This window comes from Solanum verrucosum, unplaced genomic scaffold (assembly GCF_900185275.1).
Source record: "Solanum verrucosum unplaced genomic scaffold, falcon-dt-bn FXZP01000060.1, whole genome shotgun sequence".
Classification (NCBI taxonomy): Eukaryota; Viridiplantae; Streptophyta; class Magnoliopsida; order Solanales; family Solanaceae; genus Solanum; species Solanum verrucosum.
In genome coordinates this window covers 8,496,253-8,615,304 of record NW_026020129.1, presented here as the reverse complement: position 1 = coordinate 8,615,304, position 119,052 = coordinate 8,496,253, and the positions used below count along the sequence as shown (strand labels likewise).

The following is a 119,052-nucleotide window of genomic DNA, read 5'->3' as shown; positions in this document are numbered from 1 at the left end:
CCGACTCAGTTTGCTAATAGCACATGCTATATCTGGTCGCGTACAATTCATAATATACATCAAACTTCCCAACACTCTGGCATATTCCAATTGAGAGTCACTTTCACCTACATTCTTTTGAAATGTAAAGCTTAAGTCAATTGGAGTTTTGACAACATTGAAATTCAAGTACTTGAACTTATCCAATACTTTTTTAATATAATGAGATTGAGATAATGCTAGTCCCTGAGGAGTTTTGAGAATCCTGATCCCTAAGATCAAATCAGCAACTCCTAAGTCCTTCATATCAAACTTGCTGGACAACATGCGCTTAGTAGCATTTATATTGTCAATATCTTTACTCATTATTAACATGTCATCAACATACAAACAAACAATGACTTCATGATTCGGAACATTTTTAATGTAAACACACTTATCACATTCGTTAATCTTGAATCCATTTGTCAACATTGTTTGATCAAATTTAGCATGCCATTGTTTGGGTGCTTGCTTGAGTCCATAAAGCGACTTCACAAGTCTGCACACTTTCTCTTCTTTACCAGGAACCACAAACCCTTCAGGTTGTTCCATGTAAATTTCTTCCTCCAACTCTCCATTTAAGAAGGCTGTTTTTACATCCATTTGATGGATTTTAAGATCATGCACTACCGCTAGTGTTATTAACATTCTAATTGATGTTATCCTTGTTACTGGAGAGTATGTATCAAAGTAGTCCAGACCTTCCTTTTGTCTATATCCTTTGACTACAAGTCTAGCCTTATATTTGTCAATAGTCTTATCGGCTTTCATTTTTCTTTTAAAGATCCACTTTGATCCTAAAGGTTTATTTCCTGGAGGAAGATCAGCCAATTCCCAAGTATGATTACTTAAAATTGATTCGATCTCACTATTGACAGCTTCTTTCCAATAGATTGACTCAGATGACGACATAGCTGCTTTAAATGTTGGAGGCTCATTTTCAAGCAAAAATGCCACAAATCTGGTTCGAAAGAAGTGGATTTCCGTTGGCGAGTACTATGCCTAGGATCTTCATTAGGTTATGCATTTTCCTTTGATTCTTCCCGTGGTCGTTTAGATCTTTCACTTGTCGACTCACATTCAGTTTTATACGGATAAATGTGTTCAAAGAACTCAGCGTTATCTGACTCAATTACCGTATTCACATGAATTTCAAGATTATCAGATTTGTGAACCAAAAAACGGCAGGCCTTACTGTTCACAACATATCCAATAAATACACAATCCACTGTTTTGGGTCCAATTTTCACCCTCTTGGGTAAAGGAACTTCTACCTTGGCAAGACACCCCCACACTTTGAAATATTTCAAGTTGGGTTTCCTTCCTTTCCATAACTCATATGGAAATGATTGCGTTTTGCTACGGGGTACCCTATTGAGTATCTTGTTAGCCGTAAGGATGGCTTCTCCCCATAGATTTCTTGGTGAACCAGAACTGATTATTAAGGCATTCATCATTTCCTTTAATGTTCTGTTCTTCCGTTCAGCCAAACCATTTGACTGTGGTGTATAGGGTGCAGTAGTTTGATGGATAATACCATATTCCAAACATATCTCAACAAAAGGAGATTCGTATTCTCCACCCCTATCACTTCGAATCATTTTTATCTTTAGATTCAATTGATTTTCCACTTCATTTTTGTATTGCTTAAATGCATCAATTGCTTCATCCTTACTATTAAGCAAATATACATAACAAAATCGAGTGCAATCGTCAATAAAAGTTATAAAATACTTTTTCCCACCACGAGATGGTGTCGACTTCATATCGCATATATCTGTGTGAATTAAGTCTAAAGGTTTTGAATTTCTTTCAACAGACTTATAAGGATGTTTAACAAACTTACTTTCTACACAAATTTCGCATTTTGATTTATCGCATTTAAAATCAGGCAATACTTCTAAAGTAACCAATTTCCGCAAGGCTTTGTAATTTACATGTCCCAAACGGGCATGCCATAAATCATTTGACTCCAATAAGTAAACAGAAGCAGAATTCTTATTAATACTGTCAACAACCATTACATTCAGTTTGAAAAGGCCCTCAGTGAGGTAGCCTTTTCCTAAGAACATCTCATTCTTACTTATTACAGCTTTGTCACTAACTAGGACACACTTGAACCCGTTTTTAACGAGCAGTGCAGCAGAAACTAAATTCTTCCTAATAGTAGGAACGTGCAGAACGTTGTTCAGAGTCAACACCTTGCCGAATGTCATCTTCAACATTACTTTCCCAATTCCTGCAATTCTTGCTGTTGCTGTGTTTCCCATGAACAAATCTTCATCAACCTCAGCAGGAGTGTATGTTGCAAAGGCTTCTTTCGCAGAGCAAATATGTCGAGTGGCACCTGAGTCGAGAAACCACTCATTGGGATTTCCAACTAAGTTGCACTCTGAGATCATTGCACACAGGTCATCTGCATCTTCCATCTCTTCCACGATGTTTGCTTCACTTTTTCCTTTGCCTTTGTCTTTGTCTTTGTCCTTTCTTGGAGCACGACAGTCAGAAGACTTGTGACCAGCCTTACCACAATTGTAACAGTTGCCCTTGAACTTTTTCTTGGCCTGTTCTGACTTTTGTCCGTTGGACTTCTTTCTCTTCTTGTCTTTGGTAGGAGCTTCTTCAACAATATTAACTCCAATTACTGTTGAACTCTTACGAGACTTCTTTTCGGCGGTTTTGTTATCTTCCTCAATCTTGAGCCGAATCACAAGATCTTCAAGCTTCATTTCTTTACGTTTGTGCTTTAAATAATTCTTGAAGTCATTCCACGAAGGAGGTAACTTCTCAATCATTGCAGCCACTTGAAACGCTTCATTTACTACCATATCTTCAGCAATCAGATCATGGAAAATAAGTTGAAGTTCCTGCACTTGTGATCCAACAGTTTTACTATCTGACATTTTATAGTCTAAAAACTTTGCGACCACAAACTTTTTCAAGCATCCATCTTCTGTCTTATATTTCTTCTCAAGTGCATCCCACAATTCTTTTGAAGTTGTCATTGCACTATAGACATTATATAAGTCATCTTCTAACGCACTCAAAATGTAGCCCTTACATAGGAAGTCTGCCTGTTTTCATGCTTCAATAATCATGAATTTTTCTCTGTCTGGCATTTCAGCAGAAGGCACTGGAGTTACTTCATTGGTAAATTTCTGCAGACCAAGAGTGGTAAGCCAGAAAAATACCCGTTGCTGCCATCCTTTGAAATTCACACCAGAGAATTTTCTCGGTTTCTCTGCTGGTGGTACAGCAGTTCGGGTTGGTGCAGCAACAGCCACTGTAACATTGTCATTAGCCATTTCAGAATCTGTAACAAACAGAAATTGATACAAATGACTGAGTAAGCAATAACTTAAGTTGCAAACTTAACAGGAGTATAAAACCACGAAGGTTTTTCTCTCCACCAGAAACACATATTAAAAAGTATAAATAATTTCCTTAAGATTGTTATTAATCTGTGTATAAAAAATCAGAATTACTGATTTTAATAAACTTTGCAGAAACACGAAGTAACCAAAGTTTAATAAACCAGTAAGAATAGATGAACAGAAATTAATTGACAAAACTAAAATCTGTAATAAACTTACCACAATCTGGAAAAAACAGAATCAGAAAAAGATCAAGCCCACTGAATGCACAGTGTCCCCTTAAGGAAATTATTCCCCTCTAGTATCCGAGGTTTGATTTGGAATATGTCCTCCCAGGATAGAATGATTTCAATCACCAGTGTATTGATACCCAAAACACTGGTGTCAGCGAACCACTCAACAGCAGTAAAGTACACGAAGAAATTTTGTGCAGAAGAAGAAGAAGAAATCAGAAAAATTCGTGAGGAATAAATCTGAAGAATCAATGTATTTATAGGCAAGAGGAACTGGTTCCGAAAGGTTGCAATCCTTTCAGAATCCACACGACCATTCATGAAAGTTGCAACTTTTCAAACGGTCATGGCTGTTTCTGAAAGTTGCAATCTTTCAGAACAGTCACTGCGGGAAATTTAAATAAAACGGGAAGGATTTAAATTAAACGGGTCGCGCATGGATCCGAGTCGGGTCGGGTCAATTAACTAATTAATTGAATCGGTTAATTAACTAATTAAAACGTTGGCCATTTAATTTAATTTAATTAATTAAATAATTAATTAACTAAAATAATTAAAACAAACTTTGTCCAAAAAATAATCTCTCGATCGATCATTTTTCCAAATCCAAATCCGAATTCGAAGCCGAAGCCGAATCCGAAGCCGAATCCGAATCCGAAGCCGAGCCGAGCGAGCGACGACGACGACGACGGCGCGAGGGGGGTCCCTCTTTCCAACCCTTTTAACAATTAATAGGAGTGTTTCTATATTTAAACTCTCCTATTTTTCGTTCCACCACCGATGAAGGACAAATGTCTTTTCAATAAAGCATAAGAGGACTTTTCAAGTTCTCAACTTTTCAAGTTCCCAACTTTTTCCAAGTTCCTCTTTCATCTTCCCTCAATTTCCCATTAACTCTTGCTACATACCCAACAAGATCCACCCAGGTATATTGAAAGAATATCTACTCCATCATCTATAGCTGAATCTATGGCAGCTAAAATATCACTGTCAGAACACTTGCCATTAGAATTGCAAACCTTATGTATGGCTAGGTGGGCAAGAGGGGCAACACCAACAGCAGTTCCATTAGCATTCCCAAATACATTAGCACCTTTCGCAAAGGCTCCCGCAGCTGTGCCCGATGTGTGTGTACCATGTCCATTATCATCTATGAAGGAACCATTGGCAAGTTGGTAAGACCTCGCTCCAATGAGCTTGTTGTTACACTTGGTTTTGAAATTGGACTCACAAACTCCTTTCCACTTAGCAGGCGGAGGAGGCATCCCAACGTCGCTAAACAAAGGATGGTCAGGATGAATTCCAGTGTCTATAACTCCGATGATCATGCCTTTCCCATAGTTTGAATCCTCCCACAAGCCCATGTTCTGTTGCAAACCAAGAAAGCTTGGAGTATGAGTAGTATGCTAGGTGAAAATCCTCTGTTTCTGAGCAGAGACAAAGCCATGTTTCTTCTCCATTTCCTTCACTTGTGCTGCAGTTAATCTTGCTGAAAATCCTTTCATCACATTGTGATATGAATAGATCATTCTAGCAGGCTCTTCATTTCCACTTGAGCTGATTGTTGTAGTTTTAGGCAAAAAAGAAAGATAATAGTTGTCTAAATCTGTTACCGATGATTGAGTAGAAATTACACTTTCAGGAGATTCAACATTGACTATATAAGTCTCGAGATCATTCTGAATAGTAGGCCATGGGAAAGAACAAAAGACGAAAACAAGAAAGATTTTCAAGAATCCCATGGCTGCTAATACAAGAACTGATAATGTTTTTAGAAAGTGTATTTGATGAATTTCTCTGCTTTGAAGCTACTCTCTATTTATAGTGTTTTGTTATTGACCTATTCAATTTCTAGAAAAATTATTGTGGAAAAAAGACCATGTGGATAAGAAAATAAAGGTTAGTAGTGTGAATGAGACTAGCTAAATTGAACTATATTCTATAGTTTTATTTTCTTAAAGACATCCACTATATTATATTTAACTGCTAAATAATCAATTTGTAATAAAAAAAAAGTTGCAGTTCGATCTGCTTGTTGAGTGTAGTTGTTTTCAAAAACATGCAGCTATTTTGGATCCTTCTTCGAAGAATTAATCTAAATAAACATCCATCCAACGACTTAAACTAAAATTAGTAGACGGATATATAATATATTAGAGTACTAGTCTTCTTTAATTTCTTTTCTTCCCTAAAAGGGAAAAGATTCAAATCTGTCATCGAGCTTTAAGAAAAGGCTCATATATGACATCTGTTAAAAATAATTTATTTTCTTTCCTAAAAGGGAAAAGTCTCAAATATGTTGTCGAGCTTTAAGAAAAGGCTTATATATGATATCTGTTAAAAGTTTGGCTTATCTATGTCATTTACGATTGAGAAAAGGCTCATCCATGCACTTCAATATGATAAAAACATTAGAAAAATGACTAATTCAATCAAAGTGGACCAAGGTAAAAGTTGGTACTTTTTAAAGCGAGAACCATCCGAGAAATAAAACGGAAGACTATCTAATTAGATAAATATTTCTATCATATTTGCTAATTCTCTTTATAGTTTGAAGTAATTATATATTGTTTCACTAATTAATACTTTCTTACCAGATTTTAGGTCAGATACACTTATCTATATACATGTATTTTTGCTACCAAATACACAAAAATAGTGAGAAACGCGAGCGAAAGAAGGAGAGAGGTGACTAAGATCCCCAGATATATGTGAATCATTGTTAAGAATTCATCACCAACTTAATTATTCACTTAAGATAAGTCAAGAAAAATCTAGAATATTCCGGAGTCATAGAAAATTGAAGGAAGATCTCTAGAATGAGTATTCTAGAGAGAATAGTCTAGAAATGTTCTAGATAGGCTAGTTCTAGAATTAAGTATTTGAAGGAATATTCTAGAATAGAGTAGAAAAATATGCTTAGCTAGATATTTCCATCACCTCCTATAAATAGAGGTGGTTCATTTGATTTGTATGCAACCAAGCAAGAAACAAAGTAACAAACCAAGTAAGAAAGTAAGAGAGCAAACAAGAGTGAGTGCTCAAGTAAAGAGTGTTGCTGAAGCAAGCAACAAGTGTGATCAAGATTGTAAGACCAAAGTGGGTTCTTACTTTGATATAACAAAATTCAAATTGTGAGAAATCGATTGTGCTCCGTCTCCCCCAAACAACAATTTTCAACAAGTGGTATCAGAGCCTGGTGGATAAGATCGAGATAGTAACTCAAAGAAGATCTTACAAGCTATTGTTGGAGGCTACAAGTCGCGAGGCACTTATTAATGGCATATTTAAAAAGCACTCTCAATAGCGTTGAGAAGCTCAACGCAAGCAACTACGGATCATGGATCATAAAAATGCAATATTACTTTCTTGGCCAAGAATTATGGGATATCATTGGTGGATCATACACTACACCACCAACAGATGTTGAAGCAACAAAAAGGTGGAAGGTCAAAGCTGGAAGGGCCATGTTTGTTCTCTCTGTAACAATTGAGGATGAGTTCTTGCAACGAATTAAAAATGCCAAGACACTAAAAGAAGCTTGGGACACCTTGGCAACGATTTTTACAAAAAAGAATGATGCGAGATTACAAAGGCTTGAAAATGAGCTTTTGTCGATCTCTCAACGGAATATGACAATCAACCAATTATACTTCTCAAAGGTAAAATATTTATCTGATGAAATATCAAAATTAGATCCTGAGAATGCTATCATAGAGACAAGAATGAGAAGAATCATTGTTCATGGTCTAAGGTCGGAGTACAAAGGCATAATTACAGCCACACAGGGGTGGGTCACAAAACCAACTTATCTGAGTTGGAAAATCTGTTGGCAAATGAAAAAGAATTGGAGAAGTCATTATCAAGTCTCACTATAAAGACGAAGATAAGACGCTCTTCACCAAAAGACAAGACTATAAAAAAAAAAAAGCAGAGAAAAGCTCATGGCCAGGGGAAGACCAAAAGAATCAACATCAAAGAAGTCAATGACCAAATAAGCAGGCGAAAGGCTTTAACAACCGACAAATGGAGAAGTGTTACAATTGTGGAATGAAAGGACACTACGCCAAAGACTACTGATACAAGAAAGCTAAAGGTAATGTAGCTATTTCTACTCAAAACAAGAAAGATGAAGAAGAAGTTTGGGATTTTGAGACCGCTTATGCAGTTGAAGAAACTAATCAACAAGAGGAGCTTGTCACCTGTCACTCTAACAAAGAATAGGAGATTACACTTGCAACTGTAAGTGAGAAATCGATCGATTATGAACATGATTGGATCGTTGATTCGGGATGTTCCAATCACATGATCGGTGATGAGAAAATTTTTATTAACATGAGCGAATATAAAGGCGGTCGAGTAGTGGTGACTGCAAATAATTCAAAAATACCAATAACTCATATTGGCAAGACAGTGTTCCATGCCTCATCACAGCTCAAGACAAGTGGAACTTCAAAATGTCTACCATGTTTCAGGTATGAAGAAAAACTTATTATCTGTATCGCAACTAACAGATTCTGGTAACTATGTCTTGTTTGGACCAAATAATGTAAAAGTATATCGAAACTTAAAAGTTACAAGCACACCAATAATGGAAGGGAGAAGGTTAGAATCAGTATACATCATGCCAACCAAGACAATTTATATGGTACTTGATGAAGCACCAATATGCTGGTACAACTATGTCTCCTTGCCAGCTTCAAGGAAATTGGAGCAAGAGCTACAATATAAACTTGAAGAAGATGGACAAAGAAGTGAGGCTAAACATGAACAAGAGGTATGTGAAAAAAATAACTCACATACGGAGGAGATATTTTCAAAAGGAGAAAATAAGAATTCATGGAAAACAAGAGTACATGAAACTCTAAAACTGTTGCAAGAAAAAGTCCATGAAGCTCTACAATCTCAACTAAGAAGGAAGACACGATTCAAATGTTCAAATGCCAAGTATATAGATGCAACATTAGCAGAGATGGTTAACAATAAAGATGCTACTACCTTTGAAAAAGCTTTAAAGAGTAGGTATCGGAATAATCCAATAAAGGAGGAGATTCTCAAAAGGCATGGACGTCATGATGCTTACAGAGCAAGAATCGCTCACAACGGACGCAAAGGAAAAATTAAGTTGGTGTTGAGGAGGAGTGTTAAGAATTCATCACCAACTTAATTATTTACTTAGGATAAGTCAAGAAAAATCTAGAATATTCCGGAGTTATAGAGAATTGAAGGAAGATCTCTAGAATGAGTATTCTAGAGAGAATAGTCTAGAAATGTTCTAGATAGATTAGTTCTAGAATTAAGTAGTTGAAGGAATATTCTAGAATAGAGTAGAAAAATATGCTTAGCTAGATTGTTCCATCACCTCCTATAAATAGAGGTGGTTCATTTGAGTTGTATGCAACCAAGCAAGAAACAAAGTAACAAACCAAGTAAGAAAGTAAGAGAGCAAACAAGAGTGAGTGCTCAAGTAAAAGAGTGTTGCTGAAGCAAGCAACAAGTGTGATCAAGATTGTAAAGCCGAAGCGGGTTCTTACTTTGATATAATAAAATTCAAGTTGTGAGAAATCAATTGTTCCCCGTCTCCCCCAAACAACAATTTTCAACAATCATCCCCATATACATTATGAGAATCACACTAAATACATGTATACCAGATACATGGAGAGAGGCGAGCGAGAGAGGAGAGTGGCAGGTAAAATAGGAGAGAGGCGAGTGAGATAGTCAGATACATGTCAATCCATTTAAGTACAATGTATCTAGAACAAATTACACTTACTTCTGACTTCATGTATCATTTGAACTTTTAAACTATTATTATCATAATAATTACTCGCCAAATTGGCATATTATAATGGAAAAATGCATAAGTACCTCCAACCTATACCCGAAATTCCAGAGACACATTTATATTATACTAAGGTCCTATTACCCCCCCCCCCCGAACTTATTTTATAAATAATTTTCTACCCCTTTTCTGCCTATGTGGCACTATCAACCAGATAGCTTGAAAAATTGTCAACATGCACTGGCCCTAGAAGATAGTGCCACGTAGGCCGAAAAGGGGTAGAAAATTATTTATAAAAGAAATTTGGGGGTAATAAGACCTTAGTATAATATAAATGTGTCTCTGAGATTTAGGGCATAGGTTGGGGGTACTTGTGCATTTTCCCTATTCTAATCATCAAACTCATTTACCTAACACATATTGACCCAGGACTTAATATCCCAACACGACTTAACTTTTATTAATTTTTGTGCTGTGTTTTTATATGTGGAAATCCATATTTATCTATTTATATTCCTTTGAACAGCGTAAAAGGATGAATTACTGCAGAAATTCCTAGAAAAATTGGCACCAGATTTTCAGTCCACTTGATTCCACAAAGGACCAACATGGGCTGCTTGAAAAATATATTGTTAAATCAACTTAATAGACATCCATCCAAGGAATTAAACTAAAATTAGTGGACGGATATATAATATATGTATTTAATTCATGAATAATAAGTGTATAATCAATATATAATCTATGTATATCAAAAAGGGAAAGTAAACAATGAATTCAATCGATTATTGTGTAATTATCTTTTTTTGTTTGTTTTTTCTTTCTCTTAGGGCACGATACGTATAGAATTTTTCACTATCGTAAAGTGTTGAGTCCCTATATCATAATCAAATCTTTTTTTTTATTTGCAAAAGATATACAATTCAATAAGAGCTAGGCAACAACAAAACCGTTTGGAATGTTTAGAGAAGATTTGAGTTGGTTGAGATTCAAGAAAACACATTGTTGAGGAAGATGAACGAATGCAATGTATAAATACTATATAAACAGAGTATATGAATATAAATAAATATATATATATATATATATATATATATATATATATATATATATATATATATACACATACACACACACATCTATGATACATAGTTATACATCATAAATACATAATTATACATTATTTATACAATACTGATATATTACATATATATACCACAACCATTTTAGTTGGATTTTTTTTTTTTTGGGTTTTAGCAATGTGTGAATGGGAAATAAGAATGAATGAGAAATTGGAAAATGTGGGGGAACCAATTTGGAGGAAAAATGAAAAGTCATTTCAAATGGAAAGTCTTTGAAGATGAAAAGTCATTTCTCCCATATTGGTAAGTGTTGACACCAAATTTTGTCCCTCATTTCTTCTAATTTATTTTGTTGAACTTCTAAATTGCTAATAAATCGAATACTTTATAATTCACTATTATTTTCCATTTATCACTATTGCTATCATAATATGTTATTTTAACTTTATTATTTTTATGATTATCATCTTTTTATTATCATTTCCACTATTTCAAAATTATATTTTTTATTATCAACATTACTATTCTTACTTTATTGTCGTCTTCTTTAAAATAGATTGTGGTTACTTTATTTTAAATTTCTTATCTGCTAGACTTTTTACTTAATATATATTTTATACTAGTTAGTAAATTAGAAGCTCAAATGAATTAATTCAAAGAAGAAAAAAGGCCCAAAGTGTTCAACTATTTCAGCCAATTTGGCTATATATCCAAAATGCAGCCCATTCATTCTAGCCCACGTTGGCCCATTTCCAGCCCAAACACAGCAGCCCACTTAAAACTAATTAGACACCATTCTTTAACCTAGATTCATCAACGTTGTCCCTCTCTTCTCCCGATCATTTCTACTTCCAGATAAAACTCCATCAATCTTTAATCATAAAAGATTTGTCACTCCATTTTGGTGTAACTTCACCTCTTTCTCCTAAAAGATGTGTACCGTTGCTTTCCCCTCCCTCATTCTCATCTCTCCTCTTAATTTGGTCAACACAAAAGGCCAAAAAACTTTTGGATTTTTGATTCTTTGTGGCAGAGATGACAGATTCACAACAACTCTATTTGATCAATATTCAAAATTCAAATCCAAAAAACCCGCCCAAATACAAAGCTTTGAACTTTAAAATTTTTCTATAAAGTTTCTCATTTTTATGGAGTTCAGGGGGATGACTTTAAAAATTCACTCAACTAACTTGAACAATCACAAGAACAACTACATTTTGATATCATCATCTACAACTCTAGTCTCTATTTGCTCGATTTTGTCGGAGGAACGAGAGGAGATCCTTGCCGACGACCCTTGTTCACTGCCCCATAAACGGTAACCTCAACTTTTCTTCCTTTATTTTCTTAATTTAAGTTTTTAATCTGTTTAAAACTCATGTTAGAATTTATTGATGTATGGAAACTGTGAAGGTTACAGTAGTCCGTTTGCTTTGTTTAAATTTTATAAATAATACATAAGTTCATGTTTCTCTGTAATAGCTCTAGTTTGAAAGTTTAGTATTAATTTTAGATATACTATTATGGATCATGCGTACTTAAGCTATTATTGCAGCGCATACTTATTTTTAATCATAAAAAAAGGGGAGTTCTAAACTCTTGAATATTCGTTGAAATCTGTCTGCTAAAGGGTTGTTCTTGTCAATTTATTTGTTTTGTTTAATATTGTGTATGTGATTAGATACCGTATCTAAGCTAGTTAATTAGTTCAATATCTCTGTTTTGGCTAAGTTTTTTGGTTTAAATGTGATTATATTGAATATTGATTCTTGAAAAGTTTGCAGTCGTTTAGTTAAAGTCATCTCTTCATTTCATCATATAACAACCGATCTTTAGTATAGAAAGAAAGTAAATGGCTGCTTTGTTAACAATTTGATGTCTCTTTTTTTTTTAAAGTCAATTTCGAATTAGTAAATGATTTGGTGCATCTTTAAATACATTTAGCTATGGATGGTACAAAGTTGTTTTGTTTCATGCTATCAAAAGTGTAATGTTGTGTGTTGTTGTAACTTTGTTCGCTTATTTTGTTATAAATATTTGTTGGGAATTAAATCACTTTGTTTAATTTTTTATTTCCTTTTCTTTTTACATGTACACTTTGGGAGCATGAATGGAATGTTCATAAACACTTTCGCTTGTCACAAGAGTCTTGCTTTGAGACTCGATACCCGCTGCTAGATCTAAAACTCGTGTCTATCTTCCTTCCAGCCTTTCGGTCTCTTTCAAATACATACAAACAAAGAATGGGAGGGAAGCTGTGGACATTTTCTTGCTTCTGTGATGCTTAATTGTTTTCACATGCCTTACCTATTTTATTTTATTTTTAACTAGAGTTCAATTACTTGATTTATTTGTGAATATGAGCATTTATGTGCATTTGACTAGGATTGAACCCTCTGTATTGATTTTGAGTAGCACTTTTTGCTTAAAACAAATTTACTAGTTAATAATACTAATAGAAGTAGTTATTTAAAAAAAACAGCCTTTTGGAGTATATAAAACCTCTCTTACCTCATAATTTTAAAATCAGATTTTTCTTATATAAGTTTATATATGGTGATTCTTTCCACCAACTTTGAAGTTTTGTCAGTTCGGCTTTAAAAGAAAAAGGGTTTATTCTTGCAAAACAACTCCTTTTCTTAAAACAAGAATCACGTTAGCTTTCAAAACCTTCACTTCAAATTTATTTTCACAAGTTAGATTTCATGTGGAACAATAATTCCAAAATTGATTATTGTACACTTAGCATTTCAACTTGATTTTACTTTTTTACACTTAGCCTAATTAATTATTTAAGTTCGGCCGGTTAACCATTTTTAATGGATCTTAAAGGATGCCTAACCCCTTCCTTTTAGATTAGTTGAACCCTTACCTAGAATCTTAAGTTTAGTTGACATTAAAATGAAGTTAACTTTAGAAAATAATTTTAATCAATTTAGGTGTCCTAATTCATCGTAATAATTAGGTGTCGACTTCTTGACTTAGTTAATAACTTTGGAATCACCAAAATGTTGTACACTATTTTGACCCGATTAAAATGGGGTATAACAGGTAGAAGAAAGGAAAAATATTGTCCTTATATCAGGAAACACTTCCTTTAGATCTTAAAGGGTTAAGAAGAAGGTGTATCCTCGTGTTGTCGTCACTCGCTCAGCTTTGGCTTTGGCAAATGATTTGATTGATAATATTTTTACGCAAAAATTATTTAATCAATCTCATTAACTAATTTCCTATATTCTCTTAAAAATTAATTCAGAATGCTAATTAATTTCGCGCAATAGAATTATTTGAATAATTCGTGCGTAACGGTAAAGTCGTTCTGAAGGGATTTATTCCTTTCGAATAGACATTATTTTTCCCAAAAGACACAACATTCTGGAAAGACATGTCTGAACAAATGCATTCACAACAGTGTCCGAACAGACGCATTCCTTGCTGCAATTGGCTATAATTAGAGAGGTTTTTCTCATTTTTCAAACACTAAAATTTTTTCTCTCTGCATACATTTTCTTACAAATCAAAATTGTCGATCGACTGAGTCTGTGTGTTCTCTCATTGCTGTTCTTGAATTCGCTGAAATTATTGAAGTTTGAGGAACTACTATATCTCTAATAGTTAATCCGTTTTATCTTGGGAGGAATTAATCTACAATCTCGAGTACTTGAGGGGATTAAATTTCTTAAGGAAACACAGTGGGTTCTATGAATTCAGATTATTATTTTCTATCTCTTTCATCTTTTCCTGTTTAAGTTTTTGCTAACCTGAATACATGAGATAACATTTTTGTCAGATGTAAATTTACATAAGAAGCCCCTCCTCCTCATGAGCTATTTTGAGGCCGAGTATTAAGAATGAGCATCTCTTTATATGAATTTGAACAATCCTTACTCTATTAACTATTTGTAAGGGTTTAGGTAGGGCAAATTCATTTCTTATTATATTAGAGTCATATTCGTCCTAATTCTTGATTCATTCCATTTCACTGGACATGCCGAAAGGGGCTAATTAAGAATGAGAATATCTCTTTATACGGATTTGAACAATCCTTACTCTATTAACTAGTTGTAAGGGTTTAGGTAGGGCAAAATTCATTTCTTATTATAATAATGCCACCAATACATAATTGGCCACGCACAAATAGCAACAATGCTTTCCATAATTCTTGTTTTTTTGTGAAAATTATAACAAAACTAAAGTTGGTTAGTTTAATTTCTTTGCAAGATAAGCATGTACCATGGATGATATACATTGGTCCCCTTCAATTGTAGAATTTGGACTTGGTCTTTTGACATGTATAGTTGGCTATAGATTTCTCGATTGGCCACTATATGTTAAAAAATAGAAGTTCATTCGAATTAATTACAACGTAACGTTTTTTCCAGAAAATTCATAGGAAATGTCTAGTATTTTTCTTGTCTTATTAATAAGTTTAGCATTAATGTCACAATTACTTTTTGAAGTCACCAAAGACTAAGACTATTTTTGAAGTCACTGTCAAGATTCTGGATCAAAGGATGCTTTATTATATAGGTGACAACAAATTTCCCAAATTTAAGTATGTGGTGCTGTGTTTCTATATGTGGAAATCCATATTTATATATTTATATTCCTTTGAACCGCGTATAAGGATGAATTACTGCAGAAATTCCTAGAAAAATTGGCACTTGATTTTCAGTCCACTTGATTCCTTGTGGGGGCACAAAGGACCAACATGGGCTGCTTGAAAAATATATTGCTAAATCAACTTAACAGACATCCATCCAAGGACTTAGATTAAAATTAGTGGACGGATATATAATATATGAATTTAATTCATGAATAATAAGTGTATAATCAATATATAATCTATGTATATCAAAAAAGGAAAGTAAACAATGAATTCAATTGATTATTGTGTAATTATCTTTTTTTTGTTTGTTTTTCCTTTCTTTTGCGGCACGATACGTATAAAATTATTTGCGTTCGTAAAGTGTTGAGTCAATGTTTAGAGAAGATTTGAGTTGGTTGAGATTCAAGAAAACACATTGTTGAGGAAGATGAACAAATACAAAGCATAAATATTACACAAACAGAGTATATGGATGTATATACATATATGATACATAGCTATACATCATAAATACATAATTATACATTATTTATACAAGGTCTAACCCATCGGTGGCCCCTTAAAGTTGGCACCAATTTCACTTAGACACCTTAACTAAGCTTTGTTCATTTTAGACACCTCATGTCATACTGCATTGTGTCATTTTAGCATTTTTTTAGCAATCAGTCAAATATATAAGGTGTGTGTAACACACTCGTTGATGACGTGTCAAAGTGACAAATTAAATAAAAACACGTCGCATATATATTAAAAATAATTTTAAATAATGATATTTTAGTAGAATGAAGAAGTAGCCAAAAACTAAATAACATGTGGAATTTTTTACACAAAAAAATAAAAAAAAAAATAACCCAACCCCACCAAGTCATCTTCTCCGCCCCACCCACCCCAACTCCTCCCCACCCACTCAGATCGTCTTAGGTAGGGCAAATTCATTTCTTATTATATTAGAGTCAAATCCATTCTAATTCTTGATTCATTCCATTTCATTGGGCATGCAGAAAGGAGCTAATTAAGAATGAGAATATCTCTCTTTATATTGATTTGAACAATCCTTGCTCTATTAACTAGTTGTAAGGGTTTAGGTAGGGCAAATTCATTTCTTATTATAATAATGCCACCAATACATAATTGACCACACACAAATAGCAACAATGCTTTCCATAATTGTTGTTTTTTTGTGAAAATTATAACAAAACTAAAGTTGGTTAATTTAATTTCTTTGAAAGACAAACATGTACCATGGATGATATACATTGGTCCCCTTCAATTGTAGAATTTGGACTTGGTCTTTTGATATGTATAGGTTGGCTGTAGATTTCTCAATTGGCCACCCACTATATGTTAAAAAATAAAAGTTCATTCGAATTAATTACGTCTTTTCTAGGAAATTCATAGGATTGTCTCTATTATTTTTCTTGTCATATTAATAAGTTTAACATCAACGTCACAATGACTTTTTGAAGTCACCAAAGGCTAAGGGTGTATTTGGTATAAAGGAAAATATTTTCTAATTTTCTCATGTTTGAATGGGTAAAATGTTTTGGAGAATGTTTTCCAAATCAATTCATTTTCCTCAAATTTAAGGAAAATGACTTCCCTTCAAAAATTAAGGAAAACATTTCCAAAACGTTCCTCCAACTTCAAATTACAATTTTTTTGTTGAAAAAATAATTTTTTTAATAAAAAAATAAATTAAAAGCTTATTTTTTTAAAAAAAGCTTCAACTCCCCCCCCCCCCCCCCCACCACCACCACCCTCAAAAAAAATTGTATTTAAAAATATTTCCAATTTCCATTTTTTTTTACCCCACCCCACCCCTACGCGTGAAACCCCACTCCCCCCCCCCCCCAAAAAAAATAATTTAAGTTTATTTTTAATTTTCTTTCAATTCAAAAATTATTTTCTTCTCTCTAGTAAAAGTAAAAGATATTTTCTCAAAAATATTTATTATTCATAAATCAAACACAAAAATATTTTCTACTCACCAACCAAACATGAGAAAATAAGTAAAAAATGTACTTGTTTTCCAGGAAAACTGTGACATCTTGCAATTTGAAATAACTATGAAGAAGCTTAGAATTGGAAATAGTCATTTTTGGAAAGAATTCAAAATCTGGAAATTAAGTATGGAAAAAAAGTGAGTTTTTGGTCAACTTCAAATGGTCATAAATCCTAGCTCAGGATGAGTTAGGTATATTTCCAGTTATTTTTGGAAATATCTTGGAATGATCTTTCCAACGCCGCCAAGTTTACGCGATTTCGAGTTCGTATGAGTGAGTTATACCCTTTGGAAGTTGGGTTGTTGGCATAGGGAAGTTCATCCGAATTTGTAAGGGTATTTTGGTCTTTTCCCTAACCATTTCTTTTGGTTATATTAAGGGTCTAGACTGATTTTAAATAAGTTTTCCCTTTAGAAAAGTGAGAGTTAGGGCTTTTGAGAGAAGAGGAGAAGAAGAGGAGAAAGAGAACAAAAAGCAAGGTTCGTCAAGATCGTCGTGGTTTTCGTCGGGGGTGATCCCTATTAAGGTATGTGAGATCATAGTGTTGGGTTGGTTCATTCCCCCACACGCCAAACTCGTTTTAATTTCGAGAAAAAGATTGGTTGTGGTTGTTGAATTCTTGTGGTTGTGTTGAAGTTTCTTGTTGGTTTGGTACATGTTTCCGGGTGAAATTTCGAGTTCAATCTATTATATATTAAGGGTTTTAGTGATCCCAAGTGTTTGGGGAGAGAACCTTTGAAGTTAAGAGGGTTTAGAGTTGGAAAGAAATGAAGGAGAAAAGTCGGGCAGCTGCATGAAACAAGTCCGCGTCGCGGATTTGTTCCCCCTGTGAACAAAAATCTGCTCCGCGTCGCGGACAGGATGCGGACTTCACGTTTCAAAATCAATTTCGCGAGCATTTATTTAGGAGCATCTCCGCGTCGCGGACTTGTTCCAAGACGGTGTTTTCGTAAATTTTCTCAAGTTTAGCTAATTGAAACTATTCATAAACATCAAGAGACCTTTCCTAACACAAATCATGAACCTTGAGTCCATAATCCAATTCGAGGAAAGTTAGGATCAAAGTCAAGTGAAGTTAGAGTCAAACTTAGAAGTTAAGAAGTAAGTCAAAGCAAGTTTTTAAAGTTTTTCAAGAGTTTTTATTGAACGTTTTACTTCATTTTAAGGCTCAAGTTTCAAGTTAAGTAAAGAGTATAGAGTTTCAAGTTAAGTAAAGAGTATAGAGTTTCAAGTTAAGTAAAGAGTATAGAGTTTCAAGTTAAGCCAAAAGTATAGAGTCAAGTTCATTTCTCAAAAGTTATTAAGGAACTAAGTATTCCCAAAGAAGTTTATAAATGTTTTCACATTTGAGCAAGAAAGGGAATATCGATTCCAAGAGAGATTTTAAGTTAAATTTTGAGTAATTATCTCAAACTAAAGAAGTTTGTTTTTAAACATATGAGCTAAAGTATATTTTTTGGGAGTAGTATTGAGCACCTGTAACATCCGGCAATTTGAAATAACTATGAAGAGGCTTAGAATTGGAAATAGTCATTTTTTTTGGAAAGAATTAAAAAAAAAATCTGGAAAATTTGGTTAAGTATGGGAAAAAGTGAGATTTTGGCCAACTTTGAACAGTTATAACTCCTATATCAGGATGAGTTAGGTGTAGTTCCAGTTATGTTTGCAAAGTTCGTGGAATGATCTTTCTAACGCCACCGAGTTTTCTTGATTCCGAGTTCGTATGAGGGAGTTATGCCCTTTGGAAGTTGGGAAGTTGGCAGGGAAGTCCATCCGGAAATTTGTAAGGGTATTTTGGTCTTTTCCCTAGCCTTTTCTTTTGGATATATATTAGTGTGTTAGACTGATTTTGATTCAGTTTTTCTCATTTTAAAGAGTGAGAGTGAGGGTTTGTGATTGAAGAGGAGAAGAAGAGGAGAAAGAGAAGATCAAGCAAGGTTTCGTCAAAAATCGTTGTGGATATCGTCGGGGGTGATCCCTATTAGGTATGTGAGTTCATAGTTTGGGTTGGCTCTTTCCCCCACATGCCAAACTCGTTTTAAATTCCGAGAAAAGATTTAGTTGTGGTTGTTGAAATCTTGTGGTGATGTTTGTTGAAGTTGTAGTTGTGTTGTGTTGAAGTTCTTGTTGGTTTGGTGTATGTTTCCGGTGGTGTTTTTGAGTTGAATCTGTTGCATGTTGAGGGTTTTAATGATTCTAAGTGTTTGGGGCTGGAACCTTTGAGCTTTAGAAGGTTTAGAGTTGGAAAAAGAAAGGAAAAAAGTCGAGTTTTTTGGGAAAAGGGCTGGGGCGTCGCGCCAGCCAGCGCACCCCAAAAGGGGGTCTGAAGCCCAGCCCTTGGGGCGGCGTGCCTAGCAGAGCTCCAGCAGGCCCCTTCTGAGCTTCGAGGGCTGGCGCTCTGTGCCTTGCAGAGTGCCAAGGATGCCAAGTTTCCCCATTTTTTTCACACTTTCTCATGCATGTTCCTTGGTAATGTACCTATGTTTTATAGTTGTTTTCAACACTCTAAGGTACATCTAAACATCCCGAACTCATCCATAAACATGAGATTATTACCCTTGAATTCATAATTCAATTCGAGGAAAGTTTGGCTCAAAGTCAAGTGAAGTTAGAGTCAATCTTAGAAGTCAAGAAGTAAGTCCAAGCAAGTCTTTAAAGTTGTTCAAGAGTCTTTATTGAATGTTTTAACTTCATTTTAAGGCTCAAGTTTCAAGTCAAGAGTTTAAAGTTGAGTTCATTTCTCAAAAGTTATTAGGGAACTAAGTATTCCCAAAGAAGTTTTAAAGAAATGTTTTCACATTTGAAGCAAGATTGGAAACTGCGATTTCCAAAAGAGCCTTTGGGCTAAGTTTTGAGTAATTATCTCAACTAAAGAAAGATGTGTTTAAATCACTTAAGATCTAAAGTATTTTTGGGAGTAGTCTTGAGCACCGAATTGGGGACACGAGTTCATATTAACTCAACTCTCCATAAGAACCATGTAGCCAACATGGGATTTAACGGGTCATACTTTTTAGATGATCACGTAAAGTTAAGCTAGTGGATCCACTTGGTAAAGTTAGCTTCCTATATCACGGCAAGGTATAGGATGGTACTTGGCCAAAGTGAGGTAAAATGTTGTATCACCACTTAGTTTCATAGTGGTGGTTGTCGGTTAGAGAAACTCCCACAACAGTAGAAAGTGCATGGTTCCTCGAGGAGTTCTGCTTAGTATGGATGGGGTATGGGACTTCGTTCATGCATTGCATAAGTAGACTTTGAGAGGAAGCATGATATTTTTATGATACTATATACATATGATTTTTGACGTCATGTTTTAATAGTTTTACAAGCTTTATATTGCATGTGTCTTATTGCTTTACATTGAGCTCAGTTATTCATGAGTTGAACAGAGCCAAGGTAAGAGTTCATTTTTACTCTTTTCAAGCTTAAGTGGTGGTTTAGCTTTCCATCTCACATACTCGTACATTCAATGTACTGATGTCAGTTGACTTGCATCTTATTATGATGCAGACACAGGTACCCAGGATCAGCATCCAGCACGCCGTTGATCCAGCCGACCACTTCCGAGTCAGTGGTGAGCCCTTTTGTATTCCGGAGGACTCGATTATTTTGTTCTCTTAGTTTTTTTTATTAGGATGTTGCGGGATCTGTCCCAACATCCATCTCAGTGTTATAGAGGCTTCATAGACAGTCAGTCAGTTAGTTTGAGTCTCTCATCTATGTATATATGTAAATCTATTTTGAGACTTGAGTTGCCTTTTTGGCTAGATTTTTATCAGTTAGATTGTCTTATGACTTTGCATTGCATGAAGTTATTCTGTTGAGTTAAGAAAATCAAGCCAAGGGTTCGCTTGGGGGCAGCAATGGTCTTCGAGTGCCGGCCACGTCCAGGGTGTAGGCTCAGGGCGTGACAGCACCGATGTGGGGATGCGAGTTCATTTTAACTCAAGTCTCCATGAAAACCATGTAGCCATCATGGGTATTAACAGGTCATACTTTTTAGATGATCACATAAGTTAAGCTAGTGGATTCACTAAGTTAAAGCGTTCTATATGACGGCAAAGTATATGACAGTTCTGGCAACGTGGGTAAGACGTTGTAGCACCACTTAGGCTTATAGTGGTGGCTGTCGGTTAGAGAAACTCCTACAGTAGATATTGCATGGTTCCTCGAGGGGTTCTGCTTAGTATGGATGGGGGTATGAGACTTCATTCATGCATTGCACAAGTAGGCTTTGAGAGGAAACATGGTATTTTTTTTATGATATTATAAATATGATTTTGACGTCATGTTTTAAATAGTTTTACAAGCTTTATATATTGCATGTGCCTTATTGCTTTATTTTGAGTTCAGTTATTCATGAGTTGAATAGAGCCAAGGTAAGTTTTCTTTTGTATCCCTTTCAAGCCTAAGTTGTTGTTTAGCTTTCTAGCTCGCATACTCGTACATTCCATGTACTGATGCCAGTTGGCCTGCATCTTATTATGATGCAGACGCAGGTACCCAGGATCATCATCCAGCACGCCGTTGATCCAATTGAGCACTCCAGAGTCAGTGGTGAGACTCCTTGCTTCCGGAGGACTCTGTTATTTTGTGTTCCTAGTTTTGTTTTATTAGGATATTGCGGGGTCTGTCCCAACATCCATCTCAGTATTATAGAGGCTTCATAGACAGTCAGTCAGTTAGTATTGAGTCTCTCATCTATGTATATATATAAACATTCTATTTTGAGACGCGAGTTGCCTTTTTGGCCAGATTTTATCAGTTAGGTTGTTTTATGACCTTTCATTGCATGGAGTTATTCTGTTGAGTTAAGTTTTCCGCTGAGTTAAGTAAGCCAGGCCAAGGGTTCGCTTGGGGACCAGCGATGGTCTTCGAGTGCCGGTCCCGCCCAAGGTGTAGGCTCGGGGCGTGACAAAAACATTTTCGTCCATACCAAACACACCTTAGGACTTTATTTTTGAAGTCACTGTCAAGGTTCTGGATCAAAGGATGCGTTATTATATAGGTGACAACAAATTTCCCAAATTTAAGTATGAACTGAGATTCTTACAGGGTCACTCAACTAATATTTATTATCTCAAGAAGTCACTTTATTTGTTGAAGCGTTATGATGGAAACTGATTTGCTATGTTTAGCAAACATGATTAACAAGATCTGGAAAGTACCATGGCAATACACAGAAAACATAGAGGAGATACTTGAGCTTAAGGAAACAACAAATGCAAAGATTGCACATGGATTCAGAGAAGCAAATCAATTAGCAGATAAAATGGCAAATGAAGCATTCATGTATCAAGACAGAATTCACTGGAATAATTTTAACCAATTTACAGTGGATTGCAAGAAAATTCTGAACATGGATAAAGCAGGCATGCCAACATTAAGAACCAAGACGAGAAATATCAGAGTACAAAAACAAGAAAATGAACAATAATTACAGAGGCAAGACAAGAATGCACGTGCATCGCAGCTATGATGCTTACAGACAAAGATTATGCCGCATCAGGATTCAGGGCGAGCATAACTGCGATCACAAAGTTACCTAGTATTGACTACTCTAGCTTACAAAAAGTGGTCCCAGCAAAGGCAGAGGGCATTCCATAGATGAGGAGGAGATCCACTAGGAAGGACACGAGCATGTTGGTGTCTCCAACGTTTTTTCATCTGAAAGGAAAAAACAGAGAAAAGAAACAAGAAACAAAGGTAGAAGGAGAAAGAAACAAGACTCACAGTGATCTCCAAGCTCAAACACAAGATGAGGCACCATCTTGGTAACCATTTCCACCGGAGTACTTTACAGAAGAATGTGATGTTCGTTATGGCTCCAAACAATTTGATGAGAAAGCCGTGGAGCTCAAATTATGAAACACAAGATATTAGGCCACATTTCAGACACGATGGCCGGTCTATTTTGGAGCAGGGACAGATTTTTTTTGTGCTTTTCTTTTGAGCCAGATTGTACAGTCTTTAATCTGAAATAAAAGAGCTCTAAGCTCAACTAATTAAAAAAAAAAAAAAAAACTTTAGTTTTTGAAAAGAAATGAAATCAAGAAGAAAAGTTGAGCAGGGCATGGTCACTAATATCAAAGAGGATATGCTTTTGCATTCTTCAATCAAATAAAGTTTATTGAAACAGTACATTTAATAATATGAAAAAATAACATAAAGTTTATTGTGTAATCAAATGTCTGAGTACTTTATGCACTTACATAGCCAAATTTTCACTTGTCTAACACAATTGCAATTGGACTTCTCACTGAGTGCCTATTAGAAGTCCACTTCAAGAAACCCCCAACAATCACAAAGTTTGAGTTGTTGGTTGTCTTGGAAAATGTCACTTGGTATGTTAACTTCTGGTTCAACTGGGAGAAATTTAGCTCTGTGGGTTTAACTTCCACGACAACGCCTTTTGGTGAAGCTACCTCCACTTTGTAAGATGATGTTGCATCACCAACGTTGGTCACAGTTCTGGTATATGTTTGAGGAGTTGATCCAAGTCTGAATATGGAAAATGAAGGATAGTTTAATTGTGCTTCAGGGATACTTTTCACCTTCAAACAATTCACCTGACGTTGTAACATTTTACCTACCTCTCGATTGGTATAGTTTAAACCACAAAAATAAGGTACATAGTCCTCAAATGGGGTATCATAAACTAGTCCGGGATCATTTGCCCTCGATGGATTAACATGTCCTGCACCAACTGCAAAGATGTAAGCAGGAATGAGCCTTTCGTCTAGTATTGGACTATTGGCAAGGTTTAACGTGTCAGCGGTTGTCATGATTGCAGACTTAATAACAGCAGGAGACCAATCAGGATGTGAGCTCTTCAGCAGAGCTGCTACGCCACTAAGGTGAGGGCAAGACATCGAGGTGCCTGATATAATATTGAATGTAGATTTGGTATTTTTGTTGTCATCCACGGAGGTAGGCCAAGCAGCAAGAATATTAACACCAGGACCGATTATGTCAGGTTTCAAGATGCCAGGACTAGCTCTACTTGGTCCTCTTGAGGAAAATGCAGCAACCATAGGAGCATTTTTGTCTCCAATTATTGTTCCTTGGAATGTGATTGTAGCAACAGGGTTTGATGTTGAGTTCATATAAGCAAGGATTTTTGTTCCATCTGCATCTGAAACATCCAATGCTGGAAGAACATGAGCATCAGCTGATTTAGTGACACCGTAATATGGCCGGTTGATGATAATCATGCCAACACCTCCAGCATCCTTTACAGCTTGTCCTTTATCAACACTCAGTACGCCACCACCTGCCAAACATATGATCATCTTTCCTCTTATAGCAGGGTCAGTAAGTGACCCTGGTCTGCAATAAGGGGTTTCAAATTCTTCACTTGCATTTTTTGCAGCATCAAATAGAGTGAAGAATGTTGAGTTGGAAATCTGTGGACGATAAGCAGATTCTCCTTCGAATTCCTCTCCATTTCCAAGCTTAACAGTAGCTTTTATCTTTCTATCAAGCGTGCTGGCACCTACAGTAAGAATCCACGGGGCTGCATTTCCAACTGAGGCAAGCAAAGGACCTCTATTACCTGCAGAACAACTTACAAGAATACCTCTTGCCGTTGCACTGTACGCCCCAAAAGCAATAGGGTCATCATAGAAAGAATTGGGAGATCCACCAAGGGAGATTGAAAGAACATCTACCCCATCATCTATGGCTGAATCCATGGCAGCTAAAATATCACTGTCAGAACAACCACCATCAGAACTACATACCTTATATACGGCTATGTGGGCAAGAGGAGCAACACCAACTGCAGTGCCATTAGCATTGCCATATACATTAGCACCTTTCACAAAGGCTCCTGCAGCTGTGCCCGCTGTGTGTGTACCATGTCCATTACCATCTATTGGGGAACCATTGCCAAGTTGGTAGGACCTTGCTCCAATGAGCTTGTTGTTACACTTGTTCATGAAGTTGGACTCACAAACTCCTTTCCACTTAGCAGGCGGAGGAGGCATCCCAACGTCACTAAATGAAGGATGGTCAGGAAGAATTCCAGTGTCTATAACTCCGATGATCACGCCTTTCCCATAGTTGGAATCCTTCCATACACCCAAGTTCTGCTGCAAACCAAGAAAACTTGGAGTATGAGTAGTATCCAAGGACAAAACCCTCTGTTTCTGAGCAGAGACAAAGCCGTGTTTTTTCTCCATTTCCTTCACTTGTTCTGCAGTTAATCTTGCTGCAAAGCCTTTCATCACATTGTGATAGGAATAGATCATGGTAGCAGCCTCTTCATTTCCACTCGAGCTAATTGCGGTAGTAGTTTTAGGCAAAAAAGAAAGGTAATAGCTGTCTAAATCCGTTAACGATGATTGAGTAGAAATCAGGCTTTCAGGAGATTCAACATGGACTATATAAGTCTCGAGACCACTTTGAATAGTCAGCCATGGGAAAGAACAAAAGATGAAAACAAGAAGGATTTTGAAGAATCCCATGGCTGAAACTACAAGAAGTGATAATGTATTTGATGAATTTCTCTGCTTTGAAGCTACTGTCTATTTATAGTTCTTCTTTGTTCATGACTTTATTTTAGCTAAGTGGAAAAAAAGAATAATGTGGACAAGAAAATTAAAAGTAATAAAAGATAAGAAAAGAAAGGCCACTAAGTGTTAAATTGAACTTTATTCTATGAATTTGTAGATTTTCCAAAAGAATTTCCACTGTAAATTTGCTTAATTATATTTGGATACAATGAATATCTTTCTACATACAAATTTTAACTGTTAAATCACTTTGTAATAAAAAGTTGCAAATATTCTGACTAAATGAAGTTGCAATGCATGAACATGCAGCTATTCAAGATCCTTTTCCAAGAATTAATTTAAATAGTCATGAATCGTTTTGAACGAATAATATATCAATAGACTTAAAATATCGAGAGGAGCTCATATTTAGAATTTGAGGTGCTCAAAGGAGATTTGAGTTGGTCGAGATTAAAAAAATTAGTAACAAAACTAAAATTGGTTAATTTAATAACTAAAATAAAAAGCGATTAATTTAATTTATTTGCAAGACGAAACGTGAATCATGGATGATGTACATTGATCTCCTTCAATTGTGGAGATTGGACTTGCGTGGACATTTGACATTTATAATTGGCATGACGTGAAGGGTAGAGCTAGTAACCTGAACACAGGTTCGATCGAATTTAGTAGATTTTGCTTACATACCTTAAAATCTCGCTAAATTAATATATGTGAGACCATAAAATATTATTACTTTATAGAGGTATTATTTAATCGATAAATTAATATTTATTAATTTAAAGAGTGTTTTGAGATTCAATGAAGGTCACTTTTTGATTACATCAAAATCATTATATCTTACTAATTTATGTATCATATTTATTGAATTCACATAAGAAATAAATTTATTATATATAAAGAACAGTGAGTACATCAAAATCATTGTATCTTACTAAATTATACATCATATTTATTGAATTTATATATAAAAAAAATCATTATGCATAAAGTACAATGTATATGTATGAATCACTGTAATATATTTTTTTTGTTAAATGATTCATTGTAAAATTAATAAATTCACTATATATAATGTTTATTGTTTAATAATAACAAAATATTATTTAATGTATCTTTACTAGAAACATTTGATGTGTGATGGTGAGAGAATAAATTATATAAGCAACATAGGAAATTTTTTGTAACCATATGCATAAATGGCTTCTCATTTAAAATGTGTCACAAAATCAATAATGACAGATCAAATACATAAAGTAGTATGTGAATACAAAAAACATCATTCCACTTGCATTCAAAAAGATTTGTAGTCATGACAACACTAGAACTTTTGGATGCAATAAAAAAGATAGACATGAGTTTCAACTAGATTTAAAGTTTTACGAAAAAAATAATAAAATCATATTTCACTAAATTGTCAACTTTAAAAATTTAAGTTTGTTTTTAAAAAATATTTTCAACTTTAAAAAAATGGAGGATAACTAACCTGAATAATTCAAAATCCATTAATTTTCGTTCGGCTAATTTCACACCTATATGTAAGAGTCAAGGAAAATAAAAATAAACTATTAATCCTAAAATGAATCTTCATTTTTGTGGTTACACAGTAAAGAAAATCCTAAGGATAATAAACCAAATAATTTATTCAGAAGAAAGCAAAAATATACTTTGACAAATTAAGCTTGCTAATTAAAAATAATATATGAAATTATAATTGCAAAAGATAATTACCTCAAAGCTTAAACTACACTAACATGCCTCCCGGCTCCCACTAATTCTTCAACCGAGGCAATGACTCTAAAATAAAGAAAATTTTAGTGTGATTTTATAGTGTTATAAATTTGTATATTAAATAATTGGAGGTTATAAATATGAAAGGTTTGATAGTTATGAATATTATTAATACTGATTAAGAATATAATTCATGCAATTGAAGAGGTATGAATTAAGATGATTTTGCAAGAAAAAATAATTGAAAGAAATGAGAAAAAAAAGTCTAAAAAAGGGAGGAAAAAAATAAATATGAATGGAGGCATAGAGAGGTGTCACATCACCTTCTCTATGTTCCTCCTTTATATATATACTAGACATCGGAGCCCGTACTAGCACGGGCCCAATATGTATCATTTTTTGTTTCAATTTATGTGACAAAGTCAAAATTAAAGAGTTAATCAAACTTTAATATTAATTTAAAATAGTTTAAATTTTTAATTATTGTTAACTATGGTAAAAAAAAATAATTATGTCTTTTAACATTCTAAATTGTTAATTATTGTTGTATGATTTGTAATATCTTTTACGCAATTTTGAAATAATAAAGGTTGTTTCTTCTTTCTCAATTTATGTGGTACTAATAAAATTTAGAGATTCAATCAAATTTTTTTGTCTTGAAAATATTCTATTGTTAATTACTGTAAATTATTGTACTTTCTAAGTAATTTTCAAATAATATATATTATTCCATTTGTCCCAATTTATGTGTCATCGGTAAAATTTGAAAAGTCACAGATCTTTTATATATTTTTATATCTTTTAAATATTTAAGTAATTAATTATCGTGATTCATAATATTTTATACAATTATTTAGTATAGTAAAAGAAATTTAAAAGAAACAAACAAAACGAATTCATCATAGGAAATTATCAAAGCATCATTCAATACATCAATAATGGGTCCAACTTTTTGTTTTTAAGAAATTGCACATTCGAAGGATATTTTTGTCCAAAGTGGAAATATTGTGTAAAAAATGTGTATTTATTGTGATTTTGAATGTTTAGTGGGGTAATAGGACGCACGCAAAGGTAAGGTGTCTTTTTGAAAATCTGGGACAACTTCAAGTATCACTTAATGTTTTTTTCTCAAAATCTAATTTACTTTCGTAAACTATGTGTCAGATCAAAATCAGATTAACAAATTCAAAAGGAATGAGTAATAAATAGCTTGTTAGCTTTTGGTTGAAAGCTAACAAGATAGTTACAATGATAGTTGGATTGTGGCTTATTATATACTAGATATATATATATATATTTGTAGATTTTCCAAAAGACCATCCTCTATAAATTTGCTTAATTATATTTCGATACAATGAACTTCTTTCTACATACAATACAAATTTTTAACTGTTAAATCACTTTGTAATAAAAAGTTGCAAATATTCTGTCTAAATGAAGCTGCAAGGCATGTTCTCAAAAACATGCAGCTATTCAAGATCCTTCGTCCATCGAAGTACTCAAATATATAAATAGCTTCGAAACTCAAATTTTAAAATGTCATATCGCAAACGTGAATTATTTTGAACAAATAATATATCAAAAGACTTAAACTATCGAGAGAAGCTCACATCTAATAATTATGATGTTCAGAGGAGGTTGATCGAAATTGAAAAAATTAAGAACAAAACTAAAGTTGGTTAATTTAATTTCTTTGCAAGACGAAACATGTTACATGGATAATGATCTCCTTCAATTGTGGAGATTGGACTTGCGTGGACATTTGACATGTATAGTTGGCATGTCGTGAAGGGTAAAGCTACCTACATATGGGATCTGAATTTAGTAGATTTTGTTCAAATAGTATATTCATTTTAATAAATTAATCAAAAATATGTACAAATATTAAATTTTTAAAAGGAAAATTACGCGGATAGGCCACATATACTAGTTAATTAGCTTACATAGTTATAGTTTGAATAATTTACGGTTTGCAGCTAAATTTTAGTTGTAATTATGTCACTTATACATTTACAAAAATAGATTATATATACAATATTATTACAGTTATACAAATACAACTAGCCTCTCTCCACTCTCTACCCTCTCTCGCTCGCCGTTCTCCTCCCTCTCCCAATCTCGCTAGCCAGATATACAAATGCATATGTATATCAGTTGCATATATATAATTATCTGACTGATATACATATACAGTTAGTCTCTCTCCACTCTCTGCCCTCTATCGCTTGCCTCTATCCCAATCTCGCTCGTCTCTCTCCCCCTCTCCCAATCTCGCTCACCAGATATACAAGTACATGTGTATACCAGTTACAAATATACAATTGTAAAAATAGATATAGTTTGAATAAATTACGATTTGCAGCTAAATTTTAGCTGTAATTATGTCACTTATACATTTACAAAAATAGATTTTATATATATATATATATATATATTATTACAGTTATACAAATACAATTAGCCTCTCTCCACTCTCTACCCTCTCTCGCTCGCCGTTCTTCTCCCTCTCCCAATCTCGCTGGCCAGATATACAAATACATATGTATATCAGTTGCATATATATAATTATCTGACTGATATACATATACAGTTAGTCTCTCTCCACTCTCTGCCCTCTCGCTTGCCTCTCTCCCAATCTCGCTCATCTCTCTCCCCCTCTCCCAATCTCGCTCACCAGATATACAAGTACATGTGTATACCAGTTACAAATATACAATTGTTTAACAGATATTCATATACAATTCGATAGATAGACATATACAATTTGCCTCTCTCCACTCTCCTCCCTCTCCAATCTCGCTCGCGTCTCTCCTCTCTCTAATAAATAGCTACGAATCGTAATTATCAAATTATAGTTATGGAGTATAATTAAGTTATTTTTGAGTGGTTATAAGCAAAAAAAATTCCAATTTAAAATCCTAACTATAGATTTCTCATTTGGCCACAATATGTTAAAAAATAAAAAGTGTCCATGTGAATTAATTACAATGTATTTTCCAGGAAGCTCATAGGACTATTGTTTTTCTTGTCATATTAATAAGTTTAGCGTCAACGACTCAACATCCTAATTACTTTCTGAAGTCACCAATGCCTTCCCGTATGGCTTTAACTTTTTTTTAAAATAGTTTTTAAAAGTATTTTTTTTAAAGTCGAACTTTAGTAACTTTTAAGTTAAAAAATAAAAAGTAAGGAAGTAGCTACTTGTAACTTTTAACTTTTTTTTAAAGTCATTTCTAACTTATTTTAAGTTATTTTCTACTTTGTCAAACACTCCCAAAAACAAAAAAAAATAAATGACTTAAAAATAGATTTGACCAATTGTAAAGTCAATCCAAACAGACTCTAGACTTTCATTTTAGGAATAATAGCCTTCTACTAGTTGAATAAAGCTGGGTATATGTACTGGTTGTAAAAGATAATGAAATTCATAATAATTGTGTATCCAATACATAACTATGAACATGTTACATACTAATTTGTGTTTCAATAAATTAGGGTTATGTATCAAAATTAATATTTGAAAAGGATATATTGTACACGATAAAATTGTAATGGATCATAAAGGTGAAACAAATTAATTATACATTAATTTAAGAATCAAAATCAACTAGATACATTAAAAGATTCGATGAAAGCAACAAAAAATCAAAAAAAAAAAATCAACAATTTGATCTGCTAATAGCAAAAAAAAAAAATGATGAAGAAATCCTTCCACACATTCTCCTTTGCTTTGTATGAACTCATGTAGCTTTTTTCTCACTTTCAACAATGGCGTCACCCATGGATCTCGACTCAAAGCCCTTACCGGAGCCACCAACAACTCTTGATAAAATGGTAATGTATCATAATGTTGAAACAAATGCATTATACATTAATTTAAGAAATAAAAACAACTATATGCATTAAAAAAGTGAACTCATATTTATCATAAAAAGATGAAAAACAAAAAATCAGAAAAAAAAAAGTCATCAATCTGATCTGCTGAAAACAAAAAAAAATGATGAAGAAATCTTTCTACACTTTCTCTTTTGCTCTGTATCAACTCCCGTAGCTTTTTCTCACTTTCAGCAATGGTGTCACCCATGAATCCCGACTCAAAGCCCTTATTGGAGCCACCAACAACTCAACTCCCCCCCACCCCTTTTGGGCGTTTTTCCACAATCGATTTTGAAGTTGAAGATGCATCCTTCTTCAACTAAATTTGTAGATAAATATTTAAAAGTTAAATTATTAAAAAATATAAAATTATGTCTTTTTTTTTAGATTGAGTGAATAATATAAACTAGGATAGAGAAAATACATATTAGACATGAATTATACATTTATTATATCAGCTATTTTTATTTTATACAGTTGGATGATGTCGGGTTCGAAAGTGATTAGGGTGTCATGCAGAAGCTTACAATTGCAAATCATATGTTGATAAATCAGACGACAAATAAAACTATAATAAAAACATATTATTGATATAGTTTGGTCAAGCGACCTACATATTATAACACTAATATTGAAAAAACATAACTATGTTTAGGAAAAAATCTCCCCATAAACAAAAATATCTAAACGACTACATTGTGGATTCTATTGTTGTTTTGTTATGAAAATATAGATCTTCAATTTATAGATCTCAAAACTTTTTCTTTAAGGAAAGAATAAACCAAATATGGAAGAAAATTATATTTTCCTTTCAGAAAAGTAAAAACATTTATGGTAATGTTTTGTCTTTTCTTTTAGGAAAAAATAAACTTCAAATAAGGTAAGAAAATTATGACAAAATCCTATTATTTGATTATTCTGCTTTTTCTTTCCTTCGTTTGGCACAACTCATTCTTCAATTCCAACTCAACCCATATAATTTGGTTGATCCGTTTTTTACCGGGCTCACCCAACTGTAGTAATTAAACTGATCTGGCCATATGGATACCTGTAATGGAAAGGGGTCATTTGCACTTTTTTCCCTATTTTGTATTGATCTATAATTTCTTACCTTTAAAGTAGATAAATTTTATATGAAGCATAAATTTATATTTATATCATAATATACTATAAATTATGCATTACATCCTTAAAGAACTTATGTACCGCTAGATCAGACATCAACCTATTTGAAGGTCAAACTATACAATTAAATGATAAAAGGGAAAATTTCACATTTCATCGCTCACCAAAAATAATTACGATCGTTATTCACATATATACAAAGAAAAAGAGTATTTTATATTATATATATACATAAAAGTGTCCATGTAAATTAATTATAAAGTCTTTTCAAGAAAACTCATAGGAATGTCCCTATTATTTTTCGTGTCATATTAATAAGTTTAGCATGAACGTCCCAATTACTTTTTGAAGTCACCAGAGAGGCAAAGACTTGGACTTTCTCTTTAGCAATAACAATATTTTCGAAAAAGGGTCAAAATGCTTTTGAATTATGCGAAATTGAATTAAAATAGTTTGGTCTAAAAGTACCCGTACTTAATGTTTTCTTCCGTTTCTTAATCTTCTCCAGCAAAATCATCTGTAGAACTCGTCTCTGTAATTCCCCATTGCGTTCCCAAAGATTTCAACACTTCTAACTGGAAAAAACAATCATGCTTTCCCTGCTGGATGCTAAGAATGTCACTGTCAAGTTTCTGGATCAAAGGGTGCGTTATTATGTAGACAACAACTAATTTTCCAAATTTGAGTATGAACCGAAATTCTCACATATGGTCACTCAAGTAATATTTTTTAAAAAAAAATAATGAAAAAGTAACATAAGTATAATGCGAAAACAAACAGCATTTTCACTTTAATCAAATGTATGAGTACTTTATGCACTTATAAAGCCAAATTTTCACTAGGCTAACACAATTCCAATTGGACTTCTTACTGAGTGCCTATTAGAAGTCCATTTCAAGAATCCATCAACAACATTATTATTTGAGCTGTTGGTTGTTTTGGAAAATGTCACTTGGTATGTTAACTTCTGGTTCAACCGGGAAAAATTTAGCTCTGTGGGTTCAACTTCCACGACAACGCCTTTTGGTGAAGCTACCTCCACTTTATAAGATGATGTAGCGTCACCAACGTTGGTCACAGTTCTGGTATATGTCTGAGGAGTTGATCCAAGTCCAAATATGGAAAATGAAGGATAGTTTAGTTGTGCTTCAGGGATACTTTTCACCTTCAAACAATTCACCTGACGTTGTAACATTTTACCTATCTCTTGATTGGTGTAGCTTAAACCACAAAAATAAGGTACATACTCCTCAAATGGGGTATCATAAACTAGTCCTGGATCATTTGCCCTCGATGGATTAACATGTCCTGCACCAATTGCATAGATATCAGCAGGAAGGAGCCTTTCATCGAGTATTGGACTACTGGCAAGGTTTAATGTGTCAGCGGTTGTCATGATTGCAGACTTAATAACAGCAGGAGACCAATCAGGATGTGCACTCTTCAGCAGAGCTGCTACGCCACTAAGGTGAGGGCAAGACATTGAGGTACCTGATATAATATTGAATGTGGATTTGGTGTTCTTGTTGTCATCCACGGAGGTAGGCCAAGCAGCAAGGATATTAACACCAGGACCGATTATGTCAGGTTTCAAGATTCCAGGACTAGCTCTACTTGGTCCCCGAGAAGAAAATCCAGCAACAATTGGAGCATTATTATCTCCAATTATTGTTCCTTGGAATGTGATTGTAGCAACAGGGTTTAATGTTGAGTTTGTATAAGCACGAATTCTTAATCCATCTGCAGCTGAAACATCCAATGCTGGAAGAACATGAGCATCAGCTGATTTAGTGACACCATAATGTGACGGTTTGATGACAATCATGCCAACACCTCCAGCATCCTTCACAACTTGTCCTTTATCAACATTGGCTACACCACCGAATGCTAAACATAATACTATCTTTCCTCTTATAGCAGGGTCAGTGAGTGACCCTGGTCTGCAATAAGGGGTTTCAGATTGATCTTTTGAAGCATCAAATAGAGTGAAGAATGTCGAGTTGGAAGTCTTTGGACGATAAGCAGATTCCCCTTCAAATTCCTCCCCATTTCCAAGCTTAACAGTAGCTTTTATCTTCCTATCAAGCGTGCTGGCACCTACTGTAAGAATCCAAGGGGCTGTGTTTCCTGCTGAGGCATGCAAAGGACCACTATTTCCAGCAGAGCAACTTACAAGAATCCCTCTTTCCGTTGCACTGTACGCCCCAATAGCAATACTGTCTGCATAGAAAGGAACTGATCTTCCACCAAGGGACACTGAAAGAATATCTACGCCATCATCTATAGCTGAATCCATGGCAGCTAAAATATCACTGTCAGAACAACCATCAGAATTACACACCTTATATATGGCTATGTGGGCAAGAGGGGCAACACCAACAGCAGTGCCATTTGCATTGCCATATACATTAGCACCTTTCACAAAGGCTCCTGCAGTTGTGCTTGCTGTGTGTGTACCATGTCCAATACCATCTATTGGGGAACCATTGCCAAGTTGGTAGGACCTTGCTCCAATGAGCTTGTTGTTACACTTGTTCATGAAGTTGGACTCACAAACTCCTTTCCACTTAGCAGGCGGAGGAGGCATCCCAACGTCACTAAATGAAGGATGGTCAGGAAGAATTCCAGTGTCTATAACTCCGATGATCACGCCTTTCCCATAGTTGGAATCCTTCCATACACCCAAGTTCTGCTGCAAACCAAGAAAACTTGGAGTATGAGTAGTATCCAAGGACAAAACCCTCTGTTTCTGAGCAGAGACAAAGCCGTGTTTCTTCTCCATTTCCTTCACTTGTTCTGCAGTTAATCTTGCTGCAAAGCCTTTAATCACATTGTGATAGGAATAGATCATGCTCGCAGCCTCTTCATTTCCACTCGAGCTAATTGCGGTAGTAGTTTTAGGCAAAAAAGAAAGGTAATAGCTATCTAAATCCGTTAACGATGATTGAGTAGTAATTAGGCTTTCAGGGGATTCAACATGGACTATATAAGTCTCGAGATCACTCTGAATAGTAGGCCATGGGAAAGAACAAAAGATGAAAACAAGAAGGATTTTCAAGAATCCCATGGCTGCAAATACAAGAACTGATGATGTATTTGGAAAGTGTATTTGATGAATTTTTCTGCTTTGAAACGACTGTCTATTTATAGTGCTTATTTGTTCATGACTTTATTTAGCTAGTGGAAAAAAAGAATAATGTGGACAAGATAATTAAAAGTAATAAAAGATAAGAAAATAAAGGACACTAAGGGTGTGTTTGGTATGAAGCAACCAATTTTTTCATGTTTGGTTTGGTTGGGTTAAATGTTTTCCAAATCAACTCATTTTCCTCAAATTTAAGGACAATGACTTTCCTTCAAAACTTAAGCAAAACATTTTCCAAAATTTTCTTTCAACTTCAAATGACAATTTATTTTTTTGTTGAAAAAATCAATTTATTTTGTTCCTACCCTCAAACCAGCCCCCCATAAAAAAAAATTAAAGCTTGTTTTTTTAAAAATGTTTTTAACTTCAAGTTTTTACCCCACCCTCACCCCTACCCCCAGCCCCCTACCCCCCCAAAAAAAATATGAAAATTTGTTTTTAAAAGATATTTCTAATTTCAATTTTTTATATTTTACCCCCCCACTCCCCCCAAAAAAAATTTAAGTTTATTTTTAAAAAATATTTTCAACTTCAAAATTTCATTTTTTCACCCTACCCTCGAACCCCACCCCCCACTCACCCTCCTCCCCTACCACCCCCCCACCCCCCAAAAAAAAATTTAAGTTTGTTTTTTTAAAATATTTTCTACTCTAGTAAAAATAAAAGATATTTCTCAAAAATATTTTTCATTCATAAATCAAAAGGAAAATGCATAAGTACTCCCCCAACCTATGCCCAAAATCCCTGAGACACATCTAACCTTTACTAAGGTCCTATTACCCCCCCACCCCCCCCCGAACTTATTTTTTAGTTAATTTTTTACCACTTTTCGGCCTACATGGCTGAGTCCGTGACTTTACCTATGTTAGGCGCGTGGGTGCAGTTTTTAGACAGCACTGACCAATAAAAATTGGTCATGTGTTAAAATAAACTTGAAAAAAATAAATATTAACTCAATTGTCTTCTTCTTTATTATTGTTCTTCATGTTTGGAAAAAAAAAACCTCCATTATCATAAGTTAAATTGCTCCTTTCTTCGAAAAGCTAACAAAATAAAATCAAGAAAAAACTAACCTTTGAACTCAACCACGATTCTTGATGACTTAGAAGTAGGGGTGTACATAGGTCGGTTTGGTTTGGTTTTTCATTAAAAAAAAAACCTAAACCAATTATGTCGGTTTATTAAATCTAAATACCAAATCAAACCACGCAAAGTCGGTTTTTTTCGGTTTCGGTTTTAGTCTGTTCTTTCGGGTTTTTTCAATTTTTTGGTTTTTTTAGTTTTTTACAACTTAACGGTGTTTGAAAAAGAGATCAAATATATTTTCACCTACCTGTGAGATAAGCTAAACTTAAGAAACGTTAAATGAATAGAAATTTTCGTAAAGACGGTAAAATTCACATGAGTACAAAATATATTTTTTTGAAATATCAACGTTCATTATGTTAAATTAATAAGATTAAAGGATACAGTCAAACTGAATACAAAACGAAATATTTACAAAGTAAATTGTTAACTTCAAATTTGAAAACTCTAACAATATAATTGTAACTTCGGATCTTAATACATAATAAAATATTTACAAATTTTGCAAGCCCAAATTTGAAATAAAATATATAAACATTGAAAACTATAGACTAGATAAAATATATTAACAAAGTAAATTATAAGTAATATTTTTTTTATCTATAAATAAAATAAAATTATATATATAATATTTACAAAATTTTACAAGCCCAAATTTGAAATAAAATATATAAACATTGAAAGCTATAAACTAACTAAAAATATATTAACAAAGTAGATTATAAGTAATATTTTTTTATCTATAAATAAAATAAAATTATATATATAATATTTACAAAATTTTACAAGCCCAAATTTAAAATAAAATATATATCATTGAAAACTATAAACTAACTAAAAATATATTAACAAAGTAGATTATAAATAAATTTTTTTATCTATAAATAAAATAAAATTATATATATAATATTTACAAAATTTTACAAGCCCAAATTTGAAATAAAATATATAAACATTGAAATCTATAAATTAACTAAAAATATATTAACAAAGTAGATTATAAATAATAATTTTATCTAAAACATAAAGTGATAGCTTTTTGAAATTTTGGAAAGTGTAAAAGCTATTTTTGAACTGATAGCTTACTTTTTAGAAAGTTGAAAAAGTGGGGCCCAGCGCGTGTTGAACAAAGCTTTCAACCTATCTGGTTTATATTGCCACGTAGGCCGAAAAGTGGTAAAAAATTAACTAAAAATTAAGTTCGGGGTTAATAGGACCTTAGTAAAGGTTAGGTGTGTCTCAGGGATTTTGGGCATAGGCTGGGGGTACTTATGCATTTTCCCTAAATCAAACACTAAAAATCTTTTTTAGAAAATATTTTCTACTCACCAACCAAACATGAAAAAATAAGTCAAAAATCTACTTATTTCCAGGAAAACATTTTCCTTCATACCAAACACACGCTAAGTGTGAATGAGACTAGTTAAATTGAACTTTATTCTATGAATTTGTAGAATTTCCAAAACTTTCCACTGTAAATTTGCTTAATTATATTTGGATACAATGAACATCTTTCTACATACAATACAATTTTTTAACTGTTAAATCACTTTGTAATAAAAAGTTGCAAATATTCTGTCTAAATGAAGTTGCAATGCAAGTTCTCAAAAACTTGCAGCTATTCAAGATCCTTCATCGATCCAATCACTCAAATAGATAAAAGCTTCAGAACTCAAATTTTAAAATGTGTCATATCGCAAACGTGAATCATTTTAAATGAATAATATATCAATATATTTGAAATATCGAGATGAGCTCATATCTAAAATTTAGGGTGTTCAGAGGAAATTTGAATTGATCAAGATTTAAAAAATAATAACAAAACTAAAGTTTGGTTAATTTAATTTCTTTGCAAGACGAAACGTGTTACATGGATGATGATCTCCTTCAATTGTGGAGATTGGACTTGCGTGGACATTTGACATTTATAGTTGGCATGTCGTGAATGATAAAGCTAGTAAGTCGCACGCGGGTTCGACCGAATTCAGTAGATTTTGCTCAAATAATATATTTTGTGTTGAAAAATTTATCAAATATATATAAATATTAAATTTAGAATCCATTATAGATTTCTCGCTTGGCCACAAAATGTTAAAAAATAAAAAGTGTCCATGTGAATTAATTACAACGTATTTTCGAGGAAACTCATAGGATTATTGTTTTTCTTGCCCTATTAATAAGTTTAGCATCAATGTCCCAATTACTTTTTGAACCGTTTGGCTTAACTTAAAAAAATAGTTTTTTAAAAGTAGTTTTTAAAAAGTAAAACTTTAGTAACTTTTAAGTTAAACAATGAAAAGTAAGGGGTTTTAACTTTTAATTCATTTTAAACTTATTTTGAGTAATTTTTAACTTTGTCAAACACTTTCAAAAGCTAAAAATAATCTAAAAGTAGGCTTGATCAACTTTTAAACTAATTCAAACAGACTCTTTAGACTTTCATTTTAGGATAATATTCAATAAAAATTTATTTAATTTCTAGTTACTTGAGATGTATGTTTTTGGTCCCTTTTGTAAGAAATACTTATGTTATGGTTGGAATATTTTAGAACTATATTAGTACCAGTTTAACATATTGATAATTAAGTGGTGGAAATTTTTGAATAATCATGGTAAATTTTTGAATAATCACAAATAAAGGAATTAGGGTGCACAATTCAATTGATTGAAGATTAAATGTACTTAATCAGATATAAGGACTAAAATTAGAATTTAATAATATTAACTTAGAGATAAAATATATATATATATTGTTAACCTTCCTCTTTATATATATTTTGGCTTTGGTGATCTGTAGCAAAACATGAATTTTCATTAAGAATAATCAAAATATAAAAAAATCGAGAAAATTCCCCACACATATTATATTAAACTCATTTATCTATCCTGTCTAATTTTCCCACAAAGGAGTGTCACAACAAGGTGGCTCCACCACCTTTGGTAATCCACTTTATCTCAATCAAACAACTATATGTTTTTAGTTTTTTTTTACAAAAAAATTCACGTACCATTAAGTATTTATTGTCCAGTGATCCGATTAATTTCAGATTCACATATATTGTTTTGTCCTTGTAAGACTATCCACGTTAACTTAATATCTTTTTCCTCCCCGCCCGCAAATTAGAATCAACATAATTTAAGTATCTATAGAAAGGGAAGGGGTTGTGTCAATAGTGTTAAATTAGGTCTTAGGCCTAACTCACACCCCAAAAGCTAGCTCAAAGGGAGGAGGATTGCCCAAGCCTTATAAGGAGTTCACCCATCTCATTAATCACCGATGTGGGACATTTGTCATTCTTTAACACCCCACCTCACGCCCAGTGCTTAGCATCTGGTGTGTGGGCAATTTTGATTTTGGGGGCCCCAACATCGGGTGAGACGGGCCCTGCTCTGATAGCTTTTGGGGTGTGAGTTAGGCCCAAGACCTAATTTAACAAATAGTGACAAGGTCATGATTTTCACCTACAAATATATATATATATAATGAACTAAAAATACACAAAAAAAAAAAAAAAAAAAAAAAGATAAAAAGATTCAACGTAAAAAATAATTTTAACCTTATATATATAATATTAATTTTTCACTAAAAAATACTCAAATCCCCTTGCTCTTACGTGATTCCGCCCCGGTTGTTAAAATGTGCTGTCCATTACACGTTAAAACTCACGATGAGACCTTTTTTGTACTATCGTGTGGAAAAAAAAAAGTCATTATTGAAAGAAAAAGTATGTAGAGTTGTTTTACACAAATAATAGAGTAGTTGATTTCATTATTTCCATAAAAGATAAAAGGAAAAGAAAAGACCACGTCAAAAGTGTGATGAACAAGTCCGTCTCACTCGTCACATATGCGAAGCCAGGATTAGAAATTTGAAAGTTCTTTTTCTTTACTTCGTTTGGCACAACTCCTTCTCCAATTCCATCCCAACTCATATAATTGGGTCGGTCTGGGTATTACCAGGCTGACCCAGACTGTAATAATCATACTGATCCGGCCAAGTGGATACCTGTAAGGGAGGGGGTCATTTGCGTATTTGTCTTTATTTTGTATTCGTTTATAATTTTTGTCTTTTAAGATAAATAATTTTTTACATGGATATAAGTTTCTATTCTTATATCATAATATTTTATAAGTTATGCACTTTTTTTGTATAAAAATAAAATAAAATTAAAGACTAGAGCATTTGAAGAACAAAACTAAACACCAGTATATTTGAAGGTTAAATTATACAATTAAATTATATAGAAACGTTACACATTTTATCGCTCACCAAAACTAATTATGACCGCTATTCATATATAAGAAAAGTAATTAATTTTTTATAATTTGAGGTGGAAATTATGGGTTAAAGTCATATATGCCTCGAATTCAACAGAATTTAAACAATCAAAGTTTGGAAATGAAATACTCAAAAATCATACATTTCTGCCCATGGAAATGAAATCCTCCATTAATAATTGAAGTGATAGAAAATACATATAAAGTGAAGGGATATTTTGATACAGAGTGTGTTCGGAACGAAGAAAATATTTTTCATGAAAAATAATATACGAGTTGGGGTGGCAGGGTGGTGGAGTGATCAAGGGTTGGGGGCGTTGCTGGATAGAAGGAGATAATGAACTTAAAATTTTATTTATGAAACTTATTTTTTCCTACTTCTATTTGGAAAGTCATTTTTCGAAACTTGTTATCTTGGAGAAAATACTTTCCAAAAATATTTTGACTATCGAACATGAAAACCAATTTTTATTTTATTTTGAATTTTTGATAGAAAGAGATTTTGCGAGGAAAAGAGTATTATATATACATAAAAGTGTCCAAATGAAATAATTATAAAGTTTTTTCAAGAAAACTCATAGGAATGTCCCTATTATTTTTCTTGTCATACTAATAAGTTTAGCACCAAATTACTTTTTTGAAGTCACCAGAGAAGCAAAGACTTAGACTTTCTTTTTAGCAATAATAATATTTTCGGTCTGAACTATGCGAAATTGAATATAAATAGTTTGGTCTAAAAGTATATATCGTTAATGTTTTCACTGTTTCTTAATCTTCTCGAGAAAAATCATCTGTAGAACTCGTCTCCGTAATTCCCCATTGTGTTCCGAAAGATTTCACCTCTTGTAACTTGAAAAAGAATCATGCCTTCCCTTCTGGATCAAAGGGTGCGTTATTAGGTAGGAGACAACTAATTTTCCAAATTTGAGTATGAACCGAAATTCTCACATGCTCACTCAAGTAATATTTAAAGAAAAATAATTAAAAAGTAACATAAAGTATACAGCGAAAACAAATAACATTTTCACTATAATCAAATGTATGAGTACTTTATGCACTTATAAAGCCAATTTTTTCACTAGGCTAACATAAGTGCAATTGGACTTCTCACTGAGTGCCTATTAGAAGTCCACTTCAAGAATCCCTCAGCAACCTCAATGTTTGAGCTGCTAGTTGTCTTGGAAAATGTTGCTTGGTATGTTAACTTCTGGTTCAACTCGGAGAAATTTAGCTCCGAGGGTTCAACTTCCACGACAACGCCTTTTGGTGAACTTACCTCCACTTTGTAAGATGATGTAGCGTCACCAACATTGGTCACAGTTCTGGTATATGTCTGAGGAGTTGATCCAAGTCCGGATATGGAAAATGAAGGATAGTTTAATTGTGCTTCTGGGATACTTTTCACCTCCGAGCAATTCACCCTGCGTTGTAACAGGTTACCTACCTGTCGATTTGTATAGTTCAAACCACATAAATAAGGTAGATAGTCCTCGAATGGGGTATCATAAACTAGTCCTGGATCATTTGCCCTAGATGGATTAACATGTCCTGCACCAATTGTAAAAATGTCAGCAGGAAGGAGCCTTTCGTCTAGTATTGGACTACTGGCAAGGTTTAACGTGTCAGCAGTTGTCATGATTGCAGACTTAATAGCAGCAGGAGACCAATCAGGATGTGTGCACTTCAGCAGAGCTGCTACGCCACTAAGGTGAGGGCAAGACATCGAGGTGCCTGATATAATATTGAATGTAGATTTGGTATTTTTGTTGTCATCCACGGAGGTAGGCCAAGCAGCAAGAATATTAACACCAGGACCGATTATGTCAGGTTTCAAGATGCCAGGACTAGCTCTACTTGGTCCTCTTGAGGAAAATGCAGCAACCATAGGAGCATTTTTGTCTCCAATTATTGTTCCTTGGAATGTGATTGTAGCAACAGGGTTTGATGTTGAGTTCATATAAGCAAGGATTTTTGTTCCATCTGCATCTGAAACATCCAATGCTGGAAGAACATGAGCATCAGCTGATTTAGTGACACCGTAATATGGCCGGTTGATGATAATCATGCCAACACCTCCAGCATCCTTTACAGCTTGTCCTTTATCAACACTCAGTACGCCACCACCTGCCAAACATATGATCATCTTTCCTCTTATAGCAGGGTCAGTAAGTGACCCTGGTCTGCAATAAGGGGTTTCAAATTCTTCACTTGCATTTTTTGCAGCATCAAATAGAGTGAAGAATGTTGAGTTGGACATCTGTGGACGATAAGCAGATTCTCCTTCAAATTCCTCTGTATTTCCAAGCTTAACAGTAGCTTTCATCTTTCTATCAAGCGTGCTGGCACCTACAGAAAGAATCCATGGGGCTGAGTTAGCTACTGAGCCATTGAATGGACCATAATTGCCTGCTGAGCAACTAACAAGAATGCCTCTTTCTGTTGCACTGTACGCCCCGAGAGCAATACTGTCTTCAGAGAAAGGGATTGGCCTTCCCCCAAGGGAGATTGAAAGAATATCTACCCCATCATCTATAGCTGCATCCATGGCAGCTAAAATATCACTTTCAGAACAACCATCAGAACTACACACCTTATATACGGCTATGTGGGCAAGAGGGGCAACACCAACAGCAGTCCCATTAGCATTCCCAAATACATTAGCACCTTTCACAAAGGCTCCTGCAGCTGTGCTTGCTGTGTGCGTACCATGGCCATCATCATCTATAGGGGAACCATTGGCAAGTAGGTAAGACCTAGCTCCAATTAGCTTGTTGTTACACTTGTTGGTGAAATTGGACTCACAAACTCCTTTCCACTTAGCAGGTGGGGGAGGCATCCCAACGTCGCTAAATGAAGGATGGTCAGGAATAATTCCAGTGTCTATAAGTCCAATGATCACGCCTTTCCCATAGTTGGAATCCTTCCATACACCCATGTTCTGTTGCAAACCAAGAAAGCTTGGAGTATGAGTAGTATGCAAGGACAAAATCCTCTGTTTCTGAGCAGAGACAAAGCCATGTTTCTTCTCCATTTCCTTCACTTGTTCTGCAGTTAATCTTGCTGAAAACCCCTTCATCACATTGTGATAGGAATAGATCATGCTAGCAGCCTCTTCATTTCCAGTCGAGCTAATTGCGGTAGTAGTTTTAGGCAAAAAAGAAAGGTAATAGCTGTCTAAATTCGTTAACGATGATTGAGTAGAAATCAGGCTTTCAGGTGATTCAACATGGACTATATAAGTGTCGAGATCAGTCTGAATAGTAGGCCATGGGAAAGAGCAAAAGATGAAAATAAGAAGGATTTTCAAGAATCCCATGGCTTCAAATATAAGAAGTGATGATGTATTTGGAAAGTGTATTTGATGAATTTCTCTGCTTTGAAGCAAATGTCTATTTATAGTGCTTCTTTGTTCATGACTTTATTTTAGGTTGTGGAAAAAAAAGAATAATGTGGACAAGAAAATTAAAAGTACTATAAAAGATAAGAAAATAATATTATTACGTTTCACTGGACGTGTAGAAAGTATTACATTCCCACTTCAACTATTTTAAAATGAGAATATCTCTTTATACGAATTTGAACGATCCTTACTCTATTCACTAATTTTTAAGGGTTTAGTTATGCCAAATTCATTTATGTATCAAAACAATATAATAGCACCCAGTGGCGGATCCAGGATTTAGAGTTCGTGAGTGCCAAATAGACTTATCGATTAAATTAATTTTATATTTGATTGAATTATTCGTCTTTTCGATATATATCATAAATCAATCAATAAAATATAAATAATAAGATATTACACTTTTATTGAGTATTTAATCAAATAAAAGAAAAGTCAAAAGAGTAATAATGTAATTAATTTAATTTAAGTCAATAACAATAATAAAAAATAAATAAATAAATTGTGCCAGTTGTTTTTCCTTAAAAAAATGTGCTTGGAGCTTTTTTTTTTTCTTAAAAAACATATGCAGCAAATTCCTCAAAAAAATAGGTACAAATGGGATTCAATCCCGCAACATCAGTCTTCTAAAGTTGCCCTCCTACCGTGGCACCACAAGCCAATTTTGTTCTGTGGGTGGCACGCTTTATATTTATATAAATATTATATATATATACCTATGTATATATAGAGTTTCCGTCGAAGTTCGGGAATGGCGTGGCACCCCCACAGCCCTTCATAGATCCACCACTGATAGCACCAATACATAATGGGCCACACACAATGCTTTTCATAATTCTTGTTTCTTTTTGTGAAAACTATTGCAAGACAAATGTTTACCATGGATTATGTACATTGGTCCCCTTCAATTGTAGAAATTGGACTTGGTCTTTTTAACATGTATAGTTGGCTATAGATTTCTCATTTGGCCACAATATGTTAAAAAAAATTAAAAGGTGTCCATGTGAATCAATTATGTTTTTTCTAGGAAACTCATAGGATTGTCTTTATTAATTTTCTTGTCTTGTTTATTAAGTTTAGCCTCAACGTCTCAATTACTTTTTGAAGTCACCGAAGACTTAAAGACTTTCTTTTTAGGAATAATAATAATATTTTTAGTCCCTCCATTATTATAAATTATCATTTAGTCTGTATGATATTCGATTAAACATATTTAACGTTTAGTAAATTGAGATGTGTGCTTTTGGTCCTTTGGTAAGAGATACTTATGATATAGTTGGAATATATTTTTTAGAACTATATTAGTATTGAATATATAGTAATAGTACAAGAATTAACATTAACACATAGAAAATTATATATAGGGTGAAAGGATATTTTGATATAGAGTGAGTTCGGAACGAAGATAATAGTTTTCATGAAAAATATTATACAGATGGAAGGAGACAATGAACTTGAAATTTTATTTATGAAAATTATTTTTTCCAAGCGAATATGAAACTGATTTTATTTTATTTTTAAATTTTTTTATAGAAAGGTTTTGCTACAAAAAAGCTTTTAACGTACCCAATCCCTTCCTTTTCCACTTCAGACTTGAATCCCGAAAAAATGGGAGTTAATATCCCAAATGATCACTCAACTTTGAGTAATTTACTTAAAAAGTCACTCAACTTTGTTTTATCACTCAAAAGTCATTCAACAATTGATAATATCACTTAGAAAGTCACTCAACTAGGATTTTTTACTTAAAAAGTCATCCAATTAATTTAAATAATTTCTTCACTAAATTTTGTTGAAATACAATTTCATTTTAAACTAATTTTAAAAAATAAAAAGATGCTCGTTTTAATTATTTTTTTGAATTTGTTGATGTATAATTTTTTTAAACTATGTTTTTAAAAAATAATAAAAGATCGCTATTGAGCATCTTTTCGATCTTTTTGATTACTCCTTTTAATTTAGTAAAAGATTTATATTTTAAACGTACAGTTGCAATTGAAAAATTAAAATTGAAACCTACAGTAGCATTGCTATTAATTTAATAAGAAATAATAGAGATTGCTATTTTAAACATACAGTAGCAATTGAGAGAGAAAAATGATTTTCTGTTCTAGTAATCCTTTTACTGGAATTAAATATGCTAAAAAATGCTACTGTTCGTTTTTCAAATAAATTCTAATTAAATAACTGAAGAAGGTCAATAAGATAATTAAAATAAATATCTTATTATTTCTTAAAAAATATTTTAAAACAAAAATTACATTTCAACAAAATAATGAATAAATTATTTAAATTTGTTGGGTGACTTTCTGAGTGAAATATCATAGTTGAGCGACTTTATAAATGAAACATCAATAGTTGAGTGACTTTCTAAATGAAATATCAATAGTTGAGTGACTTTTGAGTTATAAAATAAAGTTGAGTGACTTTCTAAGTGAAGTACGCAAAGTTGAGTGACTATCTGAGATATTATTTTTTAAAAATGGCAAGACTTGAAAACCTCTGAAATATGAAATCGTACTTTAAGGTTATATGTGCTCCTTTTGACAACCAAGACATAATGACAACAATCTATCTCCCCAAGCTATTAAATTGGTGATTTATAATATTTTTATATCAATTAGAAAATATAATATTTATTTTGAAAAAAATTAGTAACCCTAAATGGAAATTGGACTTAGTATTTCCTATTAAATTAGTAACATCTTTCCACAACCTTCGTCGTCAACATCCTATTTCTAAATTCTTATAGGTCATTAATTCAGAATGATTTTATTACTCTACTAATCTAAGTCTCTATGTTCATTTTACTTGTCACGTTTTGATTTATCAGCGTCAATTAGATAAAATTTTGAAGTTAAATTGTATTAGATTAATTTTATATTTTAAATTTAGCTATTCAAAAACTATATACAAGATATTATAAGTTTTAATTATGTTCATATAGTATGATAAAAAAATATATCTTAAAATGTTGGTCAAAGTCTGTACAGTTTGACTTTCAAGAAGCGAAACATGACAAGTAAAATTGAATAAAGAGAATAATTATTTTACATAACTTTTATTATTAGAAATCCGTCAAATTTCCAATACCTCATGTTGTCGGAAGTTGTCGAATTTATGATTATTGAACAGGGTAGTCACCATGATTTTATAATCCGTCAAAAATTGCTCTCGAAAATTAGCGATTTTCTAGTAGTGTTTTTACAAGTTTCCAAAAAGTTTATAATCATATAACACCTTATTTAAAGTTTTACACTATGATATGTTGTTTATTTATTGAACTATCTTCTCAATAGTAACTTAATATACACATTTCACTCTGTTGTTCATAAAATGTACAGAGTCAAATTATTTGTATTGCTTCACAAAAAATAGCGATTTTCTAGTAGTGTAATAATTGCCTCCTGGCCAGTCGTCACCCTCTAACACACCTCATTGTCCATCCTCACTCCCTGCCTAGGCCCCTCGGCCCTCACCCTCCATGCCTGACGCCCACCTCTCGCCCCGACCCCCTCCCCTACCCCCACCAACCTTTGTTCCACTTGACAAAATTGGGAACTTTGGGCAACTGACAATTACATACTCAATATTCATATTTGTCAAATTGATCCCTAATTAACACATTTCAGTTGTTTGATATTATACTAACAATAGTTTTGTTGTCATGAATTTATACGATATCATTTGACTAGAGTTACTAGTCTCTTTTATACTAGTGGCTTTTTTTTCTTCCTGACATATGTGGGTATTCCATAATAATGATACTAACCAAACAAAGGGCCTGCTTTTCATAAACAATTAATAGGCCTTCAACTGCGAATTCATCAAATTGATTTTTTGCAAGTTGAGCAAAATAAAAATAAATGTGAATGGTTCAGCATTAAAGCACTATATATATATATATATATAGATAGCTCTAAATCTAAAAAATTCATCAAATTCATTTTCCAATTACTCTATTAGCAGCAATGGGATTCTTGAAAATTCTTCTTATCTTCATATTTTGTTCTTTCCTAAAGCCTAGTATTCAGAGTGATCTCGAGACTTATATAGTCCATGTTGAATCACCTGAAAACCAAATTTCTAGTCAATCATCGTTAACGGATTTAGAGAGCTATTACCTTTCTTTTTTGCCTAAAAGTACTAGTGCAATTAGCTCGAGTGGAGATGAAGAGGCTGGTAGCATGATCTACTCCTACCACAATGTGATGAAAGGCTTTGCAGCAAGATTAACTGCAGCACAAGTAAAGGAAATGGAGAAGAAACACGGCTTTGTTTCTGCTCAGAAACAGAGGATTTTGTCCTTGCATACTACTCATACTCCAAGCTTTCTTGGTTTGCAACAGAATATGGGCTTGTGGAAAGATTCCAATTTTGGAAAAGGCGTGATCATCGGAGTTCTAGACACTGGAATTCTTCCTGATCATCCTTCATTTAGTGACGTTGGGATGCCTCCCCCGCCTGCTAAGTGGAAAGGAGTTTGTGAGTCCAATTTCACCACAAAGTGTAACAACAAGCTCATTGGAGCCAGGTCTTACCAACTTGGCAATGGTTCCCCGATAGATGATAATGGACATGGTACTCATACAGCAGGCACAGCTGCAGGAGCCTTTGTGAAAGGTGCTAATGTATTTGGGAATGCTAATGGCACTGCTGTTGGTGTTGCCCCTCTTGCCCACATAGCCGTATATAAGGTATGTAGTTCTGATGGCGGTTGTTCTGACAGCGATATTTTAGCTGCCATGGATGCAGCTATAGATGATGGTGTAGATATTCTTTCAATCTCCCTTGGTGGAAGTACAAAACCTTTCCATGATGATGGTATTGCTCTTGGGACGTATAGTGCAGCAGAAAGAGGGATTTTTGTAAGTGCCGCTGCAGGCAATAGCGGTCCATCGGTTGGCACTGTAGCTAATGAAGCCCCGTGGATTCTCACTGTTGGTGCCAGTACTCATGATAGAAAACTGAAGGCTGCTGTTAAGCTTGGAAATAGCGAGGAATTTGAAGGTGAATCTGCCTATCATCCAAAGACTTCCAACTCAACATTCTTCACTCTATATGATGCTGGAAAGAATGAAAGTGACCAATTTGGCGCGCCTTTTTGCAGTCCAGGTTCACTTAGTGACCCTGCTATCAAAGGTAAGATAGTCTTGTGTTTGCGAAGTAGAAGTCTTCGCAAGGTTGATCAAGGACAATCCGTAAAGGATGCTGGAGGTGTTGGCATGATTATCATCAATGAACAGGAAGAGGGTGTGACTAAATCAGCTGAAGCTCATGTCCTTCCTGCATTGGATGTTTCAAATGCTGATGGAAAAAAAATTCTTGCCTATATGAACTCAACTTCAAATCCAGTTGCTTTAATCACCTTCCACGGAACTGTAATTGGAGATAAAAATGCTCCTATAGTTGCTTCATTTTCCTCACGAGGACCAAGCGTAGCAAGTCCTGGCATCTTAAAACCTGACATAATCGGTCCTGGTGTTAATGTCCTTGCTGCTTGGCCTACCTCCGTGGATGACAACAAAAACACAAAATCAACATTCAATATTATATCTGGAACCTCAATGTCTTGCCCTCACCTTAGTGGTGTCGCAGCTCTGCTGAAGAGCGCACATCCTGATTGGTCTGCTGCAGCTATTAAGTCCGCAATCATGACAACCGCTGACACATTAAACCTCGCCAATAGTCTAATACTAGACGAAAGGCTCATGTCTGCGGATCTCTTTGCAATTGGTGCTGGACATGTTAATCCATCGAGAGCAAGTGATCCAGGACTAATTTATGATACACCATTCGAGGACTACGTTCCTTATTTATGTGGTTTGAACTACACAAATCGGGAGGTAGGTAAAGTGTTACAACGCAAGGTGAATTGCTCGGAGGTAAAAAGTATCCCTGAAGAGCAACTAAATTATCCTTCATTTTCCATCAGACTTGGATCAACTCCTCAGACATATACCAGAACCGTGACCAACGTTGGTGATGCCAAATCATCTTACAACATGGAGATAGTTTCACCAAAAGGAGTTGTCGTGAAAGTTGAACCATTCACGCTAAATTTCTCAAAATTGAACCAGAAGTTGACATATCAAGTGACATTTTTCAAGACAACTAATGTCTCAACTGCCAGTGATGTTGAGGGATTCTTGAAGTGGAATTCTAATAGGCACTCTGTAAGAAGTCCAATTGCAGTTAGAGTGTCTGCTGAATGAAACTAAAATGCTTTCAATCTAAAATGTAAAATAAATGCAGAAAGTATTCACAATTAATTATAGTGGATTGCTGTTTCTTTTCAGTACATGTTTTTTGTTACATCTTTTAGTAAATGGTCTTTTGATATTTTATCACATTTAAATAATTTAAATCATGTTTTAAGAAGAAAAATATTTGTTCTCCAGGCAAGTATGATTGTATTTGGGCTCAATAAATGTTTAGTAGTATTTCTTTAAACATTGAGAATCAAACCAGGAATTCGCATCAGGTAAAACTCATTTAAGAGGAAGTGAAACGGCTCCCTATCAGGACTTTTTCATACTCAAGGCTCGAAGGATCATATCTATCCTACCACAACTTTTTAATTTATAGTTACCACGATTCTTTTTGATGTTCATTAAATGTAATATTCCAAACTACAAAATCATGGTTTATTAAACTTTCTATAGTTTAAAATACGCCAATTTTTATTTCAACAAAATTTCCTTAATTCATAATACAATGTGTAGTACCCCAGGGATATAAATATGATCCCATTGCTGGAAAGTGGACTTGGTCTTTAGCATTAATACTGGCACTTGGCATATACCCTACTAGTAGTTACTCCTCCTTCCCAAATTACTTGCCATAGTTTCTATTTTTTTCGAGAGTCAAACTGTATAAATTTTGATCAATATTTTAAAATATATACTTTTTTCATATTAATATAAGAAGAATTGTATCTTATATTTTCATGTAGTTTTTGAATTTCTTAATTTTAATTTTTAAAATATTAATTAATCTAATCTGATTAAACATCAAAAGTTACTCAAATTGACTTTCAATAAACGAAACATGACGGGAGCGAGTATTAAACAGTGGACTCTGTAGGATTGACCAATGGGCAACATGTTATAAATTATATATCCATCAAATTTTAATACATTCATCTACCCATAACCTTGGTAGGGTTTCCCCTTTTAATTTCTTAGATCCCTTAATACTTCAAACATCAATGTCCAATTATACATTTATTTTTAGATCTTGATTTTCTTTTCATATTTGGTTTGCCAAAACTCAATCTGTGTGAGCTTTTTTACATTATCGATCTAAGTTATAATAAAGGATGAAGATTGCGATAGATTTATGTATCAGCATAAAACTTGCTAATTCATGATGAGTCTCATAACTCGACTTATTTGAGCTTAAGGCATAATTATTTATTTTACGCATTCTCTCTCTCTCTGACACTTTAATGATATAAATTTATTTTTGTTGAATTTTTATTTTATTTTAAAAAAAAGAGGTAACAATAGCCACTGATTTGCCACTATAGCCACGTCGTTATAAAAAGTTGTAGACTATTCTATACCAATTTGAGCGTCACATTTGGTTGGTAACAAATAATAAATGAAAATATGGATCTTAAATTTAAGATAAAGTAATTTATTTGATGTTACATTGCGATAGGAAGGGAAGACGGACCACCAAATTTAATAACGTTATGATATTTTCCTTCAAGGAAAAATATCGTAAGATGACTAATGGTGAGTGATATTTGAATATTTTTTAGTTAATAATATAGTTGAACATTGCTATAAGCAACATTTTCATGGTGTCCAAACATAAAAATACGCGATGAGAAATCCGAAGGAGGGGGAAATTTGCTCGTGGAAGATGTTGTATGGATATTCTGTTGGAAATCTTAAGAAATTTTCATCAGAAATTCACGTGTTTTTAGTAGTGAAATTGCAAGTCTTGTTCACAATAATGATAAATTAACAAGGGTCTCCTGTTGAGAGACCAATTAATAAGTGTGATTTTACAGTGTGAGTTGATCCAAATTGATTTTGCAAGAAGAGCAAAATAAAAATGAATGTGAAAAGTTCAAGGTAAAAGTACTTATAAATAGTGTAGCTTCAAAATACAAAAGTTCATCAAATACATTTCTTTAGCTCATTTGCAGCCATGGGATTCTTGAAAATCCTTCTTATTTTCATCTTTTGCTCTTTCCCATGGCCTAGTATACAGAGTGATTTCGAGACTTATATAGTCCATGTTGAATCTCCTGAAAGCCTAATTTCAACTCAATCATCGTTAACAGATTTAGAGGGCTATTACCTTTCTTTTTTGCCTAAAAGTACAACAACGATTAGCTCAAGTGGAAATGAAGAGGCTGCTAGCATGATCTACTCCTACCACAATGTGATGAAAGGCTTTGCAGCAAGATTAACAGAATCACAAGTGAAGGAAATGGAGAAGAAACGCGGCTTTGTCTCTGCTCAGAAACAGCGAATTTTCTCCTTTCATACTACTCATACTCCAAGTTTTCTTGGTTTACAACAGAACATTGGTGTATGGAAGGATTCAAACTATGGGAAAGGCGTGATCATCGGAGTTATAGACAATGGAATTTTTCCTGATCATCCTTCATTTAGCGATGTTGGGATGCCTCCTCCTCCTGCTAGGTGGAAAGGAGTTTGTGAGTCTAATTTCACTAACAAGTGTAACAACAAGCTCATTGGAGCAAGGTCTTACAAACTTGCTAATGGTTCCCCGATAGACGATACAGGACATGGTACACATATAGCAGGCACAGCTGCCGGAGCCTTTGTGAAAGGTGCTAATGTATTTGGGAACGCTAATGGTACAGCGGTTGGTGCTGCCCCTCTTGCCCATATAGCCATATATAAGGTATGCAATTCTGATGGTTGTGCTGAAATTGATATCATAGCCGCTATGGATGCAGCTATAGCTGATGGCGTAGATATTCTTTCTCTGTCTCTTGGTGAACGTCGTAGGCTTCCTTTCCATAGTGACAATATTGCTCTCGGGGCATATAGTGCAACAGAAAGAGGTATTCTTGTAAGTTGCTCTGCAGGCAATAGTGGTCCATTCAGTGGCTCAGTAGAAAACACAGCCCCGTGGATTCTTACTGTAGGCGCTAGCACTATTGATAGAAAGATGAAAGCTACTGTTAAGCTTGCAAATAGAGAGGAATTTGAAGGAGAATCTGCTTATCATCCAAAGATTTCCAACTCAACATTCTTCACTCTATTTGATGCTGGAGAAAATATAAGTGATCAATCTGAAACCCCTTATTGCAAACCAGGGTCACTCAATGACCCTGCTGTAAGAGGAAAGATAGTATTATGTTTGGCAGATGGTGGCGTTCCGGGGGTTGATAAAGGACAAGCTGTAAAGGATGCTGGAGGTGTTGGCATGATTATCATCAACAGTCCAGATGACGGAGTCACTAAATCAGCTGATGCTCATGTTCTTCCAGCAATGGATGTTTCAGCTGCAGATGGAACGAAAATCCGTGCCTATATGAACTCAACATCGAACCCTGTTGCTACAATCACGTTCCAAGGAACGATAATTGGGGATAAAAATGCTCCTGCAGTTGCTTCATTTTCCTCTCGCGGACCAAGTGGAGTTAGTCCTGGCATCTTGAAACCTGACATAATCGGTCCTGGTGTTAATATCCTTGCTGCTTGGCCTACCTTCGTGGATGACAACAAAAATACCAAATCCACATTCAATATCATATCAGGCACCTCAATGGCTTGTCCTCATCTTAGTGGCGTAGCAGCTCTGCTGAAGAGCGCACATCCTGATTGGTCTCCTGCTGCTATTAAGTCTGCAATCATGACAACCGCTGACACGTTAAACCTTGCAAATAGTCCAATACTAGACGAAAGGCTCGTTCCTGCTGATATCTTTGCAATTGGTGCAGGACATGTTAATCCATCGAGGGCAAATGATCCAGGACTGATTTATGATACACCATTCGAGGACTATCTACCTTATTTATGTGGTTAGAAATACACAAGTCGAGAGGTAGGTTACCTGTTACAACGCAAGGTGAAATGCTCGGAGGTGAAAAGTATCCCTGAAGCACAACTAAATTATCCTTCATTTTCCATCAGACTTGGATCAACTCCTCAAACATACACCAGAACTGTGACCAACGTTGGTGACGCCAAATCATCTTACAAGGTGGAAATAGCTTCACCAAAAGGCGTTGTCGTGAAAGTTAAACCCTCCAAACTAAATTTCTCAATGCTGAATCAGAAATTGACATACCAAGTAACATTTTCCAAGACAACCAACAGCTCAAACCCTGAGGTTATTGAGGGATTCTTGAAGTGGACTTCTAATAGACACTCTGTGAGAAGTCCAATTGCACTTGTGTTGGTCTAGTGAAACTACAAGTACTCATTTTGATTGTAGTTGAATTGTTACTCCCTCCATCCCTTTTTACCTGACAATAATTTATTTGGCGGAGTCAAATAATCTTTTCTTTGGCTATAATTATTCCTTGCTATTCAAAATATTTTAAACTTTGCTGTGATCTTTTGATTGAGGAAATCAAAAAGTAAATTGATTTGGAAAACATTTCTCATATGGTATAAATTCAACCCATATAAAAAACATTCACCCAATCTATTAAAATATGATCGGGTTACCAACATATGGGTTCATTTTACCGGCACCACACAAAATATATCTTCACCGACATTAAATACATACATCTAACAAGAACCTTGTTAGGGTTTTTCCATTTAATTCGTTGACCCCATTTCATAGGGGTCAACGTCCTATTACTATAGGTGATTAATGATTAATTAAGACTGATATTTTTTTTGGTTGATTCACCAATTCTATCGAGTTCTCAAACTATTTCCTGTTAATCCAAATCATTAATTATTGCTAATTAATCGAGTTATTAATATTCATGGTATTCTTCCGAACTACAACTCACCTAATCAAAATAGATTGTCACCTATATTTCTATGGAATTAATGTTTTCTTACGATAGTTGGTTGAACACGATAACTAGATATATCCCTATCTAAGCTGCAAATATTTGCCCTAATTCTAGGGAATTAGACCATGCCCTACTTAATTCTTTTCTAATCTAAAAGCAATCTCTCTCGAACATGAACATTAGATAATTAATAGAACTTAATTATTGTGATTCAATAAAGCAATTAAACGCAAAAAAAAAAAAAGATTGCAATTGATAATTTAAAGTAAGATGAAAATAACCATTCATAAAAATAATTAATACGCATCACACTCAGAGTTCATCAATATGATTTTGCAAGTGGAGCAAAATAAAATGAATGTGTATAGTTCAAGTATAAAGCAATATATATAAATATAGATAGATATATAACTCCTAATCTCAAAAGTTCAAAAAATTCATTTTCCAATTATAACATTATTAAGTACTATTACTACACCATTTACAAGCCATGGGATTCTTGAAAATCCTTCTTGTTTTCATCTTTTGCTCTTTCCCATGGCCTAGTGTTCAGAGTGATTTCGAGACTTATATGGTCCATGTTGAATCCCCTGAAAGCCTAGTTTCTACTCAATCATCATTAACGGATTTAGAGAGCTATTACCTTTCTTTTTTGCCTAAAACTACTACCGCGATTAGCTCAAGTGGAAATGAAGAGGCTGCTAGCATGATCTATTCCTATCACAATGTGATGAAAGGCTTTGCAGCAAGATTAACTGCAGCACAAGTGAAGGAAATGGAGAAGAAACGCGGCTTTGTCTCTGCTCAGAAACAGAGGATTTTGTCCTTGGATACTACTCATACTCCAAGTTTTCTTGGTTTGCAGCAGAACATGGGTGTATGGAAGGATTTCAACTATGGGAAAGGTGTGATCATCGGAGTTATAGACACTGGAATTCTTCCTGACCATCCTTCATTTAGTGACGTTGGGATGCCTCCTCCGCCTGCTAAGTGGAACGGAGTTTGTGAGTCCAATTTCACAAACAAGTGTAACAACAAGCTCATTGGAGCGAGGTCTTACCAACTTGGCAATGGTTCCCCGATAGACGATGATGGACATGGTACACACACAGCAGGCACAGCTGCAGGAGCCTTTGTGAATGGTGCTAATGTATTTGGGAGTGCTAATGGCACTGCTGCTGGAGTTGCCCCTTTTGCCCACATAGCCGTATATAAGGTATGCAATTCTGATGGTTGTGCTGATACTGATGTCTTAGCTGCTATGGATGCAGCTATAGATGATGGCGTAGATATCCTTTCTATATCTCTTGGTGGAGGTCGTTCGAGTGATTTCCATAGTAATCCTATTGCTCTTGGGGCATATAGTGCAACAGAAAGAGGTATTCTTGTAAGTTGCTCTGCCGGCAATAATGGTCCTTTCTTTGGCTCAGTAGGAAATGCAGCCCCGTGGATTCTTACAGTAGGCGCTAGCACTCATGATAGAAAGCTAAAAGCTACTGTTAAGATTGGAAATGGAGAGGAATTTGAAGGAGAATCTGCTTATCAGCCAAAGATTTCCAACTCAACATTCTTCACTCTATTTGATGCTGGAAGAAATGCAAGTGACGAATTTGAAACCCCTTATTGCAGACCAGGGTCACTTACTGACCCTGCTATAAGAGGAAATATAGTCATATGTTTGGCCGGTGGTGGAGTTCCGGGGGTTGATAAAGGACAAGCTGTAAAGGATGCTGGAGGTGTTGGCATGATTATCATCAACCGGCCAAGCTCCGGTGTCACTAAATCAGCTGATGCTCATGTTCTTCCAGCATTGGATGTTTCAGATGCAGATGGAACAAAAATCCTTGCTTATATGAACTCAACGTCGAACCCTGTTGCTACAATCACGTTCCAAGGAACGATAATTGGAGATAAAAATGCTCCCATAGTAGCTGGATTTTCTTCTCGCGGACCAAGTGGAGCTAGTACTGGCATCTTGAAACCTGACATAATCGGTCCTGGTGTTAATATCCTTGCTGCTTGGCCTGCCTCTGTGGATGAAAACAAAAACACCAAATCCACATTCAATATTATATCAGGCACCTCAATGTCTTGCCCTCACCTTAGTGGCGTAGCAGCTCTGCTGAAAAGCGCACATCCTGATTGGTCTCCTGCTGCTATTAAGTCTGCAATCATGACAACCGCTGACACATTAAACCTTGCCAACAGTCCAATACTAAACGAAAGGCTCCTTCCTGCTGACATCTATGCAATTGGTGCAGGACATGTTAATCCATCGAGGGCAAATGATCCAGGACTAATTTATGATACACCATTCGAGGACTATGTACCTTATTTATGTGGTTTGAAGTACACAGATCGACAGGTAGGTAACCTGTTACAACGCAAGGTGAATTGCACGGAGGTGAAAAGTATCCTTGAAGCACAATTAAACTATCCTTCATTTTCCATATTCGGACTTGGATCAACTCCTCAGACATATACCAGAACTGTGACCAATGTTGGTGATGCTACATCATCTTACAAAGTGGAGGTAGCTTCACCAAAAGGCGTTGTCATTGAAGTTGAACCCACCGAGCTAAATTTCTCCCAGTTGAACCAGAAGTTGACATACCAAGTGACATTTTCCAAGACAACTAATAGCTCAAACCCTGAGGTTGTTGAGGGATTCTTGAAGTGGACTTCTAATAGACACTCTGTGAGAAGTCCAATTGCACTTGTGTTGGTCTAATGAAAATTTGGCTATATAAGTGCATAAAGTACTCAAACATTTCATTATAGTGAAAATGCTGTTTCTTTTTACTATATGCTTTATGTTAGTTTTACCTCTTCTTTTTCAACCTATAGTACTATATTTATAAGCATTTGGTCTTTAATATTAAATATTGCTTCAATGCTTGTTCCAGCTAATTGAAGAAAATAAAAGCATATCCTTATTGATAGTAATCAGTTTTTCCTTTATCATTTTTCTTACTCTTTTGGTGGGAAAGGAACATTTTCTGTTTTCGATTTTTTTCATGTTTGGTTGGTCAAAATATTTTCTCTAACAAAACAATCTCTTTAAAAATGAAGAACATATGAAAGTAGAAAAAGCAAGTAACTTCCAACTTCATTGTCCTCTCTCCACCCACCCAACGTCTCCAACCCCATCTTTAGAGTCTTGACCACCCTTGAACCCCCACTCTCAACCCTCATAATATTTTGGTAGCTTACATATAAATGTTTTTGGGTTACTATTTTTTTTTACTTATTTGTCAAATACTAGAAAATATGTAAGAAAGTCACTTATTTTCTACCAAACACAGTAATAAAAGGGTAACTTACAAAAATTCCACTAGTTTTAGAGCTAATTACTAAGATACACGTTAGTTTACAATATTATGAATCTTGTCAGATTTTCGTGCATCCAAATACATGTAATTCAAGATATATGGGGTCAAAATTAGATGTAATTTGCTCTAGACACGTGGTATCCAAGTAGATTCGCATGTATCTAGGATATATAGACAAATCTCACTCGTCTCCCTCTCATTTCGTTCGCGACTCTCCTAAGTATTTGGTATATCATAGACATCAAATCACATTTGATCATACAAATACATGTATCTAGTGTGATTCACATATATTTGAAATACATAGACAAATTTCGCTCGCCTTTCTCCATATTTCCATGTATCTGATAGCAAAAACACATGCAACTTGAAATATGATATGAAATTATTAGTTAGAGAGATATAAAATATAATTATTTCAAACTATAGGTAGAATTAGTTAAGTATAAATTATAGGAACTACATATTATAAGTACTAAATAACATCTTATCCCTTCTAGTTTTTTATTTACCAAAAATCCCTTAAAAATGATGTTTGCGGGATACATAGCGTTGTGCACGGGATATATTAAGTTTGATACATTCCACATAGCGGGATACATAGCGTTGTGCACGGGATACATTAGGTTTGATACATTCCACATAGCGGGATACATAGCGTTTGATACATTTCACATAGCGGGATACATAGCATTGTGCACGGGATACATGTGAGATACATAGGTAAATAAGGGATTTTTGAAAATTTTGAAATAAGTAGGGATAAATGAATATTAAGATAAGTAAATGAGTGTAATTAAGTAAATTGTCCATTAGTTAATACCGTATGAATATTTGTGCAATTAGATAGCTTATGTCTAATGAAACCCATCTTGGCCCAACCCAAGTAGTTATATATGGCCCAATAAAACTTAAAAACAGCCCAATTAAGTGAATACATGAAATAGATGATTCTAGAATGACTAGATTGCCTCAGGCATCGACTTCTTTTCTCTGTGTGAAAACATTTTTCTAATGACCAATTCTGAATATAAAAAGAGTGAAAAAATGGCATTTTTGAGGTCCATTGTGACTGCAAAAACAACCGCCATTGCTACTGCTATTCCAGTTGCTGCTTTTGCTGTTTCTTCTATTTCTTCTTCTTCTTCGCAGTTTGAACGTCCATTGAAAAATCTAAAATTTGGCTCAATTTCTAGTTCGAATCCGATTCTCCAATTAAGCTTCGCGAAGAATCTACAAAAAACAAGTCCTCCTTCAGCTCTTCATATGGAAACGCCTTCTTCCAATCACCAAACTTCCTCCGATGTAATAATTTATCCCTCAGCTCTTCTATTTTTTTCTTAATTTTTTGAATTATTTGGAGAATCTTACAGGGCTCAATTGGTTGGCTACCTGAATTTTCACCTTATTGGCGAGGATTTAGGGTTTAGGGAGTTCTTACTTGTATTGCAATTTTCCACCACTAAATTTTAGATCCATCTCTTTTTTTAATCCAGAATGACAAACTAATATGTTTTAACTTTTTTTTTGTTTTTTTTGTTTGTAAATTTGGCAATAAATGGATGCTATTGTTCTAATTGAGTAATGTGATTTTTCGTTTACAGAATGGAGTCGTTTTTCCTGAATTGCTGGTAAGTTCTTTCTTACAAAAAAAAAATCTATGCTATTTTTGTTTGGAGGAGAAATGAGGAATTTTTTGGTGTTTTTTGCATATTTGAAGCTGTACAATAAATAGGGATTCTTGTACTTGTAAAGAGTCTAGTTATGTAAATTTAGTAACTTTGTACTTTGGATAGTACTACGAGTAGTACAACATTTGATATAAGGAAATGTACAATTAGAGTAGTACAATATCAATCATTTTGCCCTCTGCTTTAGGTAGATCAACTAACATCTTCTGTGAGAAGAGAGGACAAGAGCCCTTATATAATGCTTGCTTCAAACAATATTCACTTGTCAATAAAAATCTGTAGTTCTTCTTTTGAATTATATTGCCAATAATACGAGAGGGTCTTTCTCTCCTTGATTAATTGCTTAGGTAAATTGATTGTGCTGGTTGTAATGTGATTAGTTTATCAAAGATGATGACTTTTAAAGGGAGGGGGGTATCTTTTAATCTTGATGGCTTAATGGGGTGTCTTTTAATCTTGATGGCTTAATGTAGCCCATTTTGTTGGTTATTGAAGGTTTAGTTTGGGGGGTTTGCGTTTGTTTTTATTGGTTTCTTTGTGAGTTGATATATTATGTTGCATATTGTTGTTTTTTTCCATGTTAAACTGATTGTATTGACAAATTGGTGACAGACAGAGTTTATGGTGGACATGTCGTGTCAAGGCTGTGTTAATGCTGTTAAGAGCAAATTGCAAACCGTAGAAGGTAAATGCTAAAAAAAAAAAAAAAAAAGAGAAACCATGCCTTGTCCTGGGGCTTTATTTTAACTTCATCAATTTGTTTTGGTGTTGAAAGAGATCGTTTGTGTTGCTTTTAGGAGTTAAGAATGTGGATGTGGACCTTGATAATCAAGTAGTGAGAATTCTTGGATCTTCACCTGTGAAGACTATGACTGAAGCCTTGGAGCAAACAGGTCGAAAAGCCCGTCTGATTGGACAAGGAGTACCGGATGGTATGTTCTAATCTTATCTAATTGCATCTGTCATGTTTCCTCCGTTAATATTATAGAAAATCTGTGAAGCACTATGTCTTCACATCTCTGGCTATGTTAAGAGGATGAGCAGAAGTACGCATACTTATGATTATAGTGTGTAATGGCCTTCTTAAGGGCTGAAGGGAAAGAAGAGTGCAAAAAAGAGATATTATGCTCTTCTCTCATGAGCGTCAGTCGTCTTAGCTTTATCTGCTTTATTTTTTATGCGATGCATCTAACTTTTATATTCATTTGAACCATGCCGTGTAGATTTCCTTGTATCTGCTGCTGTTGCCGAATTCAAAGGACCAGATATTTTTGGTGTTGTTCGCTTGGCTCAAGTCAATATGGAATTAACTAGGATTGAAGCAAACTTCAGTGGCCTGTCACCTGGAAAGCATGCTTGGTCTATTAATGAATTTGGTGATTTGACGAGGGGGGCAGCTAGTACTGGAAAATTGTACAGCCCAGTAAGTAACACGCAAAAGAACATTTTATTTATGTTGAATATGTTGCGCTATCTTCTTCCTATGAACCTTTTTTTCTTTGGGGCATGGATTCTGCAATATACTTGCATTGAGAAAGAGAGAGAATCAGGATCCATAATATTAAATATTAATTATGCAATCATGTTCCAACTAATCTCACTCGAGGATGCTTGAAGTGTTTGGACTATGATAGAAGTGCATTTAAGGGGTCCTTTGTCAATGAAATGCATCTAATACCATGCTGTTAGTTATGGAATCGTAACTGTCTGGATACTTGATATCGTTTGTCAAGGACTGTGTGAAGCTTTTCCGTTCTCTTTGTCCTCTGAAGGGTGAAATAAGCGTCTATCAAGCTTATTATGTTATATTTTTCCTTTTGTTGGACTGTCAAAAGGAGCCTAATATATGGATAAGGTTCTAATGAATGGTTGGTTTCCTTATGTCTTATGTATGTTGCACCAGACAGACTGACTATTGACTGCACTTGTGTGTTTTTCCATTTTTCAGCCACTCGGTGACCTGGTTACACTGGAAGTTGATGAGAAAGGCGAGGCATTTTATACCGGTCCTAAGGAGAGGCTAAGAGTTGCCGACCTGATTGGGAGAGCTATAGCTGTATATGCAACTGAAGATAAAACAGATCCAGGACTTACAGCAGCAGTGATAGCTAGAAGTGCAGGAGTTGGTGAGAACTACAAGAAAATTTGTGCTTGTGATGGTACAACTATTTGGGAAGCAACCAGCAAACTCTGAACAGTTATCTTTAGAATCATTTGATCATTGTATACTACGTCTGTATCATTTTCACAATCATGAAGCTTTTAAGTTGGATGGAGCAAGCTAATGTATCAAAATAAATGTAATCATTTGTTGCTCTTGTTTCGTTGGTTCCTATTAACGATCCGCTGCTCTTTATTTCAATGAGAAATGCTAGTGAATTAAACTTCAAACAAAGCATCAAGCTCAATTCCAGTTGGTGGTAGTCGTGTTGAATATTGACAGTGTTGCAAGTAACAATCTTCTCTTTCCCCTTCTTATTTCTTTTTCGAGACGATAAAATTGTGTTCTATGCAGAACAGTTGTGTCTAATATACAAAAAATCAATATCAAGAACCAACAGATACAGTTGCAGTAGTGTTCACCAAGGAATGCTCATACTGTAGAAGCAGACCTGCCTAAAATAGAGAATCATCATATTTTCAGCAAAGCATACAATACGTAAGTTGATATATAATGGAGGAGAAATTATTAACTCATCGATCAAGACAACAGCCCATCTCTTTTAGCCATCTCGTAGAGAGTAATGGTGGTCAGAGCCTTTGCATCAGCTGTGGCACGCCATAGTTTATCATATGGAACCACATGCACTTTGATCAGCTCACCATGGTCTCGTAGTCCGGTTTCTTTCCCTTGCAGTTGTTGGATTTTCTCTTTGCTGACATTTCCTCTGTATAGAAACAAACTCATCTCCTCATCACAACCACCCTAACATTGAAAGAACAACAAAACCACAGAAATATAGTGTTAAGAGATGTACCAAGGCAGAAACAATAACAGAAGGCCTCATCTTTGAATTGAAATTACACCCAATGTAAGGCTGCATACAAAAGATCCGATGTAGTCATGCCTACTCCGAACCTTTCCCTCTCAAACAAAAAAAAAGTCAGGCCTAGTCCTACCCCGTGCACCGTGCAAGGTTCACAAATATACCACTAATTGCAAGTGCACATGGAGCAATATCCAATGTCATTACAATTTACAGGTTCCAAACAGTAGAGCAACCAGTGCAATGAATCGAAATTGACTGAAATATAACCGCAAACTTTCTTTTAACACTAGGCTAGATGAAACTATTATAACATATACATTTCCATAAGAGTTTTAGCAGAAACTAGCTGTTTATGCAAATATTTCTACTTTTTCTGTTTCTATAATACAATATCCAAGAAATCATGTGGTGAGTAGTCTGAGTCTTATAAAAGACGGTGGAAGCTTACAGGAGAAGGGAAAACTCTTCCCCCAGTTGATGCGTCGAGAAAAGCCGTGAGGTCGACCATATCATGGGCATTCAGGTGTATTCCAGTTTCTTCCTCAACCTGAAACATATAGATCAAATACTTCAATTATATGTTCGGTCAAACCCCTCTGATTTTGCCATCCACAAGCTAAAATAGCTGCTTTTGACAAGGAAGTTCCTATAAGGATCAGTTGAGTCACTCATATACAAAACATTAGCAGATTTCTGGATTCAATTAAACTGCTCAGAAAAGAAGGAAATTCCATTGATTTGTTGAATAAGGACACAATGAGAGGAATCCAGTTCATTATGCAATAATAAACTAATATATACTAGGGAATTGAACCACAAAAAACAAGGGGACAGATTGCCTCACTAGAAAATTTTAAGAGGGGGATAATGCTTTGATAGAAAGGAGAGAGAGACCTCTCGAACTGCTGTTCCAGCAAAGTCACCTTGGTCATCATCCAACATTCCAGCTGGCAATTCCAAAATTAGCCTCCCAACTGGGACCCTAACCTTTCAAACAATTTGAATGTATTTTAGAGTTTAAAAAGTAAAAAGGGACAGAAAACTTTCATAAATTTCCTCATATAATCTGTACTGTGAGATATTTTTCGACGTTATAAAAAAGGAGGAGTTGACAGTTGGAAGACCTACCTGTTCCGTAAGCACAGCATATGTCTCACCCTCAGAATCCAAAAGGATTAGAACTGCAACAGCTGGACCCCGTGCGAAGACAATACCAGGAACCTAGACACAAAAGAGGTAATAGTGACTGGAAAGAAATTTCCCTTGTTGTAACCAAGGATAAGCTAGGAAAAAGGAAAATGGAAGTAATACATCATTGTCATGCTAATATTGTCGAGCTATGTCAAGAGTACTGTAATGTCCATTGCTCTAAGGTACAAGGACAAAAAACCAAATATAAGCAAAATAAATTGAGGACACAGCTTTAAGAGAAGCTATTCATAGTCCGGCTGAATGAATTACATATCCAATGGGATGGAGAGATTCTAATCAGATACCTTTTGACCCGTCTCCTTATCAATAATATCTGCTTTGAATTTAAGAAACCCCAAACGCTCTCCAAACATATCTACATCCTGCTCCAACACATAAAAAGATATATCAGCTGTAAAGCAAACTTAATGTTTGCGGTAGCAGGACCAAAAGCAGATTCAAATCCTGTAATAGTCACTATGTCTTGGACTCTTGGTCGCTGATAGTGCGACTTAACATCATTCCAAGAATCCTGACACGTACATGAAGAAGACTTCTTTTTTTATCCTCTTTAGAAGGGAGCACGACTGACAACTATGTTAGGGAAGCATAGGAATCTTTAAGGAGCATAAAGTGCACAATTAACCTAGATATCCATTTTCCTCAATAAAGATATAATTAAGAGCCTCAGCATCAGTTAAGATCAGAAGACAGACCATTTTCCTCCAATTGTCCAATGTGGAAAAAATTTAGAAGGGCTCAAGCAACTCAATTTGTGTTCTGACGGTCTCATTAGCCAACAATGTAATTCATCGAAACTAGTGAACAAGTAAAAGTTACTATCTTCATAGTTTAAAAGAACAGCTTGAGATCGAAACCTGGATAAGAACTTGTTTTAAAGACATAGCTCCATTAGCCAGCAGTCCTGTTTCAGTTTGTATGTTCTTTAACCACTGTTTGAACAATGAGGATTCAATAGCATTCCTACAAGAAAACAGACATTTCACTCAATCCAACCCCATACTAAGAAACTCTCATCCTTTAACATGAAAATGCTTCCTTTTCTGAAAATCATCCACAAACCTGACAACAAATGCCATACTAAGAGAAATTGCATAACCCCAAAAGAAATAGGGGGTTGGGGATAGGAAATGTAGTAGCAACTGGAGGGACTTCCAAACAATCATTTCAATCCAAAGCCATACCAAGAGAAATGCTTGACCTTTAAAATGAAAATGCTTCCTTTTGCCTAAATTCCTGAAGAACTTACAAAATCTTCACTACAAATGCCATATTGTGCATGAATAAGTTGAATGCTAAGAAATTAAAATAATATAGCAACTTGGAGGTACTTCCAAACAGCCCACTCAAACTCGATATAGAGCCATACCAAGAAAATGATTCATCTTTAATATAAAAATGCTTCTACGAGTCTCATTGCAAATACCATATTAAGCTTGAATTAGGTGAGTAGAATGCTAAAAAGAGAACCCCCAAAAGCAAAAAAAAAGATTTAATGAGTAGAGGGACCATCCAAACAGCTCACTTAATCCAAAGCCATCCCAAGAAAAATGGTTAATCTTTTTTAACATAAAAAAACTCTCCTTTTTTCTCAAAATCTTAACTTCTAGAATCTCACCTTCAGTGACATACTAATAAGTGGGAATTACGTAGTCGAAAGCTAAGAATTGAACCCAAAAAGAAAAAAGAAAAAAAAAAGAAAGATATAACAAGTTCAGGAACATCCAAACAGCTCACTTAATCCAAATCGTGCCAAGAAAACTTCTTAGTTTTCAAAAGAAACTTCCTTTTTTCCACAATCATGAAAAACTTGTAAAAACCTCACAAAAAATACCCTATCAAGTGTAAATTACGTAAGTTGATAGCTAAAAGCAGAAACCCAAAAAGAAAAAATATATATAACAAGTTGAGGGACAATCAAACAGCTCTTATAATCTAAAGATATCATAAAAAGGTATCTTTTTATTCCAAAAATCATGAAAAACTTATAAAACCCACACAACAAATTCCCTATTAAGTGAGAATTACATAAATTTATAGCTAAAAATAGAACAACAAATGTAAAAAGGAAAATAAGGAGTGGAGGGATTTGCCTGAAGTGGGTATCGGAGACGCCGGGAGCAGCGACAACAGAAACCGGTTGGTCGAGTTGGGTGGGAAGATTGATTATGTGAGTGATTCGAGAAGGTGGGGTTGTCGACATTTTTACAGAGAAGCTTCCAGAACAATTTCTAGGCCAAAGGGTCGAAGAAGAAGAGGAAAAGGGAAATTCATATAGAGGTTTCAAGAATGGAAGTCCACAACGTGACACTGTTAGTCTCATTTTCCAGCACTATTGGCAACTACTCCCTTATGGAATGTTTTATTAATAATAATATAATCGAAGACACGGAAAACAATGGTCTTTCGCATTTTCTACATAAAAATATCATTTACTCACTCCGTCTCATATTAGTTGTCAAGTTCGCCCCAAAATATACTGAAAAGGGATTCATTTGTTCTTTTGTTTTTATGCTTTTTTAATTTCCTTGTAACTATGCATCTACTTGATGCTCTTTTGTGAATGAAAACATTAACTTAATCAGAAAAAAATGAGTCAAAACCACTGAATTCAGTATTGGAGCATTTATTCAAGTGCAACGCATACACCAAGGGCAAGCCAGCTAAATATACATCTCTGAAAGTATCCAGTCCTACTAGAAGAGTGAACAGAGGGAAGAAAACTTCAAAAATGTTTCTTGACCATTTATGCTAACAGAATATTTGTAATTCAGTATAATAAATCATATAACCGTATAGTCAAGAAGTCGTATGATGTCTATGTTACAACATTTTCAATCTTTTCCAGTATTTATTCGTTGGAGGAAGAGGCATCATGATCTGGTATAGGATGAGCAATGGCAGAATTGCTTCACAATCCGGCAGAAATACCAAGTAAAGCAGGAACAAGCTGAGATAACCGAAGCCTGATACAGTGAGTGAGAGCAAGATATGGCAAGCACAATATCCTCAGCCAGAAGTTTGGCATGAAAAAAGAAAATGCAACTTCACCCTGCATCATACATCCTCTTGCCTCATTGAACTGAATCTGATGAAGTTTGTGTCGATACCATCTCAACGCAGACCCAAGTCTTCATGAACAAATGGTAAATCTCAAAGGATGCAGCCACTAAGCCAAAAGATATTACACCATACAGGTTTATGGCTATCCACAAACCAATTTTGGAGGCAGCACTTGTTAGTGAGAACTCACCCCTTGGCGTTGGATGTTGAATTTTGGCCTGGATTACTAGCAACAGATCCTGAGAATTCTGCGAAGAAACTTCAAAATTGAATGGATCCAGAAATCATAGACACGGACATATGTGGGATATAACACCAGAAAGCCAATTCATGATCCTCACTCCTTTGTGACATTTATAATTACAAGTACTTGTCACATCACTTCTTGCTAAATAGAAGAGAAGTCTTTCTGAATTCTTCCTCAATTGCTCCGTTTGTAATATAATTTTATTTATAAACAACAATGTAATAAAACCTAATACTCCTTTATGCACAGCCTCTGGTAAGGTAAATAAGTTTATTAGAATAATGGGAAAATCTACCACGTTGCAAGACTAGCAATTTCCTCAACAGATTTTATTTAGCCTATAAGAAAAAAAGTACTTTCTCAACAGATGCGCCTTTTTCTTGCCCCAAAGCATTTTCACCAGAACCATAAGGCAAGGAAAGACACATTTTAAAGGAGTATGAAAGCGCAAGCAATGAAAGTTAGATACATTGTATACCTCAATTTTCTATAGACGTGCACTGATTTTATTCATGCTTAATGAGTCTGTAGTTCCTGACATAGAATCATGTAGTTCTTTTGCTGCCACTTTTGGTGCGTTCTTGCTAGTATTTTGATAACTAAGATAAGACAGTGACTGCAACCACGAAACCAATGTCGGTTTCCGTGTAACATCATCTGATTCTGCAACATGTTGATATAACTCATTGAGAATAATATCTTGGCCACTTGATGGTAATTTAACGACCAACTGTGCCAGTGACTTCATCAAACTAGGCAGAACCTGAGAGCCAAAAAAAAAGTAACTGTTTTTATCAGCCACGTCAAGTGCATTATATTGGCACAGTAGGCATAAATCTGGCTAGGACACCTAAGACAAATCAGCATTTTCATAGTTGAAACATCTATCCATTTTCCAAAGCTTTTATGTAACAAGAAAGAGCTCCTACAAATTATACCAATTACACAAATTTTCGAGTGAAGGAAGAAACAAGACGTTAAACAATTAAAGTGAAGTATCACTCATATTGAATATTTTCATATCCATGGAATGCACATGTTCTCTTATGATTGAACTTGTAACTGCACATCATTAGGTTGACCAGTTGAAGACAAACATTGTTACCACTTTACCTGTATATCAACAAGAGAAAGGAGACGAAAAAGTAAATCCAACATCTTGAAAGGCTCCAGCTCTCCATCCCAACTCTTCCACAAGTCAGTTTCTGGAGTAGTATCGACTGAACTACAAAGGCTATCAGCCTTCTCAATGAGACAGTGGATGCAATAGAATATAGATGGGCTTCCAGCAGGCAGATGTCTGACCAGTGCAACAACTCCAGAAGCCATTCCCTCAAAAGGAGTAATCCCAGGGTATCCCTGTAAACTTTCAGTTAAATCAGAAAACAAGTTCAAGCATCACAGCAATTAACTTTGGTAGTTTTTATTACCTCTAAAGATCTCTTGACATAATAGAATACAAGTTGCTCCTTTAATGTATCTCTTTCATCTGGATCAGCATCCTTACCAGAGGACATGAAAGCGACAAACACCGAGTGTGAGGCTTTAGCCAATTTCCCAGTTGGATGCCCCATGTATCTGGTTAAGTGCATTAAGGAAATTTTTATATATTCAATCAGGTTTGACTTTCCTACTTGTTTCTAGATCTAACCATCTGATGCAGGATACAGGAACATGGTTGGAGCCAGCACCTTGCGGAATACAGAGGCTGGTATACATTCTACGCAAGTTGGGATTACTCGCATATAAAATAAGACCCGAGCAGTCTGCACTTCATCAGTAGTCCACATATATTCCATTTTCTGAAAGCTAGAAGGTACTGCAAGGAAAAAGGTGATGTGTTTGTGAAAGACTGTAATATAGCAAACATATTGGCAATTAAAACATGCAGGAAAAAGTCACAACCAGCTTGGTTTGTCAAATCATCATAAGATGGAATAGATTCCACGAATGAGACACAGGCATGTTCATTCTCCTGAACCCTTGTAACAACTGCTCTAATTGTATCCATATACTCTGGCAAACGCATTCTGCGGAAATATTCCATACAAGAAAACGCAACCAATATCCTCACTGAAAGTCTCATTTGAATTTCTTGGGGAGCACTTAAACTTAACTTGTGCTTTGTTACTGCCAAGGCAAAGACCACAACCATGAGGAAAGCAGATTCAGCAATTTTTTCCAGATTCCCTAACAGCGCTTCCTCCCTACCTCCAAGTATCAAAGCAACCTTCCGATGCCACATATAGACATCCCGACAGTAATTCCATATGATATCCTCCACTGCACTTCGGTTTTCTTCATCAGCCATGACATACTGATTGCAAAAGACACTAGTTATGGCCCCTGCTTCCTTAAAAATAATGCTGTCTAGGTGTTGCTGCACCTCAGTGAGAACTAATCCCACCAAGTTGCCAGAAGGCGATTCTTGGATTTTGATATAAATGTGTGGCAAGGGGAATATTTCAGTCAACAAAGCTGTAGTGAGGCATAGAAACACATGAGGTTGGTAAGAAAATGGTCCACTTTTAGATAAAGCTAATGATATACACTGTAACAGAAAGGAGTTTCTTGGCTCCATTGTAGCATAATCAGCATCTCCAGCACTAGAAACTAAACCACATGCAATAGTCTCGATTCGTTCCTCTGCAGAAATCTTAAGGTCAATTAGTGTTTTCTGTTCAGATCTATTGATGACTCTCAGTACTCCAGCAGCAGCCATGACTACAGCAAACAAAGAGAATGCTGGTCGTGTATTTTTCAATACCTCTCTACTGAAAAGATCAATCTTGTCTGCGGAGTGAGAATTGATAAAATTTGAGAAACTCCACTCCATCAGATGCAGTATCATGAGCCCATAAGACAAACTAGCAGAAGGGACGTCGCTTTTATCCCACAATTCCATTAAACAACTGAGAACTCTAACAAAATAAATGTTCGCAGAAGAAGAGAGAGCATAGCCAATTCCTGCAAGAACATTCGGGATTGTCCTTTCAGACAAATGGATCAATCTATAGTCTTCTTCAAGGAGCTGGCAGAGCAATTTCAAGCAAACCGTTATAGATTTTTCGGATGCTGAAGGTACAAAAGAAAGAGCACCAAGGAGAAGAACACCTTCAGAGAAGAAAGATAAGCTTTTGTTTGAATGAATATGTCCAGAGAAAAGGTGCAAGAGGACCTCAACTGCTGAATCAATGACCCCAGGAGAATGTCTAAATGATTTCCGAACCCAAATGTATAGAAGCCTGACAAATAAAGGATAAGATTCCTGTGGAAGGGAGACTTTTTGTGAGGACAAAATAGACAACAGAATCTTTGCTTGTGGATCAGCAATATAGAGCGAGAACTGAACATCAACGAGGGTCCTTAGGGATTGGAGGTGATTTGAGTGGAATGCTTGATTTTGAAGGGAGTCCCTAAGATCAGCCCATGCTCGGATGATAGCTTGGGCTGATGCCGAAGAAGGATGTTTCAGCGTCACGTTCTCCTGGGTGCCACTGATACTGCATAGCCATTCTTCAAGGAATACAGATTCAGATTTTTTTGCCATCATGTGAATTATGCAACTGCAAGACCAAACATTGCAAGCAATAAATTTAAAAAGACTGCTGCATGCACTAAAGCATAATGGACATAGCTAAGACCCCACTAAGTTTTTACTGAAGTCTCATCAATGAGCCTTAATACAAGATTTAGGTGACTTAAGTTATCTACCACCTGAATTACATATATTTATCACAACAGTGAACGTAGCTTCATGGAAACAGAAGTAACTACTAAATGCTTTGCTTTCAAAAGGATTATCCCCTTTATAAGCTGGGATAAAAGAGCGGGAGGGAGTTGTTTATGTTCAAGTTTCTTGATAAAATTATTCAACAATGGAATTTGTTAACTCAGTAAAAATAATGAGAAAAGTTATAAATAATATTTTCCCTCCAGTCTCCCGGGCGGATCAAAGGGAAGAGGTTTAAAAAGGACATGGTACTCAAAAAAATGAATAAGGGAAGGATTCCTTCCTTAACAATTTCAAATTCAATATGCAACAAACAATAGTGCCTTGTGATAAGTAGGACGATTTCCTTCATTTCTTTCCAGTAAGAAAAAAGGAGTTGAAAGCCACTTGATGTAAGGAGAGGAGACATTCAATAAGTCAGTTAATCTTTCATATTTCGAAAGAATGTAACACTGACTAGTGACTACCTAAGGCTTCTGTAATCAACAAGAAATTTAAGCTAAAATAAGGGAAACTTGAAATGGAACAGTAGAAACGAGCAAAATTCCGAAATCTTAGTTAGCATTTGATCATAGATTTTGAAAAATTACCCTCAAATACTTGCTTGCATGAAATTTGATAAATAATTTCAAGTTCCCAATCGGGACTTCCCCTCACAAAACTTCAAACTTTTTCCAAGTAAATACATATCTAAACAACTTCAAATTCCAAAAGTCACAGCTTTCAAAAACTCAAATTTTCGAGTTTCAACTTCAAAATCTATGATCAAACGGGAGCTTAGTTACAACATAAAGCGAACACCTAAAAAAAAAATTAAAAAAAGAGTAGTAGTCCGGCAAATATTAGAGTCAGAAACGACTCAGAAAGCAAAAAAATATGTACTTTTTAACAACATTAACCTATCTTAGGACTTTCATCGAACAGGTAGCATTCAGCAGATGAAACACCTCTATTTTACCATCTAACAACAATTCCATACACAGCAAATGAAACAAAATCGACCACAATAAGTAAAACATGGAAATTCACAAACACCCACATAGAAAAAATCGAAACTTTACCTCTTCTATGAGCTGCCACTTGAGTCCCAAGCTTCCTGGGTTCCTAAGAAGCTTCTCAAACAACAAGAGTTAGAAAGTTTTTTGTTTTATAATTTTAGGTAAAAAAAAAAATGAACCCTTCAATTACAAGAAGACACAATTTGGGGCAATTTCGTCCAATTTGACAGTTTCTGTGCAATTTTGTGAGAAAAGAAATTCTACAAGGAATAACTACCATTTTATTTTATTTTTCTAGTTGACACAATTTTCAAGAAATATTTTTTTCGTATTATCCCATTTTAAAGTGAGAAAAAAACAAAATACAATGAATAACGAGATATTTTATACATCTTTAAGTTAGCGTTTGGCCATAGATTTTCAAATATAAAATGGCAAATATTATTTGGGTGAAATTTCACCATATGTTTGCCCATAGTATTTGTGAAATATATTTTACTTTTTAGAAAAATATGATTTTTACCCATAAGTTTTAAAAACTATCAAAACTAACCATAAGTTTGTAGTACAAATCAATTGGATCTTCGTTGCAACAACTAACAAGCAGTGTCCATGCCACTGGAGCAATGTAGTAGTTTGGAGTGAGTGCAACAAGCATCATTCCATACATCATAAAGTAGACAAAGCACATGACTTTGTTACCTTGAGCCGATTGTTCATCATTTTCATCAACAACCATATCATCACTTTCATATTCACTGAATATTTCATCACTACTTTGGTGTTCATGTAAAGAATTATGTAATGCAACGCAGACAACTACTATAGAGAGTGTTTTTGTAAAAGATAAAAGTTTGGTGTAAAATTTCAGTTTTCAAAAGATCCCAAATAATGAGATTTGACCCAAATACTTGAAAAAACTAGTATTTGGAAATTTGGGATATTTGCCAAATAATGGCAAATTGTATGGACAAATACCATTTGCCAAATTTTTCCCCAAATATTATTTGGGAAATCTATGGCCAAACGGGCCCTATAGTTCTGAAACGATTATGTTTGATTATCAATAAGGGGTGGGCATAGTTTGGACAAATCAAAATTCAATTTTCTATTAACTTTTTTGTTTGACTGTTTTTTATTACAAATTGAATTTTAATTTTGAATTTAGGATTAGATTTTGAATTTGTGACTTCAACTTATTAAATATCTAAAATTTGTATGTCAATATACTTTCCTTAACTTGGATTGATCCAGATTAATGCTTCACAAGTTACATCTTAAACAAAGAGAACTTAGGGGAGAAATGGTAATAAATTTGTCATATTTCAGAATTCATAACGATAAATAACATATTCAATATAATCTCACTAAATGGAGTTTGGAGAGAAAAAAGTGTGCATAGATCTCATCACTACTTTGTGAAGGAAAAAAATGTTGTTTTCGAAAGACCATCAGCTTAAGTGCATCAAACTCAAAGAGAAAAGGAAAAAAACAAAAAATGAAGCATAACAATTAACAAGTTAATATGAAAAGTAGGGTAAGTTCTACAAGAAAAAAAAAACAAAATGTAAAATTTTTCATTTTCTAGTTTTTGTTATCTTGAGTTGAGGGTCTTTTGAAACAGTCTCTCAACCTCAACGAGATTATGATAAGGTTTGTGTACCATCTACCCTTTCTAGACCCTACTAAGTGGAATAAAGATTTCATTAGGTATGATGTTGTTGTTGTTATCTTGGACTACACATGGTCTAAGTGCAAAGTTTGTGGTGGAACAATTCAGTGTCCTTTCACTATTAATTTTTTTTTTACCCCTCCCTAGGAGCTCCCATTCCTTTTGCTTTCTTGGTGACTCGAACTCGCAACCTTCGGGTTGGAAGTGAGGGGTGCTTACCATCCGAGCAACTCCTTCTCGTCTTTCACTCTTAATTAGGATTTCGAATTCAAGTTTTTGGAAATGAAAAAACACTATTGAAAGTGCAGCCCCCTAGAATCGAGTTCTAAAATGCAAAAATATGAATTTAGTCATGCTTCAATATGATTACGAACGCAAAAACAAAAAAGCTAAGAGCCCTACCATTCAAAAACAAGAACTGCCAAATTTTCTGACTATGTCAGAAGACTTGCTGTCTGTGCCAGTATTTCATTGTTTTTATCTGAATCCTATTTGCACATCTCACAATATGAGCAGCAGACAATTAGTAGTACTAATATTATTTAAAAAAAATAAAAATATATCTCATCTACCATGGAACTCAAAAGCTCACCTCCCAAGAATATTGCTAACAAAAGAGTCTGCTACAATGGTACTCCTTTCTTTTGGTGTACATATTTTAGGCCAAAAATGACTATTTTATTATCTCATTGTTGTTGTTATTATTAATTTTGTGCAGTGTCTAATGGAGGTGAAAAATGTTCAATTGAACTTGGGCTAAATCTTGAGCTTAGCTACTCAAAATTTAGTACAAATGGATATGGATTTACATTTCTACAAAGGCAAGAATTAGAGCAACAATTTTTCATCTACAAGTATATAGAAGCAGGGCTACCTGTTCCATCACATCTAATTATTCCTATATACAAGTCTTTTACTTGTTCCTTGAAAGGTCTTCATGATGGTAACTATCCACATTACATGACCAATTGTAAGTTTCCACCTAACCTTCTAGCATTTTTCATTGTTTTTTAGTACAGATTGATTGACTGGTAGAAACCTTGACATAATGATAACAGCTGTTGTTGTCATCTGATACGAAAGTCATGAGGTTAATTAAGATGTGAAAATAATCTTTTGCATTAATATAAGGTAAGATTGTATTATGGTCTGACCTTTATTCAAATTCGTGTATAACTAAAGCTTAGTCCAATGAGGTGCTTTCTTTGATTTTGATAGATTCATAGTAACATGTATAGTGAAGTGTTAGTAAAATCTTGCTCCTTATCATATGCATGTACCCTTAATTTTAATATTTGAAAAATATTTTCATTGTCAGTGTCACCTAAAGAATATCTACAATCTTTAAAATGTGAGAATTGTAAATTGTAATATTGGAAATAAGACAGATTTTTAATACATATTACCTGCTACAACATGTAAATATGACCTGATGGTGTAATTAGTGGTGGAGACAATAATTCAAACTAGTAGTATAATTTTTCATGAAAAAATCAATTGAACCTCTTACCCTCCCTTGTCGATGCATATAACTCAAACTCTTTTTTTTAACGAGCGTCCAAGAATCTTTAAAGACGGATAATATGTACCGAATACCGTGATTCTTTTTGCAGTGATGGGGTATGGACACATGTGTTGGGAACATAAAAGTAGGATGGAACCAGAGCCAAGAAGATGTAGGAGGACTGATGGCAAGAAATGGAGATGTAACAAAGGTGTGGTCCAAAATCAGAAATATTGTGAGAAGCATATGCATAGAGGCCGCCAGCGTTCAAGAAAGTGTGTGGAGTTAACAAGTTCAACAGATATACGTTGTTCGGACTCTTCAAAAATATTGTCGCAATCGTGTCAGATTCTTCAAAAATGCACTACTGGTAAAGTATCCGACATGCAACCGTTGATATTTTTGAAAAGTCCAAACAACATAGATCATAATTCAGAACCAGACACAACCACTTTCTCCATCGGTCTACCAATAAATTAATTACTAGTATAAGTTGTTCTATTGGAGATGTGTGTAATTCAACGATTTCTCTTCTTTCTTTTGTTATGACATTTCTAGTTATGATTTAATTGAGGGAACAATTTATTTTGAAATATGATGTAATGGATCGCTAGACAATGATTCTAGTCATTTTTTAATCACGATAGTGTTTATGCCAACTTGCATATATTTTGACTATTTTACCGGATGCTTACTATTTCTTACAAGCATGTATACCGAGAAACACCATTCACTAAAGGATTGTTTGGCTTAAAACAAGGTTATTCCAGAATTATAATGTTGAGATTATAACCTAGATATCCAAATGGCCCCTAAGAATTAACCTAATGGAAAAAAGATACTCTACTATAATTGTCAAATCTATATCCATCATTAGGCCATACAATTAAATGCAACAATCTTTTAATAGAAGGCTATAATAATGATTAATCTTTCCTTTCTTGTTTAGCAAATTGAAAGGCCAATTAAAATGATCTTCTTGATTATGTCATTTGCTCTGTCAACAAACAATCTTGATTGCCAATTACTTTCTCCAACCCATTTCTATGACCAATATTGACTTTAAAGAGGCAAGTAACAATCTGGATTGCCAATTATTGAAGCATTGGTTGGAAAAAACATACAAAAATGTATAAAAACATTACATCAAATTCCACTTCATATGCATTTACATCTTTGTATATTACTTGTCTCCAACATGAATGCAAAACTTCTATAAACAAACAAATAAGAGTTTCTTTGTCAATACAATATGTTTGACCTTAATTGACTAATTTAACCACATATCTCATGAAATTTCAACAATAACTACGCCCCCCCCCCCCCCCCCCGCTCTTAAAATAGGATGTAATATAGGGGAATGTTAGATAGACAATTCCTATTGGTCCGCTTCACACGCTTAAACGACACGTGCTACAGTCTACTTATGTATGATATTCACATTGGAGTTTGACTATTCCAAATTCATGTGAGCTCTATTGTGGGATAATGATAATTATTCATGATTTTTTCATACCCAGAGCTCGAGATCTCTGATAAAGGGAGGAGTAGCCTCATCCGGTGGACCATATTCATAGGTGGGACAGTGCATAAAGCTTAAAGCACCCAATATGGTACCGACACTTTGTTCACAGCTATAATCATCAAATTTTATTTTATTATTATTAATATTATTCTAGTCATTTAATTCTCATCCAATGGCTAAGATTACTTCCCTCATTTGAAATCTAAATCTTGACCCTTCAATTAGATCAAACCCCAAAATTTCCCACCAACTTACCCTATCTTCTTCACTACCCCAGATCTCAACCCCCATTTAGCCAAATACTCAAACAATAGCTCAGTAGCAACCCCATTATATTTTCTTGAAATTCTATTGGGTATTTAGTATACTAAGTTGTATCAAGATTCATAAAAATTGAATCTTTACACTGTGTTAAGTTGCTAGAAGCATTGTAATGGTGGAGGCACAGTCATGGACTACAAGAAGGGGAAGCAATCCAAGATTGGAGTCACCCCAAGATCAAGTCTTGGATATGCCAGTAACCCCAACTGCTGAAATCAGACAGCAACAGTATTCTAATGGTGGGATAACTTCTTTGGTGTCACCAAATGTACTTACTGCTCTTATAATTGCTTCTTGGTACTGTTCAAATATTGGGGTGTTGTTACTAAACAAGTATCTTTTAAGTTTTTATGGTTATCGTTACCCAATATTCTTGACTATGTTGCATATGCTGTCATGTGCTACTTATAGTTTAGTTGCTATTAAGTGGCTGGAAGTTGTTCCTTTCCAGCAGATACATAGCAGGAAACAGTTCTTCAATATTCTTGCTTTAAGTGCTATTTTTTGTTTTTCTGTTGTGTGTGGCAATACTTCATTGAGGTACCTTCCTGTATCGTTTAATCAAGCAATTGGTGCTACTACCCCATTTTTTACTGCTATTTTTGCTTTTGTGATAACTTGTAAGAAAGAAACTGCTGAGGTTTATTTAGCTCTTGTCCCTGTGGTCCTTGGTATCGTCTTGGCTAGCAATAGTGAGCCATTGTTCCATTTGTTTGGGTTCTTGATGGCTTTAGGTTCAACTGCTGGGAGAGCCTTGAAATCTGTTGTTCAGGGGTTGTTGTTATCCTCTGATGCTGAGAAATTACACTCCATGAATCTGTTATTATACATGGCTCCAATGGCAGCAATGATTTTGCTTCCTTTTACGCTATACATAGAGGGGAATGTAGCAGCAGTTACAGTGGAGAAAGCTAAGGGAGATGGATTTATGGTTTTCTTGTTGATTGGTAATGCCACAGTTGCTTATTTGGTGAACTTAACTAATTTCTTGGTTACTAAGCATACAAGTGCCTTGACACTGCAAGTTTTGGGGAATGCCAAGGCTGCAGTGGCTGCAGTGGTGTCAGTTTTGATATTCAGGAATCCAGTGAACATCATGGGCATAACAGGATTTGCTGTGACTGTAATGGGTGTGGTGCTTTACAGTGAGGCAAAGAAGAGATCTAAAGTAACAGCACACTGATGATAGCTTGAAAGATTCAATCTTGATGATGCCACACAAAGGTACAATTTTTTTTTTTTTGGTCTAATTAGAATTCATTCTGGTTGGGGATGTTAAGTGGTTGGATTGTATTCCACTGTATAGGAAGAAAAATGGGGTAAAGTGGAAAAAGGTTTATGTGCTATGCTTTTTTTCCTCTATATAATTGTTCTTGATTGGGGGTGGTTTAAAGAGAATAAAGTTGTCTCTTTTACTTTTCCCCTTTCTGTAATTTTATACTCCTTTGATGCAACTACAACAAAGAAAGACTGATTCTTTCGATATTGTTCTCTATGTGTAATATTTTGGTAGGAGAATTGTCCTCCCAATATATTTTGTCCAAACTCAAGTTTACTTTCCTACTCTGCTATGTTTTAGTTGATTCTCAAGATAACATTTTTAGTGTCGATCCTTATTATAAAAAGTTGGCGATCTGGGGTTCTTGTAAAGATGTAAGTAATCAATCAGATGTATAGCAAACATTTCAATAATCAAAATGATGCAAGGTCATTTTACTTTTGAATGTTTGATCTGCCAGCCAAGAAACATATTGAAATGTTGTATCTATTGAGGTCCCGGATTGTTTTAGAAAACGACTACATGGAAAATTGTGGTGCAAAATAGTCATGAGTTGCATTGATTGTTTGTATTATTTGGCAAGTCTTTTAAGTGGTACTTAGTTCAGAAGTTGCTGTCATTATTGCCAAGTTTCTTTGGTTGCCCCACCCTAATTTCCATGTAGATAGAATGACTTCAAGTTTTCAACTATTTCCAGCATGTTTGTAGCTTCTAAACCTTCCTATTTATTGAGTATGTCTGTTGCGTATGAGGGACTTGATAGGAAATGCACCTACTCCTTTTAAGGTTAACTTCGCGAATGCTGATAGATAGTGTACCTTCTACTTTCCGTTGAAGGTGGTTCATCTCCGCCCCACTAACTCCGTACCCTGATGGAGCATATACATTAGTCTAATCTGACATGACCCTACTGTTATTAAGCCTCATATCAAGGTTCTTGGAAGAACTACTTAGAAAGCATATGTAAGAACGTTCGGTATAGGAGAGCCACAGAAAGAAACTTATAGTATTTTGGAAAGGGATTTTTGCTCTGTTGCACTAACAGTGTAAAAAACTTTTATACGTTAAGTTGACCTACAACGACAGGTAAGTTTTTGTATCGAGTGAGCGATTTGTGTAGAATAGTAGGGGAAAACTAATATTTGTGGTAAAATGTAGATCAGATGTGTTATTTTGCTTTTGTTTTACTCTTTGTGTGATACATATAGAGTTGGTTAGCTACATAAAGCTAAATATTGGTTGTTTTTCTTTATGAGCATGTTAAGCATGTTACTTTTAGGATGACTTTATAGAAGTTGTCTCTCAACCAAATAGATAAAAGAATAAAATGATTAAAATTATTTCCACCCACTAGCATTATATATTTAATATATTTTAAATTTTATATGAATTACTAATTTTATCTTAAAATGTTAAAAGGTTTAAGGTTCAACTTTCTCTAATATTATTTTTCTTAACTTTTTTTGTGTGTATGATAAGCCTCTTTGACCCTATTTTGTGCTGGTATTTAATTTATGCCCCTCGTGACAAAAGAAATTCAAAGATTAGTCTATTCGAAGAGCAAAACGTGCGATTTATGCAAATGATCTTATGTTAAAAAAAATCATGAAGGAGTATGGTGGGAGACTAATTCAAGACTCGGAGTTGATGAACTTTTACAACGAGTCAATGATTTCAAGTTTATACTATAATAATAATTGAGTTTATAATGAAATGTTTAATATATATAGGAGATTTCTTAATAAATACACAGGAATTAACCAAAAGTTATTAGCTTATGATAGGATGAATGAAATCCTCTCACTGTTAATCAAAAATTTCAAATTCAAGCCTTGAGAATGTTAAAATTCTTGTAATGAAGTACTGATTGATAACATAGAATACCAAAAAAGTAAATAAATCACAAAGAAAAAAGGATAAAAGTGGGCCTCCACACACTAAAAACCAAGATTTAAGAGAACATGGCCAATGCAGCAGCAACAGATAAATGCAATCAACTAGGAAGGGAACAGTGAATATGAAAGATAGCTGATTAGCAGGTCCACTTGGACAAGATGGTGCAATTGTAGAAAATATCCTATTTCAAACATCACATTTATGTCTATAAAACTTCATCCACTTGAAGAGATAAAGGGAGGGGCCATATATATGAATGTATTAAATAGATATAAATGCTGATGAGAAAGAAAAAAAAAAGTTGTTTTGGGGTCCTCTAAATCATGTGTTACTACAAAAAAAAAAAAATTTACATAAACAAGTCAGGTCATGAAGTCAAGTCACCTCCAGGGCTTTGGTTTAGTGATAATAGTGTAGCGCGTGATTTGCGTGTCAGAGAGCTTTTTAGAAACCAAATACATATTAACCTTTGAACAAATAAACAACAAGAAAGAAAGAAACAATCGAGGTGTTGCTTTATTTCTCACGCTATCGAGAACTTGGTAAACTTAACAAACACGTTGATTCAGTCCTCGAATCAAGAAAAACAAACTAGTGGGGAAAAAATCAGGAGTTCAGTTCACCCATCCCCTCGACAATTAAAAACATGAAATTACAACAACCATTCAAATAAACAAACTAGTAAGAAGGTGAAGGAGCAAGGGATGCCAATTGTGGCAAAACATTGATGACAAATTTCATTCCATTTACTTAACCACAAGTCACCTTTTAGTCCTTTGGTATACACTTAGGATTGTGGCAGAGTGACAAAGTCAAAATTTCTACTAAAACAATTCAAAATATAAAGAATTAAATACACAAAGAAATCAACAGGTAATTTATATATAAAACAATTTACCTATTTACACAATGTGATATTTTGGCAAAATAACATTAGTTGACTTCCGTTCAACAAGGATAGCTCTGACAGATTAGTTGATGGTGTAACTAATTTTTGCACAATAAGTTCAGCTCGAATCAAGAAAAAACAAACTAGTGAACGAAATAAGGAGTTCAAGTCACTCGTCCCCTCGACACAGAACTCCAGAAAATCCTTGAGCCCTGATCATGAAAAATATGACAATTACAACAACCATTCAAACAACAAAATTAGTAAGAAGGTGAAGGAGTAGGGGATGCCAATTATAGCAAAACATTGATGCCAAATTTCATACCATTAGCACAGTGTTTGCCCACTCCACTGCAACCACAAAATTTAATTTAATGAACATCCCAAATTTGAGTTGTTTTTTTGGTCCTTTGGTGCACAATTAGGGGTCGTTTGATAGTTGGTTTGGAGGTGAGTTATACGGTATCAAATCTCACATAGTATCATATATGATAGTTGGTTAGTAGGTAAGTTATTCATATATAAAATCAATATGGTATTTGATTTGCAATTAGAAATCCGCATAACTAATATATGGTAAACATATTCAAATCTTCAATAACACAACAAACAAAGTAAAAGAAATAACATAAATCCAGGAGCCTCATACACTACTCCTGAGTCCTGATTGCCTCAACTATCTTACAATTATTCAAAATGTGAAAACAAATAACACATACAAATTGATAAATGTTCATCAGCTCACCCCTCCATACGAACTAATTTAATCCTCAAGTCATGATCACAACGATCATTGCAAATGCAGCAACAATCACAGCAACAAATTTGGAATCGAGAGAAATTGAAGATGCAGATGAAGAAGATGAACCAGGGCTACTTGGTGAAGGAGCAGGGGATACTGATTCTGCTGGCAAAACATTAATAGCAAGTTTCATTCCCTTTTCACAATGTTTACCTACACCACAAATGTACCATTTTTTCCCTGGCGTAGTCAGGGAAATCTCATCATTTCCAGATATTAAAGGTGTAACATCACTACTTGGTGTACAGCTTTTGAAGGCTTCTTGATCTGCTTTATACACGTTGTGAACGTCTTTCTTGTACTTGAATACTGCAATCACAAAATGAATCAGACTTAGCTTCAAGGATATATTGAAAATATGTTTTAAGACAACTTTAGAAGTTCAGATGAGTCGATTACACAATTACTAGATATGAACAAATTAGATGAGTAAGTATGATAAATTAAATGTTACATACTGAGCTTATCTCCAACGTGGAACTGTTTCGTAGCAGCCCAAGCTGTGTAATTAAAATCGAGTTTCCAACCTTGATCATCACCAACCCAATGATCAGTTGCCATTGCTGGACTAGCAACAATGGCAACAACAACAATAATAACTGCAATCATAAAAGGTGTCGGCGCCATTGAGATTTTTTTGTTTTTTTAAAAAAAATAAGTAGTTATAATAAGATATTTAGATGATTTGAAATTATTGATTGTTAGAGGACGTATTTATAGGTTGTTAATTGTTGAAGATTAAGAAGGGTAGCCGGCTAATAGCGGCATTGTTCTTTGAGAAAATAACAAAGTTTAAATTAAATTTAATATATGGAATTTGATATGTTGCTTTTGGAATTGAAGAAAAAAAAGTATGTCTACGATGACTTTTTATTTGATCCTAATTTTATTCTTGCCGAATGTCACAATGCTAATTATATTAACATCTAATCTTTTGCCCCTCCACGTGGAAAAGTTTTATAATACTTGATCTTTATATTTATAAAAAAAAATCATTTTTACTTGTCTATTTTATCAAATTAAGTAGAAAAATAATAGTAATGGCAGAGAATTATTTTACCTTCTCATAGGCAGGTTGATAAGTAAAAATGAAGTGTTAAAGATAGATTATTTTGTAAATGTGCCTTTCTCTTATAAAAAGTTTGTTCATTTTTACTTGTCACATTTGAAATTGACACATTTATTAAGAAAATAATGTTTGACATAATTATTTTACCACATGGTCCTTATTAACTGGTGTTTAGTATTAGATTTTGAAAAATGAGTTGAACTCGATTCATCAGACTGGGCCTTGTTAATAGAATGCATGTTTTTGGATGGATTGTCTTGAAGGCCCATATCACTAAACCTATATATTTTGGCCCATATCACTACAAATAGCTATTTTTCAATCTTTGTAATTGAAAGATAGTGTCACTATTTCTAAAATTTCAACAAATAAAATTCCATATTGTCATAAAATTCAAAGTGGTGCAGGTGAAATTTTAGTACAATATCATGAAGTTTAACTTATATAAGTCGAATTGTTGCAGTATGTTGAAGTTCAAAACTTATACAAATCGTCCCAACAATAACTGTTAGCACAAAAATAGAAACTATGCTACTAGAGATTTAATAGTTGTATGCTCAAAGCAATGAATGGACCATGATGAACTATTCAAAAGCAAGGGAAAAGGTTCTATCAAGAATTGTTTGAATCCCCAAGTCTAGCATTCTGGCATTTTCTTGAATTCCCTTATTAGAACTTTTGGCTCCGCCGTGGATCTACTAACTACAGAGGCAGATCTAGAGTGTCGTCTATGGATTCACGTGAATTCAGTTATTTTGATCCAAACTCCATATATGTATTAAGAAATCTACTAAATATCTATAAATATTTGAATATGAACTCTATTATTATTGTATAGTAACATAAGATCATTATAAAAACTCATAAACTTTAAATCTTAGATCTGCCTTTCGTCTAAAACATATATGATGTAAAAGGTTTTGATTGATACAACTAGACTATGACTTTTGGTAGTCATAAACCAAGATTCAACTACAACTTGAACCTACTTCATTACGGCCAAATGACACTATTTATGCTACCCTAGGCCACCCTAGTTATGAGGTAAAAGTTCACAACCAATGCCACTAATTCTTATTACACTTGCCCTTATTTTGGTCTTTAAACCCGTGAAATGCAAGAAAATATGCCTCTCAAACACAAATCACCACTTCTTTTCATAAAGACACAAACCATAAAATTACAAACATATTCAACTTGAATACCTCAATCTAATAATCTGTTCTCTTAAACACCACAAATTACTTTTGTTAAAGTCTTCCTCACGAGAAACCCCATCAAAGATCCAAGTTGATAACCACCACCAACAAACTCCTTTTTTTTCACATTTCTCGTGATACATCTCATGTTTGACAATCAATAAAAATGTAAGTTTATTATAGTGAATAATTACATTTCGTCCACTTATCGCGAACAATAGAAGGGGTGCAAAATGAATGTAGGATCAAATTCTGTAGAAAACAACCATTTAGTTGATATCAATGAAGTCTTGCATGAAGAGGAAGAGGATTACAATGAAGAAAACAGTAACATTTCAATCATAGCTGATAAACCAGACACGCGATTCAACAGGCCTACGAAAAATAGAGAAATAAAAAGGCCTCCTAGGAAATTCAGCAGACAAGTTTCACTAGAGACAGGGTTCTCTGTACTCAATGGAGAGACATCTAAAGATAAAAATGAGCGAAAAATACTCGGAAGAAGTGGAAAGAGTTTTGGAGGATTTGGTGTCAATGGAACAACTGGTATTGAAGCAAGAAATAAAGGAGATTTCAACATGTTCAGGACTAAATCAACTATTGCTAGACAATCTTCAAAGATACCACTTAGAAAAGAAAGTGGAATTGAACTTCAGAACAATAATGTTAAAGAAGGACTTAATGATCATGTCAAGAAAAGTGTACCTGCTGGAAGATACTTTGATGCCCTTACAGGACCTGAACTTGATCAAGTCAAGGTAATTATCCGTACTCCCTTTGTTTCAATTTGTTTGTCTGGTTTTGACTTGACACGTAGTTTAAAAAAGTAAAAGAAACTTTTGAATTTGTGTTCTTGAACTAAAGATACGTAGAATGTAACAAAATGTCTATTTAATCTTTTGCGCTGTCCGTGCATAGATGTTGCTAAACTCAGGTGTTGGTATAACAATCCTTTCTGCAGGATTCTGAGGACATTCTTCTTCCAAAAGATGAAAAATGGCCTTTTCTACTCAGGTTCCCAATTGGTTGCTTCGGTATCTGCCTAGGCCTTAGTAGTCAAGCCATCCTCTGGCGTTCTCTTGCTCTGAGTCCTGTCACAAAATTCCTCCATGTTCCACTTTTCATTAACTTCGCGGTTTGGCTGTTAGCCGTGGGGGTTCTAGTTGCAGTCTTCATAACCTACATGTTCAAATGTGCTCTTTACTTTGAAGCTATAAAGAGAGAGTACTTTCACCCAGTGAGAGTCAACTTCTTTTGTGCTCCATGGATTGTATGCATGTTTTTAGCTATTGGTGCACCACCTAAAACAGCACCAGGAACTCTTCACCCTGCCATCTGGTGTGTCTTCATGGCCCCAATATTCTTCCTCAATCTCAAAATCTATGGCCAATGGCTTTCAGGAGGGAAACGACGTCTCTGTAAAGTAGCCAACCCCTCATCTCACCTCTCTGTAATCGGGAATTTCGTGGGAGCTATTTTGGCTGCTAAAGTGGGGTGGAAGGAGCCTGGAAAGTTCTTGTGGTCGATTGGCTTTGCACATTACCTTGTGGTGTTTGTCACATTATATCAAAGGTTGCCAACGAGTGAAGCGTTGCCCAAGGAACTTCACCCTGTTTATTCCATGTTCATTGCCACTCCAGCTGCAGCCAGCCTTGCTTGGGGTGCTATATATGATGAATTTGATGGCTTGGCAAGAACCTGCTACTTCATTTCATTATTTCTCTACTTATCGTTGGTTGTACGTCCCAACTTCTTCACAGGATTCAAGTAACTTTCTTGTCCTTGAACTACGAAAACAGCACAAGAGTTCAAAATTTTGATAAAAACTTGGAACTAATATCTTGTTTATCTGCAGATTTTCAGTTGCATGGTGGTCATATACTTTTCCAATGACCACAGTTTCAATAGCAACCATAAAGTATGCAGAGGAGGTTCCTTCTTTCATAACCAAGGCTTTGGCTTTGGCCCTTTCGTTCATGTCAACAACAATGGTCTGCATATTATTCGTCTCAACCCTTCTGCATGCTTTCGTTTGGAAAACCTTATTCCCCAATGATCTCGCCATTGCCATAACAAAGAAGAGATACAGCAAGGATAAGAAGCCTTTGATGAAGCGTTGGACAAAACATTCACCTCTTTCATTTGTCACGTCAATAGGGAAACATAACTCAGGAGACAAAGAGTGCGCCTCTGAGGAGGAAAAATGATTTTAAATCAATAATCACGCTGCATAAATGTATAATATGGAAGTTAGCAGCAATATATAAGGGTATGAGGCAATTAGTCCTGAAGGGAATCAAGAGTAACAAAGTCTTGCTGCATTGAGGATGAGCACAAATGTAGTGACTAGGAAAGAGCAAAACGTTATCGAAGGGTCTAAAGTAGCCTTCCCTACTCTGCAGCCATTATAGTATGAATGTAATCCCAGCTGTCTGAACTATGAAATTAGCCAAGAGGATTTGATTAAATTTGTAATTTTTTCACATCTGATACATAATTCATTTAATCTCTCAAGCATTCTGTCATCAAGAATCAGCCAATTATTTCCGTTCTTGGAAATAACATACAAGGCAGAACCAAAGCAAAACAAAGCTGAACAGTTTCAACTAAACAAAAACTTGCTCATTTTTATTCACATGGGGATTAACATTGCCGTTCGTATCTGATGGTTTACATCTGTAGAAAGTGATTTTTACATAAAGTTATAAACTTCTATATATTCGAATGCACTTGACAATTTCAGACAATTGTTATGTATTGGCATTGCTACATCATCTCAGTCTGCCTTTTGAATCAAGCAAAAAGGTGTTCCATCAACGTCCAGAAATGTGCTGTGTTTTGTCCCTAAAAAGCCCAAACACCTACAAGAATTCAAATATACCTATCGAGTTGGATAATATGAGAAGAAAAAGCAAAACTCCCCCCAAGGTGTTGAAGATGTAACATTGCATGTCACATCTTCAAACCCTTGGAGATTTCTCGATTGTAAAGAAAAAAGAAAGTAAAAGCATGTACCTGTTGATCGTGTAAGAGACTTGACAAACTTCAGTTACCCCACATCACTACCGAACAAAATTGGCTTTGCTTTTGAGATCAGCTAGTTTTCCGGTCTCCGTGTGTACTATCTTAAAAATAAGAATTTATTTTTGTAAGCTGATTAAAGTTCATCATAAATATAATGCTGAAATTTTGGTGGCTTGAAATGCCTATTAGACACATGAATGGAGATGGAAAGAGCTAGCAACCACTGAATAAACAGTGCTTACCTCATGGTTTTGTTGGAAATAAGCCCATCTATTTTCTTTAGAACCCTTGTAACAAAAAGCCATACAAAATCAAAAATCCAATGCTTAACTAAATTAGATCAGAAAAGGAAAATGAAAAAATAAATGGAACCTTTGACAGAAAGCAGGATGGTCTTTGTGCTTTCGATTGCACTCCTGCAGCTTGTTGGGGCTCAGACATAAGAGATAGCTGATAAAAAAAAAACAAGAAAGATTAATAACTATTTGATGAGCTACAACACAAGAATAGAAAAACTTATAGTAATAGTGGCAATATTGTGTCCAAAAAAAGACGCCAAACAACGTACACAATTGAAACATCAACATAAAGATCTAAAAATACGAACCTTTTTAAACAAATCAATTGGCGGATTATGATGAATCCTCTTTACAGTGTGAAAATTAAACTCCTGTGGCAGAGGCAAAGCAATTCATGTGTCATTATTGGAACTTCAAAGATAACAATAACACTGAAAAAACTAGACATGTTTGGATTACCATTGGCACTGTGGTTTCCTTCTTGGTATTTCGGAACACTCCAATGTCTCCTTTACTTGATAGAATCTACATAAAACAAAAAGTTCAGTTCCCAGAACTCCATATATCAAAACTTCCCCAGTCTTCCCTAATGTACCTTTTTATTAAGGGGAAGAGCTTTGAAGTTGTAGGTGGACACCGATTCTTCTTGCTTTGGAGCCTCTACATGATTGACTCTGATATACAAAAGTTCACATGTTTTAGTCACCCACAACCTAACCTTAAAGTAATGTACATTTTACAAGCATTGACAACCAATATCTTAAATTGAAACGAAAAATAAACTAAAGAATGTAATAAGAAGAACAACATAGAATGTTATGCTAACAACACACACAAGGATATCAACATTCACCTTCTGAATTCTCTATTTCTACATTCCATGGTTGAATTAAAACTGGCTTTCTGCAACACCTGCAACAAAATATTTTATCAATCAGTAATAATAATGCAAACAATTTGAATTCAAATAACCAAATTTCTTTATGAACCCTCTTAATTTTATCAAACTCAAATTTAGAAGCAGATAGAATCCAAAAAAAAAAATGGTGGGTACATTTCTTAGACTTCACCAACAGTGCAATTTATGTAATATTTTAGGCTGGAAAAAACCACATTGGAAGAAGCCATCAAAAATAAGGTAACACTACAAGTTTCCAAATCTTGTGATGTTGTTGCCACTATTATTATCCAATTTCACTGGTTCAGCCTTTAAGTTAAATCGAGTAGAGTGTTTGTGCATAAGAACGAACTCCTCATGATAAGAACTGATATGTAACCTTGTCATTAATAGAAGAAGAATTGGCAGCAGAAGTTGAAACGGCTGAACGATGTTGCACGGCTCTCTCTGACGTTTTCAGGTGAAATTCCTGAAAACCAAAGTGTCAAGGTAGAAATTTTAATTCACTTGTTTGTGAAATTATGATTACAATCAATGTTAAATGAAAATTCATGGAATATAAGTGACTGGTTATCAAAGCCATAGGCCAGACACTATGATATGAATAGAGCTTGGTAATCTTAGAACAGGAACAAGAAGCAAAGACACCGGTCTGAATCCTTACTTGAAACTGCGGAAGTTGTGGATTACTTCTTTTTGGAGGCAAAGAAGGACCTTCAAAGATCTGTGAGATAGTCAGCTGTCAATAACATGCAGATGAGTTAATTGCCTCAAAGAAGCTATGTTTACTAACCTTTCTATTTAGTGGAAGAGCTTTGAATCTACGTATAGCTGTCGGCGGCAAATTTTCTGCTTGTTCACTACCTTTTGGCCTGAAATTGAAATGTCATGATAAAATGTTGACAACGGATCTTAAACAGGATAAGATAAATGAAACCAGTTAATGAGGCCAACCTTGCTCTTTGTGCTCTATGAGTTGTTTGAAGTGCAGGCTCTCTAGGAATAGTAATCCTGGGCTTCGCCAATGTGTTGTTGCCATCAACTTTTCCATCCTGCAAGATAGTTCACAAACTGTGTCAGAACTCCAACAGAAAATCCAGTCATCACCAAAAGTTCTACATGGTTAAGGTTGATAAATCCAGAGCTCTAGAGACTAGGGATTATGCATAATTTCGTACTAGAGACATAATTCAGCCACTCAAGAGTGGACCTGGTCGGCGGTTGAATACTGAGGCAAACATTGCTACAGACATCTTTTAAGTAAAAAATATGGGAGCTCGCACTTTGAACTACTCAAATCAACCAAAATTGCTATAGGTATAGGGAAGGTCAACTCAACAAAAGATATCACAGGTGAAGGGAAAATATTAAGGACAGACATGACCAAAACAATGAAACAGATAGCCACTTAAGGTCTTTAACTGTACAAGGAGGAAGACTCCTAACTTTTTCTGAGTAAATATAGATAATAGAATGGAGAGCAAATACTCACTCGCTTAGGTGCCTTGTGAACAAAACTAAATACAGGCTTCGCTTCGGCAACCTGTAATGCAGAAAAAGATATTTTTTAATTAAAAATTGAGCAACCTAACATTAGAGAGATGCCAAAAGTCCATATACAAGTGAACAGAACTTGAACACAATAGAAGGAAGAGATAAAGCATTTGCGCTGTTGTCAAGATTGCACAGCTGGAGAAGAACCTTGGTCAAGTAATTAGATGTGAAGACCAAGTAATGATTAAAATTTACTTTTTTGGCAAGGGTTGTATTTTCCTTCCAGAGAGTACGAATCAACCTTGCGTAGAATTGTTGTAGCCCATTTCCAATACTTAAAAATGTTAGAATTCCAACAAGTAATACATCCCCCATAAAAATTCTTAAAATCATAATTCTATTCAATTAATTTGCAGCAGATTTAACTCCACAAATTCATAAAGTTGATTCTGTTAATGTAAAAAGAAACACTAAATTGGAAGAAGCAATTAATAGATAAAGAGACTCATGATTACTATGGCATAATGCAGAGGAAAAGGAGCAAAATCCATAGGGCAGAACATACAAAAACTACCTTCCGTAGATGACCACTCTCAAGCTTTTGTCTCTTGGCAGATTGAGTCTCGATCACAGTTGAACTGGTTCCGTTTTTCTCAACCAAGAATGTGGGTAACCTAATACAAGAGAAAGGTGTTCAAAGAGACCACAAACCAGTAAAGTAGTTAGCAGTGCCGGTGATGAGCAGATGTATGATCAAACAAGGTCATTCCCATTCACCAAAAGGTGGAATATGAAAAACAACAAAACACATACAGAAGATGACCCACTGTTAAAAGATTTACAGATCCTCACTCTTGAATTTTTTTTAAAAGAACACTAAAAATAATAAAAATTGGTCTGCACTTAAAACAGAGAATGCGAAGAAAATCAGGAATTCCAAGATGATGCATGCATCAGGAAGAAAGATCCTAACATGTCAGTACCAACCTCGATTCACCTATTGGATGAGGCAGGTTTTGCTTGGCTAAGTGACTTGCGGTTGGTTTCATGAGGGTTGAGCCCCTGGGAAAAGATGGCTTTCCTGAGCACCTGGTTTTACCTCTTGTGGCAGTGGCACCTGTAGCCATGTGATTGTAGAAAGTCAGCCCTGCCAATCAAAGGCATCAAATATAAGTGTGTACCTATAAGAGTTAAAAGACACCACAAGACCTAGTGTTACATGGTTGCATGACAAAACTGGTGTACCTAGTGTAACATGGTTGCCTATTCACAAATCACATACTTATCACTCAAGCAACCAACTTGAACCATGACAGAACAAAAACACATTCTTAATTTTACGAGTAGAATATTAATCATTTCAGAGATAGTTCTTTAAGACAAACATTAAAATGCAGACATTTACAATTGTCAAATTAGAAATGATAAGCACCTGAAGGAAGCTGTCTCAGTTGATTTAAAAGTTTCTCAGCATTGCTAATTTCTAAGTTAGCAGAAATTCCTGCATTGTTGACCTCGCCTTCTGTAAAATAAGATCAGACAGTAAACTTGAGTATATCAGAATGATACCAATTACTAGTATCAACATCAGTACAAGAAAGTTGTGGCATATCATGAAAGCCAGCTTATAATTAAAGTAAACAACTAGGAAAAACACTAAATCTTTTTGAGGGAAACAGAAAAATACATCAAGCAGAAGGACCATGTGTGATAAATTTCCCGGTTCATTCCCTTAGACTCTTATAAGCTTTACCTTCTACTTATCTCAAGAGTCACAATTAATGTCAAGAACTAGCTTACATTTCAGTAAATTTTCAGTCAATAGGATACTTCCACATGCAAAAATATGGAATAACCAAATTGATTATAAACTTCTAAAAGCAAATGCTCAACACCAATGAAGGAACATAATACATTTCCCTTATAACAGCAGAGCACAAAATTCAAGTAAAAGATAAGAGTTATAACATAAAAGAGGCAGAATAAACACCTTGCATTACAGCAGGAACCTCTTGCTCAACCTCAATATCAGAATCACTATCAGACAAACTCATATTCACAACTTTGGATTTCGGTGATACATGAATGTTTTCCAGGAAACTGTCCTCCTTCGAAATTAACCTAGTGACAAAAGCTTGAATAACAGAGAACAAATGTATTATCAGTCATAGTATTCCATAAACAATAACACAAGTGTTGCGTACAATCCAAATTTAAATTTTGCTAGAATAACGTAACCTAAGGAATGTTAGGCAGGTCTTTACCAAAATGAAAGCAAAGAACAGCCAGAAAGAAAACAGTGTCATATAATGCTCAGTACATCAAAGAAAATAGTATATATGAGATTCCAGCTCTTTTCATTAGAACATAGTTCCCATAGCAGAGAGTTATAGACATAGTTCTAAACAAAAAAATTCCAAAAAAAAAAAAAAAAAAAGAGGTGGAAAAACACAATTTTCCTATATACTATCACAAGTATGCCACTAGAAAGTCACAGGTTCGAGATATGTAAATAGCCTCTCGCAGAAATGCAGCTAAAGTTGCCTACAATAGACACTTGTGGTCACGCTTTTGCACACAGTCCATTGCGAGAGCTTGCTGCACCAGGCTAAGCTTTTACTACCTTAGTTAGAAAAATATAAATATTTTCAAAACAAGATGAACAGGAGAAAGCTAAAATATTGTCGGAAAAAAGCGAAAAAATACAAAATATATAACGTGAGAAATATAGCATTGGCATCATCGCACCAGAAGAAGTTGATCCTAAAAAGCGACCTGTGAGTCACGGGTTCTGAATCATACACAAACAGCTTCGATGCAAAAATGCAGAGAACACAAAAAATGCAAGGTCTAATCAAAACGTTTTAACACTAGTTCCTTAACAAATACAGCTAGAAATTGCAGGAAAACAAAATACAAGTTCTAATAAATCAAATAAACACCAAAATTTAGCACCGGAAAAAAAAAAAAAGACTCACGAGAAGGTGGATAGCTTCCGGCAGATTCAAACCAACTCTCAGCTTGACAAGTCTCAGGCAAAGCCTCTTCACAACCTAAATCAAAGTAACGAGGTGCATCAAACTCGTAATCGAGGTCAATCTCCACCGCTGTAAACGTATACTCAACCATATCCTCCATATCTTCTTCCATTTCTCCCATCGCACAGTTTCCGATAACCGTCGATTTTGAAACACAAACTCAAGCGTGATTTTTCACACAGTGATTGTGATCTTGAGGAACGAGAAATGGAAGAAGAAAAAAACACTGGAATCGATGATAATGGAGAAGGAAAAAGCCCTAGTCAGTCCATAGAAAAACGAGAAAGAATTGGAAGAAGGAGAAGAAGAGAAGAGACGAAACGATTCATGGAGATTTGGGAAGAGAAAAGACAGAAAAAAGGAGTACTATTTAGCAGTAAGTAGTGTGAGACTTGTTGGTAGCGGCGACTGATTATTTTCAGAAGGATCCGAATTTTTGAAAAGATGGGTATGGGCGGGTCCGATTGGGTTGGGCTATATAACGTTAGAAAAACTTTTTCTGCTTTTACCATTATACCCTTCTCTCTTTTTATGTCAACTTTTGAGTTAAGACTCTCTACTAATTCACGTGATTGCACGTATCTCAATTATTTCACAAGGTATATGTCATATTTTATTAGTAATAGCTATCAGGTAAATCTATTCAACAAAGCTAAGATAGATAAAAAGAAATCATCTAGTATTTTTGTCTCTGCATGAATTTGAACTTGAGACATCGACATAAAAAAATTAAGTGTTGTTTGAATGGAGAGATGTGATCTATTTTGTATTCAAGGACAGATATTGTTAAATGGCGAAAGTGTTACATGAAGGTGTTGATATGATAATTCTTGGACTCTAAAGTTGTGTTGTTAGATGCTTCATTTTGTTTTCTCGTTGATTCTAAACCTATGCTCAAAATAAGAGATGTATTAATTCTCAAAGAGAGAAATTGTGGTGGTCGCCTTCGAATAGCTCGAATCTCACAAATGAATTGAAAGATGGACCTCACCTAAATCGTTACATTGAAAGCTTGATTTCAAACACCAATTCAAATAAGAGGATTATTGATATAATAATGACGTATTTATTAAGGTCATAACGAAAATCTACGACTTTACTTTTAATTGATAACTTATCTATCAATAAATAATAATATCATTAACTAAAAAACATTGAATTTCAAAAGTGGAGAATATCTATAAAATCATTCAAAAATCATGTAGAGCAGTGACAAGTAATTTTCAACAAAAAGTTCCAAATAATTATCATTTTGTGAGAGGAACAGAAAAAAATCAGAAGAAACGGATCTTATAGTGTGAATTTTTGAAATTTAAAACAAGATAGGGATTGGATTGTCATTTTGGGGGGCAAATAGGATAATTTGTTTGTCTTTGGGCAGAAAAGCCAATTCCCATTGGAGTTTGAGCTCTGTTTCGGGCGGCTCAAATCTGTCAAAACAAGTCTCATTATTTTGACATGTGTTCACTTTTAACCCCTTCTTTTCAATTTAATTACAATTCTACCACTTAACGGTTTGTTCGTTTGTCAGGTTTTTACGAATGTGGGCCCCACTGGCTTATCTATTTCAAATGAAAAGTAATTTTAAAATTATCAAAAGATAGATCACAAGCACTATTATTATATTGTAAAATATATAATAGTTGTTTAATTGAATAATGAAAAATCTGGGATATTAGTTTGACTTTTATGTTATATCGTGAAAGAAATATTATAGCAACCGTGTGAAATTGTGAATGCAAAATCCACCTATTACGAATCAGGACACTAACTATCTTAAAAAGATAGATGCACAAAGTATTTTATGTTTATACAAAATTTAAAAAAGAATCGTAATTCAGGACACAAATTTAAATTAAATGTATATATAATTGACTAAAAGGAAATGATAATAAGATCTCTCCCAATTAAGTGGTCTTGAGTTATTTGCAAATCTAATTTCAGTTGGTTGCGAGTTGTAACAAGCGAATGTAGATTAGAAAGAATTTCTCATCAAAAAGTTTAATGCCTAAAAATTATTTGAATCCTAAAACGTTATGAACTTTCAAATGAGAAATTTATTGTAGATGTTAATGGCTATGCAATTACATGACCTACTTTGGGGAAAAAGTTTAATGCCTTTCAGATTATTCATTTATGTCTTGGCTCTAAAAGGTTAAGGCATTTACTAGGGTAGTACTTGTTTGGAAATGAAATCAAATTCAGAAATTAGAATAATGGCTAGGGCAATTAATACTACGAAAATTATTACTATGTACTATATGCTATAGTAAAAAAAAATCTAATAAATATTGGCATTTATATTTGGTTGGTAAAAATTTTCAGAGCCATTTCAAAAGAAACATTCATTTTATCATTAGTATATATTACAACAAAAATAACATATTAAGTGTAATCTTACAAATGAGGGCATATTTGAGAATGATAGATGGTACGTAAAACTTAATCCTACTTTTTGTAAAATTGCAACAAAATATATCATAAAAATGTATTCATTATTTTTGGGGTATGACTTTGATGGAAGACAGAATGTGAAAGCGAGGTTGAGATGATTTAGACGGGAGATGCACAAATGTTTCATTTGCGAAGGTATGAGAGGTTGGCTAAGGATGGATTCAAAAGAGACAAATGTAGACCGAATAAGTATTGAGGAAGGGTGATTAGATAGAACATGGCACAGTTACAACTCACCAAGTACATGATCTTAGATATGAAGATGTAGAAGATACACATTAATCCCGCTTCGTGACACCAGACTAGGTATGTCATTGTTGTATATTGATAGAGAAATGCATTTATTTTCTCATTTAAGGTGCTTCTTAGGATTCTCTTCTTTTCAAGTCAGAAACTTACCCCACGGTTCTACCCTTGTACTCCATTTACTAGATTTACACGGCTAATTTTAACTTATTGCTTTGTCTTTTTTACTTTTTGGTATTTTTCCTCTTTACCAGTGTTGCACTTGTAACCATAAATCATAATCGTCAAAACCAAAAATTTTAAAAAATAAAAATTAAATGCTATTTCTTTCATTTAATTTTTTTGATATCAATTTTTTATCCAAAAATAAAAATGTTAAATCTAATATTATTAGAAAACAAAAAAAATTCAAATAAAAATGTAAAATGTCGATTTCAGAATAATTTGAGGACCATCTTATGTTTGGGCCAAATGCAATACAACAAACTCAACGTTGGCCCAAAGTATCTAATTGTCAAATCCTTTTGTGCCGATAATTGGGATGATCGATGTTGATCGTAGGAAGTAGTGGTGATGGTGGCGGTCGGTGGTGGTGATGGATATATTATAATGATATGTAATGCCGAATCGTGACAGTGAACAATAATGGCAGTTGGCAATATAGTTGTGTGATTGATAATAGTGATTGTCAGTAGTGATTGATGATAATGATGGTTGATAGTGATGATTGTAAATGATGTCAGACACGTTGACAACTATTGCTATGATTGACAATAATAGTAATAATGGTTGTGGTAGTGATAATTGTTTATGGTCAGTAGCAACGTAACAACTATGGTAGTTGATAATGGTGGTATTTCAACTTATCAAAAGATGCGTATTAGCATATATTATAATTAAAAAAAGTTCCCCTGCGACCTCCTAATTGTCATCCTCGTTAATACGACGGTATCGTACAAATCTTCTAACATGGTTTCTTTGTTTTTATGATAAACAAATCATCTAAAAAAGGGTTAACTATACTAAATACCTTTGTATTATAACCCAATTACGGATAAATTTCATGTATTTTATAATTAAATACTTACATGAGTTACATCCCATATATTATGAAGATCGTCACTTACAACACCTATGATGTTGTCCCTATTCTTAAAAAAAATTAAACCTTTTATATTATGAAAATTCTATACGAATGAAACTTCATCTAACTGAGTATATTTAAGATAATTTGAAAACGAAAGAATAAATAAACAACTAAAATGATATTCGAACGATAATTGTAGCGTACATCATAAAAGATGTCAGTGTAGAATTTTCGTTGTGTTAGTGAAAACTTACAAGATAACAAAAATACAAGATTACAATTGAAAATAAATATGAAGAAAATAAATCTCTTCAGGCTGAGGCGCGGATATCTCGCTCTCTTTAAGAAGATTCAAGTCCACTGCAACAAATGTTTTCACCGGTCCAACAGTAGTCCTTCTTGACTTGTCCCCTCCAGGATACAACAGTCTAATCACAAAATATAACTCAACAACTCTGGACAAGAGTTGAGTCCAAAGCTCCACAAAAAGAACACCTCCCTTCAACTAATAGGAACTCTCTTTTTGACCAACTCTTTCACACTATATTTTTCTTATATGTTGTGTGTAACAAACCAAATGAAGACCATCACTATTTATAGTACAAGAAGTCTTCCTAGAAATGCATAGAAAGATAATGGGGTAGTAAATAGTAAAGATAAATGACCTAAAGTTACATAGGTTACAAGGAATAATGGAGGAGGAATGAAAAGAATTAGTGGTCATAGTAGACCACCTTCTGCCACTAACGGCAACCTCAAGTTGAACGTTTTGTAACCACCAAATAATGAGCAATAAAACACATGCACAGTGAGTAACCAAAGTGAGTAATTAGGCATAAGAAAAGTCCACTAACGGACAACAAAAGAAATGCCATAATTTCCAACGTTCTCTGCACATTTACTAAGGCTGAAATGCAATTAGACACAATTATGAGACTATTTTAATAATAAATAAATATTAAAATGCTCAAAAAGATCAACAATCCCCCACTCATTTTAATATTAATCAAGAGAGCCTATCAACTGAAGGAAGACTACTATGCATAATGAAGGTGTGCTCTGCATTGAACCTCCACTTAGTGAAACAGTAACTTTTACTCCAGAGTCGTAGTGGTCTCAGACTTGAACTATGACTGCTAAGGGAAATAAAATATCACTGCTCACACATAATAATCAAGGTGTTGACATGAACTTTAAAGCCAGCACGTTATGGCCATGTGCTATCCCGATTTCATGAGTGCTTTTGAGAATAAGCCCAATTCTCATAGGAAGCGACATACTTCCACACATCACATAGGTGAAATCTGTCGAGAGTGCTCTTGTAAGCTTAACACTCCACATATACGGGCTACATATATTCATTAAGAGTTTTATCAACTCAACCTTCACAAACTACATGAAACAATGCACTCACATCATAGGAAGGAAAATAAAAAGATAGTGCATTTTTCACAACAAGTCATCGTATGATTAGTTTTTCCCTTTAATCCTGGTTATCGGATTTCTAGTCCCCAGGTTGGGTTTCCTCATATATGACTCAAGGATTTGTAGGCTTCAATCCCATCCCCTTCGATGTGCTCCAGACCTTTTCTCTTGTTAAGGCCTTAGTTAGAGGATCTGCAAGATTATCACAAGATTTGACATAATCAACATTAATGGTACCATTTGTCAAATATGATCTTACATTACTGTGTTCCCTCGTTATAGGTCTGGATATACCGTTGTAATAACGATTTTGAACTCTACCAATCACAGCGGTGCTATCACAATGAATTAAAATATGAGGAATTGATTTTTCAAAATAAGGTATTTGAAATAATAAATCTCTTAATCAATTCGTTTCCTCACTAGCTGAAGCTAAAGCAATTAGTTCAGCCTCAATGGTAGAGTACACCACCACCTAAGGTAAAGACATAACCAGTGGTAGAACATGAATCACGTGATAAAGTGTTCCAATCTGCATCACAAAAGCCTTCAAGTACAACATGATATTTTTTATAGAACAAACCACAATTTTTCGTTCCAATTAATTATCTCATAACTCTTGTTACAACATGCCAATGTTCATAATTACCTGGCTTGCTTGTAAACCTGCCAAGTACTCCTACTGCATATGCAATATCAGGCCTAGTACAATCAGTCACATATCTCAAACTTCCGATTATGCTAGCATATTCCTTTTGATTTATTACATCATTTTCACTTTCAACAGGAAATAAGTGAACACTTGAATCAAAAGGAGTAGCAACATGCTTGCAATCAAGAAAGTTATATTTTTTCAAAATTTTCTCAACATAATGTGACTGGTCAAGGAAAATTCCATCATATGTTCTTGTTATTTTTATTCCAAGAATAAAATTTGCCTCACCAAGATCTTTCATATCAAAATGGCTTCTAAGAATATTTTTTGCTTCATCAATAACATTCATGTTAGAGCCAAAGATCAATAAATCATCAACATATAGGCAAATAATCACGTGTGAATTATTCAAGACTTGTGATATATACATTTATCACACTCATTTGTTTTAAAACCATTTTCAATTATGCAAGAATCAAACTTTCCATGTCATTGCTTAGGTGCATGTTTCAAGCCATATAGGGATTTAGTAAGTTTACATACTTTGCTTTCTTGGCCTGCTTCAACAAAAGACTCGGGTTGATCCATATAAATTTCCTCATTTAGGTCTCCATTTAAAAAAAACAGTTTTTACATCCATTTGATGAATTTGCAAATCAAAAAATTGCAGCCATAGCAATTAAAAGTCTCATGGATGTAATTCTTGTTACCGGTGAAATAGTATCAAAAAATTCTAGGCCTTCTAGTTGTTTAAAACCTTTTGCAACTAGCCTAGCCTTGTATTTATCAATAGATCCATCCGGATTCAACTTTTTTCTTAAGACCCATTTGCAACCAATAGTTTTACAACCCGGTGGTAAATCAACTAACTTTCAAGTTTTACTAAAAAGCAGTGATTCCATTTCATCATTTACAGCCTCTTTCCAGAATATAGAATCATGTGAAGATAATGCTTCTTTCAAAGTGAGAGGGTCATCTCCAACATTAAACACATAAAAATCAGGACCAAAATCTTTTTCTACTGTAGTTCTTTTACTTCTTCTTAACTCAAAATCATCAATTTCTTTATTTTTTAAAGTAGAAGGAGAAGAACTAGGTAGTGACAAAATATTTTGTTCAATCTTTTGCCACTATTTTTTTTAAATCAAAAGGAAACTTATTTTCATGAAAAATAGCATTACCTGATTCTATCACAATATTATCTTCAAGATTAAAAAATCTATAGGTTGTACTATTTGAAGCATAACCAAAAAAAGCACAAGTAGTAACTTTCTTACCCTATTTTTGTAATCTTGGGATCCATTAGCCTCACAAAGGCTAGACAACCCCAAACTCTTAGATATCCCAAACTTGGCTTGTAACCTTTCCACAATTCAAAAGGTGTCAATTTAGATTTTTTATGAGGCACACGATTCAACACATAACAAGCAATTAAAATAGCTTCACCCCAAAAATTTAAAGGTGCATGTGACTCAATAAGCATGGCATTAGTCAATTCAACCAAAGTTCTATTTTTCCTTTCCGCTACTCCATTAGATGAAGGAGAGTAAGGAGGAGTAGTTTCATGAATTATTCTCAATGATCTAACAAAAGAATTAAACTCATTTGACTCATATTCATGGCCTCTATCACTTCTAATTTTTTTTATTTTTCTTCCAAACTGATTTGTTTTTACTAACTCTTTCACTCTATATTTTTCTTAGATGTTGTGTGTAACAAACCAAATGAAGACCATCACTATTTATAGTACAAGATGTCTTCCTAGAAATGAATAGGAAGATAATGGGATAGTAAATAGTAAAGATAAATGACCTAAAGGTTACATAAGTTATAAGGAATAATGGAGGAGTAATGAAAAGAATTAGTGGTCATAGTAGACCACCTTTTGTCACTAACGACAACCTCAAGCTGAACGTTTTGTAACCACCAAATAATGAGCAATAAAACACATGCACAGTGAGTAACCAAAGTGAGTAATTAGGCATAAGAAAAGTCCACTAACGGACAACAAAAGAAATGCCATAATTTCCAACGTTCTCTGCACATTCACTAAGGCTGAAATGCAATCAAACACAATTATGAGACTATTTTAATAATAAATAAATATTAAAATGCTCAAAAAGACCAACACGTTGTACAAGGGTGTAGTTCTTTCTTTTTGAAATACAGTAAATCTTTTCATAACTGAATCACAGTAGTACTGTTTGGTATAGTACCCAAAATAAATAAATTTAATTGAAAGTATTATAGATAAATATTTTCTTTTGAAGAAATTCAATAAAAAATTAACCGTACACAAACACAATTCTGGCAAATGCAGAATATATATAGGGAATAAAAAAAAAAGATAAGGACAAGAAGCTGGACCTTAAAACTTGTGGACATTCTATATGGAGTATATAAAAAAGTTTAGATAAATGACAGTTTTGGTACTAGGAGTAAATATCATGTAGTACTATAGGTCCACTAAATTATGAAATAAAAAAGTGCATCTTGTGAGACACAAATTTAAGTTTTTGTTTAACAGTTTAATATTTTTTGTTACGTCAAATAACAACAATAATAATGAAGTTTCATAACTTCAGTAAATTATAAGTTATTTTTTCAAATTTTAAATATAATTATATAAATTGAATTTTGGATTTTTATATAGCTAAATACTAATTTTTTTTAAAAGTGAAAAAAAAATCTCAAAAGGTCACTCCAATATGTGAAATTATTTGAGAAAGTCACTCAACTTAGTTTTGTATCAATAAAATCACTCAACTTATGAGTTTCATTTTATAGAGTCACTCAAGTTGTAGTATAACCAAAAGATAAAAAATTTTTGCATAAACCACCCTTCAAGTAGTTTATAATATTTTACTTATCTCTCTTGTTTTATTTTTCTCATATTTATTTTCTTAACCTAATTATTACTTATTAATATAAAAAATTATTATTTAACTAAGTTGCCCTTTATCATATATTATTTAATTTAATTGATTTTATAGCATCTTTTTATTCAATTTACCAAACAAAAAAATCTAACTTCACAAAACAAATTATTTTTTTACTCCATACAAACATGCACGCCACACTAAATAGGGATGTCAATGAAGTGGGGATGGTTTGTAAGCTATGCGTAGTGATTATGGGTTTAAGGCTATGCAGAGCGGGACGGGACTGGGCGCGGCAGGGAAGGGGCGGTAGTGGGTTTAAGCAAAACAAAAGTTTAATTTAAAATCAGTTCATAATTTTATTTTTCAATGAAATTAAAAATGTGAATTTGCATTAACTTATGTTTTTATTTGCTGAATTTCATGTTTGTACACATAAAAACTATTTATTTATTTATTTTAAATGTTATTTGAATTTTTTTTTCACGAAAACTAAAAATTAAGTTTACAAACTCATTTTTTCAAAATTAATGCATCATTGCCTCACTGCTACAAAAAAAAAACTGATTATCATTTAAATCTGTTGGCTTTTGGAAAGATGTGAAATATGATTATGAACATATAATACTACTTAAAATAAAAAGATATTATCCTTAATTACATAATCTATCTAAATTTGCTGGCTTTTGAAAGATGTAAAAATAATTTAGCATTATTAAATTTGATTTAACTTTTATTTTAAAAAAAAACTGTTGCGGGTTGGCCGGGTTTGGTGCGGATTGATACGGAGCGGATGGGTCTAAAACACACGTTAATATTTTTCGGGTTAAGGCTTAAACCGCCTTGCCTCTGCTCCGCTCCACTCTATTATCATCCCTAACACTAAATAATTCATATTAAAATACTAGTATCAAATATTCGACCCACCCGTTAAAATGAAATTTCAATTAAAAGTCAAGGAAGCAGGACTATCGAAAGGATTATAGGTTGAAATAATTTTTTTGAAAAATTACAGGTTTGTTGTCTTCTTTTATGCATTTTCACTATTTTGTTGTCGTGTTTCCTCATTATTTTTAATAGGGTAATAGTTATTGATATGAATATTTTGAAAATCCAGTTCATGATTTTTTTTGTTTGCTATAAGACCAGCTAAAAATTTACTTGAAGAGACGAAGCCTGAGCCAAGTGCATTAATGCTTAATGCTTGGACGATTGAGTTAATATTAATTAAGTTAAAAAAATTATAATTAAAAAAAAAGAAGAGGTAAACATAATATTCTTAAATAAAAGGGAAGAAAGTGTTATGAAATTAAACTTGAAGGGTAATTTGTGCAATTATCTCTTTTTATCTTTTAGTTATAATGATTTTGTAGAAAAAATAGTTTAACTTGAGTAATTTTATAAAAGAAATTTCATAAGTTGAGTGACTTTATTGATATAAAATTAAGTTGAGTGACTTTTTAAAATAATTTCACATACTTGAGTGACCTTTTGAAATATTTACTCTTCAAAACTCTTTAGCTGATTTTGTTTTCAACTTTGGAGATGAGAAGAAAAGAGGAACTTATTGATATTAGAACCCTGCACACAAGATCAATATAAGTTTTGATGGTTGAGATTCCTTCAATTTTTAATTACGAGTCTCTTTTGATGAGAGCGTCGATCTCAAAAATGAGTTTTATAGTGCATGAATTCGTATTAGGTGAACTCAATACAAATATTAAATATCAATGTAAAAAATAAAAAGTAAAACATACACAATAGCAATGAAGCGGGGCTAGGCGTTTTCGAATTCAACTTTAACCCGCAATGACTTTAATCTACCCTGCCTTATATAATATTCTTTTCTTCCCATCCTGTCCTGCATAGCAATTTTTATTTATTTTTTGTTTTTCCTCTAACTATATAAATTAAATTCTTGGAAAATAAAATAAAATAAAATGAAGGATATAGAAAAAAAAACATGATAGCACGTGACAAAAAGCCCTAGATCCAAAGCATACGCACCATTAATATTTGTGGCTCCAATCTATAGGACTTGAATATTCCTCTTATCTTATGGTCATTTCAAGCCATTGAAACATAATAACATAAGATACATATGTAAAAGAAATTATTATTTGTTTTAATAAATATTAATTTTCAAATTTATAATTTAAATGCACAATATATAACCTACTTAATGATAGAGATATAAAGGTTAAAACTATTGAGTCATTCATTCTGAAATATAAATGTTATGGCAAAATAAAAAGTTCAAAAATAAATTTAAATCTAATAATTTTTTTGTCAAACGATAAGAATGTCTCTTAGAGAAATGATGATAAGAATGGTTTTTGGTTGGATTAGTGAACTTTCTTTTATTTCTAGCTTTGTGGTTTACAATTGAGATTGGAAGATGACAAAAATTATAAGCTAGCTCTTTTCTTTTTGTCTATAAGTAGTAGTAGTGTTTAGGTTTGAAATTAAACTTGTTGATTTGACCAAATGATGGGCATATTCTTAACTTTACTTTGGGATCTCAACTCATTAAGCAACATCATATTCTACTTGTAGATTAGTACTATGTTGTCATCACACATTAAAGAAATGATGCCTCACTTTTTGGCATGTTTACTCAAGAGATTTGAAGTCCAAAGTACTTCCTCTATTCCTAATTACTTGTCCACATTTCCTTTTATAGTTATTCCTAATTACTTGTCCATTTTAACAAATCAAGAAAAGACATTTTTTTTTACCTATTATACCCTCAATTAATTACTTTGAAAAATGTAGAACTTCTTGAAACCCTTAAGTTTTTAATTCATCTATTTTATAATTAATAAGAGTAAAATGGTAAACTTTCTATAACAATCATTGTTTTCTTAATAGGCGTGTCAATTTAAAAGTGGACAAGTAATTATAGACAGTACTAGAGTACTTCATTCAATATTTAAAAAAAATATTGTTTTATCTATTAAAAAATTAGTCCAAATAAGCATCTAGAAAATTTAAAACCTTTTAGCTGTTATTTTTGAATTTCCTATTAATTAATTAACGGTCTATATAATTTTCTAAAAGGTCCCTCAACACTTATTAATTATTACTCAATCAAGATAGTCAAAAGATAGTGAGGCCAATGTGGGGTTAAAAGGCTTAAGGGATAATTAGTGCACATTTGTTTGCATTTTACTTTAAATTATTGAGATCTCAGTTATTAAATTTATTTATTTTTTGGATTTGAATCTTACCTATTTAGATCTTAATCATCAACTTTTTCTTCCATATGTTACAACTACTTCATGAATCTCAATAAATCAAAATAATTAAAAAAATATGACAAAGTCATTCATTAGAATATCTATTCAAGAATTTCTATAAAGATGTAAGTTCACTAAACTCTATTCATTTACCGTTATCATCTTGCTCACATCAACTGTCACCACTATTAGCCACAATTTTATTATAATCACCATCAATCATCAATAATTATCGACAATTATCAACGCCAACTATTTAAATTTAGCTTCGCTTCAAAATTCATAATCATTTTTGAAAATAATTTAACTCATACGACTCGAATATGTGACCTAAACCCGGAGGCAAATCTCAACAAGTATATTATATGTCTACGGTCACGGGTAAACCGCGAATTTTTATTTAATTTTTTTTGAATTTTTTTCTTATTATAACAAAAAAAAAAAAAAAAACTTTAGGCGGACAAAAAGATAAATAATAATTCGACCAACTATTTGCCACCATTTTCTCCAAATCTCTTCTCCATCACTCACCCCCCTTCGTACTCTCCGTCCACCGTCTCGCCGGCCAGATAGCTGACTGACGTCATACTCCGACAAGGTGACGTCTTTATCTCAGCCCCCACTATGTCACAGTTATGACAAGGTCACGAGACCGTTCACCAACTAGAACAACAACAACAACCATTTCAACTGGCGGCGCCGGCGGCAGAGACGGAGGAGGAGCCACGACGGCGATGAGGGTGATAGTACCCTTACAAGGTGTAGTTCAAGGTCGGGGTGGTCTTTTCTTAGGTTCAGTTATACCCTGTGCTCTTTTCTATTTTTGGCAACTCTACCTAAAACGAAATCGTTCCTCCGGTGGTGACAATAACGGCGAATCTACGGCTCCGGCGAGGTCAACGTCGTCGACCCATTTGCCGGAAGTGTCTTCTGGGTCTGGGTTACAAAGGGTTCACTCACGTGTTTTACTGTCACCGAAGGGAACTACTGGGCAATCTCAGGTATCTGCTAGAGCTAATTCGATTATTTCAAAACAAATTGATAGTAGCCCTTACTATGTTGGATTGAAAAGAGCTTCTGAAGACCCTTATGATGAGTCAAGTAATCCAGATGGTGTTATTCAGCTAGGATTAGCAGAAAACAAGGTACTAATAATTTTGAATGTTTGGATATATTGAATCATTTTCTAGAGAAATGTACCAAATGCAGTACATTTCTTGTTGGGGAATCTACTTTTGTTTGTTGTTTCAATGATTTTGAATTTTGTCTCTATTTGTATGGTTATAGTTGTCATTGGATTTAGTTCAAGAATGGCTAGCAGAAAATGTGTCAAGATGGATGATGACTCAAGATTCGAGTATAACCGGAATAGCTACTTATCAGCCATTTGATGGGTTGTTGGAGTTGAAAGTGGTAAGCTTTTTGATTTTTCCTTGCACACTACTAGTGACTTGTTTGTTGATATAATGTTGACATGTATTGGATATAATATGTTCTTCTTGAACTAATAAAGTACTAGTAGTTGTTCATATGGTTATAGTTTTTACAGGCTAGAGAAGGAAATTGAACAAAAAATTTACTTGAAAAAGTATGTACCTATAATTTAAAGTTGCTACTTTGAGTTTAGACTATAGGATTAAATCAACGAGATACCTATTTGGGTGGTATTAGTTTATAGTTGTAGCCTAGGATGAGCTCATGTCATGTCCATATAATTTCAAAGATGTTATGTTCATATGCTTGTTTAACAGTTACTCCATATCAATCACCCATCCGCTAGTCCAGTATGCTTTATACCTGGTTTAATTTGAAATGTGAACCCCTGGCTGCGGGATTGGTAATGGCATTTGACAATCCCAAAATTACCTATTGTATACAAGGTTTTGTATGTCCCGTCTTGAGCTTTCTAAGTCTATAAAGTGCAACAAACATAAGGAAAAGCAATGAATAAGCTTCATGTTCATTTTACAGTGCCAATTAACTTCTGAAAAGTTCGTCAACGCTCTAACTTCTACGCTATCGACGCTAAGCAACACTTTGAAAAATAAACACGGTTCTGAATGTTTTGATTTTTTTCTTGAGCTTTTGGAGCCCATGATTGTCTAATAAAGGAGGTTAAAATACAAAAGAAGAGAAATGATAGGAAAATTTTGAAACCTGAAAATGTGTTTGACCAGCCAAAGCATTGAAACAGTATCCAGAGGGATGGGGGTGTTTTTTGTCGTAAATATCTTCTCCTAGTTGAGCGTTACATTGGTAAAACTTGAGTTGGAAATTCATAATTATTGTTGATCTAGCTCAGTCATTTATGCTGTTCCAGCATTTGATGATTTTCTGTGGTGATGTTTGTCCTGACCAGAACAATAGGATCCCTTGCAGTGTGATATGATAAAAAATCTAGTTTGAGCACATAAGAGAATAGTTTAACCTGCTTTATTTTGCATGGTTTTCGTTATAAGCAAGTTAATAGTGAATAATGGACTCAGTTGTTCTGAGAGGTGGTCTATCATTTCCTTGACAAATACTCACCTCGATACTCATCATTGTGTAACCTGTTGAAGGATCTATTGCTAGATTTGCAGTATCTGTTGAAGATGGAAGGCAATTTTGGCCTCTTTGAAATATGAGTGGCTACCTTTGTCATCGGGTATCCTAGGGTGGGAGATGATCTGATGGATTTACTTTTTAAAATTGTGGGTTTGAGAATTGTATAACAACAATATATGAAATCATCCTTGAGCCACTATGAAGATCGATTCATAAAAACAATAGGTGTTTTGTGTGATTCTACATTATTTATGGTATCTCTTTGAATTGATTTTCATGTTTCCTCACCTGTATGCAGGCTGTGGGAGAATTTATGTCTCAAGCTCTGGAGAGATCAGTGTCCTTCAGCCCCTCGCAGATGGTTCTAACTGGTGGTGCCGCTCCTGCGCTTGAGATACTGAGCTTCTGCCTAGCTGATCCTGGAAATGCTTTTCTTGTTCCCTCACCATATTATCCTGAGTGAGTTTTATTCTCCTTCCCAAATAAATTTCAATCTTTTGGTCATCTTTACGTATATAGTGTATAAAATGAGCTCAATGCGTTTGCAGTCTTGATAGGGATGTCAAATGGAGAACTGGAGTGGAGATTATACCTGTTCCTTGCCGCAGTGCAGACAACTTTAACTTGAGCATTGACGCTCTTGACCGAGCTTTTAACCAAGCTAAGAAACGTGGTCTTAAAGTACGAGGGATTATCATTTCTAACCCCTCAAATCCTGTGGGAAATATTTTCTCTAGGGAGACACTTTATAACCTCTTAGACTTTGCAACTGAGAAGAACATCCATGTAATATCCAATGAAATCTTGGCAGGGTCAACTTATGGACGTGAAGAATTTGTCAGCATAGCAGAGATAATTGATTCTGAAGATTTTGACAGGAGCAGGGTACACGTTGTGTATGGTCTCTCTAAGGACCTTTCTCTTCCTGGTTTCAGGGTTGGGGTCATCTATTCTTGCAATGAAAATGTTCTAGCTGCTGCGAAAAAGTTGACAAGATTCTCATCCATTTCAGCCCCAACACAGCATTTAATCATCCAGATGCTATCAGATGCAAAGTTTATACAACAATTTATCAAAAAGAACAGAGAGAGGCTAAGAAGGATGTCTTCTCTATTTGTCAGTGGATTGAAGCAGCTGGGAATTGAGTGCACCAAAAGTAGTGGGGGTTTCTATTGTTGGGCTGACATGAGCAGGTTAATTCGGTCGTATAATGAGAAGGGTGAGATTGAGCTTTGGGATAATCTACTAAATGTAGCTAAGATCAATGCAACTCCTGGTTCTTCCTGCCACTGTGTTGAACCTGGGTGGTTCAGGTTATGTTTTTCGACATTAAGTGAGAAGGACATTTCCACAGTTATGCAACGTATCCAGAAAGTTTTGGAGTTACGTAAGTCTCTGAGTTAAGTTGCTAATGATATGATCCCTTACAGTAAACCGTAACCAAAGGTCCAAAACTTCTGCAGAGATTTTAAGGGTCGCGTGTTATGTGATTTAATGGATCCATCAGTTATCAATGTTCGGATAATGAGATCAGAATGCAGCAGCACTGAGAACTACATGCAGAGAAAACAAACAAAAAAAAGCCAGATTGTATGCAGATGATTCCAGAAGTGTGTTCTTGGTCCTCTCCAACTGTCATTTTCACAAATGCATTCCTCCTCCCAGTTTATGGATTTTGAAGATAGCTAAATTAACAGTCAAAGTTGATGCAAGGAAAAACATATAGCATGTAGAAATGGCTCCAAATGAAATGCATTTCCAAATTCTTTGTGTCAATAAGTAAGGTCTTAAATCTCGATATTTTCTTATTATCTCATTGTTGTATAGTTACAGGTAGATGTATGGACTCATTATTTGTTCACATTCATTCTTGTGTTAGCACTAGATATGTAATTCGAGAAATGAATTGATTTCTTTCATCCCTTCAAAGGTTGTTGATATATGCATGTCAAAGGTAATTCTTAACAGTAAATGAAGAGCAATATTGAATGGTTATAAAAAGCAGTTGCCAAGCTGCATATGAGACATCAAAATACCTTTGCATCTTTGCAGGAAAAGAATTGCTTTATTGTAAACTTACAATGACCAATTGATTAAAAGAATCACAAATCAAATACTAAAGAATCTTCTCTTTGTACCAAAAGCTGTCACCTCCTAATCACTCTGATTCCAAATTCAAGAATATGACTGATACTATTAATTGGTCTGCGCGTCTCTCTTATTTGAGACCCTTTCTGATTCCCTCATCGAATCTCATGAGAAGCGAGTCTAGCACAACAGCTAGACTGCTTTCTTCTCATTCTATGAACAGCTGCTGTTTCAAATAGTCTTATGGCTCTACTGATTCTTTACTAGGATCCCAAGCCATTCCTGATGGACTCAAGAACCTGCACTACCTCAGCCATGCTAGGTCTCCTTGAGGATATTTCAGAAGTACAAATCAAGCCTAACTTCATTACCTGAATCAGCTCATTTTCTGCAAAGCCCCTCAAACTTCTATCGAAACAGTCTGAAGCAGCACCCCTTTCTATCAATCCTCTAACATATTCACACAAGACCACCACTTCATTTGCTACTGGGCTCTCTACTGGTTTCCTCCCAGTGACCAACTCCAGCAGAATCACCCCAAAACTGTAAACGTCACATTTATCACTTAGTCTCAGACTTTGCGCCAACTCTGGTGCAACATAACCAACTGCATTGTGAAACTTGGTCAGTCCATAGTTATCCAGCAGGGGAAGGAACCTACTCAGGCCATAATCAGTCAATTTGGCTTCATAGTTTGTATCCAGGAGTATATTAGTGGACTTGACATTAAGATGAAGGACTGGAGGTTTGCAATCATGGTGAAGATATGTGAGGGCTCGAGCTGTTCCAACTGCTATCTGAAACCTTCTTGGCCAATTCAATTCTGGGTTACCAGCACCAGTGCTGGTTCCAGGATAACTAAGTCCATGTAAATTGTCGTATAGGTTTCCATTCAGAACAAACTCCGACAATATTAACTGCATGCTAGAGGACCAGTAGTACCCTTGTAAAGCAACAAGATTGGGGTGCTGAAGGGTCCCTAACCGGCCAACTTCATGTTCAAATTCATCTTGATTTCTGATTCTCCCCAATGTCTCGAGCTTTTTCACTGCAATTGATACACCGCCTTCAAAGGAAGTTCTGTAAACTGATCCAATTGTCCCCCCACCAATCAAAGACTCCTTGTCTAGCAAGGCTTTTGTGCCAGCCTCCCAGTCCTCATATTTTGAAGGCAAAGTCTTGCTGAAAAGAACCAACTTTCCTATAATGACATTTGAATCTGTTGAAGCCAGTGGTGTGCTCTCTACAACGAATGTTTCATCTTCTCTCCTCCTTCTCCGTCGAGCCTTCATATTGATGATGGTTATCAGACAAACGCCTGTAAGGATTATTGAAGCAGCAACAATAGCAACAATAGCTGAGACACTCAATTTTGGTTTCCCTTTTGCAGGAGTAGTGCCACTGGCAGAGCATGAAACTTCTAAAGGATCACCACAAAGACCACTATTATGAAAAAAGGCAGAGGGTCCAAACTTCTTGATGCTCTCAATTGAGGGAATAGCACCAGATAAAAGGTTGTAAGATACATTAAAATGAGTTAAATTTTGCAAATCTCCAAGAGCAACAGGGATTGACCCAGATAGCAGATTTTGTGATAGATCCAAAAAGTGCAAGTTAGACAAATTTCCAATGGTTGATGGAATACTTCCATTCAGTTGGTTATGATGTAAGTCAAGATATACAAGGTTGGACAAGTTGTACAGGTTTTGTGGTATTTCTCCTACTAAAAGATTCCCAGATAGATCCCTGCAGCAAATATTAGACGGTTCAATTCCAGATCAGAGCAATGATGAAATAAAACAAATTAAACTAAGATGGTGATATACTCACAGTTGAAGAAGAAGCTTGCAGTTGCTTATCTCATATGGGATTTCACCAAATAGGGTGAGATTATGGAGGTCCAAAACTGCAAGCCATTCGATACTACCAAGCTCCGTTGGGATTGTCCCACCTAACAAATTATCACCCAATCGCATAACGGAAAGGCTATTCAAATCTGCAAGCTCAATAGGGATACTTCCATTAATTCTGTTATATGCCATGTCCAAGTACTTCAACGCGCTGCATTTCGAGATGCTCAAGGGAATTTCACCAAAAAAAATATTCCTTGAAACATCCAACACTTCCAGTCGCTGACTACAAGTCCCAGAGTTAACAATCTCCCCTTCAAAACCATTACTTGAAACATTGAAATATGTAAGATTCACCAGCTCAAGAACCCCAAAAGGAGCCAAACCAGAGAAGTCATTGCTACCAAGATCCAAAAGCTCCAACCTTTGACATGGAGAAACCTGTTCTTGAACAAGTCCTGATAGTGCATTGCTCCTCACAGACAAGTACACTAATCCTGGAATGTCACAAATTTGCGAAGGTAAACTTCCACTTAGACCATTAAAAGACAAGTCTATTCCTTCAAGACTCTGACAGTTTCCAATTGATGCTGGAATTGGACCTGAAAGATTGTTATGGGACAAGGAAATGAACCTTGTTTTGTTACAATTCATAAACAAAGACACAGGAATTTCACCACTATACGCATTTCTTGACAAATCAAGGAACCTTATATTAGGTAAATCCCCAAGAAATTCAGGAATTGAACCAGAAAAGGCATTAGAACTGAAGTTAATCTTCCACAATGAATCAATCCCCCCATACTCTGCAGGAATATTGCCAGTAAATTGGTTCCCAAACAAGGTAAGGATGCGCAAAGACTTAAGTTCTGCTAAGGCAGGGGAGAGAACCCCACCAAGACTAGTATTCCACAACACAATCTTCACCACATTTCCAACAGAATTGCAGAAAACACCACTAAAGTCTAAGCAAGGTGTTCCATTAGGATCCCAAGAAGCTAAACTATTAAAAGGGTCACTAGAAATGTTACCCTTGAATTGAAGCAGGATCTCCTTTTCAGTGATGGGAGATACCAATTCCAATTCAAGCAAACACAAACACCAAACAAGAACAACACAATGAACAAATGTACCTAATTTTCTCATGTTCCCCAGCACAAACACTCAAACATTATCATTGCTGGATCCAATCTTGAAAGTTCTTGATCTCAACTCCTCTAGACACCCTTTTGCCTTTTCTCAAATGGGGTTCAATTATCAAAAATACAAGATTTCGATCTTGACTAAACAAAAGCATTTTTAATACTCTACTCAGTATCTTCTTAAAACAAGAAAGAAATTAAGTGCATTTATTGGGTATAGCTTAAAATTCTGTGATTTGGTACTCTTTTCTTGAAGGAAACAATAAAGTTTGGAACTTTGGGTATTTTGTATATCTGGGTTGGTGTTGGAGTTACTAACCCTAAATTCTATAATTTTGCAGAATTTCAAGAAAAAATGAAGATTTCAAGAAAGTGGGCTTAAGAAGAAAGAACCCAATACAAAAAAATAAATGAAATTTTTAGAGCTGCAATTACTAATCTGGCTGGCAATGACATGCAAAATAGAGTAACTAAACTAGTGGGATGCAAGGTGAAAATGCCTGGCTTTGCTGAAAAAGGTTGTTGGTCTGCCAGTTTTTTTTAATAGAGAAACTGCTGAAATATTTTGACGGTTGTCTCCACATGGTCATCTTCCTCCTTTTTAACCACACTCAAGAATCAAGATTTAGGGCGAGTTTTACGGGTTCAACTGAATTTATTATTATTTTTAATTATATATATATATATATCAAAAAGTAAGACATATTTATGTAGTAAGATTACACGAATTATGTTTTAAGATGTATATATGATCACTTAACTGACTCTAAATTCTTAATTTATGTATGTTCATCCTTCAAAAAAAAATGTTGTTGATTGTGATAGTAAAGTGTGTATATATATATACGAGATCACTCGAATTGACGGACTGACTCTAAATTCTTAATTTGTGTATGTTCATCCTCCAAAAATGTCGATAACTTTGTGTGGGGTCCTTCAAAAGTAAACTCGCATTAACCGTATCTTATGATATATATATACAAGATCACTCGAACTAACTGACTTTAAATCTTTGACTCACCTACTCTTCAAAAACGTCAATGTATTATATGTATAGTCCTTCAAAAGTAAAGTGTATATATGCATATAACAAGATCATACAAATCGTATGTATACAAGATTACACGATGTACACACACATACATGTCAAATCCTTCAAAAAGTAGTACTACATTTTAAAAAGATACGATACAAGTGCAACAACAATTTTGAAACTTACTATCTCACCTAATTCTTTGATCATAAATTTGATTGATTAATATAAGGAAAGAAGTAATAAGTATATACTTGAATTATTTTCTTTTTTAGTAATAACAAACAAAAGGAAAAGCCAATTTGTTATATGTCATGGTTTTGTGAGGGTTCACTATCACTACAGTGTGAGTATGCATCATATGGTAGGGTCTGTTGCAAGAACAGAAGCATTTATTCTATTCACCAACCAAGCCACCATTAACATCACTACTCACCAAACACTCTTTTTTTTTCTTCTTATAGACAGATAGGTACCTAAAAGATCAATGAAATGAAAAACAAAAAAAAATATAGGTTGAATTGAATGAGTCTTACAAAAGTTTATTTTTCTCTTTTTACTCTTTTTGCAGGGGTGGGGTTATTGAAGTTATTGTGGTTGGTCAAGATAAGTTTTTTTTTCCCTTTTTGGTTATTATTTTGTGCTACTTTTACCATTTTCATTTTTTTTCTTTATAATGATGCTATTCTAGTAAGTTTGGCGTACATCTCAATTATTTCATCAGATATTTAATTAGCATTTTATCATAGATTTTGAAAAATTATCTTTAAATATTTGTTTGATTATGAAAATCTGATCTTCAAATATTTTCAAAATTGATTCGCTATTTGAGTCAGTTTTTGGGACTTCCACTCACAAAACTTCAAATTTAAAAAACTCAAATTTTCAAGTTTCAACTTCAATGATCAAACATAAGCTTACTACTATTTCATTTGTTTTAATTTATTTGACATAGTTCAAATCAACACAAAATAAGTAAAAAAATAAAGATTTTGAAAGTAGTGATTTAAATATGGAATAATAATATTTACATACATATAGAACTTTCGAACCTTATAATCGTAAACTTGTCGTAATATTTATATAATTATAAAAAGAATTTTATTAAAGCTAAAATGAGAATAACATATAAGGTCAAAAGAGATACAAAGCACTTGGACAATATAAAAGAGTCAACTTCTAAAAGAAACAAATGCACAAAATCAACACACACTCACACCCCACCCCCAACACACACAAGTGTGAAAATCCCCCTCATAAGAATCATTGACCCAATAATATTTCACCAAGGATGGGTTTTAACATTATTTCAGTTCAGACCTATGTGTACATATTCAAGAATCATTTTAAAAAATATAATGAGATTACATTTATTCTAAAATAATTACCTATAAATTCTAGATTTGTCTCCGGATAGGACAAAAAGAATAATACAAATGATAAAAGCAAATGTTTTTTTTCATGATTATTAATGTCTCAACAATCAAGACCACATAAAGCCTAAAGGAGAAAAGATAGATGAAGCAACCTCAACGACTACGCATAAAATATCAAAAATTGAATTATCAAATTAATCTTTTTGATAATTTTGTATCCAATAATTCGGTATTTGGTATGGTATTTGGGAGTAAAATCTTAAAATTATGGTATCCGAGTTTGAGTTTGGTATGAGACACTAATACCATTTCATAGATATTTTCCGAATAACAAATTATTGACTTAATAGGTCATATATCAATTAATGGTATCAATTTGCTTTTCTTGATGTCTTCTTACTTGTTGATATTCCATTGTATCGTGCCTCCACATTAAAAAATAGAAATGATTGAAGAAATAATACTAACTTAGTTGTACAATTGACTATAACTTCAATACGATATTACCTAATACTATACCAAATCGAAGTTTAATTTACCGACCGAAATTTAAATATTTGATATTTAATAGTTATTTTTAACTATCAATTATCGAATTTATCAAACACAAAATTTAAAAATCTCGATCAAATACCGGACGCTCAGCCCTAACAACCTCAAAGAAAGGTTGCATATTTAAATGTGTCTCAAAATAATTATCGTTTTTATTAAATATATATGTTTCAACATCTCAATTAGGAACATGAAATGAATATATATATTTAATAGAAGAGAGTTAAACATATTCCCTAATTATTTTTCCGAAGGAACATAAAAATAAAAAAGAGTAAATTTTAGGTTTAGCAAACATAAAAATTATATTTGTATGTTATAGCTATAGTTTGTATAATTGTGCTCCATAGCAAATTTTATGTTTGCTATGGAGCATCAGATTTGTATAAATCGCAGGCAGACATTCGTTAGTATAAAAACGCAGTGATTGTATATGTATATCGGTTAGATAATTGTATATATGTAACTATTATGTATATGTATCTATGATTGTGTTTGTATATATGCATAAATTTGAATTTGTATACAATTGAATCAAAATAAAACATTTGTATATCAAATCTCTCTCTCGCTTTATACAACACAAATTATACATTGTAATTTTTATAATTTGTGTTTGTAGAAAGCGAGAAAGAGAGAAAGGCAAAAGAGAACAGATAGGGAAAGATCTGTATTTGTATAATTACAAGTGTATAGGACGAAAATATATGTATTTGTATTTGAATATACAGTTTTCTCTCGCATTATACAAACACAAACGCAATTTATACATTTGTGTTTGTATAAAAGTGAGAGAGGCGCGAGCAAGATTTCTGAGGAGAGAGACGAATGACAAATTTTTGCTACGGATTAGAATTAAATGAAACTGTGGTTATAACATTTAATTTAAATTAATAATTTACTATTTTATATAATTTTTTCAATAAAAAAACATGATAAATATTTAAAGAGGAATAATGATCATTTGGATCCCCGGATATAATGTGTTAATACCATATAAGCTTTAAAAGGCCATGATGAAGTTCATTCCAGAAAAAGAGAAAAGTTATAGTTTTTCAATTACTCATAAAGATTTGTGAAAGAAATTAAAAGAAAGGGTCCCTTTTTCTCTTCTTAAGTTCCTTTCATTTGTCATTTTTAATGCAAAAAATGTTGCCAGAGTAGCTGGTACTTATCATTAAACAATTAATTGTAGTTGTGTGAAGAACATCAAACGACTGTATAATATAAACAAATAATTTTTTATGTAAATATTAATATTAATTTTTATCAGTTCATGACTTATAAGTAAAGAGCTTCACATCAGAACTATCTGTCGATTACAGGTTATATCATGATCGAATAAAATAATAGTGAATCCTTTACAAATACCAAAGGGCTTTACGCCGGAATCATACACTACATCATTAAGAGAACAATAATAGGGGATGAAGGTTCCTCTGAAACACTCGAATTGGACGAGACTAGTTTGCCAGGAATGATAAACATACTAGACAATAAGAATTGGTCATTTGATGAAATAAGGTATGCATATTCTCATTTAAGATTTTTGTTTAACACTTATTCTGGCTTAACTTTCCGCTAAAGTGTCTATTGGTTTTGTTCCCACAGGAATTTTCTGATGCAAATATTAGGATTCATTTTACGATTTGAATTCACAACTTATAAGTAAATATTAGTATTAATATTTGGTAACATATAAAGTAGTAATAATAAAATATATATTTAATGAGGTTTGCAAAAGGTGGAATATAAGCCAACAATATTATCCCTAATAATATTATTTTTAATAGACCCTTTGCTTAAGAAAAATGTTTTATAAAATATGTTTTGGAAAAATACAAGAATAATAGTAATAAAATATTAAATGTATCAATATTCACTTTTAATATGGTAGGTGATGGGTGCTTATAAATGAGTGCCAGTTGGAAATTGCTTAACAGTGAACATGACCTCAGCCACAGGGATAAATTTGTGGCCAATGATTTTTTTCCCCAAAATATTAATATAATGTCACACATATTTTTTATTATTAATTAACATATTAAAAGATGTAGTATATTCTAAATTGTCAATTTGTTTTGGCAATGAATGAATTTGTAATAAATGTATATAAAAGGATATAGAGACATATTAACAAACACTGTTCTAAGGAATTTACGTATTTATCAAACAATAACTATCTATAGACCCATCAATTTTAAAGAAGATTAATTGGAGTCAATTCAATTTATTTATGTTTTCATTCTAAATGGACAACCATCATGTGGAAAGGTCATTATTTAAAAATATTAATTTTCATACATAAACTTTCTTTTGGTCGTTACGTTGAGAATTCAAAACTCGATTAATTTCATTGAATATTTGTTATCTTTCACCAATATAAATATCGAATAATTGTTGCCTCTTACGCTTTAAATGAAATTTTAATACCTAATTATTTCTTTCATGTTCACTATTTAAATATATAATATATCTTTCCTTTTAGGTCATGTAAAATCATAGTGTAATATTAATTTGAAGTATTTAGAATGAAAGGTTTTTGAAGCAATCAATAATTTATTTATGATGAGAATTGACTGCTCACCTAATATATATTTTTTCTTTTTTAGTGGAGGATTATATGCACACAATTAAATTATCACTACTATTATGGAGATAATAAGTAACGTAAAAGCTTTTAAATCTAACACAATTAGAAAAGTGATTTAAGTTACTCACGTATTAGGAGATCACAAATTAAAATAAAATAAATTTAGAATCATACGCAATTGGAAATGAATTTAACTTCCTCACATATTTAGAAACCAAAATGGGATGTCATCCTTGTTACGTCAAGTAGTCTATTTGTCTATAAATATTTTCCATTTATTTTTTGGAATATTATTTCGGAAAACTAATTGGATATATAATTACAGAGGATAATTTTTTGAATTTAATTTGAAATTGAATAAATTCAAAACAGTTGTTGTCAGTCACAATTTTCACTCTTAACTCACTCATAAAAAATTAAAAAGAAATTCAATTTATATTCATGTACAAACACAACTTTAATTTTTAAATATCAT

General features: G+C 34.1%; 15 protein-coding genes and 1 pseudogene across 16 annotated transcripts; 7 read left to right on the top strand and 9 right to left on the bottom strand.

Annotated features, from left to right (window-relative positions):
• LOC125827152 (subtilisin-like protease) overlaps positions 1-5,386 on the bottom strand; it is a 9,041-nt pseudogene extending 3,655 nt beyond the window's left edge.
• A 17,904-nt stretch (positions 5,387-23,290) lies between these two features.
• On the bottom strand, positions 23,291-25,579 carry LOC125827143 (subtilisin-like protease). Its single transcript, XM_049506503.1, has one exon. The coding sequence runs from the start codon at positions 25,576-25,578 to the stop codon at positions 23,335-23,337; it is 2,244 nt and encodes a 747-aa protein (XP_049362460.1). The 5' UTR covers position 25,579; the 3' UTR covers positions 23,291-23,334.
• Positions 25,580-33,109: 7,530 nt separating this feature from the next.
• On the bottom strand, positions 33,110-35,475 carry LOC125827151 (subtilisin-like protease). The gene has a single exon (XM_049506509.1). It carries the CDS (start codon positions 35,423-35,425, stop codon positions 33,197-33,199), a length of 2,229 nt encoding a protein of 742 aa, XP_049362466.1. The 5' UTR covers positions 35,426-35,475; the 3' UTR covers positions 33,110-33,196.
• Positions 35,476-41,911: 6,436 nt separating this feature from the next.
• On the bottom strand, positions 41,912-44,196 carry LOC125827145 (subtilisin-like protease 4). The gene has a single exon (XM_049506505.1). The coding sequence runs from the start codon at positions 44,181-44,183 to the stop codon at positions 41,946-41,948; it is 2,238 nt and encodes a 745-aa protein (XP_049362462.1). The 5' UTR covers positions 44,184-44,196; the 3' UTR covers positions 41,912-41,945.
• A 4,005-nt stretch (positions 44,197-48,201) lies between these two features.
• LOC125827123 (subtilisin-like protease) lies at positions 48,202-50,580 on the top strand. The gene has a single exon (XM_049506483.1). It carries the CDS (start codon positions 48,239-48,241, stop codon positions 50,480-50,482), a length of 2,244 nt encoding a protein of 747 aa, XP_049362440.1. The 5' UTR covers positions 48,202-48,238; the 3' UTR covers positions 50,483-50,580.
• Positions 50,581-52,426: 1,846 nt separating this feature from the next.
• Positions 52,427-57,992, top strand: LOC125827124 (subtilisin-like protease). The gene is made up of 2 exons (XM_049506484.1): positions 52,427-52,993; positions 56,290-57,992. The coding sequence occupies exons 1-2, from the start codon at positions 52,431-52,433 to the stop codon at positions 57,965-57,967; spliced, it is 2,241 nt and encodes a 746-aa protein (XP_049362441.1). The 5' UTR covers positions 52,427-52,430; the 3' UTR covers positions 57,968-57,992.
• Positions 57,993-59,548: 1,556 nt separating this feature from the next.
• Positions 59,549-62,650, top strand: LOC125827126 (copper chaperone for superoxide dismutase, chloroplastic/cytosolic). Of its 2 annotated transcripts, XM_049506485.1 has the most exons (6): positions 59,549-59,873; positions 60,173-60,199; positions 60,872-60,944; positions 61,057-61,191; positions 61,483-61,682; positions 62,208-62,650. In XM_049506485.1, exons 1-6 carry the CDS (start codon positions 59,583-59,585, stop codon positions 62,451-62,453), a joined length of 972 nt encoding a protein of 323 aa, XP_049362442.1. In that variant the 5' UTR covers positions 59,549-59,582; the 3' UTR covers positions 62,454-62,650. The 2 variants fall into 2 exon arrangements, with proteins under 2 accessions (XP_049362442.1, XP_049362443.1); XM_049506486.1 differs by lacking the exons at positions 59,549-59,873; positions 60,173-60,199 and adding an exon at positions 60,569-60,606.
• Positions 62,651-62,704: 54 nt separating this feature from the next.
• LOC125827122 (nudix hydrolase 14, chloroplastic) lies at positions 62,705-66,804 on the bottom strand. The gene is made up of 7 exons (XM_049506482.1): positions 66,555-66,804; positions 65,319-65,424; positions 64,746-64,823; positions 64,378-64,470; positions 64,144-64,236; positions 63,698-63,796; positions 62,705-63,185 (listed from the first exon to the last, which is right to left on the bottom strand). The coding sequence occupies exons 1-7, from the start codon at positions 66,782-66,784 to the stop codon at positions 62,961-62,963; spliced, it is 924 nt and encodes a 307-aa protein (XP_049362439.1). The 5' UTR covers positions 66,785-66,804; the 3' UTR covers positions 62,705-62,960.
• Positions 66,805-67,494: 690 nt separating this feature from the next.
• LOC125827121 (uncharacterized) lies at positions 67,495-72,607 on the bottom strand. Its single transcript, XM_049506481.1, has 7 exons — positions 72,566-72,607; positions 69,677-71,337; positions 69,440-69,590; positions 69,202-69,349; positions 68,885-69,130; positions 68,250-68,534; positions 67,495-67,867 (listed from the first exon to the last, which is right to left on the bottom strand). The coding sequence occupies exons 2-6, from the start codon at positions 71,322-71,324 to the stop codon at positions 68,259-68,261; spliced, it is 2,469 nt and encodes an 822-aa protein (XP_049362438.1). The 5' UTR covers positions 71,325-71,337; positions 72,566-72,607; the 3' UTR covers positions 67,495-67,867; positions 68,250-68,258.
• A 2,140-nt stretch (positions 72,608-74,747) lies between these two features.
• Positions 74,748-76,158, top strand: LOC125826657 (growth-regulating factor 1-like). Its single transcript, XM_049506017.1, has 3 exons — positions 74,748-74,805; positions 74,893-75,117; positions 75,788-76,158. Exons 1-3 carry the CDS (start codon positions 74,748-74,750, stop codon positions 76,156-76,158), a joined length of 654 nt encoding a protein of 217 aa, XP_049361974.1.
• A 1,266-nt stretch (positions 76,159-77,424) lies between these two features.
• Positions 77,425-79,087, top strand: LOC125826570 (probable sugar phosphate/phosphate translocator At1g12500). Its single transcript, XM_049505921.1, has one exon. The coding sequence runs from the start codon at positions 77,637-77,639 to the stop codon at positions 78,705-78,707; it is 1,071 nt and encodes a 356-aa protein (XP_049361878.1). The 5' UTR covers positions 77,425-77,636; the 3' UTR covers positions 78,708-79,087.
• Positions 79,088-82,358: 3,271 nt separating this feature from the next.
• Positions 82,359-83,023, bottom strand: LOC125826820 (mavicyanin-like). Its single transcript, XM_049506162.1, has 2 exons — positions 82,849-83,023; positions 82,359-82,699 (listed from the first exon to the last, which is right to left on the bottom strand). Exons 1-2 carry the CDS (start codon positions 83,015-83,017, stop codon positions 82,359-82,361), a joined length of 510 nt encoding a protein of 169 aa, XP_049362119.1. The 5' UTR covers positions 83,018-83,023.
• Positions 83,024-84,891: 1,868 nt separating this feature from the next.
• LOC125826711 (guard cell S-type anion channel SLAC1) lies at positions 84,892-86,945 on the top strand. Its single transcript, XM_049506058.1, has 3 exons — positions 84,892-85,416; positions 85,620-86,425; positions 86,514-86,945. Exons 1-3 carry the CDS (start codon positions 84,892-84,894, stop codon positions 86,863-86,865), a joined length of 1,683 nt encoding a protein of 560 aa, XP_049362015.1. The 3' UTR covers positions 86,866-86,945.
• Positions 86,946-87,266: 321 nt separating this feature from the next.
• On the bottom strand, positions 87,267-93,815 carry LOC125826981 (protein TPX2-like). Its single transcript, XM_049506334.1, has 18 exons — positions 93,352-93,815; positions 92,364-92,507; positions 91,806-91,895; positions 91,361-91,520; positions 90,948-91,047; positions 90,372-90,422; positions 89,834-89,931; positions 89,673-89,751; positions 89,544-89,603; positions 89,259-89,348; positions 88,835-88,893; positions 88,577-88,655; positions 88,441-88,506; positions 88,290-88,352; positions 88,055-88,132; positions 87,925-87,969; positions 87,674-87,783; positions 87,267-87,519 (listed from the first exon to the last, which is right to left on the bottom strand). The coding sequence occupies exons 1-17, from the start codon at positions 93,530-93,532 to the stop codon at positions 87,721-87,723; spliced, it is 1,506 nt and encodes a 501-aa protein (XP_049362291.1). The 5' UTR covers positions 93,533-93,815; the 3' UTR covers positions 87,267-87,519; positions 87,674-87,720.
• Positions 93,816-105,843: 12,028 nt separating this feature from the next.
• Positions 105,844-109,872, top strand: LOC125826231 (probable aminotransferase ACS10). The gene is made up of 4 exons (XM_049505553.1): positions 105,844-106,541; positions 106,684-106,809; positions 108,242-108,402; positions 108,492-109,872. The coding sequence occupies exons 1-4, from the start codon at positions 106,032-106,034 to the stop codon at positions 109,345-109,347; spliced, it is 1,653 nt and encodes a 550-aa protein (XP_049361510.1). The 5' UTR covers positions 105,844-106,031; the 3' UTR covers positions 109,348-109,872.
• A 117-nt stretch (positions 109,873-109,989) lies between these two features.
• LOC125826230 (probable LRR receptor-like serine/threonine-protein kinase At1g12460) lies at positions 109,990-113,590 on the bottom strand. The gene is made up of 2 exons (XM_049505552.1): positions 111,862-113,590; positions 109,990-111,777 (listed from the first exon to the last, which is right to left on the bottom strand). Exons 1-2 carry the CDS (start codon positions 113,025-113,027, stop codon positions 110,295-110,297), a joined length of 2,649 nt encoding a protein of 882 aa, XP_049361509.1. The 5' UTR covers positions 113,028-113,590; the 3' UTR covers positions 109,990-110,294.
• Between the last annotated feature and the right edge of the window lie 5,462 nt (positions 113,591-119,052).

Coding starts and splice junctions, on each gene's coding strand:
- LOC125826657 (XM_049506017.1), top strand. CDS start 74,748: ATGGAACTCAAAAGCTCACCTCCCAAGAATATTGCTAACAAAAGAGTC. Junction 74,806..74,892: donor CAAAAGAGTCTGCTACAATG/GTACTCCTTTCT, acceptor AATTTTGTGCAG/TGTCTAATGGAGGTGAAAAA. Junction 75,118..75,787: donor CTTGAAAGGTCTTCATGATG/GTAACTATCCAC, acceptor TTCTTTTTGCAG/TGATGGGGTATGGACACATG.
- LOC125827143 (XM_049506503.1), bottom strand. CDS start 25,578: ATGGGATTCTTCAAAATCCTTCTTGTTTTCATCTTTTGTTCTTTCCCA.
- LOC125827122 (XM_049506482.1), bottom strand. CDS start 66,784: ATGAGACTAACAGTGTCACGTTGTGGACTTCCATTCTTGAAACCTCTA. Junction 64,824..65,318: donor TAAAACAAGTTCTTATCCAG/GTTTCGATCTCA, acceptor GTGTTGGAGCAG/GATGTAGATATGTTTGGAGA. Junction 63,186..63,697: donor GAAGAGTTTTCCCTTCTCCT/GTAAGCTTCCAC, acceptor TTTCAATGTTAG/GGTGGTTGTGATGAGGAGAT.
- LOC125826981 (XM_049506334.1), bottom strand. CDS start 93,532: ATGGGAGAAATGGAAGAAGATATGGAGGATATGGTTGAGTATACGTTT. Junction 91,521..91,805: donor ACTGAGACAGCTTCCTTCAG/GTGCTTATCATT, acceptor TTTGATTGGCAG/GGCTGACTTTCTACAATCAC. Junction 88,133..88,289: donor CAATTGATTTGTTTAAAAAG/GTTCGTATTTTT, acceptor TTTTTTTATCAG/CTATCTCTTATGTCTGAGCC.
- LOC125827145 (XM_049506505.1), bottom strand. CDS start 44,183: ATGGGATTCTTGAAAATCCTTCTTATTTTCATCTTTTGCTCTTTCCCA.
- LOC125826570 (XM_049505921.1), top strand. CDS start 77,637: ATGGTGGAGGCACAGTCATGGACTACAAGAAGGGGAAGCAATCCAAGA.
- LOC125827126 (XM_049506485.1), top strand. CDS start 59,583: ATGACCAATTCTGAATATAAAAAGAGTGAAAAAATGGCATTTTTGAGG. Junction 60,200..60,871: donor TCGTTTTTCCTGAATTGCTG/GTAAGTTCTTTC, acceptor AATTGGTGACAG/ACAGAGTTTATGGTGGACAT. Junction 60,945..61,056: donor CAAATTGCAAACCGTAGAAG/GTAAATGCTAAA, acceptor TGTTGCTTTTAG/GAGTTAAGAATGTGGATGTG.
- LOC125827123 (XM_049506483.1), top strand. CDS start 48,239: ATGGGATTCTTGAAAATTCTTCTTATCTTCATATTTTGTTCTTTCCTA.
- LOC125826711 (XM_049506058.1), top strand. CDS start 84,892: ATGAATGTAGGATCAAATTCTGTAGAAAACAACCATTTAGTTGATATC. Junction 85,417..85,619: donor CTGAACTTGATCAAGTCAAG/GTAATTATCCGT, acceptor TCCTTTCTGCAG/GATTCTGAGGACATTCTTCT. Junction 86,426..86,513: donor AACTTCTTCACAGGATTCAA/GTAACTTTCTTG, acceptor GTTTATCTGCAG/ATTTTCAGTTGCATGGTGGT.
- LOC125826230 (XM_049505552.1), bottom strand. CDS start 113,027: ATGAGAAAATTAGGTACATTTGTTCATTGTGTTGTTCTTGTTTGGTGT. Junction 111,778..111,861: donor TGCAAGCTTCTTCTTCAACT/GTGAGTATATCA, acceptor TATTTGCTGCAG/GGATCTATCTGGGAATCTTT.
- LOC125827124 (XM_049506484.1), top strand. CDS start 52,431: ATGGGATTCTTGAAAATCCTTCTTATTTTCATCTTTTGCTCTTTCCCA. Junction 52,994..56,289: donor AACAAGCTCATTGGAGCAAG/GTCTTACAAACT, acceptor CATTGGAGCGAG/GTCTTACCAACTTGGCAATG.
- LOC125826231 (XM_049505553.1), top strand. CDS start 106,032: ATGACAAGGTCACGAGACCGTTCACCAACTAGAACAACAACAACAACC. Junction 106,542..106,683: donor TAGGATTAGCAGAAAACAAG/GTACTAATAATT, acceptor GTATGGTTATAG/TTGTCATTGGATTTAGTTCA. Junction 106,810..108,241: donor GGTTGTTGGAGTTGAAAGTG/GTAAGCTTTTTG, acceptor ACCTGTATGCAG/GCTGTGGGAGAATTTATGTC.
- LOC125826820 (XM_049506162.1), bottom strand. CDS start 83,017: ATGGCGCCGACACCTTTTATGATTGCAGTTATTATTGTTGTTGTTGCC. Junction 82,700..82,848: donor CCACGTTGGAGATAAGCTCA/GTATGTAACATT, acceptor TTGTGATTGCAG/TATTCAAGTACAAGAAAGAC.
- LOC125827121 (XM_049506481.1), bottom strand. CDS start 71,324: ATGATGGCAAAAAAATCTGAATCTGTATTCCTTGAAGAATGGCTATGC. Junction 69,350..69,439: donor CTGGCTCCAACCATGTTCCT/GTATCCTGCATC, acceptor GCACTTAACCAG/ATACATGGGGCATCCAACTG. Junction 68,535..68,884: donor TTTCTCTTGTTGATATACAG/GTAAAGTGGTAA, acceptor TTTGGCTCTCAG/GTTCTGCCTAGTTTGATGAA.
- LOC125827151 (XM_049506509.1), bottom strand. CDS start 35,425: ATGGGATTCTTGAAAATCCTTCTTGTTTTCATCTTTTGTTCTTTCCCA.